Raw genomic sequence first — 137,718 nt, forward strand, 5'->3', positions numbered from 1 at the left:
CAGCCCTGCCTTCATCCCAGGCTCCCTTCATCTTCCCTGTGAGACTCTCTCCCCTATTAAATTTTTGGTTCCACTTTCTGGTTTTGCCTCATTGGCTTCAGAAGCCAGCATGGAATAATGCAGCAAGAGCACAGGATCCAGAACTGGAGGCTGGGTGCAGTGGGTCACTGCTAAAATCCCAGAACTTTGGGAGGCTGAGGCAAGAGCTCCAAAGTTTGAGCTCCGAAGTTCAAGACCAGCCTGGGCAACATACTGAGACCTCGTCTCTACAAAATATTTTTTAACTTTTATTTTAAGTTCTGGGGTACACGTTCAGGATGTGCAGGTTTGTTACATAGGTGAACATGTGCCCTGGGGGTTTGCTGCACAGATCAGACTGTCACCTAGGTATTAACCCCAGCATCCATTAGCTATTCTTCCTGATGCTCTCCCTCCTGCCACTCCCCCTTCTGGCAGACCCCAGTGTGTGTTGTTCCCTGCTATGTGTTCCTGTGTTCTCATCATTCAGCTCCCACTTATAAGTGAGAACATCTGGTATTCTCACATGTGTTTTCATGTGGTGGTGCATACTTATAATCCCAGCTACTCAGGAGGTTAAGGCATGAGAATCGCTTGAACCTGGGAGGCAGAGTTTGCGGTGGCCGAGATCACCCCACTGTACTGTAGCCTGGGCAACAGATTGAACCTTTATCTCAAAATAAAACAAACAAAAATGTCCTTAAGAGTTCCTTTATAACAATAAAAACAGAAAAAAAATAGATAACTTAATCTCCAGAGATCTTCATGATGAACCCCCACCATCAAATCATAGTCCCCCAACTAATCCCACTAAACCCCATCACTTCCCCTAGAGGTTGCTGGGTTCTTCCTGCCTCAGGTGCTCATGCTACACCCAGCACCTATATCCAATCTTCCTGTGAGGTTTTCTATTCCTGTGTTAGTTAGCTGAGGATAACAGCTTCCAGTTCCATCCATGTCCCTGTAAAGGACATGATGTCATTCCCTTTTATATGGCTGCATAGTATTCCATGGTGTATTATGCATACTACATTTTCTTTTCTTTTCTTTCTTTTTTTTTTTTTTTTGAGACAGAGTCTCACTCTGTCACCCAGGTTGGAGTGCAGTGGCACAATCTCAGTTCACTGCAACCTCTGCTTCCCAGGTTCAAGCGATTCTCTTGCCTCAGTCTCCTGAGTAGTAGGGATTACAGGCATGTGCCACCATGCCAAGCTGATTTTTTTGTATTTTTAAGAGAGATAGGGTTTCACCATGTTGGTCAGGCTGGTCTCAAACTCCTGACCTCAAATGATCTGCCCGCCTTTGCCTCCCAAAATGCTGGGATTACAAGCGTGAGCCACCATGCCAGGCCACATACTACATTTTCTTTATCCAGTCTTTCATTGATGGCCATTTGGGTTAACTCCATGTTTTTGCTATTGTGAATAGTGCTGCAAAGAACTACAAAAGATTTAAAAGTTAGCCGGGTGTGGTGGTTTGTGCCTGTAGTCCCACCTACTTGGGAGGCTAATGTGGTAGGATCCCTTGAACCTGGGAGTTGGAGGCTGTAGTGTTCTATGATTGGGGCTCTGAATAGCCACTGCATGGTGAGATTCTATTTCTTTTTTTGATCTTTTTAAATTGAGCTAACTAGGAATAGAAAGTAACTTCCATTCGGGTTAGGTCTTCCTAAGTATAAACAAAAAAAAAAAGCAAGAAAGTCACTTCCAAAGTCAAGACAAGGATACCAGTTATTACTGTTCCTATTCACTTTTCTCCCAAGAAGTCTGAACTGACACAGGAAGAAAAAGGAGAAATAAAGCTATCACTATACATAAACAATTACTATACATGGATTGCTTACTATACAAAGAAAATTCACAAGAATCTACAAACTATTAGAACTAACACCTTCCTTGCTGAGGGCAATGAGAATACATAAACATCAATATCCCTACACTGCAGCAATAAACAAAGGATTTCATTTTAAGAAAATACCACTTGTAATAGTAAAAATCATAAGATACTTAGGAATAACTATAATAGTCTGTGTATGAACTTTATGAAGAAAATGATAAAGTTTTATTAGAGAACATAAAGAAGATATAAAAGAATAGGAAGAGATGCCATGTCCTTTATGAAGAGGGTAGTTTAATATAAAGCTGATAAGTTTTCTCAAATTAAAAATTCAGTACAATTCTAAGCAAAAACCCAACAAGATATTTTATGGAACTTGACAGACTGTTCTTAAAATTCTTCTGGAAGGGGCTGGGCACAGTGGCTCACGTCTGTAATCCCAGCACCTTGGGAGACTGAGGTGGGCAAATCACAGGTTAAGAGTTCGAGAGCAGCCTGGCCAACATGGTGAAACCCCATCTCTACTAAAAATATAAAAATTAGCTGGGTGTAGTGGTGGGTGCCTGTAATCCTAGCTACTCGGGAGGCTGAGACAGGAGAATCACTTGAGCCTGGGAGGCGGAGGTTGCAGTGAGCTGAGATCATGCCACTGCACTCCAGCCCTTGTGACAGAGTAAGACTCCAGCTCAAAAAAAAAAAAAAATTCTATGGAAGAAAAAACAAAACTTGAAGCTGAAGAACGTGAGATCCCGTCCCAAACCATACATCACAAGTTTACTGGTTGAAAACTAGTTTTTGAAACAGTCTAGCCCTGGCACACGCACACATAAATAGACCACAGAACAGAACAAAACTTTTTTGAATCAGACCCTAATAGGGTTTGGATCTGTGTCCCCACCCAAATCTCATGTTGAATTGTAATCCCCATTGCTGGAGGATGAATGGTGATTGGATCGTGGAAGTGCATTTCCCACTGGCTACTGTTCTCATGATAGTAAGTTCTCATGAGACCCGGTTGTTTAAAAGTGCATGGAGGCCAGGTGCAGTGGCTCGCACCTATAACCCTAACACTTTGAGAGGCTGAGACAGGAAGATCACTTGAGCTCAGGAGGTCAAAACCAGCCTGGACAACATGATGAGACCCTATCTCTACAAAAATACAAAAAAATAGCCAGGCATGGTGATGCATGTCTGTGGTCCCAGCTACTGAGGAGGCTGAGATGGGAGCATTGCTTGAGCCCAGGGGCAGAGATTACTGTGAACCAAGATTGTGCCACTGCATCCAGCCTGGGTTACAGAGCAAGACTACGTCTCAAAAAAAAAAAAAAAAAAGTGTGTGGTACCTCTTCCCTCTTCTCTTCCTCCTGCTCCAGCCATGTAAGACATTCCTGCTTTCCTTTCACCTTCTGCCACGATTGTAAGTTTCCTGAGGCCTCCCCAACCATGCTTCCTCTACAGCCTGTGGAATTGTAAGCCAATTAAACTTCTTTATAAATTACTCAGTCTCAGGTATTTCTCTATAGCAGAGCAAGAATGGACTAATACAGACCCTCAAAAATACAAGAATTGGTGTATAATGAAAGTGACATAAATCAGTGGGAAAGTTCAACGGTTTTGAGTTAACTGGCTAGCCAAACGAATACACAGAAAATAGATTCTACTTTATATCCTACCCAAAAGTAAATTTCAGATAGCTAGAATGAAAAGCAAAGCTGAAAACTGCTCAAAGAAAATATAAGATTACATATTGATGATATCAGAGTAGAGAAGGATTTCTTATACAAAATTTTAAAAGTACAAGCAGTTAACAAATGAAGAACACTATATGATTATATCAATACATGGAGGAAAGGCATTTGACAAAATATAACATCCTTTTATGATTCAAATTCTTAGCAAATTAGGCATAGAAGGAATGTATCTCAACACAATGAAGCCCATATATGACAAACCCACAGCTAACAGCATACATAACAGTGAAAAGCTCAAAGCTTTTCCTCTAAGATCAGGAACAAGACAAGGATGACCATTCTTACCATTTCTATTCAATAGTGCTAGAAATTCTAGCCAGAACAGATAGGCAAGAGAAAGAAATGGAAGGCATTCATATTGGAAAGAAGGAAGTTAAACTGTCACTGTTTGCAAACAACATGATCTTATATAGAGAAATCCCTAAAGATACCACCAAAAAAAAAAAAAAACTATTAGAACGAATAAATTGAGTAAAGTTGCAGATACAAAATCAATATTCAAAAGTCAGTAGCATTACTGTACACTAATAAGGCACCAACCAAATAAGAATTCAAGAAAATAATCTCATTTATAATAGCATCCAAAAATATACTTAGGAATAAATTTAATCAAAGAGGTGATAAATCTGTACACTGAAAACTATAAAGCACTGAAGAAAGAAATTAAAGACACAAATAAATGGAAAGATATTCCATGTTAATGGATTGGAAAGATTAATATTGTTAAAACGTTCACACTACCCAAAACTGTAGATTCAATCCACTCCCTATCAAAATTCCAATGACATTTTCACAGAAATAGAAAAAAATCCTAAGATTCACGTGGAACCACAAAAGACAAGGACGGAGTGACCAAAGCAATCTTGAGCAAAAGGAACAAAGCTAGAGGCATCACACTACCTAATCCCAGAAACTGTTAAGAAGCTGTGCTAATCAAAAAAGCATGGTTCTTAGGGGTCCAAAGTGGCTCCAGCCGGAGGTCGTGGCACTTGTGAAGTCGAGGTCATGAGTTCAAGGCTAACCTGAGCAACCATATAAGCTCAAACTGATTGGCAAAAAAAAAAAAAAAAAAGCATGGTTCTGGAACAAAAACAGACATGTAAGATCAGAAGAGACCAGAAATAAATCCACACATTTTATGGCCAACTGATCCTTTACAAATATGCCAAGAACACACAATGGGAAAACGTCACCTCGATAAACAGTCCTGGGAAAACTGCATATCCACATGTAGAAGAATAAAATCAGACTGTATCTCACCTCATATGCAAAAATCAACTCAGGCCGGGCACAGTGGCTCGCATCTGTAATCCCAGCACTTTGGGAGACTGAGGCCAGTGGGTTACTTGAGATCAGGGGTTTGAGACCAGCCGTGTCAACATGGTGACACCTAGTAAAAACACAAAATTTAGCCAGGGGTGGTGGTGCACACCTATAGTCACAACTACTCAGGAGGCTAAGGCAAGAGTATCACTTGAACCTGGGAGGCAGAGGTTGCAGTAAGCTGAGACCATGCCACTGCACTCCAGCCTGAAGGACAGAGAAAGACTGTCTCAAAAGAAAAAAAAAATGCAACTCGAAATGAAGTAAAGACATAAGATCTGAAATTGTGAAACTACTAGAAGAAAATATAGGCCAAAAAAAGGTTGGACATGGTGGCTCAGCCCTGTAATTTAAGCACTTTGGGAGGCTAAGATAGGTGGATCACAAGGTCAAGAGATCAAGACCATCCTGGCCAGCATGGTGGAATCTCATCTCTACTAAAAATACAAAAATTACCTGGGCATGGTGGTGTGTGCCTGTAGTTCCAGCTACTTGGGAGGCTGAGGCAGAATCGCTTGAACCCGGGAGGCGGAGTTGCAGTGAGCCAAGGTTGTGACACTGCACTCCAGCCTGGTGACAGAGCAAGACTCTGTCTGAAAAAAACAAAAAAGGAGGAAATACAGGAAAAAAGCTTCTTGACATTGGTCTGAGCAATGATTTTTGTTGGATAGGACCCTAAAAGCAAAAATAGACAAATGAGATTGCATCAAACTAAAGCTTCTGAACAATCAACAGACAACCTACGGAAAGGGACAAAATATTTGCAAACCATACATCTAGTAAGGGGTGAATATTTTGAATATATAAGATGTAGGAGGGAAACCCCGCAAGTGCCATGGCAAGGGTCTGAAGCCTCAGACTGTTCTCATATAAATATTGATTTAGAAAAGACTCAGAGGCTGGGTGTGGTGGCTCACGCCTGTAATCCAAGCACTTTGGAGGCCAAGGCGGGTGGATCACCTGAGGTCGGGAGTTCAAGACCAGCCTGACCAACATGGTGAAAACCCGTCTTTTAAAAGGAAAAAAAAAAGAAAGAAAAGACTAGGAATGTAGGCACATAGTTATTCTTTTATATAATCATATATATTCTTTTTTTTTTTTTTGAGACGGAGTTTCGCTGTTGTTACCCAGACTGGAGTGCAATGGCACGATCTTGGCTCACCACAACCTCCGCCTTCTGGGTTCAAGCAATTCTCCTGCCTCAGCCTCCTGAGTAGCTGGGATTACAGGCACACACCACCATGTCCAGCTAGTTTTCTGTATTTTTAGAAGAGCCGGGGGTTTCACTATGTTGACCAGGATGGACTCGATCTCTTGACCTCGTGATCCTCGGCCTCCCAAAGTGCTGGGATTACAGGCTTGAGCCACCGCGCCTGGCTTAATTATACTAATGACTATTGGGTTATGAAGCATGGAACTGAGGTGACACTGTGAACAAAGTGATCCTAAGGCAAGATATTCTAAGCCCTCTGTCACACCTGCGTAAGGGCTGCTGGGGGGGCACCTCAGCTGTATGGCAGCACCAGTGCTGTGAAAGCGCCCGCTGTTTAGCCAGCTAGGGAAGGAAATGTCCAAAATGACCAAGACATCTCCTTCCTGGGGGAGTTAGGAGAAAACTCCGCTTCTCCAAGCTCGTGTGGCAAGGCCTGACGGCTGTCAGGAAAACCCGCAGACATTCCGGGGCTTAACTGTCTCTATGTGATGCTGTGCATCAATGGTCATGTTCCGTGTCTACTCTTATGCCCTGCTTTTGCACCTGGTTTCTTTTTTTCTTAAAATATAAGAATTAATAATAGTAACATAATCTTAATGTCCTTGATATTTCTTTCTTTCTTTCTTTCTTTCTTTCTTTTTTTGAGACGGAGTTTTGCTCTTGTTACCCAGGCTGGAGTGCAATGGCGCAATCTCTGCTCACCGCAACCTCTGCCTCCTGGGTTCAGGCAACTCTCCTGCCTCAGCCTCCTGAGTAGCTGGGATTACAGGCACGTGCCACCATGCCCAGCTAGTTTTTTGTATTTTTAGTAGAGACAGGGTTTCACCATGTTGACCAGGATGGTCTCGATCTCTTGACCTCGTGATCCACCCGCCTTGGCCTCCCAAAGTGCTGGGATTACAGGTGTGAGCCACCACACCCAGCCTGTCCTTGATATTTCTGACATATATGGGAGCCTCACCTACTTGAAAGTCTTAGGCCCCCTATCTTGAAGACATATGATTTACCTGACCTTATCACTGACCACCATTACCTCACCTTACCTTCCCTGCCCCCACTTTGTACTCAATAAATGTCAGAGTGTCCAGGCACTCAGGGCCACTGCAGGTCTCCTCACTTTGGTTGGCAGTGGACCCCTGAGCCCAAACTCTCTTCTCTCTATCTCTGCATCTGTGTCTGTTATTTCTACAGTTTCTCATTTCCGTACCAACAGGGAGGGGCTCACAGAACCCTAAAGGACTGGACCCTATATAAGAAACTCAATAGCAAGAGTTGTTGAAAACTAAAAATCTGATTTTTTTTTCTTTAAGATGGGGTCACACTCTGTTGCCCAGGCTGGAGTACAGTGCCGTAGTCATGGCTCACTGCAGACTTCAACTCCCAGGCTCAAGCAATCCTCCCACCTCAGCCTCCCAAGTAGCTGGGACCCCAGGTACATGCCACCATGCCCTGCTAATTTAGAAAAGTTTTTTTGTAAAGACGAGATCTCCTTATATTTCCCGGATTTATCTCAAATTCCTAGGCTCAAGTGATCCTCCTGACTTGGCCTCCGAAAGTGCTGGGATTACAGACATGAGCCACTGCACCCAGCCAAAAATCTGATTTTTAAAATGGGCAAAGGGTCTGAAAAAACATTCCTCAAAAAGAAGACACACAAATGACCAACAGGTATATTTTTTAAAATGCTCAATATTACTAATCATTAGAAATGCAAATTTAAACCACAGTGAGATATCACCTCTTACCTGCTAAGATGGCTCTGGTAAAAAATAAAAATGAAAATAAACCAAGAGATTACAAGTGGTGACGAGGACGTGGAGAAAAAAGGAAACCTCACACACTCTTGGTGGGAATGTGAATTTGTACACCTATTTTGGAAAACAGAATGGAGCTTTCTCAAAAAATTAAAAATGAAACTATCATATGATCCAGTAGTTCCATCATCAGTATGTATCCAAAGAAATGAACTCAGTATGTTGAAGAGATATCTGCATCCCCATATTCACTGCAGCATTATTCACAATAGCCAAGATGGAATCAACCTAAGCATCCATCAATGAATAAATAATGGGAATATGGTACATATACACAATGGAATACTATTCAGTCTTTAAAAAGAAGGAAATCCTGTCATCTGTGACAACATGGATAAACCTAGAGGATATTATGCTAAATGAAATAAACCAGGCACAGAAAGACAAATAACACGATTTCACTTGTTTGTGGAACCTAAAGAGTTCAGCCTGGAACTCAGCCAGGCATGGTGGCACGCCTACAGTCCCAGCTATTTGGGAGGCCGAGGCAGGAGGATCTCCTGAATCCAGGAGTTTGAGGCTTCAGTGAGCTGTGATCACACCACTGCACTCCAACCCAAGCAAAAGGTGAGACCCTGTCTCAAAATAAATAAATAAAATAAAATTCACTGCAGTAGCAGAGAACAGAACGGTGGTTGCACAGTGGCTGGGGGTGTAGGGGGCAGGAATTGGAGAGCCTTAGTCAAAGGATACAAAATTTCAGGTAGGTAGAATAAACTCAGGAGATCTACTGTATAACATGATGACTAGAGTTAATAACAATGCCTTGTATACCTGAAAGTTGCTGGCCAGATGCAGTGGCTCATGTCTGAGATCCCAGCACTTTGTGAGGCTGAGGTGGGTGGATTGCTTGAGAACAGGAGTTGGAGAGCAGCTTCGGCAACTTGGTGAAACCCCATCTCTAAAAAAAATCCAAAAATTAGCTGGGCACCGTGACTCACCTCTGTAATCCCAGCACTTTGGGAGGTCAAGGTGGGCAGATCACGAGGTTAGGAGATTGAGGATCATCCTGGCCAACATGGTGAAACCTCATCTGTACTAAAAACTCCATTTCTACTAAAATACAAAAGATTAGCTGGGCATTGTGGTGCATGCCTGTAGTCCCAGCTACTCAGGAGGCTGAGGTGGAAGAATGGCTTGAACCCAGGAGGCAGAGGTTGCACTGAGCCAAGATCGCACCACTGCACTCCAGTCTGGTGACAGAGCGAGACTCTGTCTCAAAAAAAAAAAAAAAAAAAAGATAGTATGTGAGATAACAGATATGGTAATTACTTTAGCCCTTACACACACACACACGCACACACACACACACATGTTGTTCCACCATAGATACAATTTTTACTTGTTAACTATAAATAAATAGAAGCACAAACAATAAAGGAAAATACTGACACATATGACCACATTAAAACTTTTTTTTTTGAGATGGAGTTTTGCTCTGTTACCCAGGCTGGAGTGCAATGGTGCAATCTTGGCTCACTGCAGCCTCTGCCCCCGCCCTGTTCCAGCGATTATCCTGCTTCAGCCTCCTGGGTAGCTGGGATTACAGGTGCACACCTCCACGCCCAGCCAATTTTTGTACTTTTAGTAGACACAGTGTTTTGCCATGTTGGCCAGGCTGGTCTTGAACTCCTGACCTCAGGTGATCTGCCCACCTCAGCCTCCCAAAGTGCTGGGATTACAGGCATGAGCCACCACACCCAATCCACATTAAAACATTTTTAAGCTTTTATAAGAAATCATGTAAAGTAAAAGACAAGCCACAGACTTGTAAAATATTCACAACCTACATAAACAACAAAGGATTATATCCAGGATTTATAAAGAAATTTCAGATCCATATGAAAAGGACAACACAAGAGAATATGAGCAAAAGCTGTGAATAGGCAAGTCGCAAAAGAGAAACCTAAATGGTCAATAAACATAAGAAAAGATGCTCAATTTAACCAGCAATGTAGAAATGCAAATCACAGCATGAGACACCATTTTACACACACAAAATCACCAGAATTAAAGTTACTCTAACACTGTTGACAAAAATGTGGGACAATAGGAATGCCTATATTTTGTGTTGAAGTGTAAACAGATATAACAAATTTGAAGAGAATTTTGGCACCAGTTAATGCTGAAACTGAATATTCCCTATGACCCAGTACCCTTGCTTCTAGATCTGTTCCTTAGAAAAACGTTTCTACACTTGCACAAAAAAGCAAGGATACAAATGATCTTTGCATTATCAAGTGTCAAGAAAAAGTGGAAATAAGCTAACTGTCATTAAGTAAAGGAATGGATAAATAAAGTGTGGTTTGTTCTTATAATGGGATATAGCTAAATGGATATTTAGCAATGTAATGAGTAAGAAACTTGCAAAAATAGATATTATATGATTTTATTTGTGTGAAGTTTTGTTTTGAGATGGAGTCTCACTCTGTTGCCCAGGCTGAAGTGCAGTGGTGCAATCTTAGCTCACTGCAACCTCTGCCTCCCAGGTTCAAGGGATGATTCTTCTGCCTCAGCCTCCTGAGTAGCTGGGATTATAGGTGCCCACCACCACACCTGGCAAATTTTTGTATTTTTAGCAGAGACAGCGTTTCACAATGTTGGCCAGGCCAGTCTCAAACTCCTGACCTAAGGAGTATCTGCCCACCTCAGTATCCCAAAGTGCTGGGATTACAGTCGTGAGCCACTGCACCTGGCCTTGTGTAAGTTTTAAAATACACAAAGCAGTGGTATGTGTTTAGGAAAGCAAACATATTTGTTAAAAGTACAAAGTATGCCTAGGAATAATTCGCAACAAGTTTAGAATGATAATCACTACAAGGAAGGAGAGAAATGGGATGGGTGTTAGCCGAATTTGTAAATCTTTCCTTTTTTTAAAAAAAAAATTTTTTTTAAAGAAAAAGAGATACAAAGCAGGCTAGACAAAGGTGAGGATTTGCTTTACTGGGTTGCTGTGATCATTAAGTGAGCCAATAAATGGGACAGTGCTAAATGAAAGTTTCTTGCCAATCTCTTTAGAAGGGTACAATGATGGTGGCTGTGTAGGTGTCAATGTGGTTTCCTGGCCTATTCTCTCCTCCGCCGTGCTGAGTCTCAGTCTTCCTACTGGGATGGTATAAATTGATATACATCTTTTTCTCTTTATCTCAATAGGTATCAATAAATTGGTATAAATCTTAACTGCTACGCGCATCGATTTCCTGCCTGCAAAATGTGTGTATTCGAAGTGCGATGTCATAGCATTGCCGTGGGAGTAAGTTGTTTAGAACGCTACCTGGCTTAGAGTAACTGCTCTAGGCTATTGTTTCGTTGTTGTTCGTGCTGTTATAATGGTTGTTGTTAGGTATCACCTTCAACTCTTTTTTAATCTCAACTTCTAAAAATCTGATAAGAACCTCACTTGGCAATGAAAGTGCCCCAAAACTAAGAAGACCCAGACTCTTCCTTCAAGGATCTAGGTCAATTTGCAACTCAAATTCCTGTAAGGGCCAGGCAGGTAATGTGCCAAGTGCCAAGGGAAGGCTGTAACAGGCTGGAGGGTACCCTCCCCTCCTGGAGGGGCAGCAGCTCCTGGTCCAGTGTTGCCACATAGGAATTCAGAGCTGGCATTGCCATGAGAAACTGGAAATCTCAATTTTTCTGTAAAATCTTTTTCCTTTTCTTTTCTTTTTTTTTTTTTGAGGCAAGATCTTACATTGTTACCCAGGCTGGAGTACAGTGCCACGATCCTGGCTTACTGTAGCCTTGACCTCCCGGGTCCAAGCGATCCTCCCATCTCAGCCTCCCAAATAACAGAGACTACAGGTGTGGGCCACCACATCTGGCAAATTCTGTATAATATACATATATACACAAAGACACACACACATACACACACATATGTATATGTATGTATATGTACATATATACGTATGGATTCAAGCATTCTCCTGCTAATTCTTTGTATTTTTAGTAGAGATGGGGTTTCACCATGTTGGCCAAGCTAATCTCAAACTCTTGGCCTCAGGTGATCCACCCATCTTGACCCCCAAATTGCTGGGATTACAGACATGACCCATCGCACCTGGCTAATTTTTATATTTTTGGTAGAAAGATGGCCTCACTATGTTGTCCAGGCTGGTCTCAAACTTCTGAGCTTGAGTGACCCCCCGATATCAGCCTCCCAAAGTGCTGGGATCTCACCCATGAGACATAACACCTGGACAAAATCTAAATTATAATTAATACACATCAATATTTCAAATCAAATATATTTAGATAAAGCTGACTTTTTGCTTTTTTTTTTTTGAAATTCTGCCTGGGCACAGTGACTCACACCTGAAATCCCAGTGCTTGAGGAGGCCAAGGTGGGCGGATCGCTTGAGCCCAGGAGTTTAAGACACACCTGGGCAACATGGTGAAACACCATCTCTACAAAAAATGGAAAACATAGCCAGGCATGGTGGTGCACACCTGTGGCCCCAACTACTCTGGATGCTGAGGTAGAAGGATTGCCTGAGCCTGGGAGGTCGATGCTACAGTGAGCCATGATTTCACCACTGCACTCCAGTCTGGGTGACAGAGTGAGACTGTGTCTCAAAAAAAAAAAAATAGATTTTTATTAATTTTTATCATATATTGCTATGGCATAAATGTTGATGCCCCCCTAAAATGCATAAGTTGAAAACTAATCCCCAATGTGGTGATATTAAGAGATGGGGCCTTTAGGAGGTGATTAGGTCATAAGGGGCCTGTCCTCATGAATGGGATTCATGCCGTTGTAAAAGAGGCCCAGGCCAGGCACAGTGGCTCAGGCCTGTAATACCAGCACTTGGGGAGGCTGAGGCGGGCTGATGATTTGAGGTCAGGAGCTCGAGATCAGCCTGGTCAATATGGAGAAACCCCATCTCTACTAAACACAGAAAAATTAGCTGGGAATGGTGGCAGGCATCTCTAATCCCAGCTATTCAGAAGGCTGAGGCAGAAGAATCACTTGAACCCCAGAGGCTGAGGTTGCAGTGAGCCAAGATTGCACTCCAGTCTGGGTGACAGAGCAAGTCCCTGTCTCAAAAAAAGTAGGCCCAAAGGAACTCATTTGCCCCTTCGACCCATGAAGATGCAATAAGAAGGTGCCATCTGTGAAGCAGTGTCCTCACTGGGCACCAAATCCACTGGCACCTCGATCTTGGATCTTCCAGCCTCCAGAGCTGTAAGCTGCTTTTATTGTTTATAAATTGCTCAGTCTAAGGTGATTCATTATAGCAGCCTGAGTGGACTGAGATAATTTTACAAAAATTAAACTACAGTTGGCGTTTTTTATCAGCAGTTCCACATCGTGGATTCAACCAACCAAAGAATAAAAATATTTTAAAAATATAGATGGCTGGGTATGGTGGCTCACACCTGTAATCTCAGCATTTTGGGAGGCTCAGGCAGGTGGATCACTTGAGGTCAGGAGTTCAAGACCAGCCTGGCCATCTCTAAAAATAATACAAAAATATTTGCCAGGCGTGGTGGTGGGTGCCTGTAATCCCAGCTACTTGGGAGGCTGAGGCAGAAGAATCTCTTGAACCCAGGAGGCAGAGGTTGCAATGAGTTGAAATCATGCCATTGCACTCCAGCCTGGGTGACAGAGCAAGACTCTGTCTTAAAAAAAAAAAAAAAAGGAAAGAAGGAAAGAAAAATACATAATAAAAATTAAAAAAATACAGTGTAACAACTGTTTATATAGCATTTACATTGTGATAAGTACCACAAGTAATTTAGAGATGATTACTGTGGGAGAATGTGCAAATACTCTGCCACTTTATACAAGGGCTTCAGCATCATTGGGGGTTCCGGAATCAACCCCTGGTGAATACTGAGAATGATTGTATTATAATCTCATATTCAATGGCCATCTATTACAATATAAAGAATCAATATCATACTTCACATGAGTTATATCTAGACCTGCATGCATATACATTTTTGTTCAATAGGCTTTTGGAGAACAAGTGGGTTCAGTTACATGAATAAGTTATTTAGTGGTGATTCCTGAGATTTTGTTGCACCCATCACTGGAGCAGTGTACACTGTAAATGTGTAGTTTTTAATTCCTCAGGGCCCCTCCCACCCCACTGCATGCATACAAATTTAACAGTAATAAGAATTGTTTAGTATAGCAACACATTCCTCAGTGATCCTCTGCAACTGTTGTAAATGCAGCACAACATAAGTCGATACCTCTAAAACAAAGAGAAACAAGAAACACAACACTCCGCACTACTGGGAAATGACACTTTATCATGCTATTTGACAGGTAATATTTAACAAGCTGGTTAAACTCTGTTTTCTTCCACCTAAGTGGTTCCACTGCTTAAATTCTCCCTACAATTCAAAGCAGTATGTGCTTCAGAATCCGGCAAGGCACAACTTAAGCCTTTCACAGAATTGGGTTATAGTCATCTTTTGTTCCAAGATACAGGGCAAGAGATTGCAGAAGTCACCGTTCCCCAGGGCTTGAACGGTGTTAATTACAAGAGCAAATGTGTAAGATTTCAGGTTGTCCTGTGCAGTAATGAGAGCAGATCAGTGACAGAGATGCCCAGGTGTCATGTAATAAATGTATGTGATAGGTGAATCCCCCTAAACTATGTGGGCCAGGCAGGGCCCCTGTGGTTCAGATCTGAGGGTGATATTGCTTCTGGGGGAAGATCATGACTTCTGTTTCAAATATGCTAAGTTAGGCCGGGTACAGTGGCTCACACCTGTAATCCCAGCACTTCCGGAGGCCAAAGCAGTTGGATCACCTGAGGTCAGAAGTTTGAGACCAGCCTAGCCAACATGGTGAAACCCCATCTCTACTAAAAATAAAAAAATTTAGCTGGGCGTGGTAGCAGGTGCCTGTAATCCCAGCTACTCTGGAGGCTGAGCCAGGAGAATCTCTTGAACATGGGAGGTGGAGGTTGCAGTGAGCTAAGGTCTTGCCACTGCACTCCAGCCTGGGCAACAAGAGCAAAACTCCACCAAAAAAAAAAAAAAAGAAAGAAAGAAAAAAGAAATATGCTATGCTAAGTTAGTAGTACCTCTGGGACATCCAAGTAGGGATGCCAGGAAGGCAGGCTGTCAAATCTGGAGATTCAAGGCAAGAGATAAATTTGAGAGTAATCAGCTGATAGGAACTGAAGCCATGGGCCAGGGGTGATCCCTTGGAAGGAGAGGGTAGAGTGAGAAGAGGAGGGTTCACGACCGACTGCTCTTGATGAACTCCAGTTTGACCAGGTGATTTGAGTTAAAGGCAGACTGAGCCAGCTGAGGGGTGGAAGAGCAGCCAGGGAAGGAATAGGAGGAAGCCAGAAGAGGCCAAGTCCTGGAGGCCAAAAAAAAGACAGCGTTTCAAGAGAGAACTGGCCGACAATGTCAAATACTAGTGGCAGTTCCAGTAGGAAGAAAATGAAATAATGGATTTAATAACATGAAGTTCATTACAAAAAAATTTGAGTAACATCAAGGTAGAGATAAACACCAGAGTGAAAGAGTCGAGCAGTGAGTGGAAGTGAGGGAATTTTGCCCAGTTTTTATTATGAAAAATTTTAAATATACATAAAATTTGAAAATATAATACAGTATTGTTTGTATGTCCATCATTTTACTTAGATTTAACAATTGTTGTTTATACAGATATGCAAATATTTATATATTATATATACAAATATATATATGGTTCTTTTTTATTTCCAAGACAGGGTCTCGCTTCGTTGCTCAGGCTGGAGTTTAGAAATATATATATTATATACATAAGATTTTAATGTATATATCTGTTTAAAATATATATATATATATATATATATATATATATATATATATATATATGTATTTGTCGGGGGAGATGGAGTTTCACCCATGTCGCCCAGGCTGGAATACAGTCATGTGATCTTGGCTCAGTGCAACCTCTGCCTCCCAGGTTCAAGTGATTCCACTGCCTAAGCCCCCTGAGTAACTGGGATTACAGACATGCATCATCACATCCGGCTAATTTTGTATTTTTAGTAGAGACAGGGATTACAGGCTGGGATTATAGGCGTGAGCCACTGCACCCAGTGTTATTATTATTTTTTAACATAGAAATCATTAAGTGACTAGAGGCTGGGTGCGGTGGCTCAAGCCTGTAATCCCGGCACTTTGAGAGGCCGAGGTGGGTGGATCATGAGGTCAGGAGTTCAAGACCAGCCTGGCCAATATGGGGAAACCCTGTCTCCAATAAAAATACAAAAATTAGCTGGGCGTGGTGGTGCATGCCTATAGTCCCAGTTACTCAGGAGGCTGAGGCAGGAGAATCACTTGAACCCGGGAGCAGAGGTTGCAGTGAGCTGAGATCATGGCACTGTACTCCAGCCTGGGCAACAGACTGAAACTCCATCTAAAAAAAAAAAAGTGACTACTAAGAGATTCTGGGACCATGTGAAAATATAGGAAAGCCTGTGCTTCACACCTACATACCTCAGCATGCATCTCCCAAAAATAAAGAGAGTCTGTAACCACAATACCTAATCACAGTTAATAAAATAACAATCACAGCCAGGTGCGGTGGCTTAAGCCTGTAATCTCAGCACTTTAGGAGGCTGTGGTGGGTGGATGATGAGGTCAAAGGATTGAGACCATCCTGGCCAACGTGGTGAACTCCGTCTCTACTAGAAATACAAAAATTAGCCAGGCGTGGTGGTACATGCCTATAATCCCAGCTACTTGGGAAGCTGAGGCAGGAGAATTGCTTGAGCCCAAGAGGCAGAAGTTGCAGTGAGCCTAGATTATGCCACTGCACTCCAGCCCAATGACAGAGTGAGACTCCTAAAAAAAAAAAAAAAAAAAACTCCTTTACTTCATCTGACAGCAGAATTCCCCAATTAACCTCAAGATGTCTTTTTTATATATCTTTCTTTCTTTCTTTCTCCTTCCTTTCTTTTTTCCTTTTTTGTTTTTTGAGATGAAGTGTCGGTCTGTCACCCAGGCTGGAGTATAGTGGGGTGACCTCAGCTCACTGCAACCTCCGCCTCCTGGGTTCAAGCAATTATCTTACCTCAGCCTCCCAAGTAGCTGGGAGTACAGGCGTGTGTTACCATGCCCAGCTAATTTTTGTACGTTTAGTAGAGACGGGGTTTCACGATATTGGTCAGGGTGTTCTCAAACTCCTGACCTTAGGTGATCCACCCACCTCGGCCTCCCAAAGTGCTGGAATTACAGGTGTGAGCCACTGAACCTGGCTTGCTTGCTTGCTGTCCCTCCCTCCGTCTCTCTCTCTCTCTCTCTCTCTCTCTCTCTCTCTCTCTCTCTCTCTCTCTCTCTCTTTCTTTTTTTTTTTTTTTTTTCAGATGGGGTTTCACCATGTTGGTCAGGCTGGTCTTGAACTCCCGACCTCAGGTGATCCACCCACCCTGGCCTCCAAAGTGCTTGGATTACAGGCATGAGCCACCACACCGGCCCTTCCTTCCTTCCTTCCTTTTTCTTTTTTCTTCCTTTCTTTCTTTCTTTTTCTTTCTTTCCTTCTATCTTACTCTTCTGGTTCTCACTGTCACCCAGGCCAGAGTGCAGCAGTGCAATCACAGCTCACTGCAACCTCTGCTTCCCAGGCTCAAGCGATCCTCCCACCTCAGCCTCCTAAGTAGCTGGAACTACAGGTGTGAGCCACCACACCTGACTACTTTATGTATTATTTTTGTAGAGACAGGGTTTTTCCTTGTTGCCCAGATAGGTCTTAAACTCCCTAGCTTATGCAATCCACCCACCTTGAATTCCTGAGCTCAATCGAAGTGCTAGAATTATAGGTATGAGCCACTGTGCCCAGCCTATACATATGTTTCAAGCCAGGATCAAATCAAGGTACATGCACTGCATGCACTGTGTTCCTCTTGAGTAAGAGAGTGAGTCTGGCAGTGAAGCTATTGAGAGAACTGAGAGACACAGGTAGTAGCAGAGAAGGAATCAAGGTAGAGGAGGGATTTGTTTTTGTTTGAATTTGAGAGGGAGAGGTTGAGGATCCAAGAGGAGTAAAAGAAGTGATGAAGAAAATGAGATACAGAGAGACTGGCCATGGAGAGGACGGTCCCTGCTTTCGTCTGCCCTCACTCCGCTAACAAGACATACTTGAGACTAATTCATACAGGAAAGAGGTTTGATGGACTCCCAGTTCCACCTGGCTAGAGAGGCGTCACATGCTGGAAAGCAAAGGAGAAGCAAAGGCATGTGTTACACAGCAGCAGGCAAGAGAGAGCATGTGCAGGGGAATTCCCCTTTATAAAACCATCAGATCTCAGGAGACTTGTTCACTGTCATGAGAACAGCATGGAAAAGAGTTACCCTCATGATTCAATTACCTCCCATTGGGTCCCTCCCATGACACATGGGACTTATGTGAGCTACCGGTTGAGATTTGGGTGGGGACACTGCCAAACCATATCAGTTCCTCTACTCCAGTGGTGGTCAAAGGAGGGGTCCTCAGACAAGCAGCATCAAGCGTCACCTGGAAACTAGTTGAAAATGAAAACTCTTGCCCCCAACCCTGACCTACTGAATCCAACAGACACTAATGTTGGAGAACCAGGGCTCTCCTCTGACACGAAGGAACACAGAGAGGATGGGCACAAATGCAGGAGGGGTGTGGATCTGGTGACAGATGATTGAGGGAGCTTGCCCCTGATGGCTTCAGTTTTCTTTGTGACCTAAGAGGGAGGTGAGCGTGAGGTGAGAAACAGAAGAGCCTCAGAGGTTCAAGAACCAGGAAGTTTTAACGTAGCCATTGACCAAAGTGATGTGATTGGTCCTCTCACCTCCCAATACTGGGAGCCTCCTTAGAGTTGATGACCAGGAGTGAGGAGTGGGAACCATTTCCCATTTGTGTGATCCCCCCACCACCACCAACAGTTCTTGGCTATCAGAGTAAAATCCTGAAGAAAACAGATCACTGGGCTCATCCAGGGTTGGAGTTTTGCTACATGAGTACAAAGGATGAAAATACAGAGGGGCAGGGGGTCGGTGATATTGTCCAGAGAAGGGTTGAAGGGTGGTGGAGTCGAGCTGGATAGGGAGGGGCTAATAAGCTGGTAGAAGGAAGGCATCATCGATCCTAAGGTCCTAGGAGACTGAAAATTGGTTGCCAGGAGGGCTGACAGACTGATGGACAGAAGGTTAGGAGGTGGGGGCTAAGAGCAGGCTGCTTGACTGATTCTCAAGGAGGGGCTCCTTCAGGTGATAAGGTCCAGGCTGTGACAATGAGAATGTGTGGCTGAGTTGGAGAGAAGGTTCCTGGGGATAAACTGGCCAGGTTGTTGAGAGGCCAGGTGGGGAAGGATCCTCCAGGTGAACGATGAAGTCACCCAGAGGGAGGACTCAATGAGAAGACTTAGACGGTCAGCTGGGACAGCGTTCCCCTGAGTGAGGTGGAGGGGTCTGGCAGAATTAGTGGTAAGGAAGGAAGAAGAAAGATCAGTCTAATTGCTGAGCCTGGAAGGCAGAGGGTTATTTTAAGTGAGAGTTGGGGGCTGGGGGAGGTGTAGTCTGGAGGCAGCAATCTGAAGCCAGGAGAGCACCCTCAGCTGTAAGAAAATCAACAGCTCTCATTTCAGAAGCCTGCCGAGGAGGTAGTGCCCTCAAGGGAGAATTAAATTTCACTCAATGCCAGGAAGTGGAGGGAATGCTCCAAGGAGAAGTTAAGGGTATGAGCCCTGCTGCAGTTGATTAGAGGGCACAGGCAGGTTAGGGAGGGAGCAAGTGGAAGGCTGGGTTGGAGCCAGGAAGTACAGAGTGTCATGGAGACACAGCGCAGTAGAGTAGGTGGGCTGGGGAGTTTATGTTTTCACTATGAAATGATAAAAACCAGGACAGGAGGCAGGCTGGATTTCACCCAGTTAGTTTCTTGGAAGCTGTAAAAAGTGATGTTTAAGAATGTAGACTTGGCCCGGCACAGTGGCTCATGCCTATAATCCCAGCACTTTGGGAGGCTAAGGCGGGCAGATCACTTAAGGTCAGGAGTTCAAGACCAGCCTGGCCAATATGGTGAAATCCCATCTCTACTAAAAATACAAAAATCAGCCAGGCATGGTGGCAGTCACTCCAGAGGCTGAGGCAGGATAATCGCTTGAACCCAGGAGGCAGAGGTTGCAGTAAGCAGAGATCCCACCGCTGCACTACAGCCTGGGGGACAGAGCAAGACTCATTTCATTTAAATAAATAAATAAAAAAGGCTGGGCTCGCTGGCTCACACCTATAATCCCAGCACGTTGGGAGGCTGAGGCAGGTGGATCACCTGAGGTCGGGAGCTCGAGACCAGCCTGACCAACATGGAGAAACCCTGTTTCTAGTGAAAATACAAAATTGGCCAGATGTGGCGGCACATGCTTGTAATCCCAGCTACTCAGGAGGTTGAGGCAGGAGAATCGCTTGAACCTGGGAGGTGAAGGTTGCAGTGAGCCGAGATTGCACCATTGCACTCCAGCCTGGGCAGCAAAAATAAAACTCTGTCTCAAAAAAAAAAAAAAAAAGAATGTAGCCTCCCATGGCGTGCAATAGCTCAAGCGTGTAATCCTAGCACTTTGGGAGGCCAAGGCAGGTGGATCCCTTGTGGCCAGGAGTCAAGACCAGCCTGGCCAACATGGCTAAACTCAATCTCTACCAAAAAAAAATAAAAGTATGGCCAGGCACAGTGGCTCACACCTGTAATCCCAGCACTTTGGGAGGCCAAGGCGGGTGGACCTGAGGTCGGGAGTTGGAGACCAGCCTGACCAACACGGAGAAACCCCGTCTCTACTAAAAAAAAAATACAAAATTAGCTGGGCGTGGTGGTGCATGCCTATAGTCCCAGCTACTCGGGAGGCTTAGGCAGGAGAATCACTTGAACCCGGGAGGCAGAGGTTGCGGTGAGCCCTGGTGGCGCCATTGTACTCCAGCTTGGGCAACAAGAGCAAAACTCACTCTCAAAAAGAAACAAACAAACAAATACAAATATTAGCCAGTTGTGGTGGTGCACACCTGTAATCCCAGCTACTTAGGAAGCTTAGGTGGATACTTGAGCCCAGAAGGTGGAGGTTGCAGTCAGCCAAGATGGTGCCACCGCACTCCAGCCTGAGCAACAGAGCCAGAACTTGTCTCAAAAAAAAAAAAAAGAAAGAAAGAAAAGAGGTAAGGGAGGGAAGGGAGGAAGGGAGGGAGGGAGGAAGGAAGGGAGGGAGGGAGGGAGGGAGGGAGGGAGGAAGGGAGGAAGAGAGGGAGGGAAGGAGGAAGGGAGGGAGGAAGGGAAAAAGGAAGAAAAAGAAAGAAAGAGAGGCAAGAAAGTGGCTTCTTGCTCACAGAACTGCCTGCATTCCAATCCCAGCTTTGTCATGCACTAGCTATCCTGTCTATAACCTTGGCAAGGTCACTGGGCATCAATTTCCTCTTCTGTGAAATAGAGACCACACTAGTACCCACCTCACAGGGTTGCTGTGACAATTTAAAGACGCAGTGTGTTAAATGTTGATATGGTTTGGATCTGTGTCCCCACCAAATCTCATGTTGAATTGTAGTCCCAGTGTTGGAGGTGGGGCCTGGTGAGAGGTGGTTGGATTATGGGAGTGAATTCTCAGGAATGGTTTAGCACCATCCCCCTGGTGCTGTTCTCATGATAGTGAGTTCTGGCGAGCTCTGGTTGTATAAAAGTGTACAGCACCTCCCCCCTCTCTTTCTTGCTCCTGCCATGTGAGAAGCTTCACTCTCCCTTTGCCTTGCACCATAATTGTAAGTTTCTGAGGCCTCCCCGGAAGCCGAGCAGATGCTGGCAACATGCTTCCTATATGGCTCGCAAAGTCATGAGCCAATTAAGCCTCTTTTTTTTTGAGACAGGGTCTTGCTCTGTTACCCAGGCTGGAGTGCAGTGGTGCAATCACAGCTCACTGCAGCCTCCACCTTCTGGTCTGAAGCAATTCTCCCATCTCAGCTTCACAAATAGCTAGAACCACAAGCACATGTCACCATACCCAGCTAAGTTTTGTATTTTTTATAGAGATGGGTTTTTGCCATGTTGCCCAGACTGGTCTCAAGTAATCGATCCTCCTCCTTCAGCCTCCCAACATGCTGCTAGGATCGCAGGCATGAGCCACAGAACCCAGCAAACCTCTTTTCCTTACAAAGTACCCAATCTCAGATATTTCTTTATAGCAGTTAGAGAACAGATTAATGCAAATGTTTACAACAGTGTCTGGGCAGTCACCTCAGACACACTTGGTGGAGCCTTGCAGACCCAGCAGAGTAGCTTCTTTGCTTAGGTGAACCCTGCCCTTGGCTAGGTAGGAAACACGAAGTGAGTGAAAATGATGATTTGATGAGCAGTTGTGAATGCTAAAATTATATGGAGACACCAAGGACAGCAACAGACAAGAAGATCTCAGTGGAATACAGGTTCTTTAGGGCAGCAGCCAACTGAGTCCCACAATGAGTGGGATCTGGACAAGAAGGCTTGGGTTTCCCACGGTCACTGAAAGTTTCATTGCTATATACCCAGCCAAGTGTGGCTTTTCTAAGGGTGAGGCATCTCGCTCTCCTGCAAATGTACAAGATGCCAATGCTAGGAATGCAGAACTTCCACAAAGAAAACCCCCCAAACCCACTAATCCCAAAAAGAGGGGAGATAAAAGAAAAATGGAATCAGGATGATTTCATGTTGAAGAAGGCAGAAATGCAAATGTATACATATCTGGTTTGTCTCCAGGAGAAATCCTCAGAAGACTTTAAGGTCAAGCTTTACAAAGATGATCAATAAATCTTAATGGAGATGGGCTTTGCTGTTATTTGAAGAGGGAATCTGTGGGTCTTCCATTAAACCTTTTGGATGAAAATGAAATTAGAGGCCATAGGCCAGGTGCTGTGGCTTACGCCTGTAATCCCAGAACTTTGGGAGGCCAAGGCGGGTGAATCACTTGAGGTCAGGAGTTCTAGACCAGCCGGGCCAACATGGTGAAACACCATCCCTACTAAAAATACAAAAATTAGCCAGGTGTGGTGGTGCACATCTGTAGTCCCAGCTACTCAGGAGACTGAGGCAGGAGAATCACTTGAACTCAGGAGGCGAAGGCTGCAGTGAGCTAAGATCGTGCCATTGCACTCCAGCCTGGGCAACAAGAGCAAAACTCCGTCTCAAAAAAAAAAAAAAGGTTACAAGAAGAAGCTGTCTCTAACAAAAGCGGTTGGTCTGGGGAAGGGGAGCTGGACCATCAGAAGGTGCCATGAATGAGTTGTGATCATCACGCGTGTGTTTCATCCTATGGATTTTTTTTTTTCTGAGATAAGGTCTCACTATTGTTCAGGCTGGAGTGCAGTAGTGTGATCACAGCTCACTGCAGCCTCAACCTCCTAAGCTCAAGGGATCCTCCCACCTCAGCTTCCCAAGTAGCTGGGATGACAGGTATGCACCACCATGCCTGGCTAATTAAAAAAAAAAATTGTAGAAGTAGTGTCTCACCATGCTGCCCAGGCTGGTCTTGAACTCCGGGGCTCAAGCTATCTGCCCCTTGGCTTCCCAAGGTGTTGAGATTACAGGCATGAGCCACCGTACGTAGCCCATCCTATGGATTTTAAGGATGATGATTTGGTGCTAAATGAACTCAGAGAACTTTGACTGCTCAACACTGGAACCAGTGAGGAAGCTTTTGTATGATAGACTCATGGATGGCATGGACTCTGTGTCCTGGAGGAATGCAGAGGAAACTGATTATTATATTCAAATCCTCCATGGAAAGTGGTTTCTTGGCCCAGACATGGGATAGGATTAGACTATCAGGTTCAGGAGACCTCAGGAAAAAGGAGGAAAATCTGAAAGGATGGGAGGCTTTCCTCAGTGCCTGTGAGGCCAACAGACACTTTTCAATCTCTAATACGTCTGTGCCACAGAAAGAGCAAAGAATTGGCTGCTCTGCCCTTTCACTGTCAACCAACTGAAATGTGGTCTCTTCCCATCACCTGCCATTCTGACCACTCTTCCCAAGCCGCAGACACTTCTCAGATGCCAAACCCAAAAGGCATGGCTGGATTCATTTGCAACAACTCAGGCAATGAATTTGGGAGGAGAGTTCACTTGCAGGAGCGGAGCAATGTCACATTTTGCAGTTGGGAATTTGGAGTCTCAGGACCCTTGGAATCACTTCCCTAGCTGATGGCTAGCATACCCTCTTTCACTCATTCAATCCCACTTTAGCTTAGGTCCTTCTGGGAAGGGACTTTGCAGCTGTAATTAAAGACACAAATTGGTTTATCTTGAGGCAATCCAAAGGGAGACTGTGCAGGGGAGGTCTGACACAATCACATCTAAGGCCTTCAGGGGTGGCTGGCAAGAAGAAAACCCATTTCTGCACTTAGGAACCTCCTTTCTCTCCTCAATTCTAGCCACTCAGATGAGGCATCAGCTCCCTGCAGGCCCTGGATGAGGCCCTGTGGCTACAGAAAAAAGAACTGCAGAAACTCAGGAATAAAAATGGAGACAGTGGGATTTCCAAATAAAATTACTAGAAGTCTTCAGAAAGTAGGCAAGAAAAGGAAACTCGAGGACCAGACAAGCTGCCAGGCCAGTTCATTAAGCCTTTGCATGACCAGGAAATCCAGTATTCTCGAAGGATGGAAAACCTGGAGATAAGAAATGGGAATCATGTAGTGTCAAACCCAATTGTGAAGGGGTTCAAGCCCAGGGGTGTGAAGAGATGAGACCTGCCTGCAGAGGCTAGGTTTGCAGGGATCATCCTGGACTATTAATGAGGCCATCCAGAGGCCAAGGAGCTTACAGGGAGAGGGCTGGACACTCACCTTTGGGAATACTGGCCCAACGGCACTGTAGATCCCACCTTGAGTAGAATGATATGAGAACTGCGCTGGGGAAGTTGAGGAGGAGAAAAGGAAGTCTCAAAGGCTGTGTGTGTGTATATCTGTGTGTGCATGTGTGGTGTGTGGGGGGAGCTGGTGTAAACTGGGAATGGTTAAACAGGCATACCAAGCAGGTGGAGTGGTGGGAGCAGGCTATACTGCAAGTATTTTGTCACTAACACTTTTATAATTGCTGGTGAGGGGTATCAATAAAAAGTTGGCTTTAGGCTGGGCGTGGTGGCTCCCTCCTGTAATCTTAGCACTTTGGGACGCTGAGGTGGGCAGATCACCTGAGGTCAGGAGTTCGAGACCAGCCTGGCCAACATGGTGAAACCCATCTCTACTAAATGCAAAAATTAGCCAGGTGTGGTAGGGCATGCCTGTAATCATAGCTACCTGAAAAGCTGAGGCAGGAGAAACGCTGGAACCCAGGAGACAGAGCTACAGTGAGCAGAGATCACGCCACTGCACTCCAGCCTGGGCGACAGAGGGAGACTCCATCTCAAAAAAAAAAAAGAAGTTGGTTTTAGAATTATTTTTAAATTCTCAACAGACAGTGCACCTTCTTATTGCCTGCACCCGGGACAATCAGCCCCCTTCCCTGCCGTGGCAAGCTGCCGCCTGTGTGGCCTATGTGAGCAAACAGTCCAGCTTCTCTTCCAGATTGTAAATGGGGTTGGGGGGTCGGGGGTGAAGGGCGTGGTGAGTAAGGATTATTTTTCACATACTAGCATAGTTTTATGCAGCATAGTTTTGTACAAGAGAGGTGTTTTCTAAATATTTGGCAAATAAATGAATAATTGAATTTGAAGAATAACAAAGAAAACATGGGGAAGAAATTTTACAAGCAGACATTTAGTTTAAACAAGAAGAAAGCATTCCTAATTACCCTGGTTGTAAAAAATAACGAAACAGGAAATGACACCATCATTAGAGAGCTAAGGTTTCTTAATTTTTTATGTCTATAAAAAATTTCTTAATTTTTTATTTTTTTAAGGCTTATGTCTTCCATCCTAAGCCTTGTCTCAGGGATCTGGGAGTGGCTTTGGAAGTCTGGGGAAGTCTGTGGAGTCTCAGAATAAGCTTCAACTGCATAAAGTAAAATGCATGGGACTACAAAGGAAAACAATCATATTGAAGTACAGTTACCAAAATGAAACAAAATGTGCTAAGAAGATCTAGTGGTAAGTCTAACTACAAAGTAACCATGAGCATAGGTGACATTTTGAAATTTCTGCAACTCCTGGAAGGTGACATAAATAATGTGTAAATTCTATTAACAACAATCACATGTACTACAAATACCTGTGTGAGTTTATTGCCTACATTTATCATTGGAGAAAATGCCAAATTTTAGTTAGAGATTAATGAAAATGAAATGTAATCTACTCCTATCTTTGTTTGCCCTTTAGGATCCTGCATGAAGAACCCTGCATTAGGCTGGACATGGTGGTTCATGTCTGCAATGCCAGCTACCGAGGAGGCTGAGGTGGGAGGATTGCTTGAGCCGGGGAAGTTGAGGCTACAGTGAGCCATGATCGCGCCACTCACTGCACTCCAGCCTGGGCAATAGAGTGAGAACCTGTTTAAAAAATAAAAATAAATTTTAAAAAAAAAAGAGCTCTGCATGAGAGCCAACCATGTCTCAGAGTGGGAAAAAAAGCCAGATCAACATGTCACTCCTGCCCACAAGCCCTTAGGATGGCAGGAGGTGCCTCTCCCAGGTTTACATTCAGAGCCAAACTCCCAGCAGCCTCTTTTCTATCCTAAGCCTTGTGTCAGGGATCTGGGAGTGGAAACTCTCCACATGCCTGCATGCTTCCATCTGAACCACTATTGAAGGCTCTTCCACTATTCAAAGCCACTAAGGATGTAACATTTGGAGAAAAGATGCTAAAAAAGCCTGGTACTCGGTGACGTGTTCTCCAACTGTCTGAATTGGAGCATCAAAATGAGTCCCCAGCCCTGAAGATTGTGTTGGTCTAGGGAGGAAAACTAATTGTCCTTTCAGCTCAGCTATATCATTATTCCCAAGGCAGACGTTTGTTTCAAAGATTCTTTTCTAGCTCATATGGACAATGATACTTTATCCTGTGAGAGCCCCAAAGGCAGAGGACATGGAATATGGTATCAGGAACCTCAAAGATATGCTTTCGCAATGGGGCACACAGCACTTAAGCAATGGACGCCACCAGGAAGTGGTACTGGCCCTGAAATTCCTTCATGTCACACAGGGACAGAGAGGAACTAACATTTTCTGAGGACTTATTCCATGCCTGGGGCTGTAGATTCTGTATCTTATATCTATTACAAACTGTTCCTTCATAAGGTAGGTAATTTGTTTTGCTTTTCTTTTTCTTTTTTTTGAGACAGGGTCTCGCTCTGTCCCCCAGGCTGGAGTCTAGTGGTGCCATCTCGGCTCACTGCAACCTCTGCCTCCCCAAGCAATCCTCCTGGCTCAGCCTCACCAATAGCTGGGATTACTGGCATGCATCACCATACCGAGCTAATTTTTGTATTTTTTGTATAGATGAAGTTTCCCCATGCTGCTCAGGCTAGTCTTAAACTCCTGTGCTCAAGTGATCTGACCACCTCAGCCCCACAAAGTGCTGGGATTACAGGCATGGGCTACTGTGCCCAGCCTGCTATTCATATATATATACATATATATGAAAAATATATGTATATGAAATATATATTTTCATATATATGAAAATATATATATATAATTTTTTTGAGATGTATAATTTTTTCTTTCATTCAAGCTGAAATAGTGAGTTCCTGGCTTACTGCAACCTCTACCTCCTGGGTTCAAGAGATTCTCCTCCTTCAACCTCCCAAGTAGCTGAGATTACAGGTGTCCACCACCAGCTAATTTTTGTATTTTTAGTAGAGACAGGGGTCTTGCCATGTTGGTCAGGCTGGTCTGGAACTCCTGACCTCAGGTGATCCACCTGCCTCAGCCTCCCAAAGTGCTGGGAATACAGGCCACTGTGTCTGGTCTTTTCATATATTTTTAACTAAATTAATAAAACAGGCTGGGGCAGTGGCTCATGCCTGTAATTCCAACACTTTGGGAGGCCAAAGTGGGCAGATCACTTGAGCTCAGGAGTTCAAGACCAGCGTGGGCAACATGGTGAAACTTCGTTTACTAAAAAATACAAAAATTAGCTAGGCATGGTGGCAAATGACTGTTGTCTCAGCCATCCCAGAGGCTGAGGTGGGAGGATTGCTGAAGTCCAGGAGGTCCAGGCTGCAGTAAATAGTGAGCATGCCACTGCATCCCAACCTGGGTGACTAAGCAAGACTCTGTCTCAAAACACTAACAACTAACCGGGTACGGTGGCTCATGCCTGTAATCCCAACATTTTGGGAGGCCTAGGTGGGCAGATCACATGAGGCCAGGAGTTCAAGACCAGCCTGGCCAGCATGACAAAACTTCATCTCTACTAAAAATACAAAAATTAACCAGATGCAGTAGTGTGCCAGTAATCCCAGCTACTCAGGAGGCTGAGGCAGGAGAATCACTTGAACCTGGGTGGCAGAGGTTGCAGTGAGATGGTGCCACTGCACTCCAGCCTGGGCAACAGAGCAAGACCCTGTCTCAAAAACACAAACAAACAAAACCCTAAAAAAAACTAAAGAGTAAATAAATAAATAAAACAAAATGTACAAACAACAGCAAAGGCTAGACCTTGCTCCAAAATCACATTGTTTTTTAAGCTGCATTCTTTTTATTTTTGAGACGGAGTCTTGCTCTGTCGCCAGGATGCAGTGCAGTGGTGAGATCTTGGCTTACTGTAACCTCTGCCTCCCAGGTTCAAGCGATTTTCCTGTCTCAGCCTCCCAAGTAGCTTGAACTACAGGTGTCCGCCACCACGTCTGGCTAATGTTTGTATTTTAGTAGAGATGGGGTTTCACCATGTTGGCCAGGATGGCCTCGATCTCTTGACCTAGTGATCCACCCGCCTCAGCCTCCCAAAGTGCTAGGATTACAGGCGTGAGCCACCACACCCGGCCCTAAGCTGCATTCCTATAAAATTCCAAATGAGATGAAGGGAAACTTCTGCTGAGAGGGGCATGGTCATGACTTATAGTTTGGGTAGGACAAAGGTATTTTCCATCACACACCCACACACACACACTCACCCTCACACACACTGTTATTTCTACTGACTTGTACTTGATTCTTCTCCAGTGGCTCTGTCTTGAGTTTATTTAATGTTACTAGCTGGCCAATGAACAGACTAAGACAATAAAGAATTTTGCTTTTACTTATTTAAAAAAAACTGCTTGATAGTCTTATGAGGAAACAAAGTGAAGAATAAAGGTAAGTACTGCATGTACCACAGTAGTGAGAGGAAAAATTGTCAATTAACTGATATTCAGAGGACTGCATGGCTATTAGTGATTGAGCTGGGATCTGGGCACATGGACATTTGTTGGATTTTGCTGTCTAGCATGTATATCCCATTGGTCTGGCAGCAGGATCCCATTTTGCAGTGGGGCCATTATCCTCCAACATTGAGTAGTCTATTGTATTATTCGTCAAGGGACCCTCCCCTTCCTCAGAGGAGTGTGAGCACCTGACCCACCCTAAGCCTATCAGAGTTCTCTCTCTTTGATCCAAAGCAGAAGCACTGACTATTGGTGTCTGCTGCATGGATGCTGGAACTGTCCTGGCTTCTGTCCTTTCCAAAGACCACCTGTGCAGCTTTTCCTTCATTTCTGTCAGTATACTTTCAATAATTTACTATTACTTATTAATCTGTTGCTTCTCTACAACTGGCTGCCTCCTCAGTGCCCATGACTCCCAACCTGGCATTATGGAACAATAGGTGAATGTGGGCACAGAAGGTTCAGTCACTGAGTGCCTAAATGGTTTTGAACTCATTATTTAAAATTTAAGCTCATTGCCTGAAACAGGAAGAAGACCTCCTCCTAAAGCTGGTATGTGAATTCAATTAGATAAAATACGTGCTCTCTGAGATCAAGGACTTTGATTTATTCTCTGCTGAATCCACAATGACTACCACAGAACACAGAGCAGAGCTTCAAAAAATGTGTTGGTTTAATGACAACTGCATCATAATAACACTTTGTAAACTTCAGTATGTAACATGAACAGCTGTGTCCATTATGCCCAGAATGAAGAGAGCCAATTTCTATTCTCCTCTCCTTAAAGTTTTGTCTTGCTTTCTCTTTCTTTCCTTGAATCTTCACATTAAATCTGACTGCTTTGTTTTTTTATTTTATTTTCTTTTTTCTTTTTATTTATTTTTATTTTTTGAGACGGAGTTTCACTCGTTACCCAGGCTGAAGTGCAATGGTGCGATCTTGGCTCACCGCAACCTCCACCTCCTGGGTTCAGGCAATTCTCCTGCCTCAGCCTCCTGAGTAGCTGGAATTACAGGCGTGTGCCACCATGCCCAGCTAACTTTTTGTATTTTTAGTAGAGACGGGGTTTCACCATGTTGACTAGGATTGTCTTGATCTCTTGACCTCGTGATCCACCCGCCTTGGCCTCCCAAAGTGCTGGGATTACAGGCTTGAGCCACCGCGCCCGGCCTTTATTTTATTTTTTAAAGAGACAGGGTCTGACTCTGTCACCCAGGCTGGAGTGCAGTAGTGTAATCATACCTCACTGTAATTTCTACCTCCTGATCTCAAGTAATCCTCCCACGTCAGCCTCACAAGTAGCTGGGACAACAGGCATGGGCCACCATGGCTGGCATTTTTTTTTTTTTTTTTTTTTTTTAAAGAAATGGGGTCTCCCTGTGTTGCCCAGGCTGGTCTCAAACTCCTGGGCTCAAGATCCTCTGGCCTCTGCCTTACAAAGGGATTACAGGCATGAGCCACCACCCTGGGCCTCTGATTACTTAATTTTAAAACCTAGCCAATTTGCCTACTCCCCATAATGCCTGATATCTTTTTTTTTCCTAAGACAGAGTCTTGCTCTGTCTCCCAGGCTGGCGTGCAGTGGCCATCTCAGCTCATTACAACCTCCGCCTCCCGAGTTCAAGCAATTCTCCTGCCTCAGCCACCTGAGTAGCTGAGATTATAGGCACGAACCACCACACCCAGCTAATTTTTGTATTTTTAGTAGAGAAGGCGTTTCGACATGTTGGTCAGGCTGGTCTCAAACTCCTGGCCTCAAGGGATCTTCCTGCCTCAGCCTCCCAAAGTGCTGGGATCACAAGTGTGAGCCACCTTGCCTGGCTGCCTGATATCTTAAGATCAGAAAAGCCACCCTTCTTAAGTGGAGGGTAGGTCGGTCCATATTTACAGGAATGGAGGAAAGGAGAATGTTTCTTCTCTCATTCGTCCATTCAGTAGCTCTGAAATTAATGCTTAGGTGAGCAAACGCCTGCCCGCCTGCCACCCTCACTTTATGAGACTTTGCTGTTGAACACCAAGTAAACGTTTCCCAGAAAGCCCAGTTAAGAAACAATTCACGGCGAGGTGAGGGCACAAAGGTAGGGAAAGAATTCACTGCGAGGTGAGGGCACAAAGGTAGGGGGAAAGGGGGAAATTATATTTCTTTAAAGGACAGAGATCCCTGAATAACACGGGGAGGGGGCAGTTACAGCCTCAGAGGACATCTCCAAGTCCTTCTAGGGACCCCTGTGCCATATACAAACACTGGTCTCAGAGATTAGCAGGGGGAAGAGGATATTGACACAGTACTGTCCTAGAGAATGATTCCAGATGCTTCTGAGTCTGTGAGGCCCCCTCTGTCCGTCATCAGCAAAACAAGTGAGGGAGAAGTCTGAAGAGTGACGACCCTAGAAGTTATCTGAGTTTAAGACTGGGAATCTTAAGGCACAGAGCAGAGGATCTGGAGGCTGAAAAAGACGCTCTGCAGCTTCAGAGCGAAGAGGGCGGCGGGGGTCGTGGGGTGGGCGTGGAACTTCCCGGCCTTCTGGAGCAGGAGTAAGCCGTTGAGGCTGCGCAGGGGTTTGAGCTGAGCGAAAACAGCTCCTTCCCTTGATCATGCTGCCCTCCGGAGGTCAGTGTAGGTATCGCCGCTCTCTTTCACGTTATTCTGTCTCTTCATCGTCTGTTCTGGATCACCCTGTTCTGGAGACCATTGGGTCAGAGGGTTCCTATGGACCCCAAGGGTGAGCTTAATGTTCCAGATAACTGCGTGCTCCAGGTATCACTTGAATGCCCACCAGGTTCCGGAATCACGAGTCTCCGAAGCTGTCTCTTCGCCCCACGGCTCACATTCCAACACTGTCACCTCAGTGACTTCTGCAACAACACGCTCTTCTCGGTCAACTCTGAGTATTCTGGCTCCGCGACGGACAGGGGAAGGAAAGAAGGAGGGCTGTGAAGAACCGCGGTGCCTGCCTGCACAACCCTCCCCCGCATCGGAGCATTAACTGACTAAAGTCGCCTGTCTCGACAGTCTCCCCTGCGGGGTATCTGGGGACCCTTTCTTTGGGAACCCGCGCTCTTTGTCAGAGGAGCCTATGCCTCTCCTGTTCCAAATCTCATACCCTTGGCCCTTCTCCCGTCCTTGTGCTGAGGCTGGAAGTCAGGTCAAGTGCCAGAACAGCTAGATGCCCCAAGAGTGACACCTGGGAGTGGGTGGGTTAGGACGAGCAGCGGGAAGGGAAGGTGGAGGAGCAGAGGATTCCCGGGGCGGGTATCTGGGGTGAGCTCGCGGCCCCTCAGAGCCTGGCACACAGCCGCCTGGCATCCGGCAGGCGTGAGGGAACGCATTGGACAGCGAGTCGGGAGGGGTAAACCCGGAAGAACGTGGAGGCGGTGAGCTCTGCAGGGGCGAGGTCACTTAAGGACGCGGTTCTGGCCCCGCCCCCAAGGCACTCCGGGCCAATCAGGAATTGCTCATTCCCCAAACCTCTCCCCTTGTACTCGCCTTCCTCTGCATTTCGGTCTCAGGCGTAAACAAGTTCAAAGCCGCAAGGCCAAAGCGCTGAGATACGGTTTCCCAAACCAATCAGGGAGCGGCTCTCGGAAATGGGGCGGAACCTTGAAAGGGCGAGAGCTGGAGAGCCCGCCCCGTTCTGCCCTGCTATACTCCCTCCCGCGTCCGCCAATTGGGAGAGCCCACAGCCGCGCTCTCTCAGCCTCAGGATGCCGCAGCCTCCCGCTCTGTGGTGGGTGTGCTCGGCAGTCACAGACCCACTCAGGACACCTCCCGTTGCCAGTGGGCTAGACGCCCCCCATCCGGAGGGCCTAAGCGGGGAGTAGCATCCGCTTTTTTTTCCACGACTCTCCAGGGAGACTTGGGGACGGAATGTTTAGAGCTTGAGGGTGGAGACAGGAAACATCCCAAATTACCATTTTCCCTTAACCGCGCCTCTCCTCTTATGCTTTAAAGGGGTCATCGTGTCTCTCCAGTCTAGAGCCTAAGTTCAAATGAGGCGTAAGACGAGGGCAGCAGGAAGGCTCCAAGTCAAACAGAAATGTATGAGATGGATAAATTTCGCCTGGTCTATCCCTGCTCCAACGGTGTGGGTGTGGGTTGGGTGGTGCAGCCCTTGAGCAAGGGGCTGTGACAGTCACAATCAGAGGAGCTGCGGGAGCTGCTACGGAGAAAGCGGAGGCAATTCCAGAGTCAGCTTGGGATTGTCCCAGGGGAGTCCTCAGGACAGTGTCTGGGGCTGTAGCCTGGTTCTCAGCCCTTGCAGCATCTGCCATTTTAACCAGGGGTCACCTACTTCCTCTGGCCTGGAAGTAGCTAGAAGTTAAAGGTTACACTCACCAGAAGGGGGTAAGCCCAGGAAGTAGTCAGAAAAGAAAGGTGGCTCTAGAGAAGAGATGGGGCCACCTGAAGGCCTTCAGGAGGACAGAGAAAATAAATGGGAGAAGAGTGTTATGTCATATTAAATATTTATTTTCTGCAGACTGTCTTGGGAGTAATTCTTGAGCCAGGAGGGGAGGGGTTAGTGTTCAAATTGCTGAGACCTTAGGTCAAAAAGCTACAGAAATCACTTTGAATAAAACAATGACTTAGAGGCAGTCACCCCTTGCCAGTAATTCCAAGAGTTGAGGCTTCATGCCTCAGAACACAGTGACAAGAGTTGAGTGAACCAGAGATTGAGGCAGTGGTTTTCACAGGGGAAGAAAGAGCTTGGGTGTATGCGAGCAGGAGGGTGACAGACTGGGGAAATGGTAAAGGCCATTTTGGAAGCCCACAGGGAAGTGGTCTTGGGAAATATGAAGACACTGGGAGATTCAGAAGGCCAAGGGGATCCAGCTTATCCTGTTGAGCAAGGTGCTGGGAGGGAAGGCAGGTAAGCCATGTAAAAGGCCTGGGAGGCAAGGGGAAAACTGGAAGGGGGACCCCAAGTGAAGAAGGATATGGAATGGGGGTGCAGAAGTCCATGGAGATGACTGGCAGATCTCAGGGCGGTTTCAGCACATCAGAAGTTGGGTTTATGTTTCTTGAGCTCCACCATAAGGTGGTGAATGTTGATGAGCTCTGCCCGGGCAGGAAGGGCTCGGAGTTGCGGCTGGGACAGCACCCGGTGGAAGCGATGATAAAGCTGGATCAGCTGGGTCAGTGCTCCCTGGTCAAAGAAAGTCATTGAGGGACCAGATTGTAAAGTGGTGGTGACAGTGATTATTAAGAATCAGTTTAGGCGGCTGGGCACGGTGGCTCACATTTGCAATCTCAGCACTTTGGGGCCGAGGTGGGCAGATCACGAGGTCAGGAGTTTGAGACCAGCCTGGCCAACACAGTGACACCCTGTCTCTACTAAAAATACAAAAATTAGCTGGGCGTGGTGGCAGGTGCCTGTAATCCCAGCTATTCAGGAGGCTGAGGCAGGACAATGGCTTGAACCCAGGAGGTGGAGGCTGCAGTGAGCTGAGACTGTGCCACTGCACACACACAAAAAATCAGGTTAGGGCTCAACCAGAACTTTGGGCACAGCTAGTAGCTGATGGGTCACTTAGATGATGCTAAGCCCAGCAAAAAGATGTAAGAAAACAATAAATAATGGGGGATGTGAGTGGGGGCTGGGACTTGTAGGTCACCTGAATGATACTGGTTCCATTTCTGAAGTTGGTGAAACTCCGCATTACATCCTGACTCAGAGATTCCACCGATGATTTCCAGGAACTACCAAAGCCACGGATCAGCTGAGTTACCCGGGCTGATAGCAGGAGGAAAGGGAATGTCAGAGAGGGATCTGGCTGGCTGATCTTCAACTGCACTACGTTCTCCCCAAGGTACAGCCATCCTTACCATCAAACCCCTCTTTTCTGGATTCTCTCGATCCAGTCTTTCATACTCTGCACCGCCCCCCCCAAGTAATCTGTATCCTTTCCTTTTTCTTTTCCATTTCCCTTATCACTGATCCCACCATTACCACATTTTCCTCATACCTTCTTCCCCTCGAAGTCGCTCAGCCTGTCCACGCTCAATCAAAGCCTCAGCCTCCTTCACAAATGCTACCAGACCCCCAAAAGGGGGAGACAGCAACTCTTCAATGAATTCCTGGAAAGACACAAATACATATACACAGGTGTCCTGGTATCAGCAGCTTTGCTCAATTCGGGCATCAGACTAATGCAGATCCGTGTCAATGGCATCTTTCAGCTGCTGTAAATCCTCTGTGGAGAAAAATATCCTCAATTCTAATTTTGGTCCATACAATTCCCCTGGTTATGATGAAGCAATGAACTTAAAGATCACCAGACACAGAAGAAGGGAAGCTACCTAGACAGTCAGGAGACACAGTAAGCAATAGTTGCTGATCTTAGAACTATCCAATACAGGCAGCAGTTGTATGATCTGTATGCAATGTCTAAAGTTAAGGATAGGCTGGGTGCCGTGGCTCACACCTGTAATCCCAGCACTTTGGGAAGCTGAGGGCAGGCAGATCACCTGAGGTCAGGAGTTCAAGACCAGCCTGGCCAACATGGTGAAACCCCATCTCTACTGAAAAATACAAAAATAAGCCGAGCATGGTAGGGGCCACCTGTAATCCCAGCTACTTGGGAGTCTGTGGCAGGGAGAATTGCTTGAACCTGAAAGGCAGAGGTTGCAGTGAGCCAAGATTTCGCCACTGTGCTCCAGCCTGGGCAGTAGAGCAAGACTCCATCTCAAAAAAAAAAAAAGTTAAGGATGCAGACATAAAACTGACCAATTAATAAGAACTATTAGGAATGAACAGACTTAAAGGAAATTTTTTAGATATGAGAAGCCAGTTTTATAAAGTCAACAGATTAACAAGAAGGATACAATGAACTAGAATTTATAACTGAAGAAAGGACTCAGAATATAGCACAGACAAGAGACAGAAAATTTTGAGATGGTAGGAGATATAGAAATCTAATTAATGGATCTAGGCACTGAAATTGATGGCTACTAACACCACAAAGAGAGCCAAGAAGACATTATGTGCTTCCTAATGGAAATATATACCGCTACCTCTCAAATCTCTCAAATATTCCTGTAAAAAAAAATCTAATTTAAATCTGATCAAGCCTTTCCATCTAATTACACATTTATGAGAAATATACCAGACAGAGGAACAGTTAGGCACACCACAGAATGCAGTCAGCAAAAATCTAAACTGTACATCGTTCTAGATGACAAACGACTCAATAACTCAGTTTCTTCCACAAATAAATTGCAGAGGAGAGGGGGCCAAGATTGAAGGGAAATCTATAGACAAAAAAAGATATTTACACATATATATACACTTTATATGAATCCTTATTTGAACCATAAAAATCATTTATGAAGGCTGAATGCAGTGGCTCATACCTGTAATCCCAGCATTTTGGGAGGCTGAGGTGGGTAGATCACCTGAAGTCAGGAGTTCAAGACCAGCCTGGCCAACATGATGAAACCCTGTCTCTAAAAATACAAAAATTAGCTAGGCATGGTGGCAGGCGCCTATAATCCTAGCTACTCGGGAGACTGAAGCAGGAGAATAGTTTGAACCCAGGAGGTGGAGGTTGCGGTGAGCCGAGATCAGGCCATTGCACTGCAGCCTGGGGGCAACAAGAGTGAAACTCCATCTCAAAAAATAATAATAATTTATGAAATAACTGGGGAAATCCGAATATTAGTTATTTTTAATAAGATAATTTTGTAAGTATGATAATGCATTACAGTTTTTAAAACACATTCTGTTACTAGGTGTGGTGGCACACAACTGTGGTCCCAGCTACTCAGGAGGCTGAGGTGGGAGGATCACTTGAACCCAGGAGTTCAAGGTTGCAGTAAGCTATATCATGCCACTGCACTCTAGCCTGGGCAGCACAAGCAAAATAATGTCAAAAAATAACTTTTTAATAAAAAATAAAAACACATTCTGATACAGATCAAGTGATAATAATGTATAAGATTTAATTCTAAGTAACTGGGAGATACAGAAGGAGGATAAGCAATAGGTGTTGGTATAGATGAAACAAAACTGTCCATGAATTGTTACACATTGAATATCACTGATGGTGCCTGGGGGGGGTTCACTATGCTCTTCTACTAGCATATTGAAATTTCCCATAATAAAAACTTAAAGGGAGATTAAAACAAAAACCCACAAAAACAAAAAACCCAGACAATAAGACCTTGTAAGAAGAAAGTGAAACTATTATTCCATTTAAAAATAAATAAATAATATAAAAATTAGCTGGGTGTGGTGGCAAATGCCTGTAATCCCAGCTATTCAGGAGGCTGATGCACAGGAATTGCCTGAACCCACGAGGCAGAAGTTACAGTGAGCCAAGATCATACCACTGCACTCCAGCCTGGGTGACAGAGCAGCAACTCGTCTTCAAAAAAAAAAAAGAAAACCACACACATATATACAAACACACACGTATACATATATATAAAAGAAAAATAATAATTGTATTTTTGCTATTCTTCCCTCAAAAATCTTCACTTATATCCATTGAGGATGTCAGATAACTAATATGAGACTAGGGAGACATGCTGCAAGGAAGGATCTTTCTATAACCAAGGTATCTTTGTGATGTGATTTTGGACAGAGATAAAATAACCACATTCAGCCTATTATAGTTGCCTAAATGCAGTCTCACACACACATGTACAAACAACAATGTAGCAGTGTGGGACACAGGGAGTGGACTGCCAGAGAAAAGTTGAGCTAACACTGATGACCAATGCTACACAGTAGTCATAAATTACATGTAGCTGATGATCACTTGAAACAGAGCTAGTCTGAACTGAAATGTGTTGTAAGCATGATATATACAGCCGATTCTGAAGACTTTATATTGGAAAAAATTTTAAGTGTATCGTTACTTTTTTTTGGAGACAGGGTCTTGCTCTGTCACCCAGGTTGGAGTACAGTGGTACGATCACAGCTCACTACAGCCTCAACTTTCCTGGCTCTGTGATTATCCCGCCTTAGGCTTCTGAGTAGCTTAGACTAACAGGAATATGCCACCAGACCCCAATTATTATTTATTTTGTAGATATGGGGTTTCACCATGTTGTCCAAGCTGGTCTTGAACTCCTGGGCTTCAGTGATCCTCCCAGCCTTGGCCTGTGCTGGGATTACAGTAATGACCCCCTATGCTGGCGTCATTACAATTTTTTATTGACTACATGTTGAAATAATAATGTTTTAGATGTAGTGGTTTAAAAAATTATTTCATCTGTTTCTCCTTACTTTTTAATGTAGCTTCTAGAAACTTTGAAATTATATAAGTGGCTCACATTTGTGGCATGCATTAGATTCCTATAGAAATACTTGTCTGGACTTAAATGAATTTCAAGCTTTCTATTATGCAAAAGAGAACACCTTGATAGTAGAGGAGTGACCAGAGGGAAACAGTGCACTGGGCTTTAACAATCTTTCCTACATAGTATCAAGCAGCAGCTGGATCAAAAAGGACCAAAAGCATTGATGGCAGCTGGCTCTCTATACCTGGCAAATCCCGTGACAAATCCCACCTGCTCTCAGCAGAGACCACTGGTTAAGTACATCTTCGTGGGTGCCTTGATCTGCTCCAATCATCCTGCCTCCACCTCCTGAGTAGCGACTACAGGTGCATGCCACTACACCTGGCTAATTTTTTTTTTTTAATAAATGGGATCTCACTATGTTGCCCAGGCTGATCTTGAACTCCTGGGCTCAAGAGATTCTCCCATCTCAGCCTCCCAAAGTACTAGGATTACAGGTATGAGCCACTGTGCTGGCAGCCAGCTTTTCAAAATCAGGAATACGAAGAGTTCTCACTATCACCTTTCTATTCAACCTCTAAACATAATCCTGGAAGTGTTGGCCAGTAGGGTAAGAGATCAAAAACATAAGACATTAAAGACAAAAAATTAGGAAAGATTTATTTATTCCTAGTAGGACTAAACATACATACTATACCCACCTAAAAATAAATATGACAAAGACCTACAGTGTCTTTGTGCTGAAAATTTAGAAAAGTTATCAAAAGACATTAAAAAACTATCCTAAAAATTGGAGAGGGAGGCCAGGTGGAGTGGCTTACATCTGTAATCCCAGCATAGTGAGACACTACAAAAAATTCAATTTTTAAATTTTATAGTCTCTACAGAAAATTTTTTTAAAAAGCCAAGTGTGGTGCTGTGTGCCTCTAGTGATAGCTACTCAGGAGGCTGAGACAGGAGGAGCACTTGAGCCCAGGAGTTCAAGGCTGCAGTGAGCTAGGATTGCACCACTGCATTCCAACCTGGGTGACAGAACAAAACCTGTCTCAAAAAAAAAAAAAAGGATAGAATAGTGATTATCAACCGGAAGTTTCAATATCACAAAGTATCCATTCTTCCAAATTAATCTATAGACGATGTAATTCTAATCAAAATCCTTAAAGACTTTTTAAAATGTGAAAACTTTCGGAGACCAGCCTGGCTGACATGGTGAAACCCCATCTCTACCAAAAACACAAAAATTAGCTGGGCATAGTGGTACATGCCTATAATCCTAGCTACTCAGGAGGCTGAGATGGGAGAATCACTTGAACCCGGGAGGCAGAGGTTGCAGTGAGCTGTGATCATGGCCCTGCACTCCAGCCTAGGTGACAGAGCAAGACTCTGTCTCAAAAAAAAAGAAGGGATTTTCTATCAATGGTTCTGGGCCAACTATCCCCATAAAAAAAAGAAATAGATTCCTACCTCACATCATACACAAAAATTAATTCCAAGTAAATTTCAGACTTAAAGGTAACAAAAAAATTATATATATATTTGTTTTTCTTTTTCTTTTTCTTTTTTTTTTTTTTTGAGACAGGGTCTCACTCTGTTGCCCAGGCTGGAGTGCAGTAGCACAAACAGGGCTCACTGCAGCCTCAACCACCCAGGCTCAAGCAGTCATCCCACCTCATCTACCTGAGTAGCAGAGACTACAGGTGTGCACCACTATGCCTGGCTAATTTTTTTTAAATTTTTTGTAGAGACAAGTTCTCACTATATTGCCTAGACTGGTCTTGAACTCCTGGGTTCAAGTAAGCCTCCTGCCTCAGTCTCCCAAAGTGCTAGGATTACAGGTGTGAGCTACCACACCTGGTCAAAATTCTACAATATTAAAAAGAAAATGTAGCATAATATTTTTCTGGCTTTGGAATAATAAGGAAATTCTTAAACAAGACAAAAATAACCAGACGTGGTGGGTCATGCCTGTAGGCCCAGCACTTTGGGAGGCTGATGCGGGACAATGACTTGAGGCTAGGAGTTTGAGACCACCGTGGACAACATAGTGACACTCTGTCTCTGCAAAACAACAATGATAAAAATAAAAATTAGCTGGTAATGTGGCACATTCCTGTAGTCCCAGTTACTTGGGAGGCTGAGGCAGAAGGGTTGCTTGAGCCCAGGAGGTTGAAGCTACAGTGAGCCATGATCACACTACTGCATTCCAGCTTAGGTGACAGAGCAAGACTGTTACTAAAAGCAAACAAACAAAGGCATAAAAATAAAGGACTGATAAATTCAATCATATTAAAATTACAAATTTCTTTCATCAAAAAGCAACATTAAAAAAACTGAAAATGAGGTACTAGGATCTCTTGAGCCCAGGAGTCTAAGACCAGCCTGGGCAACATAGCAAGACCCTTATCTTACCAAAAAAAAGTAGGGCCAGGCGCAGTGGCTCACACCTATAATCCCAGCACTTTGGGAGGCTGAGGCAGGCGGATCACCTGAGGTCAGGATGAGTTCAAGACCAGCCAGACCAATATGGTGAAACCCAGTCTCTCTTAAAAAAAAAGTAAAAAGATACATACTGAAAGATAATCTGTAACCTATATAATCAACAAGGTAAGTATGTAGACAATACAAAGAACTCTTATAAATCAAAAAATACTAGATTTATCTTTTCTTTATTTTTTGAAACAGAGTCATGCTCTGTAACCAAGGCTGGAGTGCAGTGGCACAATCTTGGCTCACTGCAAACTCCGCCTCCCAGGTTCAGCCCCACTGAGGAGCTGGAACTACAGGCATGTGCACCATGCCTGGTTAATTTTTGTACTTCTAGTAGAGACAAGGTTTCACTATGCTGGCCAGGCAAATTCCTGATCCCAAGTGATCTGTCCGCCTCAGCCTCCCAAAGTGTTGGGATTACAGGCATGAGCCACCATGTCCAGCCACAACCCAGTTTTTAAAAGGTCAAATGCTACGACAGACATTTTCAGAAAAAAAAAATTGTATAGTTACTAAACATTTGAAATGATGCTCAATGTCATTACTAATCAGGAAATTACAAATAAAGACCCATTGAAATACAGGTTGAGTATCCCTAATCTAATAATCTGAAATCCAAAATGCTCCAAAATCTGGAATTTTGTGAGTCTCAACATGATGCTCAAAGGTCATGCTCTCTGGAGCATTTCGGATTTCAGATTTTCAGACTACAGGCGCTAACCAGTAAAAATAATGCAAGTAATCCAAAACCTGAAAAAAAATCAAAATCTGAAACCTTTCTGACCCTAAGCATCTTTAGCAGCATCCCTGGTCTCTAAAAAAAAAAAAGAAAGAAAAGAAAAAAAATTGCAAAGGTCTGATAATGCCACATGTTGAGATAACACAATGGCAAAGGTCTGATAATAACCACATGGAGAAAATGCAGCTCAGTAGTAATTCTTACATATTGCTAGTAAGAAGTAACTACTTACGAAAACAATTTAGCATTGTCTCATAAAGACTAACACTGCATATCTTATAAGCAGCTAGACTACTGTGCTAGGTTTATACCCAAAAGAAACTTTTGATTAAGATAATCAATATCTATGTGTGCTAAAAGACATGATTATTCATAAAACAATGCTCACAGAAGCAAGAAACTGGAAAAATCTATTTATAGAATCTGTTTAATCACACAAGTCACATATGGCAATTTAAAAGAATGAGCTATAGCTATATGCAATAACATGACAATATTAGCAAAATTATGCCTGAAAAGAATCCTGTGATTCTGGGGATTTTTGTTTTGCTGTGCTGTTTGAGACAGGTCTTGCTCTGTTGCCTAGGGTGGACTATAACGGCAGTATCATAGCTTGCTGTAACCTCGAACTCCTGGATTTCAAGTGGTCCTCTCGCCTTTGCCTCCCAAATAGCTAGGACTACAAGTGTGCACCACTATGCCTGGCTTTTATTTTTTTTTTTTTGCCTCATCTCATCAGTGTTTATATCATTAAAAAAATAAAACAGCCCAGTGCAGTGGTTTTCTTTTTTTTTGCGAGTCTTACTCTGTTGCCCAGGCTGGAGTGCAATGGCGCAATCTCAGCTCACTGCAACCTCAGCTCACTGCTGCAACCTCCACCTCCTGGGTTCAAGCGATTCTCCTGCCTCGGCCTCCCAAGTGCTGGGATTACAGGTGTCTACCACCATGCCTGGCTAATTTTTTGTATTTTAGTAGAGACGAGGTTTCACCATGTTAGCCAGGATCATCTTGATCTCCTCACCTCAGGTGATCCGCCTGCCTCAGCCTCCCAAAGTGCTGGGATTACAGGCACCAGCTACCGCACCTGGACTGTTTTGTTTTTTAATGATATAAATACCCAGGAACACAACACACAATCCAAGAAGTAGCAAATTGGCAGAAGTTACCATCAAACTATGAAATCCTCCTCAAACCATCCCTGTGCCTCATGCACAGCCACTCGTTGAACAAAATGTCGCGTTTTTTTTGCTCTTGCTTTTTCCCCTTTTTTGTGCATGTTCTTCCTTTTAAAAGTATAGCTATATATATACAGAAACAAAAATTCATTCTGTTTTTCAGTGTCATTAAACACAGAATCTGGGCCCGGCACAGTGGCTCATGCCAAGGTGAGTGGATCACCTAAGGTCAGGAGTTTAAGATCAGCCTGGCCAACATCGTGAAACCCCATAGTGGGTAACCCCCTACATGGGCAACGCGGAAGGAGTGCTGTGCGAACCCCAGGCACAATTAGTACCTGAAGAATACCTTAGTTTATAGTGTTATTACTCAGCTATTTCCTTTATGTAATCCTTCATATATAATCATATATTAGTTTATAGAATTAGTGCCTGAAGTATAACTTACTGCTTACATATTTCTAGCTTATATAATCATACTTAATACTTATATCTAACATACTTAGTTCCATATACTCTTTCTATACTAATCATACAGGTATTGTAGTCAGAGCTGTTCCAACACATTTAGTGCTGTCATTTATATAATCCTTCTATATAACCATATAGTAGTTTGTAGTAGGAGGAATGCCTAGAGCAGTCACAAAGCGGAAGCAGTACATGGGAAAATAACCAGACCAGGACAAGAACCAAAGACCCAGGCGGTGGCGTCCCTGCCTGAAAGGGCATATGCTGTATGCCAGGCTTGGAGCAAGAGCCTCTCTTCCTGAAAAAGGAATTGTAGTACCTTGCATCCAGTTCCTGTGGAAAGTAGGCCTCAGGCCTGAGATCCTGCAAAAAACAGAGGAAGAACCCCACTGGTGTGACCAGTCATGGCGGCTGTAAACCCTGTCAAGTCTTTTCTCGATTCTGTGCCAGCTGAAATCATCCTCCCATAAATATCTTAGAGAAGAGCACAAGTCTGTCAGCTCCCACTGCATTGGCTTACAGTATCTTTCTATTAGAAATCCTTTGAAGTCTCCACCCCCAGGTAAGAAGTGTTGCGCATGACACCTGCTGCACACAGCCTACATCTTTGCTTCGGTGACCTAGTGGGGGTGGACCCCTTTTCTGTACACGACCCTCTACTACTGTACACAGCACGGCCCCCTACTGCGCACAGCCCACCTCTCTGCCCAGGTGACATAATGGGGTGGCCTCCTCACTTGTTACTCACATGATTATGTATGCCCTATCACTAAGCCTATAGATGATGACCTCACTTAGGACCCTTACCCCTGCTTGTATCTAATAAATACAGATGCTTCTGGACGTTCGGGGCCTTGCTTGTCTCCACTCATAGGTGGTGTGGCCCCGCCGAGTCCAGCTGCTTTTCTCCAGTTTTTCAGTGTCCTGTCTCTTTAGTTCTTGGATCTTGCACCTCAGCACAGCATTAGGGACACCCCACGACCCTGTGGGGCTGACAGCCCTACAGGGCATGGTGTCACATGCCTGTAGTCCTGGTTACTCAGGAGGCTGAGGCAAGAGGACCGCTTAATCTGGGAGGCAGAGGTTGCAGTAAGCCAAGATCATGGTCACTGCACTCCAGTGTGGGAGACAGAGTGAGACTCTGTCTCTCTCAAAAAAAAAAGAGTCATAAGATTTTTCACTTGAAGGCTGGAATTCAAGACAGCCTGGGCAACATGGCAAGACACTGTCTCTACAAAATTAAAAAATTAGCCAGCACACACCTAGAGTAAACTCATTTTTGATAAAAGTGCCAATAACATACACTGGGGAAAAGATAGTCTCCTGGGCAGGCATGGTGGCTCACACCTGTAATCCCAACACTTTGGGAGGCCAAGGCAGGAGGATCACTTCAAGTCAGGACTTCAAGAGCACCCTGGCCAACATGGTGAAACCTCATCTCTACTAAATATATAAAACTAGCCGGGCATGGTGGCAAGTACCTGTAATCCCACTATTCAGGAGGCTGAGGCAGGAGAATTGCTTGAACCCAGGAAGTGGAGGTTGCAGTGAGCCAACACCACAGTGCTACACTCCAGCCTGGACGATAGAGCAAGACTCTGTCTCAAAAAAAGAAAGAAAGAAAAGATAGTAGCTTCAATAAATGATGGTGGGAAAACTGGCTATCCATTATGCAGAAAAATGAAACTATACCCCTACTGTACAAAACCAAATCAAAGGATTAAATCTAAGACCTCAAATTATGAAACTACTATAAGAAAACAGTGGGGAAAATCTCCAAGATACTGGTCTGGGCAAAAATTTCTCGAGCACAAGCCTCACAAGCCCAGGCAACAAAGCAAAAATGGCCAAATGGGATCACATGACATTAAAAAGCTTCTGCAGAGCTAAAGAAACTACAAAGTGAAGAGACAACTAATATTTGCAAACTACCCATCTGCCCAGGGATTAATAACCAGAATATATAAGGAGCTCAAACAACTCTACATGACAAAGTCTAATAATCCTATTTAAAAATGGGCAGAAGATTTGAATAGGCATTTCTCAAAAGACCCCGAATGGCAAACAGGCATATATGAAAACGGGCTCACCATCACTATCATCAGAGAAATGCAAATCAAAACTACAATCAGATCTCATCTCACCCCAGTCAGAATGGCTTTTATCCAAAAGACAGGCAATAACAATGCTGGCAAGGATGTGAAGAAAAGGGAACCCTTATACACTGTTGGTGGGAATGTAAATTAGTAAAACACTATGGAGAACAGTTTGGAGGTTGCTCAAAAAACTAAAAGTAGAGCTACCATACCATCCAGCAATCCAACCGCTGGGTATATACCCAAAAGAAAGAAAATCAGTACATTAGGCCGGGCGCGGTGGCTCAAGCCTGTAATCCCAGCACTTTGTGAGGCCGAGGCGGGTGGATCACGAGGTCAAGATATCGAGACCATCCTGGTCAACTTGGTGAAACCCCGTCTCTACTAAAGATACAAAAAATTAGCTGGGCATGGTGGCGTGTGCCTGTAATCCCAGCTACTCAGGAGGGTGAGGCAGGAGAATTGCCTGAACCCAGGAGACGGAGGTTGTGGTGAGCCGAGATCGCACCATCCAGCCTGGGTAACAAGAGCAAAACTCTGTCTCAAAAAAAAAAAAAAAAAAAAAAAAGAAAGAAAATCACTACATTCAAGAGGTATCTGCACTACATGTTTGTTGCAGTACTGTTCACAGTAGCTAAGATTTGAAAGCAACCTAAGTGTCCATCAACAGATGAATGGGTAAAGAAAATGTGGGACATATACACAATGGAGTACTATTTAGCCATAAAAAAGAATGAGACCCAGTCATCTGCAACAACATGAATAGAATTGGAGATTACAGTAAGTGAAATAAGCTAGGCACAGAAAGACAAACATCACCTGTTCTCACTTATTTGTGAGATCTAAAAATCAAATCATTAAACTCACGTACGAAGAGAATAGAAAGATGGCTACCAGAGGCTGGGAAGGTTAGTAGAGGGCTAGGGAGGAGGTGGGGATGGTTAATGGGTACAAACAAAAGTAGAAAGAATGACTGGGCATGGTGACTCATGCCTGCAATCCTAGCACTTTGGGAGGCCGAGGAGAGTGGATCACGAGGTCAGAAGTTCAAGACCAGCCTGGCCAACATGGTGAAACCCCATATCTACTAAAGATACAAAAAATTAGTGGGGCATGGTTGTGCACACCTGTAATCTCAGCTACTCGGGAGGCTGAGGCAGGAGAGTCCCTTGAACCCAGGAGGCAGAGATTGCAGTGAGCCAAGATTGTAGCATTGCACTCCAGCCTGGGCAACAGGGCTAGACTCTGTCTCAAAAAAAAAAAATAAGACCTACTATTTGATAGCACAACAGGGTGATTATAGTCAATTATAACTTAATTGTACATTTTAAAATAATTTAGAGTGTAATTGGATTGTTTATAACACAAAAGATAAATGCTTGAGGGGATGCATAAGAAAAAAATAAAATTCATTCTAAAAATAAAACATTAGCCAGGCATGGTGGCTCATGCCTGTGGTCCCAGCTATCCAGGGGGCTAAGGTAAGAGGATCGCTCAAGCCCAGGCGGTCAAGGCTGCAGTGAGCCATGTTCGTGCCACTGCACTTCAGCCTGGGTGACAGAGCGAGACCCTGCCTCAAAAAAAAAAAAAAAAAATCCAAAGACAAAATAAAATAGACCAATAATGACAGTATGTGGTGAATCATGAGTTACAGTAATTCCATGTACCTGAGTTCCACTATGCCACTCCCTAAACACACACACACACAGCTGAAAACAGCACACAAGGCTGTCCCTTCCCTTTTCCCCACACCCTACCTGTGTCCGAGCATTGAGCAGCTGCTGGAAGCTCTCGACCTCTTTGCTGTCATCTGCGGCCCGCTCCTAAGGGCAGACAAAGGGAACGGTCAAATTTGGAAAAAGCAGTTCTTCCCTTCAGGATGTCCCCTTCATTCTACCCTTACTGTACTACACCAGACACTGTGCCAGACTCCAAGAGTAAAACACTGAACAAGACAGGTATCATCTCTGCCCTCACAGAGCTAACAGAGCAGTGGGAGAAACCAAACTTTCTGGGTAGGAAGACAAGGAAGAGGAGCATGTATTACCATCAGCACACCCAGCATCATGTCATAGTTGTTGATCAGAAACACAAGCTGCTCCTTCCTTGAGGAGAACTCAGCTGCCACTCGGAGGACAAAATTCTCCACCTCCACCTGAAAAAGCAGAGAGGAGAGGAAGAGGTGACACCAGAAAGCAAGGTCTTTCTGGCCCCCATCTTGCCCCTCGTCAGGCTCTACCCACTGACAACAGCCCTGATGCTGGGAAGTCTCTCCGGTCCAACCCTCACCTGTAACTGTCCCAGCAATTGCATGGTCCTTTCATTGGGAATTGTCTGGTTGATGCTGACAAGAGCAGAGGAGAACTCTGCATAGCGGCGCGTGATCTAGAAGAAAGTGGGAAGGAAAATCACACCCACCTCCTGACCCAACCAACACAACCTCCCGACTCCTTTGGCCAGCCCACCTCCATGTGATTTAACTCTGCCTCTAGTCCTTCCTACCCACAGTGCACCACCAACCATGAGTTTTACCACCCTCCCAGCATGCCTACTCATAGCATGCAGTGATTTTGACACAACTGTGACCTTGGCCAACCCACACAATGAAACTTAGAGCCCTGCCTTTCAAGAACCCTTTGTTACCCTTGCCCTCCCTCACATAGTGGGGCCGAGTATCCAACCCTCCAAGGCGCTGAGGGTCAGTGCTTCGGACGCTCTGGACATTCATCTCCAGGATCATCTCAAACCGTGGCCATAGCAAGGCAAGCACCTGTTCCCAGTACCTGTGGACTTAATCAGAATCAGAGGTCAGCTGGCAAAGAATGTGGGAGAGGGATGCAAGGGAGTGGGGCATCATTCAATTCAGTGGTCAACAGTCAGTTGTAGAGGGCGGTGGTTGGAGAAATGTGAGTCAAAAGGCAGCAGTACTGCCTCCAGAGCAAATGAACAGGAATAAAGGTTGATGATACCAAGTCAGTAGGACTCTAAGGTCAGGGCAGAGCCATTGTAAGGCCAAGAGAGTTAATGGCCTGTTGGGCATCAAGGACCAGAATTCAGTGACCTGTCCAGGGCAGGAACATCCCTCTTTGCTGCAATGTTGCGGAACCGGAGAACAATGTGGATACAGAGAAACACAGCAATGGCATCATAGCAGTCAGTGAGATAGGACTCCAGGTGTTTCTGTGATTGGGAATAAGCAGAGGTTTAAAAGAGAATGTTAGTTTGTTGTCCTTAGTGGCTGTGTGAACAAACACATGTGTTTCATTGGGGATGATGCACTGGCGAGAGAGAAGGGAGAGACCTAAAAGGGAAAAATGCCCCCTGCTTTCCTGTCCACTGCCACCCAGGTGGTCCTGCTGCCTTGCCCACCAGAATCTGTTTTTGGCTTTTTTTTTTAGACAGAGTTTTGCTCTTGTCGCCCAAGCTGGAATGCAATGGCACAAACTCAGCTCACTGCAACCTCCACCTGCCTCCCAGGTTCAAGCAATTCTCTGGCCTCAGCCTCCTGAGTAGCTGGAATTATAGGTGCCCACCACCACACCTAATTTTTGTATTTTTAGTAGAGAGGATTTATCCATGTTGGCCAGGCTGGTCTCGAACTCCTGACCTCAAGCAATCTTCCTGCCTTCATCTCCCAAAATGCTGGGATTACAGGCATAAGGCACTGCACCCAGCCCCACCAGGATCTATGATTACAAGTCTATCATAGCAGAGTTCAGGACTGAGATTGGGTCCGGGGCTTGAGCACCAAGATTTAGGGGTCCCTCAATTCTCACTAGGGGTAATCTCAGGGACCCTAAGCTCTGAGGATTTCATGAGGAGTAACATCATAACAAGTCTAAGTAACAAGGCTTAGACCTTTTGTTTTTGTTTTTTTGAGACAGGCCTCACTGTCTCCCAGGCTGGAGGGCAGAGCTTACTGCAGCCTTGACCTCCTGGGGTCAAGCAATCCCTCCACCTCAGCATCTCCAGTAGCTGGGACCAGAGGCACACACCAACACACAGTCAGATAATTTTTTATTTTTTGTAGAGATGAGGTTGTTGCCGAGGCTGGTCTCAAACTCCTGAGTTCAGGCAATCCAACTGCCTCGAACTCCCAAAGTGCCGGGATTTTGGGCATGAGCTACCAGGCCCAGCCAAGGCTTAGACATTTTAGAATGAGGTGATCCTGATTTCAGTTCTACCAGTCATGACCCCACTATGCTGCTGATGAAGACTGGGACAAAGGTATTGAACAGTACCTGAAATAGGAATCTTACCAGGGTCATGCTGAGTGTACGGCCCATGACAGCATGGAACAGGTCGTGTGCAGCCGGGCCAGACACAACAAAAAATTCACAGATGAAAAGATATTCGCGGCAGGAATTGTCTAGGAGGGCATAGTGCTGGCTGCGGAAGAGAGCCTCAAATGGATACTAGGAGAGGAGAAGTAAAGAAAAACAGAAGGGATGGACCCCAACACTGACTTCCCATGGATATGGCTGGAAAATCAGTAAACCTGGGTAATAAGAGCCGAGCAGACCCTTCACATCCATCTAGGTCCGGGCTGTCAGAGTATCCGGAATGGGCACTGAAAAGCTCAGGGAACACAGGGGTAAAAGAAGGGCCTATACCCTCTTGCTGTCGCTACTCCTGCATCCACCTCAACACCTGCCTCTGACCATCATTCCCCTCAGCCAGTCTCCCCCCTCTACATGCCCTTAAGTCAATGGTTCCCAGCTCTTTTCACATTACAGTAGGCTGGAGTGATTGGAGAAGCCCACTCTCAAGTCTAGGGGGATTGAGGCAGGGACTGCAGGTTGGGAAGCTTTGCCCTGAGGGGTGGCCTTTCCTCCCCTCATGCTCAGAGTCTCCTTCATGACTGAAGCTTGTTCCTCCTCATACCCTCTGCTCTCCACGCTGGGCTGTGTGAGGCACCAGAATGGGGGCCTCAAGTTCAGTCGGGGAGATGACAGAGCCACGGGTTCCCAGGGTGAAAATGGTGTTCCTGCTGCGGAGCGATGGCTTTGAGAAGAACCGTAAGATGGGTCAGAGTCAGGGAAAACAATAAGACCATAACTGGGCCCAAAGACTATCTGCAGGGACCCCAGCCAGCCTTCTTTCCCAGTACTGGGGCCCCACTTCACCTGACATCTGTGAATGGGCTTCAGGGGATCTCTCCCTCCTCTGCAATCATATGCAAAACTATGTAACAAAATGATGTGTACATCTTTCTAGGAAAAGAGGCTATAGCTTTCATCACTTTCCAAAAGGTTTCAGTCCCATAGGAAAAGGTAAGGAGCAGTGCCTTGGTGGCTGGAGCCAAAAGTCCTCCCACTCTCAAGGCCTGGCATGAGGGTTCCCCAGTACTAGGATATCTTTCTTTGCCGTATCTTCCACACCCATCAGATCATCTTTCTCAGCAACTTCCTCATACTAAGAAAATAGAAAAGAGAACTGATAACCAACTCTTTCCATAGCACAGTAAAATATTCCTTGCCCAGAGATGTCTCCTCCTCCCAGTCCATGTGCCCAGAAATGCCTCTCCCTCCTGGCCTTACCTGCACCTTCATGAGCCGCCCCAGGTAAGAGCGGTAGTAAGACAGGTAGATCTTGCTCAGCGTCTCCACGTATTCATCCCTGATCTCCTTTGCTGTTGCTCGTTCATTGCCCAGCAGAAACTGATAGAAGAACCTAGAAGCGTCAAGAACATGTCAGTCTACCTATCTGCCCAAGAAACCAGATGCCCACACTAGGCTGCTCAAAAGCTCAAAGGCCATCCATGCACTTCCCCGGGGTGGTGACCTGTACTTCAGCAGGGCTGTCTGGGGGATCTGATAGTTGGTCATTGGTTTCCTGAAGGAATAAATCTTCTGGAGGATAAACTCTCGGATCTTCGCCACTGCCTAGATGTGGGGAACCAAACACAGGGCATGAAGCTGCAACCCTTTTATTGTATGAGAGGAATTGGGGGAAGCAACAAATAGTAAACATAGAGAGAAGGGTGGTGAATACCTCTTTGGTATTTAAGATTTTCAGGGAAACCCAGGGAGGCAAGAATGGGGCTGCCCGGAAAAGGCAGGGTGAAGTTCTTGGAGACAGGCTACAGTGAGCCCTGCCAAGGAGATCCATACTGAAGGTCTTGGGAAGGCTGCTTCTAGTAGCCTCCAGGGTATCCATCCCTACTTCCCACCTTGACCCGGAGCCGATCAAGCACGCCTCTGACATCTGCGCAGGCCGCCGTGCCTCTAGCTTCCTGCTCCCTGACTGCGGCTGCCTTGGCATCCAGCTCCTGTAGCTGTTCCAAGAACCTGGGTTCTGTCACTGGAGCCTCTAGAATTGCCCTGGGGAGCAGGAAGGGGTGGGATGAGTTATAAGGGAGACCCAGACATCCCTAAACCAGACCTAGACCACATTCCTTACATCCAGCCTCTGTCATGCTACCACCCTGCAATGTACTATATATCAGGACACATGTACAAAGTTTTCTATTCCTGGACTTCCCCACTACACACCTGATCCTGCATCATTCTTAATCTTAATCTTTGATGCCTAAAGCATGCCTAAAGAAATGGTTGTTAATCCGGCTACTAATTTCTAAAAATCACTTAACCGGGAGCTAGGAGACCCATGCGGTAAAGAGGGTAGGTCACCCCAGCCCATTCATCTACTATGGACATTATGACCCTTCAAACTGGTAACTCACATGACCAGAGCAGAAGGCACCACCAGACCATCAACAAGTTCCCCAAGTTTCCCTCGAACTGCCTGGCGATTTCGAAGTCGAATATTCATGGCTCCTGACTGTTCCTGCAGTGTCCGAATCTCAGAGCTGATGGAGCTGAGGTCACTCTGAAAAGCTCCCAACATCTGCTCCATTCGCTGTAGGAAGGGTAGAAGATGTTGCTGGAGTGCTCTAGAGCTGGTAGGGGATAAGTGGGCCACCAAGGCCTCTTGGTGAAGTCCTCAGTATTTATCAGTCCATGAGGGTGGCAGATGATAAAACCCATAGACTGCCATGAAATAACATTAAATATCACAGTAATAACAAAAAAGGCTCCTGAGGTCATCTTGAAAATGATCCTAACCTGTCCCATCTTGAGGATGATGACCTAAAAATGGCATGAGAGTCCATGATCTAGTTCAGAGTAGCTATTACAGGTCACAGGTCATAATTACTAACCTCCAGGACAGCATCACAGGCTGTGATCTGGTTGTGCAGAGATGCTATATTCTCACTCTCTTGAATATCTGACCCACAAAAAGTCAAGGGGCCTCATGGTGAAGATGGAAATCCTCAGATTTGTAGAACCTCTCCAATTTCTCTCTGAAGGGACAGAAACCTCAGAGATGTGGACCCCACATACCACAAAATCCCCAGGGTAATAGCACTGCCCCTTCCCTCTGCTGGAGGATACAATCCCGAATGGATTTCTGTTCAATCTGCTGTAGCTCCAGCTCAACTTGCTTTGAATAGTGACGAAGATCTACACCCTGGGAGAACATAAAGATGACAGGTCAGGAGGAAGTCTCAGTAAAGGGACACTGTAACAGAATCAGTGAAGGACTAAAGGGTCAGACACCAGGCTAATATAACAAAAGCAAGAGACTTGTTTTTCCTTTTGGGGAGAGTAGATAGAAGGGCAGATTAGTATAGGGGAAAGCCTCACCGTTTTAAGAGCTTCCTTTACTAACTCATCCTCCAGATTTGCCTGAATGTGAACTGGAAATAGAAGTTTATCATAAGGGTCCAGCTCCACACATTGGAGCTGGACCACAATTCCCTCTCCCCACACTGAGTATCTGCACACCAATCCCTACCTTATTCCTTCTAGCCCACATGCCTCTCAAATTACAGCTACTACACCCACCCATGCCATCACTTACCATCCACTTCATCCAGGATGTACTCATCAGAAGTAATATCCAACTCCCCAAGTTGCAGTGGTTCCTGGAGCCCAGGACCACTGGCCTAGAAAGGGATAGGTTAATGGGAGTAGGGAATGGGGAAAGACAGAAGAAAATATATAATTAAATACCCGAAGTCCTTCAAGTGATATAGAGGTGCTTTTACTGGGAGCACAGGTACTGCTTTGAAAAATTCTAAGTCTCCCACTGTACCCACTCTCCTATTTTGTGCTGTTGGGTAAGGAATATGACAAGGAGTTAGATGATTCAGTAAGATAGTGGAGGTAGCCCAGCATGGTGGTGGGCTCCTTGTAGTCCCAACTACTTAGAAGCTGAGACGCGAAGATTGAGACCAGGAGTTCAAGGTCAACCACCTGGGTAACACAGGGAGTCCCGTCTCAAAAAACAAAACAAAACTAATGACAAGACAGTGGAGATGACTAAATGAGGAAAACTAGAAATTGCAGAGAATAGAGCAGAACTTGCACTTAAATTTAGGACCCTCAGACTCCTGTTATCTCAGACCTCTGGGGAACCCCAGACTTTCTAGAAATGTCAAAACACAGTGTTTACCTGCGTGCCAGGTGCCATCTTACACATACTCATTTATCTGAGTCTAACAATGATGTATAAAATAGGTTCTCTCTTCCTCACCTTATAGGTGTGGGAAATGATGCCACAGAGAAGCCAATTAACTTGCCCAAGGGCACACAGCGTGTTAAGTGGCAGAAATGGAATCAGAACCAAGGCAGTCTGGCTCCAGAGGCCATGTTCTTAACCTTTATACTATATTGTTTCTTGACTCTACCCCAAAATATGGAGAGAAGTTGAAACTGTGCCCCAGGACATGAGTTGCAGCCACTAGGGACCTGCTCAGGGTTGGGTCTGATCAGCGGGAAGGGTAAGAGGAGCCAAACAGGTAACATCACGCGTAGCAGCCAAGTTCCCACCCGTGCCTAAACCCAGCCCAGGCCTTTAGGAGGAGAAACAGCTCCGCGCTCTCACCAGCGGGCCCTCTTCCTCCTCCATATCTGAGGTTCCAGCCCGCAATACCAGTTCCCGGGCGGCAGCAGCCATGGTCGCAGCGGCGGCCATTCCCCGCAGCCTCACTTCCGGCCACTGTCAGTCCCGGCAAGTCCGTTCCCTAGAGTGGAGTTCAAGTCCCAGACAGCCTTCCTCAGAGCGAACTTCCCAGATGTTTGAGTTAAATTGTCTGACTCCAGGGGTTCCTTTTCAGCTCTAATCACTTCACCCAACTGCAAATGGAAACATGGAAGTCTAAAGCACAAACTAGCTCCGGAACCTTCGCTGCTCTCATACCCATGAACTTTGCGAACTGTAAAGAAAGGCTGTACCGGAAGTTATGGTACCTAAGTCATACTCTCCAGAGTCCAGGCAGCTCGCGCTGAAAGTTTCCGGAAGCACGTCTCTTAGATAGCTCCGCCTCTTCCTCCTAAAGCTATATAAGAACATTGCGTCACTTCCGTTTTCTCTTCCACAGGAGGCTTACACGCCGCCGCTTGTTCTGCCGCCATGGTAAGACTGGAAGCTGTGCCGTGATCCAGCGACATCGGAACTCGGGCAAGGGAAGCCGGCTGTCAGGGTTCTAGAAACGCTCTGTCCTGACGGCCTGCAACCTTCTGTATGGAGCCTTGAATCGCGCCCCTGGAAAGGGACACCAAAGATTTCCAATTCCGGGTAGCGGGCCCAAGGAAGGGTCACTGCTTGGGCACACGGAAGCTGCCAAAGGCTTGGGCGTATTATAGGGACTCTGGCTTCTGCCACGCAGAGTGCACTTTTGGAAATGGGCAGGAGTCCTGCCTCCTCTCTCCAGAGGTTTTTTTTCCCCACGCTTGAATGCTTCATGTTCCTACTCTCTGCAGGACTTGAGGAGTTTGCTGTGATGTGAAAACCTAAGGGATGGGGGTCGGGTGTCTTTGACCACTTGTGTGACAGGTTTTTAACTTTTCTTTATAAAGGTCGTTTGCCTTAGCAACCTTACTGTTTGATAGTAGTTTACTGTGTCTGATATCTCCCCATACTTTTTCAATCAGTCTCTAGTGATCCCTGAAAAGTTCCAGCATATTTTGCGAGTACTCAACACCAACATCGATGGGCGGCGGAAAATAGCCTTTGCCATCACTGCCATTAAGGTAAGTGAAGTAGGATAAGGAATAGGGAATGTAAATGAGAATTAGGTTGTAAAGATATAAGCAAAAATAAAGGAACGTTGGGGAAACTTGAGTCTCATCCAGATCACCTGGACTGCCGGATTTAGAAAAGAAAGCCGGGCGCAGTGGCTTACGCCTGTAATCTCAGCACTTTGGGAGGCCGAGGCGGGCGGATCCTAAGGTCAAGAGATGCAGACCATCCTAGCCAACATGGTGAAATCCCGTCTCTACTAAAAATACAAAAAAATTGGCTGGGCGTGGTGGTGCGCGCCTGTAGTCCCAGCTACTCGGGAGGCGGAGGCTGGAGAATCGCTTGACCCTGGGAGGCAGAGATTGCCCTGAGCCGAGATCGTGCTACTGCACTCCAGCTTTGGCGACAGAGAGAGACTACGTCGCAGAAAGAAAAAGAAAATAGTTTAGGGAGAAACTAACCCCTTTAGTCCTTACTACATTTATCACAGAGGTTAGGTAAAGCCAATTGAGTGGTTTAAGATCAAGCCCAATATACTTCACCGGGGGAAGTGGGGCGGGGTATGGTTACCTACCCAAATTCGCTAAGATCCCCCTGAACCGTGAGCTTGTGAGATCCCTGCTAGATTTGTTTCATTACCCAAACCACCATCATAATAGCAACCTTTCCTGTGAAATTTATATGCCCTGGGAACGGGAGGATTATTGGGCTTCTTGAGGGATAAGTAGACATGCCAACAGATAAAGTGTGAAGAAACCTGTAAATGGAGGGTTGAGGAAGTCTGGGCAGGACGTTTACTCAGATGCCAAAATTGACACTCCTTTCCTATCAAAGTGGGAAGGAGTACAGATTTCATTCACTTGTAAGAATCCAAAAGGGAATGCAAAGAACATTGCTTCACTTGCATATTTCTCTCCACAAATGTAAGGAACTCCTTTGTAGATAAATGCTTTTTTTTTTTTTTTTTTTTTTTTTTAATTAATCAGAATGTGTAGTTAGTTGTGGAAATAGCCTACCAGTATGTGTCCATTTCATGGGTACAGGGCTAGGCCTGTCGTACAGTTCTAAGCTTCTGTTGCATGTTAGGGAATGGATAGTAGTAGGGATACTCTTGGCAGGTTTGAGGACTGTAAAGGAAAATTCCTGCCATTTTTGGTGGGGAGACAGTCTTGCTCTTTTGCCCAGGCTGAAGTACAGTAGTGCCATCTTGGCTCACTACAACTTCCACCTCCCGGATTCAAGCAATTCTCCTACCTCAGCCTCCCGAGCAGCTGAGATTTCAGGCACCTGGAATTAACCTAGTTAATTTTGGTATTTTTAGTAGGGATGGGGTTTCACCATGTTAGCCAGGCTGGTCTTGAACTCCTGACCTCAGGTGATCCACCTGCCTTGGCCTCCCAAAGTGCTGGAATTAAAGGCCTGAGCCACCACACCTGGCCTGAAGTAAATCTTTTCATTTCTAAGTTTATGGAATTTGATGGTTGGCTTCTGAAATAGGACATTTAATAAAATTTGAGGCTGGGTGCAGTGGCTCATCCCTGTAATTCCAGCACCTTGGGATACTGAGGTGGGTGGATCCCCTGAGGTCAGGGGTTTGAGACCAGCCTGGCCAACATGGGTGAAACCCTGTCATTTAATAAATAAATTTGAAAGACTACTGTCTTCTGAATCAGCCTGCCAATTTGACCCTTGGTCACATTTATTTTTATTTTTTTCCAAGACAGAGTCTCCGTTGCCCAGGCTGGAGTGCAGTTTTTTTTGTTTGTTTTTTAGAGACAGGATCTCACTGTGTTGCCTAGGCTGGTCTGAAACTCCTGGGCTTAGTGATCATCCAGCCTCAGCCTCCCAAAGTGCTGGAATTAAAGGCGTGAGCCACTGTGAAGTCAACCTTTGATTTCTTTCTTGCAATTTCCTGGGGGCTACTATAACAAGTTCATATAAACTAATCAGAAAATTACTCTTGGCGCTGGGGGCATTTAAGAATCCTACCTTGTCTCTCCCTCTCTTCTGGTGGTTGTCAGGAATTCTTAGTGTTCCCTGGCTTGTAGCTGCATTACTCCAATCTGTTGTCATCTCGTGATCGTCTTTGTGTGTTTATCTTAAAAGATGACTTGTCATTGGATTTAGAGCCCACCCTAATCAAGTGTAACATTTTACCTAATTATTTCCCTAACGACCTCATATCCAAATAGGGCCACATTCTGAGTTTCTAGTTGGACATAAATGAGAGGAGGACCTCACTATTCAGTCCATCTTTCACTATCCAAATCACTTTGGTTCATGAGTTTAGATGGCATGAGTGCTAGTGCTGGCGTTGATATTACGCTACCAAAGTAAGCATTAGTTTGTTTGTTTTTTAAGATGAGTTTTGCTCTTATTGCCCAGGCTTGAGTGCAATGGCTCGGTCTCGTTTCACTGCATCCTCCGCTGCCTGGGCTCAAGTGATTCTCCTGTCTCAGCCTCCCAGTTGGCTGGGATTACAAGCATGTGCCACCACACCTGGCTGATTTTTTGTATTTAGTACAGACAGGGTTTCACCATGTTGGTCAGGCTGGTCTCGAACTCCAGAGTCCTGACCTCGGGTGATCCACCTGCCTCGGCCTCCCAAAGTGCTGGGATTACAGGTGTGCACCATCATGCCTGGCACATTAGTTTCTTTTTAATAACGTGTGCAGTCAGTTCTGGGCACTGATAAAATTAAGTTGGTGATCTTGGGATACTTTGTTGGTAGGGATACAGTGACTTGCCTAAATTGTGACCCTTAAGAGATTCCGAGAAACTGACAGCCCAGTACTTTAATCAAAGCCTGTAACTCATGAGACCCTGGTTGTTTGCTGCATCAGCCCGGGGGGGGGCAGGCTCCTTGTTCTCCAAAATGCAAAAATCAGAAGGCACATAGTGCCAACTACATATGCTGGGCTATGAGAAAAGATACCACCTGCTTTCAAAGGTTGATTGTCTATACTATAAAGTCTGTATTCATAAATCAGATTCAACCCTAATTCCAAAACCTCTGACTTCATTCAGGGTGTGGGCCGAAGATACGCTCATGTGGTGTTGAGGAAAGCAGACATTGACCTCACCAAGAGGGCAGGAGAACTCACTGAGGATGAGGTGAGGATAAGGAAGGGGTTTGGGGGTAGAGTCTGCCTCGGAAAGGAGGCCGTCTACTGACCTTGTCCTGCCTGCCAGGTGGAACGTGTGATCACCATTATGCAGAATCCACGCCAATATAAGATCCCAGACTGGTTCTTGAACAGACAGAAGGATGTAAAGGATGGAAAATATAGCCAGGTGTGTACCATAATGAGGGCAGGATTCGAGGAATGGTGGAGAATCCTAATAGAATTGGGCATAGGAGGTCAGGCGATAAACATCCCTTGCCCCCTCTGAATCCAGGTCCTAGCCAATGGTCTGGACAACAAGCTCCGTGAAGACCTGGAGCGACTGAAGAAGATTCGGGCCCATAGAGGGCTTCGCCACTTCTGGGGGTGAGTGGGGATCTCCCCTCCCTGCCTGCCTCAACTTACAGCATTCCTCCTGCTCACTCTTTCCTTTTCCCAACCTTTTTTGTGCTGTGTATGACCTATGACCTTTCTCTTTTTACCTGCAGCCTTCGTGTCCGAGGCCAGCACACCAAGACCACTGGCCGCCGTGGCCGCACCGTGGGTGTATCCAAGAAGAAATAAGTCTGTAGGCCTTGTCTGTTAATAAATGGTTTATATACCGATGGCTTCCTTCTTTGTGGTTCTGTCCATTCTAATAGGGAATGTTAAGGTGCTGAGTCCTTTAGACATTTCTCCCTTTCCACTTAGAGCTGTCCCGACTCAGTCACCCACACAGTACCATTGGTTTTGGCAGTGGTGATGCTGCAGACCCCCCCAGTCTCCCTACATGTAGCGATGTCCTTACCTGTAAAGAGAAGAGTAAGGGGAAAACAGTTTCCAGCCTTGTTGAGGAGACCGAGATCAGTAGAGACAAATCTGGGGTTGGTGTTGCAGCATGGTTGTGGGATGGGTAGCTGAGGCTAGCCAAAAGGGTCATCAAGTCCTTTGGGCTCTGATCTAAAGCAACAAACGCAAAGATACCGAATTGGTTATGAAAGGCCTGGGCTCCCTGGTAGAGTGCATGGGTGGGTCAGGATGGGGAGCAGCTGGCAGACCGGTCTCGCTCCGTTCGGTGCCACTCCACCTGCCCGGGTTTCCGCGTCTTGCCGCGCTGCTCCGACGCGGCTTCCGGCGGGGATGCGCGCAGCGCGGAAGCTTGCGGCAGGCCTGTCGCCCGGGCGAGGTGGGGGAGGGGCCGTGAGCGCCGCAGTCGGTCAGCGATGGAACGAAGCTTGCTGGCTGCGAGGCCGCAACAAGGTAGCCACCCCCGCAGCATACCTCGACCACGGGCTGCAGCTGCACCGCCTCCCCGCGCCCTCCGGGGTGCGCTGGTTCTGGCCGCGCGCCCCGCCCTCCGCATCCCGGGTGTGGTCGGTTAAGTCCCCGGCCGCGACCCAGCCCCGCTGAGCTAGTCTCCACCCCACAGCCGCCATTCGCTTTTCCGGATCCCTTTAGAGTGCGCCGCACCATGCAGCTCAAGCTCTTCCGGCGCCTGCTCCTCGCAGCTCTGCTGCTGGTGATCGTCTGGACCCTCTTTGGGCCTTCGGGGTTGGGGGAGGAGCTGCTGAGCCTCTCGCTAGCCTCCCTGCTCCCAGCCCCCGCCTCACCGGGGCCGCCCCTGGCTCTGCCCCGCCTCTTGATCCCCAACAGGGAAGCTTGCGGTGGTCCCGGCGCCCCTCCCTTCCTGCTCATTCTAGTGTGCACGGCTCCGGGGAACCTGAACCGGAGAAACGCCATTCGGGCCTCATGGGGCAGGCTGCGTGAGGCTCGAGGGCTCAGGGTACAGACGCTATTCCTACTGGGAGAGCCGAACGCACAGAACCCCATGTGGGGCTCCCATGGGAACGACCTGGCCTCGGAGTCAGCGGCCCAGGGGGACATCTTACAGGCTGCCTTCCAAGACTCCTACCGCAACCTCACACTCAAAACCCTCATTGGGCTGAACTGGGCTGACAAACACTGCCCCATGGCCCGATACGTCCTCAAGACAGACGATGATGTGTATGTCAACGTCCCCGAACTGGTATCAGAGCTGGTCTTGCGAGGGGGCCGTTGGGAGCAATGGGAGACAAGCACGGAATCTGAGAGAGAGGCTGAGGTTGGGAATGAAGAGCGGGAAGGCGGCCAGGCCTTGCACAGCGAGGAGGTGCCTCTTCTGTACCTGGGCCGGGTGCACTGGAGGGTGAACCCCTCTCGGACACCAGGGGGCAGACACCATGTTTCGGAGGAGCAGTGGCCTCACACCTGGGGCCCCTTTCCACCCTATGCCTCAGGCACGGGATACGTGCTGTCAGCGTCTGCTGTGCAGCTCATTCTCAAGGTGGCCAGCCGGGCACCCCCTCTCCCATTAGAGGATGTCTTTGTGGGGGTAAGTGCCCGACGAGGAGGCCTCGCCCCAACACAGTGTGTCAAGCTGGCTGGTGCCACCCACTACCCCCTGGACCGGTGCTGCTATGGGAAATTCCTGCTGACGTCCCACAGGCTGGACCCCTGGAAGATGCAGGAAGCCTGGAAGCTGGTGGGTGGCTCTGATGGAGAAAGGACTGCGCCCTTTTGCTCCTGGTTCCAGGGAGTCCTGGGCATTCTGCGGTGCCGGATAATAGCCTGGCTTCACAGCTGAGAGTGCTTGGGACCACAGGAAAGGCAGGAACAGGACCTTTTCTCTCCCGGGCCCAATGCAGGGACCCTCACTGGCTGCAGCTGATATGTTTCCTCATTCTAGATCCTCAGTCTCTAACTAAAGACAGGGATATGGAAGACACTCAGGGGCCTGGCCTGCCAGCCCCAAAGATGGTCATCAGGAAGAGAAAAAGAAACAAAAAATGCTGCAGTTGTTCTCTCCAGCTAGGGCAGAAGAGGGGTGTTAAGCTCCTCAATAAACTTGTCTCCACTTCTTCGAGTGCAGTGTCATCTTCACCAGAACTCCCAGAACACAAACCTGGAGAGCCCAGAGGCTGCCAGACCCTGCTGCATGGGAAGGACGTCTCCAGGGTCACAGGAAAGAGGACAGCCTCTCTGAGGAGGAAGGCCCCCTAAAAGGCAAAGCTAAGTCCACAGCAGCCACAAGGTATGGGGGGTGGGGGTGGAGGCAGGACACCAACTCCTCTAATCCTAGAATGGCCTCATGCTGGGCAAGGGGGAGGGGAACAGGTCCACAGTATGATCCAGACACATTATCCAAAAAACCACTTTCCTCTTTAATACCAACCCACACCAGGAGCCAGCTGTCCACCCCCAAATTGGGGAAGGGAGCACACTGCCCCCACCTCCTTGTTCCAGGGAATAGTAATTTTCCTACAGGTGATCTTGGGAGAGACTGTCCCCAGGCAACCCTGGAGCCTGGCTCAGCGCACAAATCTGTCCAGGGCAGATGGCCAGGCCCCTGTGGGCTTGGTCTTCGCTTCCTTCTGCTGCTGCAGCTCCTGCTGCTGCTCAAGGCTCTGCCGGACCTTGTCCTGGGGACCAGAGAGAGGGAGGACACAGGGGCAGAGTGAGAAATGGCAGGCTGCCAAGGGCAGAGGCACAAGCAGGAGGGTGTAGCCTGTGGGAGGCCCATCCCATCCCAATGCTCATCTACCCTGTGTTCCTCATCCATGACCTTCCTCTTCCTCTTCACCAGGCTTGCTGTGGAGCTTCGGCCCTTCTGCTTTGGCTTTGGCTGGAATGGAGCCTTAGCCTCTGGGTCATAGCCCTGAAGGAGGGGACAGGAGTGAAATCTGTTACAGCCTCAGAGTTAAGGAACTGGCAGCACCCACATGCTGGCCACACTTCTAGGGACGAGCCATGGTGGGGAGAGGATGTGGGGGTGAGGACGGGTCTGGGCACTCAGGGGTCTGCTCCATACCAGCCTCTCTATCTGCTCCTTCTTCCTCTGCTCCAGAGAGATGACATCCACCTCAGCCAGGGCTCGTGGGTCCAGACAAATAAGCTCTGCGGGTACCTGGGGATGTCACAGAGGGACAGGACTTAGCAAGGAGCCACAGCAGGGCAGCACCAAAGAGAAGCCAGGGAGGCTGCTGAACCCCTCTACCCAAGACCCCCAGCATGAGACCTTTCTCTGCCTTCAGCCCCAAACCACATATACACCTTCTCCAGCAGCAGGGGCCTCACTCTCTCCAGCAGGGGAACCTGACCCTCTCCAGTTGGGGGAGAATCTCACCCTCTCCAGCTCACGCTCTCCAGTAGGGAAGCCTCACCTTCTCCAGCAAGGCCTTCACCTCCCACTCCTGGCGCTGCTTCCGGCTTCTATATGGGTTACTCTCCAGGCCATCGAAGTTGGGCTCAGCAGCCCCTGGAGAGAGGGAGAGAGGAGCATGGAGCCATAAGGAAGGACCTCAGTCCAACAGCTCCAGCCCAACCAAGTCCCCAGCTCCTAGCTGTCTCAGGCCCAAACTTCCACCCAGAGTTCATTCACTCCAAGCCCTGTCCCCTGACCCACTCACCAGGGACCAGCATGCTGGTGATGCCCCCACTGTGCCCCACCCCCAGCACATCTTCAAAGGGGCAGAACTGAAGGCCATGCACAGGGCCTGAGAGCCGGTGGGTGAGGTAGGGCTGCTCAAGGGAGGGTGGGCTGGCCTTGCCCTGCCCTGCCCAGATGTTGACAACGTCACCCATTCCTGCCACCAGCAGTCCCCTCTGGGAGAAGGCCAGGTGCCCTGCTCCGTGGGGCAAGGTCCGAGTGCTCAGAGGCTGGAACGTGCCTCGCAAGTCAAAGACCTTCAGCTGGTGATCTAGGCCAGAGGTGGCCATGTGCCTGGTGAGAGAAGAGAGATCAAATAATCTGTCAGTAAATGGGTTTAACAAGCAAGCTGTGGCCAAGTCCAGGCATCAAGTCTGGCTGGAGAGGAAAAGATTAATAGTAGTGACCACGGCCGTCACCCTGAACACTCCACAGGCATCTTCTCGGTTAAGCTGCACAGTTTTATTTCCCTTTTAGAGGTGAGGAAACTGAAGCTCAGAGAAAGGAAAGCTAGGTCAGTGAATGGTCAGGCCTGTCTTTTTAGCATCTACCTCTGACCTGCACACACCCCTCTCGAGACATAGGAGTCAAAAGGAGCACGCACACGAACAGGCTGTGCTGTACCTACATGTGATATTCCCCTGTACACATATGCAGCACATGGCCCAGCAAAGGGAAGGCATCTGCAATAGTCAGGAGGGGCTTCATGGGAAAGGTAGGATTTGATCCATTTTACGTAATTCTTTAAAAAAGTACAGGAAACATACACAGCAAGTTCAAATGCATTAACACCAGAGCATGGAGACTGAGATGGTGGCAGAGGTTTGTTAGCAGGATTAGTGGGAAACGTGGTCAGGAAAATCAGGAGGGGACAAATTGTGAGGGTTTTTTATTTTTACTTTTTTGAGTCCGGGTTTCACTCTTGTCCAGGCTGGAGTGCAATGGCACGATCTCGGCTCATTGCAACCTCTGCCTCCTGAGTTCAAGTGATTCTCCTGCCTCAGCCTCCCGAGTAGCTGGAACTAGAGGTATGCACCACCACGCCCAGCTAATTTTGTATTTTTAGTAGAGATGGGGTTTCACCATGTTGGTCAGTCTGATCTTGAACTCCTGACCTCAAGTGATCCACCCTCCTTGGCCTCCAAAGTGCTTGGATTACAGGTGTGAGCCACCACATCCGGCCAGAGGTGGGGTTTCTCCATGTTGGTCAAGTTGAACTCCCAACCTTAGGTGATCCACCTGCTTCAGCCTTCAAAATGCTAGGGTTACAGGCTTGAGTCACTGTGCCTGACCTGTGGGGCCTCTTTAAAGCCAGACCGAGGACCCATAGCTCATCATCCCAACATTGCTCTCAGGCAATGACAAATCACAAACTGAATGCTACACAGACTTGAGAAGGCTTACTTAGGAAGCGGTGAAGTAATGCACTGGAGGGCTTGCCCTGCCCCTCTCTTGGCTTTCCTTGGAAGGAGAGAGAGAAGGTTGGTGACTAAATGTTCTCTGGACATTATGATGATTCTCTGGGAATCACTGCATAAGTTGTTTACTTTCAGAGGTTGGAGTTTCTTTTCTTCCTTTTTTTTTTTTTTTGAGACAGGGTCTCACTCTTTCGCCCAAGCTGGAGTGCAGTGGCGTGACCTTGGCTCACTGCAACCTCTGCCTCCCTGGTTCAAGTGATTCTCGTGCTTCACCCTCCCAAGCAGCTGGGATTACAGGCACACACCACCATGGCTAGCTTTTTTATTTCCTGTAGAGCCGGGATTTTGCCATGTTGGCCATGCTGGTCTTGAACTCCTGGCCTCAAGTGACCTGCCCACTTCGGCTTCCAAAAGTGCTGGGATTACAGGTGAGGTTGGAGTTCTATGTTCAAGTTGTTCCTTAGAGAGGGAAGCTGAAGGGGGACCAGCCAGGTAGGGGATGTATGTTTGCCAAGAGGCCAAGGACTCTTTTTTGCCTTGGTTGTGAACCCAGGAGAAGGGAACTAAAGAGTTTTTTCAGATGGAGTCTCACTCTGTCACCCAGGCTGGAGTGCAGTGGTGCAATCTTGGCTCCCTGCAACTCCCACCTCCTAGGTTCAAGCAATTCTGTCTCAGCCTCCCAAGTAGCTAGGATTACAAACGTTTGCCACCATGCCCAGCTAATTTTTTTTTTTTTTGAGACGGAGTTTCGCTCTTGTTACCCAGGCTGGAGTGCAATGGCACAATCTCGGCTCACCACAACCTCCGCCTCCTGGGTTCAGGCAATTCTCCTCCCTCAGCCTCCTGAGTAGCTGGGACTACAGGCACACGCCACCATGTCCAGCTAATTTTTTGTATTTTTAGTAGAGACAGGGTTTCACCATGTTGACCAGGATGGTCTCAATCTCTTGACCTCGTGATCTACCAGCCTCGGCCTCCCAAAGTGCTGGGATTACAGGCATGAGCCACTATTTTTTTATTTTTAGTAGAGATGGGGGTTCACCATATTGGCCAGGCTGGTCTTGATCTGGTGACCTCAGGTGATCTGCACACCTTGGCCTCCCAAAGTCCTGGGATTACAGGCATGAGCCACTGCACCCAACTTGAAGAGTTCTTAAGAGCAGAGACTTGAACAGTGATGGAGCCCAAAAGAGACCCAGCTGGATACTTCTGACAAGATAATCAGGGCCCTGACTTTGCCACAGAGAAAGGCCACCAGTGCAAACCAGGAATTACCAAGTGCTCCTGGTAACAGAGTCACATCCTTTGATGATCTAATAACTCAAGGGTACATGCTGGTTCCTCTCCCCTCCACACACCCATCTGTGGAATCCCCTGGGTAAAGACCAGCCAAATGCCAGATCGGAGTCTGGGCCATGCTATTGTACTAGCAAACTTGCAAACAGCATTTCAGCTTTGAGAAGTCAACCCAATCCAATCCTAATGCAAGCTTCCAGAACACCTCTTAAGAAAGATGGTCAGCTTCATCACTGGAGCCCCCATTGCCTGTCTGACAAGCTCCTGTCAGAGGAAGACCAGAGAAAAGCAAGGATGGGCTGAAGATCAAGGAAAAGAGCTATTCAGCATCAAGGTGCTGATTAAACTTCAGGCCTCAGTAAACTAGTGATTAAGCCCTAAGCACAGGAGTGGCTAACCCAGGTAGCCCACAAAGGGCAAGCTACAGCTTTGGCCCAGTGGCTCAGAGAGGGCAGAAACCTTACAGCAGGCCTCCCCACTCTCCTAGAGCCAGGCTGGTATAGATATGGAGTAAAAAGGGCAAAACTAAATCAGTTGTTCAGAAAGATACAATTATGGAAGGGCAAGGGTGGTGAGTCCCAGCATCCTGGAGACTTTCTTTTTCTTTTCTTTTTTTTTTTTTTAAGACAGGGTTTCACCATGTTGGTCAGGCTGGTCTTGAACTCCCGACCTCAGGTGATCCACCTGCCTTGGCCTCCAAAGTGCTTGGATTAGAGGTGTGAGCCACCATGCCCAGCCAATCCTGGAGACTTTCAGTAAGCTGGTGGCCAAGCTGGACATGGTGGCTCAGGTCTGTAATCCCAGCACTTTGGGAGGCCAAGGTGGGAGGACCACTTGAGCCCAGGAGTTCAAGACTGAGACCAGCCTGGGCTACATGGTGAAACCCCATCTCTACAAAAAATAGAAAAATTATCCGGGTGTGGTATTGTTTGTCTGAGTCAAATTCTGGGTGACAGGAAAATTCTGAGAGAATGAGAGCAGGTCAACAGAAACTTTAGGAGGGGGTGACCTATCCAGGGATGGACACATTGAGTCTGGGATGACAGAGAACAACTGCATAGAAACTGGCATCACCTGGGCTGAGCGTGGTGGCTCAAGCCTGTAATCCTAGCACTTTAAGAGGCAGAAGTGGGTGGATCGCCTGAGGTCAGGAGTTCTAGACCAGCCTGGCCAACATGGCGAAACACTCTCTCTACTAAAAATACAAAAATTAGCTGGGTGCAGTGGCACACATCTGTAGTCCCAGCTACTTGGGAGGATGAGGCAGGAGAATTGCTTGAGCCTGGGAGGTGGAGGTTGCAATGAGCCAAAATTGCACCACTGCATTCCAGCCTGGAGGACAGAGCAAGACTCCCTCTCAAAAAATAAATAAATACAGTTTACTGGCCAATCATTTTAAAAAACCATAGCCATACGTTTTTGTACCTAAAGGGTAACTGGAGCACCACACCAGGGCAGGTTCAACAATTCATCCTTATATCTCCAGAACCTCAGCACAGAGTCCAGCCCACAGCAGGTGCCCAGTGAATACTGGACGATGAAAGGAATCAGAGGAAGATACAAATGAGACAGAACAGCTGTGGAAAAGGTAGACACTCTCTCAGGAACAGCAGAAATCCAAAGCAGATATCATCTCTACCCCTCACATCACCAGCCAGACCTAGAGAGAGGGATCATCTTGAATGACAGTGATGAACACAGCGCTCCCTATTTGCTAGGCACTGTGCCAAACTATATATGCCTTAACTCATCTTAATGTCTACAACAACTTTTACAAGGGCTTTAAACCAGGGCTTGCAAACTATTGCCCATGGGCCAAACCTGGCCCATCATCTAGTTCTGTGTAGCCCACAAGCTAAGAATGGTTTTTACATTTTTAAGTGGTTGAAAAAAATCAAAATATTTTGAGACTGTGAAAACTGTATGAAATTCAAATTCCAATATCCACAAATAAAGTTTTATTGGAACATGGCCACACTCACTATTTATTTACACTGTAACTGCTTTTGCTCTACTACACACAGCCAAGTGGTCATGGCAGAGACTACAGCATCTTGATTTGCACTGCTGCTTTGCACACTACAAGTCACAGTGACACAGTCATAAATGCTTCACAGCATTTTGAGCATCTCACATATCACCTATCATTAGCTATCTGTGTCAAAAGATGTTTTCAAAGATGAAATACATGAAATCTACAGATCAGCATGAACATGAATATCTACAATCAAATTTGACCATTTGGAATGCTAACTTTGTACATCAATTAGGCAAAATGTTATCCTCAAAAAGAGAAATTCAGCCAGGCACGGTGGCTCACGCCTGTAATCCCAGCACTTTGGGAGGTCGAGGCGGGTGGATCATGAGATCAAGAGATCGAGACCATCCTGGTCAACATGGTGAAACCCCGTCTCTACTAAAAAAATACAAAAAATTAGCTGGGCATGGTGGCACGTGCCTGTAATCCCAGCTACTCAGGAGGCTGAGGCAGGAGAATTGCCTGAACCAGGAGGCGGACGTTGTGGTGAGCCGAGATCGCCCCATTGCACTCCAACCTGGGTAACAAGAGCGAAACTCCATCTCAAAAAAAAAAGAGAAATTCAGTTCTTCCCATTAGTAGCTCTGTATTACACAAATATCAAATTTGATTATTTTTATTATTTTGAGACAGGGTCTCTCTGTTGCCCATGCTAGAGTTTTTCCTCACCCCAAAAGTGGAAATATGATTGTCCGTTTCAAAGGTCCACAGACTTTTTCTGTAAAGTGTCAGATAGCAAATATTTTATGCTTTGCTGATAAGAGGTAAACATCAAAGGGTACTGTGTAGGAATTTAAATACCAAGAGAAAACAAATTATCACAATTACTATTTTTTTTGAGACAGACTCTCACTCTGTCGCCCAGGCTGGAGTGCAGTGGCATGATCACAGCTCACTGTAGCCTTAACTTCCTGGGCTCAAGTGATCCTCCCACCTCAGCCTCCTATGAGCTGGGACTACAGGCATGCACCACCACACCTGGCTAATTTTTATATCTTTCATAGAGACAGAGTTTTGCCATGTTGCCCAGACCAGTTTCAAACTTCCAGGCTCAAGCGATCTGCCCACCTCAGCCTCCCAAAGTGTTAAGATTACAAGCATGAGCCACTGTGTCCAGCCTCATGTTATGTTTAATTTTATAACTTAAAAGTCTGTGGGCTGGGCACAGTGGCTCACATCTGTAATCCCAGCACTTTGGGAGGCTGGGGCGGGCAGATCACCTGAGGTCAGGAGTTCAAAACCAGCCTGGCCAACATAGTAAAACCCCATCTCTACACACAAAAAAAAATACAAAAATTAGCCGGGCATGATGGCGAGTGCCTGTAATCCCAGCTACTTGGAAGGCTGAAGCAGGAGAATCCCTTGAACCCGGGAGGCGGAGGTTACAATGAGCTGAGATCGCACCACTGCACTCCAGCCTGGATGATAGAGTGAGACTCTATCTCAAAAAAAAAAAAATTGTGATAATTTGGTTCCTCTTGGTGTTTAAATATCTACACAGTACCCTTTGATTTTACCTCTTATCAGCAAAGCATAAAATATTTACTATCTGACACTTTACAAAAGAAGTTTGTGGACCTTTGAACTGGACACTCATATTTCCACCTTCGGGGTTAGGAAATTGTGGCACACGGGTTATGCAATACGCCCATGCTTACAACGCCCATCAGTAGTAACACTGTGATCTAAACCTGGGCATCCTGGCTATAGAGTCTGTGCTCCTAAAGCACCTGCCTTCCACAAGTTTCTGCCCACCTGTGACTCCCAGTACCTCATCCCACCAGTGACTTACGTGCCTGTAGAATCCACTGCCACAGCCCGGACCCCACCACGATGACAGAGAATCTTTGCCAGTGGCTCCTTCATAGCTGGACTCCATAAAGACACAGTACCTGGAAGGAAATAAGAACCAAAGTTGCTAATACAAACCTCACCCTGAGGTTATTAAATCTGGGAAAGATGGGAACTCAAGACCAAGAAATAATAAAAAAGGGAAATAAAAGGGTAAGTTTAAGGTAACTCATGAAGTACAAATATAAAAAAAAAAGCAAGTCAGGATGGTCAGAGTCAAAACTAAGCCAGGGACTGACCATTGCTGTGTCCAAGATGGATGACGGCATTGTAAGGGTTCTGACTCATGACATCAAGCCGCCCAGCTCGAGCATTCAGAGCTGCCACGATCTTCCCCACTGACACATCCAGATAGGTTAGAAACCCTGTTTCTGACTGAAAGAGAGAGAGAGAGAGAGGGAGAAGGACCCAGTCCTGATTGCCCTCTGTATTCCTTCTCCTGGGGTCCTAAAGGAGAAGTGGTCTTCCCAAGGGCTGCCACCCAGTTCCTGAGCCCCACAGCCACTCACAGCGGTAGCCAGGAGAAAGTGGAAGGGCAGGAACTCAAGCCGTGTTACTCGGTCACAACGGCGGATACAGTGGAGCTCAATGCCCTGATTGTCATAGATGTGGAGCCAGCGGTTCTGAGCAACAGCAAGCAGTGCCTCAGAATGGAGAAATCTGGGGGAGAGAAAGAGTGGTTCCATTGGGAAACGAGGTCACAGGCTATCATTCTATCAGGGATGGACTATCTCACCCCTACTGACTGCTGACAGTGAGGCCACTGACCGGATGTCCCGCACTGCCTCCATGACGTTGATCTCGCACATAAGCTTCTTTGTTACCCAATCAAGGGCAGCCACATGACCCCGACGCCCTCCAAAAGCCAGGTGTCTGTTGGAGGTGAGGGGCAGGCAGGGTGTTAAGGCAGTGGAGCACCAACTGAGACAACTTGAGGGGTCTGCCCCATGCCAGCCCTGCCTCTCCCTCTCCAGGTGGGCAAATAGATGTTGCTGTAGGGGCTCACCCTCACAAGCAAGCAAATCGCAGGACTCTCGCCTCATCAACAACCCAAACATACAGTGGGAATGGCTGAAATGGGCATGGCTGAAGTGGTTAAGGAAACACATTTTAGTTCAGGAGTCACTAGATTCAATGTTACCTCCCAGTCCGAGAGTAGTTTAGTCTGTAGGGTCCAAACTGCCGCAGATTCAAGTCAAAGTGCTGGGAAAGAGTGAAGAAAAAAAAGAAAGAATGAGTTCTCTGCAGTAACGCTTCTTCTAGCCCCCATTCTTCTCTTGTCCTGCACCACCCATCAACCCTTTGGCTCCTTTAACTCCTCGCTCACCTTGGCTGCACTTGCAATGTCCACAGCCTCCACAATGTCAGCCTGGCATATTTTTGCTGTGTCTTCCCCATCCTCCCCTTCCAGAAACCTGAAAGCAAGGGTTAGGATGGCAGTAAAGTTTCCCAATATGAAACAAGTGTACCAACATAAAAACGAGAGAGTCCTATAAAGCAGGGAATGGGGTGGCCCAGATTAGGGCCCACTCACCCAGGTTCCTCAGCAAGCAGCAGCTCAGAACGAGCAGCTTTGATACTTGTTTCCTCTTCCTCAGCTTCCGCCACCTCAAGTCGGCTTCGAGCTTTGGCTTTAGACTGTGGTAGCTTTAACATTGTTGGTAGACAGGAGTGGTAGAAGAACCACAGAGTAAGTGGGGTCACAGGAGGGCTACCTGGCTCAGCCTCCATCCAACTCACTCAGACACTCCCGGCCTCCAACACTTCCCAACTCTCCAGCTGGACCTCACCTTTCGGGATTTGTCAATGCGACAGAACTTCTGGACCACCTCCACAGGGACGGGGGCGGGGCCTGGGAATGGGTCCTGGGCCTAGGGGAAGGAAGGACGCAATTAGCAGGCAGCCTTAAATTGACCCCAACCCCTTCACTCTCGACCTGCCTCGCCACCCATTAGGTCCCACGCTCACCCCGGACAAGCTCCGCTGGGACTCCGAATTCTTCCATTCTCGGGGTTTCTTCTGGACCTGAGGCTTCTTAGAGATCCGAGACTTCTTTAAGATGTGAGTACTTTTTGCTCCCTGGGGACGGAGCTCCCGATTCTTCTTGTTAGGAGGAGGCCCTGGAGAGGCTCCGGCTGCGGTCGGAACAGTCTCTTCCTCCCAGTATCGCCGAGGTTTCTACGGGCAGATCAGTAGCCCTAATAACTCCGCACCTACGCCACGCCCCCCGACTCCGCAACTAAAAACTTATTTTCCCACCCAGAGAGGCCTCTACCTTTTTCTTGGTCTGCAGTTTGTCCTTCTTGGGCGGGACATCCCTGCCCGGCTTGGGGGCCGTCTCCATCTCGCCCACCCGTACGGCGATCCACGTGCAAAACTCCTCTCAGCTGCCCTACAGTCGCCTTGAAAACTTCCGGAAGCCCTCTGTCCGTCATCCAATCAGCAGCGTACCAAATCTGAAGCTCTCTTAACGCCATCTTGAGTGAGGGCACGCTCTCTTTAGAGAGGCGGAACAGCTCTTGGCACCTTATCGCGAGCGACAGCTTATACAAGAGAGACTTTAAAAAAAAAAGGGCAGGTCCAGGACCAGGGACTAAGTAGCGGTGCGATTTCTTTTTCTGGATTAGTTTCCCCGTCTTGCCTAAAAATGTCCGAGTCTAGTCTTTTTAGCAGAACGCCACTCACTAAACATGTCAGAACTACACTTCCCATCAAGGATCAGAAAGAAACTTCCCGACACAGTCTTTTCCCAGCATTCTTTGTTTACTTCCGGGTTTATTACTACTAAAGGGAGAACGTGAGTAGGTTAGGATTTCGGTTGAGGGGTTCGGGGTTTCGCGTTTCGCCCATCATCTCCTGGGAACAGGGTGGAGTCGATATCCGGGACGTGGGGAGTTTGCGGTCCCCCTCAGGGCTGCCTCTTAAGAGTGCCATCATTTCCGCAGGCCAGATCAGAAAGGGGAACTCAGGTACCTTCCAGAGAGTAAGATCCAGCGCCCTTCTCTCGCTCCCCTTAAGCTTTCATCCCCGCCATGGCGGAGCTGATTCAAAAGAAGCTGCAAGGAGAAGTGGAGAAATATCAACAGCTACAGAAGGGTAAGGGAGCAGGGTCAGTGTGGCCTCGCCCGATGCACTCACAACCCAAAACCATACTAGGATAAGGTCTGTTGCCCCATCTGGGCCGTCGCGTGCGGAGACTTTCCCGCGTCAGTACTCGTCCCTATTCACTGACCCGCTGCCCCCATCCTTGTTTACTTCCTCAGATCCATTTCCTCCTGACTAGGATTGTGGGGATTGGTGGCACATTTGATGTTTCTAATCTTGCCTTTCCTCTCATCCCCAGACTTGAGTAAATCCATGTCGGGGAGGCAGAAACTTGAAGCACAACTAACAGAAAATAACATCGTGAAAGAGGTGAGGGACTGGGATTTGTGCGGCGAGGAGGGGCCTGTACTGGCCATGGTTCTGATTACATATGTCCCATCCCTCCATCAGGAACTGGCCCTGTTGGATGGGTCCAACGTGGTCTTTAAACTTCTGGGTCCGGTGCTGGTCAAACAGGAGCTGGGAGAGGCTCGGGCCACAGTGGGGAAGAGGCTGGACTATATCACAGCTGAAATGTGAGTCTAACTGAACCATTGGAGTAGAGGAGTTGAGGAACCATTGCAGAACAGCTCTCCATAGTCGCCCCTAGTCCAGTTCCTCCAGACCCCTTCCAACACCCCTTCTGCACCCTTCCCTAGATCTCAAGAAAGAGAAGTCTCTTTCTTGAGTTTAGCACCCTCCATAGTAAGTCCCACTAATTTCTCCTTTTCTGCTTGTCTTTCCTCAGTAAGCGATACGAATCCCAGCTCCGGGATCTTGAGCGGCAGTCAGAGCAACAGAGAGAGACCCTTGCTCAGCTGCAGCAGGAGTTCCAGCGGGCCCAGGCAGCAAAGGCAGGGGCTCCTGGCAAGGCCTGACCCCATGGTGGGGGAAGGGGAGGGGCGGGAATGAGGCAGCTCTGGGATCTATACTGTAGCTAATAAAATGCAAAAACACCTGCCTCTGTTTCCTGATCAGGCATATCTCCACAGCCCCTTCCACCTTAACACACACCACCTATATTACTCCCTCAGGTCCAAACTCTTGCACTTGAAATCTCTCTGTGGCACAGTGTTTTCTTTCTTGAAAGTGAAATCCCAAATGTCCTCAAACCTTCTTTTAACTCTCCCTCATCTTGGTTGGCATGATTCTTTTAGAAGGGCATTTACATTTGTGAATGTGAGGAATGTCAGTTTAATTGAAGAATACAGTTCTCTAACATGAGGCCCCAAGGTGAAATGTGATTACCCTCCTTGCCAGCAGTCCTGACATCTCTATTAGTACTTTTCAGCCTGTCTTCCTAGAATTTGCTTGAATATAGCTTAAACTGACTTAAAAGCCTAGCATGTAATGCTTTATGGTGTTATAAGTCCTCCTAAGTTTATATGTTGTCCATAAGGTTGTTCAGCCATTTCTTTGTCCAAAAATTGTTTTATACACATTTGCAGCATTGTTTGAGGAAACTGTTCACCAAGTAACTCACTTTTTGCTCCGTTCATGGGGATAGAAAACACTGTGCCCCTTCCTGCTCAATGGCAACTACCTTCAGCCAGTTCCCACCCCACTCATAGCAGCCAGTTCAAACACACTGCAAGTACAGGGGAGTAGAATTCAGGTAGTGTTTTGGTTTATTATCTTAGTGTTGTCACAGTGATAGAAACCCGAGTGGGAAAAGGAACTCCTGCAAGGACCTACTTTTTGCCATCCCCGTCTGCCCTGGGGCTCAGAGCCTTGAGGCCTTTGCTTGGCCCTTCACATGTTAGGATATGGCCAAGAATCAGAAACTGATGCTGTTTTCCAACACTACCTGTGTGCTGCACTGGTGGAAGGTGGGAAGCTATACACAGGTATCCAAGTTGGTTAGATTACCAGTTCCCACAGGGCTGGATTTCGCAGCTGTCTGGTAAACCAGTGGCACTTCACTGCCCCAGGGTGGCTGGCCCCCTTTCTGAATTTCTGTCTCATTGTGAAATAACAGCTACCATTCAGGATGGCTACCCACATCTGGTATGAACACCATGACTTCTGTAAGCCAATGAGGCTTCCTCCTCAGAACAGTGCCCGTGCAATCTTCCTCCCTGTGGCCTTGATCCTGGGAAAGGAGCCCCCTCCTCCCTCACTTGGAGGAGTCCCTGAGGCAGATGGGCCAGTGGCGATGCCAGGTGTAGCAGTAGAGGACCTTCGCCGCTGCCGCAGGAGAAAATCGTGTGAAGCTCCATCCATGGCGTAGAATACGTTAGCCGAGGCTGGGATAGTCAGCTCTGTAGGTTCAGAGGGTAGATATCAAGCACAAACACAGTCGTTCCCCCCCACAGCTGCCCAGATGTGGAAGCAGTCCATTCTCCTGAGGGCCTTTCCCTCATGGCCTCTGACCTCGCTCCCCTGGTAGCAGCTGTACTAGCTCATACTCTGAAGCCACTGCGGAGTCACGATTGTTTTTCTTAAGGACACGACTGACGACACTTGGAGCCTTGTCCTGGCTTGTCACCTGGCAGGACAGGAGACCAAAAGAGCAATCAATCAGCCATGATTTCCCATCCTCTACCCTTAGCCACTGGACCCAACCACAAAAGGTTATTGTGTCCAAGGCTTTAAAATGAACAGGGAAACTCAGTATGGTGGCTTCCTATACCCTATAAGCCAGCCCACATGGTACCCAGTGAAACAGCTGCTTCCCTGTTGGGGAAACTGCTGTTGATTCTGACATCTTAATATGACCACCAAAAGTTTAAGGTGCAGCAACTAATGCAAAATAGCCATCAAAATAAAACAAATTTCAGCTTATATTGAAGACTGGAGTTTAGAAGATAAAAAATATAACTGCCAAAACCAAAGGTCAAAATTAAAACTACATTCAATTCCATTTGGCTGCCCAAAACTCCAACAACGTTTATAGTCCAACAAGACACCATCCTTCCCCCAACTCCATCCCAAGGCTCCCTCACCAAAATGCTCTTATAGACACTGCCATCTTCCCCCAGCTCCATCTGGACTCGGATGATTCGGCAGTCAGAGGCCCCTGGCCCAGATCCCCCTCCCCCATATCCAGTCCCCCCCGAGGCCCCTTCTGCACCCCCACTCAGCGGGGAGCCACAGGAGGCTGAGCGGCGGTGACCTCGAGAAGGCCTAGGGGAGGAAGCTGGTGGGGAGAGGTGGCTGGGGTCAGCCGAACTGTGCAGGGATGGACTGCTTTCCAGGGCAGAGTCTAGTGACGAGACAGATGGCCACTTCATGTGCTAGGAACAAACAACATGAGGGGACTGGCATGAAGGCAGGGAGGTTAAAGAAAAAACATTTACGGAGTGAGGGTCAGCGTCAACGTCATAGGTTGGGAGCAGAGCTCACCTGGGCCAGCCGAGTCAGTAGGGGAGCAGGAGTTGCAGGCACCTCGTCTCCCCCTATACTGTGCCGGTCACAGGACACAAGCGGGGTAGGGACTCCAACAGAGCCCAGAACCCTGCAGTGGCACGAGATTGGGAGGATCAGAAGAAGAGTGGATGTCCCAAGAAACCACCCCCCAGCCAGTGAATCTCTCACTCTGTCCACTGCGAGATGACCAGTGTTGGCCGAAGCACCCGTGGGGCAGGAGGGTCACTGGAACCAGGTGGCTCCACCTCACAGGACACACGATGGCTGGGTTGGGGGGCAACAGGCAGAGCTCAGGACATGATACCAATCCCCCACACATGTCCAGAAACCTGGAGTCCCAACCTCAGCCACCAGTCACCTCTGAGCCTCTGTAAGTGGCCGGAGCCCCTGTAGCCACCGTTGGATATCATGGTCAGGTTGGAGGTTATAGCCACGACATTCATTCTGGAGCCGTCGCAACTCAGAAAGGACTGCAAACTCCTGGGAAGGAGCCCTCAAACTGCAGGAGCCAAAACTCAGGGACCCCTGACTTTTCCGCCCTCCCCTTCTTGGGACAGGGATAAGGAAGTCCAGCATCCAGCCCAGGCACTCCACTCACCTTCCTCCGCTTGTCAAAATTGATGTATCCATTCTGCAAGGAAAATGGGGGTGGGCTGAAATTCTAACCCTACCTTCCAGACCAGAGAGAATATATCCCCTCTCTTAAACACACAGCCACATTCAACTCAACCACTTCCCTCCAGCCTCTCTGACGCTTCCTTCCCTTCCCTTCCCCTCAATCTATCATGCCCTAAGCACTCAATTTGACCCTTTAAATTGAATATCTCAGGTAGACAACAAGTCTGCTTTGCAGATGAGAAGACTGGATAGGATCCCACTGGATAGGATTCCTTATCCAGAGAGGATGAGGAACTTGCTCAAGGTCTCCGTATTTGTTTACTTGACAAACTGTAGCAATAGAGCAGGAGCCTGTCGCAAAACCTAGACGTGCTTACGTTTCAGGCATGTTCTGAGCATCTGACAAATACAAATTCATTTAACCCCCATAATAACAGATTGATGTAGATGCTATTTCTAGTTTCCCATTTACAGATCACTGAGGCAACTTGGCACAGTAACAGATCTGGCTTTGACTCCAGAGTCCCACACTCAGCTATTTATAGTCCCTTGCTGGGGGGGGGGGATCTGTGTGACCCTGCAGCCCACTTATTACATCTTCACAGTGACACACACACACACACACACAGCTGTCTGGTAAACCAATGGCACTTTGCAGTGACACACACACACCACTGACCTCCAGCTCATCCTTGGAGGCTGCATCCAGCATCACAAGGTCCTTCAGGAAGGTGCCAAGGTATGGGACCACACCCTGAGGTAGGAAGTCAGGATCAGACATGCCTGTCATTGATGTGAGGGCCCTCCATCCCTCCGCACTTGCCCTCTCCACTGCCACAGAAAACAGATTTCGTTCTCCTCATCCCTCTGTGTCTCCCTTTCCCATCCTTCAGGCTGCTCCCCCCAAACACACTCTTCACTCCTTCACAATCACCACCCCCAAGCCCACCAGCCCACTAGTCACTCACCCCACCCCGAGAGCCAGACCTCGGGGCCTTCTTGGAGTGTGACTCTAGAGGAGACTGCAGCTTCACCTCCTGGTAGTGACAAAATAAAGAGACATGGGGAGCAGTAAGGAGCAGGGAGAGGTGGGAATGCCAGAAACTAGGCTCTCACCTGCGCGAGCAGCTCCCGGCTTTGGGAATAATTATCCTTCTCAGAGAAAATCTGACAGAGGCTGGAAAAGACTCGGAGGCTGTCCCTGGGGAAGGGAGAAGAATGGCCCTAAGGACAGACCTGGCTCCGTCACCCCCTCTTCCCTGCCCTCTGAGGAACCGCCACCCCAGTCCAGTGCCTTGGTGTCCCCACCTGGTTGCTTCCCCCCAGGCTGCCCGAAGCCTGTGGATGGGGCTGGACTGCAGGGCCGACACCACAGCATATACTGAAGAGAAGTTTCGGAGCAGCCGGCACTCCTGTGGGGGTCAAAGAGGAGAGCTAAGGCTATGGGAGCCCTCTCCATGCCACCTCGGCCAACCATGGGGCAATCCTGTCTCTCACCTCTGCCACACGGATCCACTTCTCCAGGAGCCGGGCTCTCTGTGGGGGACGGAGTGGCCGTATGGTCACCTCCCCAGGACCCTCTCCGGTGGAGGTGGCCCCCAAGACAGAACTAACCACTGCCCCTGCCACCTTGTTGAACTGTGTGATAGTAGCTCGGACAGATGGGCAGAGGTGAGAATGTCCTGGCCGGTCTCTATGACCCCACAGGCCTCCCAGGCACTGAGAGGGGATCAAATTGAGAAACAGCTCCTGCAGGATAGAAGTCAGAGGTTAAAATTCATAGTCAAGTGAGGTCAGCCTTCCAATATCAGGGATCTGAGAATCTCAGGTGGCCAAGGAACTGGAGGGGCATAGGGTTTGAAGGGTAACAACCAAAGGGAAAAGGGAAAAGTCGAAATGGAAGGTGAAAGAGGTTAGGAGCTGGATCAGGAAGGGGTGGAAGCAAGGAAAGGATCTGGAGTCAAGGAGAGGTTAGTAGGGGGTCAGGGGTTACAGGGTTCAGAGGTCAGGGTCTCACCGCATCTAGCAGGGTCAGCTGTTCGGCCAAGTGGTCAGCGAGGAACACCAGGACATCCGTGGGGTCAGCAGGGGGATCGCCGGGGAGGGCCAGGGACTTAGGAAGGTCGGGGGCCTGGGGGTCCACCCGGGACCGGAGGTTGCGGATGAGGTCAGCGCTGCCCCCCCCAACACCCTTCCCTGCTGCATACCCTGTCTGAAGTAAGAAGCTCTCAAGCCGGTCAAGCTGACCCTTGGCCTCAGAGCCAAAATCCTCAGGGTGAGAGGCCAGCCAAGTTGACAATACAGAGATGGCTACCCTGGGAGAAGGGGAATCAGCCAAAGGTGAGAGGTAAAGCTGCAGCCTGGAGAGAGGGGACTGTGAAGTTAAGAAACAGAGGTCACTCACTCTGTTGTCCTCTCTAGTTCATTGGCAGGATGAGATTCAAGGGCTTCCAGCCTGAGGGGGAGAAGAGAATTTATCTGTCTATTTTTCCCAAATCCCCAGTGGCCTTGACTATTTTGGTGGGATGTTGGAGCTTTAGGAAATCCAGACAGACACTCCACGACCCTGGGTCCCTTATGACTCTGACCTGTCAGCCATAAGCCCTAGCAGGGCAGGCGTGGAGGTGAAGGCCCGGTGGGTGGCCAGGAAGGCTGACATGAAGGTCACGTCAGTCCCTGATGTCCGGCTATCCAGTAGGTGTCTGACCAGGGCCTCCAGAGTGCCAGCTCGGAGCCGTCGGGAAGAACGCGGTGGAGGCATAGGGACCTGGAAGACACAGAGAGATGATCACCAACCCTTTCTCCCACTCCCCTAGATTTCTGAGGACAATTCCAGACCTAGAAGATGTTCTAGACTTATTTTGCTGATATTCAGAGAGGGCAAAAATCTTGACCTATGTCACACAGCAGAGTCCAGAACTCCAACCTAGCACTCTGGCCAGAAAGTCAGCCAGAAGAAGGGAAAGTGGGAACGAAGGGTCAGAGATGAGAAGCTAAAGTCATGATCTCACCAAGGGATCAAGAGGCCGATATTGGCGGCTTGTGACGGTAAACACTGCACCATCCTCCTCTTCATCCCAGACTGACACAGGGGCCTGGAGGAGCAAGGAAGGGGAAGTCAGACAGTTCCACACCACCCCCCACTGCCCTCAGCCCTCACCACAGGCCCTGCTCCTCCCTCTGTACCCCTCACCTGTGGTGGCAGGGGATAGTACCAGCGAGTGCGAGGAAGGGTAGGGGGGGCTGGTGACCCCAGGTCTCCCCCACTGGGGCCCAGACAGCCCCACCCCAGCCGCCTCAGGGCTTGGTGGAGTCGAAGGGGCTGCAGTGGAGGGGTGGATGGAGTACAGGAATCCTGATCCTGGAGACCCCCAAAGCCCCTTCCCCCCAGAGCTGAACCCACAAACGACAGAGAAGCAGAGTACAAAGGGCAGGAGAGGGAAGCCAGAGGCAGCGACCTGGAGTAGCTGAAACCTCAGTCCAGGTACTGCCACATGCCCCGCCCCTCCCCACCAAGGACTAGACCAGCCCAGAGAATTAGTCCTTCTCAGGCCCCCTTTCACCCTGGTCCCTCAGGTAGCGCCTCCACTATCTCAGCCCTAAGGGACCCTCGAAGGCAGCAGCTCCAATCCTAGTACAGGAAGGAAAAGGGGAAGTGGAATGATGGGGGGGGGGGTAGACTCAGAGAATCACGTGGCTCCAGCCCCTCCCCCGACCGATCCCGAAAAACCAGCCCTGCCAGTCACCCTGCCCTCACCTAGTATCTGGACTTAGGAGTTTAGGGCCTCGGGGCCCCAAATCCAAATTGTGGCCCCTCCTGAGGCCCTAAATCCTGCTCCTGGCCACCACCATTAATCCCTAATGAAAACAGGTGACCATTCTGTTCTAGAACTGGCGACTTCCCGGCGCGGGAGCGGGGGTGGGGGGGGAGGGGGTAAATGGGGGAGGGAGGGAAGGAGGGGTCATGAAATCTGAGGGTTCCCTCCCCAATCCCAGAGTCAGAGGAGCTTGTTACTGTGGAAACAAACCCCTCCCCGCCAAACAAAAACAAGGAGGGAGACAGGGACCAAGACACAACTGCTCAGAGAGGCAGGCACACTCAGGCAGAGGCAGAAAGGGCCAGAGACCCGAAGGAACAGCCAGCCAGAAGTTTCAGGCAGAAACAGGACAGGTTCCTGAGGGCAGGTCCTGAGTCACACTGACAGAGAACCACAGAGACGCCAGGACTCCCCGCAGCAGGGAAACGGACCGACACCCAGGGAGGCGCGAGAATAACTGAGGCTAGGAGGAGGAGATGTAGGGACCCAGAGACAAGAAAAAGGTGGAGACTTCAGAAATACATACGCCCCCTACCTCCCACCACCTGCGTCTCACCTCTTCTTCTTCTTCCTCCTCCTCTTCCTCCTGCCCCCCGCCCAAGACCCGGCCACCTGGGCCCCCACCCTCTTCGGGGTCCCGGCTTCGGAAGCTGCTCAGTACGACTCCCCCGGGGGGGCTCGTGTCCAAAAGCAGCCGCAGAGGCCGCGGGAGCATGGCCGAGTGAAGGAATCAGCGGGGTCGGGCCATGGGGGCGCCTGGGGAGAGATGGGGTGGGGTGGGGTGGGGTGGAGAGTCAGGCGGGCGCGGGGGAGCCGGGCAGGGAAGGGACGAGGGTGGGTGTCAAGAAGACTGGGAGTTCTGCAGGAAAGCTGGGGGAAGGGGGCAACAATGGGGTGGAATGGGGGTGGCCTTTGGGTGCAGTTGGGAGAGGACGGGGTCACGAGTATGGGGACGCGCAGGGTCACAGGGTGCTCAGGCTCTGACCTGCTCGGGAGGGGTGGGGGCAGCGTGGGTCCTGGGCCGCTGTTGCCGTCGGTCTCCGGACCCGGACCGAGTCCCCTCCCCGGCTTTTCCGTACCCCCTTGAACCCCTCCCGCCGGGCTCCTAGGCCTCCCGCCCTTTCCGCTCCCCCCCGCGTCCGCCCGCTCCGAGAGCAGGAGCCAAAAGGGGAAGGAAGTGAGGACAGGAGCCAGAGCCGCGGACTAGGGGAACGCTGGACGCTCAGGGGCCAGGACCCAGGAGCCCAAGCCCCTAGCTCCACTGTCCTCCGCCTCCGCACTCCGTGATTCTGGAGACCACGTCGCCCCGCACTGAATTGCAATAAAGATTCCTGTCTCCAGCCCTCGGGGGAAGGCAGGAGCAGAATTTGACATTCCCTTCCCCAACAAGAACACGACTAAAACTCCCGCGGGAAGCTTTTCAGGCGGAGAAAGAGCCGGTCACTCCACCCCGCGGGGTTACGCTCCCCACCCAACCCACGAATGTAGCCGACCAAAATCCCGGCCGGGTTTTCCGAAGGGCCCTCGGTTCCCGCCCCCGCTCCAGGGGGCGGGGCAGGAAGCAGCCACTTCCGGTTCCAGATTCTGCGCTCTGGGGCTTCCGGCGCTGGGGCTGGGATCTCGGCTAGCTAGGTGTCGCCTCGCCGGTGGAGTCCCTACTGCTTGCGGACATCTCATGCGCCAGTAGTAGCGCCCGACGCCGAACTGTGTCGACGGGGCGTTCTCTGAGGGATTCAGGATCACTCTGGAAGGGACCAGAGGCGATTGAAAGATTTATTCAGGTTGGAAAGGGGTTGGAATGAGAGACCTGGTTGAAAGCACTGGGACACAATTTTATTCCCACACGATTATACCCGTTACTCCGTCGGTCTGGCCGACCGTCCTGACTCCGAGGTCCCTAAACCGCGCCGTCGTTTCCCTTGTCAACGTCCAGCAGCTATCTGATGAACGTCCTCCAGTGGGCGTTAGCCCCGGCGCGGGGCCTACAGCGGTGGACATATAGGCGGGTCCCTGTCCTCGAGGAGCCCACGGTCCACGAGGAGACAGGCATTTAACGACGACTCACACGATCACTTAAATACAACTGTGGTGAGCCGCACAAGAGAGACGTGCGGCAGTCTGCGGGGAATGATGAGGCTGACCTTCTTTGCGACTCAGGGAGGGCAAGGGTGGATCAGGCAGAGGGAACAGAGGGCTGGGACCTGGAGGTGGGCGGGCGGCGTTTGCTTCATTGGAGGAAAGGAATAATTCTCTGTGTGATGAGCGTCGAGAGGAGGGCTGGGGAGCACCATCTAGGGTTGGAGAATTAGGCAGTGGTGCCAGCGCAGGGGACACGTAAGCCAGGGCAAGAAGAATGGATTTGGCCCTAGAGCACCAGTTCTCCAAGTGTAGCCTGGGCCTTACAGGTCGCTGAGACTATGTCAGGGGGTATGTGAGATAAAGACGTTTTTTGTTTTTTTTTTTAAGATGGGGTTTCACCATGATGGCCAGGCTGGTCTTGAACTCCTGACCTCAGGTGATCCACCCACCTCGACCTCCCAAAGTGCTAGGATTAAAAGCGTGAGCCACGGTGCCCAGCCAAGACTATTTTTATAACAAAAATAAGATGTTATTTGCCTTCATTCTCTAAACGTGTACAGTGGAATTTTTCAGAAGCTACATGATACGTATTGACACCATGGTTCCCACAGTGAATGGAATATGTGCCTGTATATTCTTGTGTTTTAAATTTTTCTCAGTTTTAAGTTTTAGTACCATAAATCTTGATAGTTATAACCCACATACCCAAAAGCTCTTTGGTGTCCTTGATGATTTTTAAGGGGTCCTGAAAGAAAAAAATCTTAAGAACCACTGCCCTAGAGCTCCAAGAAGGTGAATGCCATAAGGTTTGTGTTTTTCAAAAAAGCATTTCTCGGGCCGGGTGCGGTGGCACATGCCTGTAATTCCACCACTTTGGAGGCCCAGAGGGGTAGATCACCTGCGGTCAAGAGTTCAAGACCAGCCTGGCCAACATGGCAAAACCCCATCTCTACTAAAAATCCAAAAATTAGCTGGTGTTGTGGCGCGTGTCTATAATCCCAGCTACTTAGGAGACAGGAGAATCACTTGAACCCAGGAGGTGGAGGTTGCAGTGAGTGGAGATTGCTCCACTGCACTCCAGCCTGGGCAACTCAAGACTCTATCTCAAAAAAAAAAAAAAATTATTTCTCCCTTGTACAGTTAAAAAAAAAAACCATTCTAGTCACTCAGTGGAGGAAGATTGGAGGGAAAAGGAGCAGATGATGGGTATTATTTTGGGGAGCTGCTACAGAAGCTTGGGCCAGAGTTCATGGTGGCTACCACAGGATGGTGGTGAGTGCTTCACTCTGCTTTCTGGAAGAGAAGAAGGTGGTGAGGAATTCAGTATATTAGAAGGCAGTTGAGATGCACATGGTCAGTTCAGAGACTGACAAAGTGTTAGCCTCATCCCATAGACACAGATGATGGGAGAAGAATAGGCTAACATTTTCTGTATTTTCTGCTTTCCAGACACTGTGCTGAGTGCTCTATCTCCTGCATCTAAAGGAGATGCACTGTCTTCTTTAATCCTCCTGACAGTCCTCTCAGGCTCTGCTGTCCAGTATGGCAGCCACTACCCACATTTGGCTATTGAACATTTGTGACTAGTCCAGATTAAGATGTGCTGACTGTTTAAATACCTGCTTTTGAAGACTTAGGATGGAAAAAAGACTGCAATTTCTTTTTATTTTTCTTTTCTTTTCTTTTTTTTTTTTGAGACAGGGTCTCACTGTCAACCAAGCTGGAGTACAGTGGCACAGTCTTGGCTCATTGCAGCCTCGACCTGGATTCGAATGATCCTTCTGCCACAGCTCCCAAAGTAGATGGGACTACAGGTGTGTGCCCCCACGCCCAGCTAATTTGTTTTTTTTGTTGTTGTTTTTTTTTTTTTTGAGATGGAGTCTCGCTCTGTTGCCCAGGCTGGAGTGCAGTGGTGTGATCTCAGCTCACTGCAACCTCCATCTCCCAGGCTTAAGCAATTCTCCTGCCTCAGCCTCCTGAGTAGCTGGGATTACAGGTGAAAACACCATGCCTGGATAATTTTTTTGTATTTTTAGTACAGACGGGATTTCACCGTGTTGGTCAGGCTTGTCTCGAACTCCTGACCTCAAGTGATCCACCGCCTCAGCCTCCTGAAGTGCTGGGATTATAGGCATGAACCAATATGGCTGGCCAAGACTTTTTTTTTTTGGAGACAGAGTTTCACTCTTGTTGCCCAGGCTGGAGTGTGATGCTAAGATCTGGGCTCATCACAACCTATACCTCCCAGGTTCAAGGAATTCTCCTGCCTCAGCCTCTCAAGTAGCTGGGATTATACACATGCAGCACCATGCCCAGCTAATTTTGTATTTTTAGTAGAGATGGGGTTTTTCCATGTTAGGAGTCTTGAACTCCCAACCTCAGGTGATCCTGAGACCTGCCTTGGCCTCCCAAAGTGTTGGGATTACAGGCGTGAGCCACCATGCCTGGCCTGTAATTTCTTATATTGTTTACATGTCAAAAGAATATTTTAGATGTACAGGTTGAGCATCGCCAATCCAAAAATCTAAAATCTGAAATGCTCCAAAACCTGAAATTTTTTTAGTACCAACATGATGCTACAAGTGGAAAATTCCATACCTGCCCTCATGTGATGGATCACATATATTAAAAATATTGCGTTTGTTTACATTGTGTTAAAAAACAAAAAAATATTGTGGCTGGGTGCAGTGGCTCACACCTGTAATCCCAGTACTTTGGAAGGCCTAAGCGGCTGGATCACCTAAGGTCAGGAGTGTGAGACCAGCCTGACCAACATGGCAAAACTCTTTCTCTACTAAAAATACAAAAATTAGCCAGGCGTCTTGGTGGGTGTCCCAACTACTTGGGATGCCAAGGCAGAAAAATTGCTTGAACCTGGGAGGCAGAGGTTGCAGTGAGCCGAGATCACCCATTGCACTCCAGCAGTCTCAAAAAAAAAAAGAAAAATTGTAGGCCAGGCACGGTGGCTCATGCCTGTAATCCCAGCACTTTGGGAGGCTGAGGCAGCCGGATTACGAGGTCAAGAGATCGAGACCATCCTGGCCAATATGGTGAAACCCTGTCTCTACTAAAAAAAATACAAAAATTAGCTGGGCATGGTGGCATGCGCCTGTAGTCCCAGCTACTCAGGAGGATGAGGCAGGAGAATTGTTTGAACCCAAGAGGTGGAAGTTGCAGTGAGCTGAGATCGCGCCACTGCACTCCAGCCTGGTGCCTGGCAACAGAGTAAGACTGTGTCTCAAAAAAAAAATTGTATAAAGATTGGGCACAGTGGCTCAGGCCTATAATCCTAGCACTTTGGAAGGCGGAAGCCAGTGGATCATTTAAGGCCAGGAGTTTGAGACCAGCCTGGCCAACATGGTAAAACCCTGTCCCTACTAAAAATACAAAAATTAGCTAGGTGTGGTGCCACATGACTGTATTCCCAGCTACTGGAGAGGCTGAGGCACAAGAATGACTTGAACCCAGGAGGTGGTGGTTGCAGTGAGCTGAGATTGCACCACTGCGCTCCAGCCTGGCTGACAGAGCAAGACTGTCTCAAAAAAAAAAGTACGAAAACTTCAGGCTATGTGTATAAGGCATATAGGAAACATAAATAAATTGTGTGTTTAGATTTGGGTCTGATCCAGAAGATATCTCATTATATGTATATGCAAATATTCCAAATTCTAAAAAAATCCAACATCCAAAAACACTTCTTTTTCTCAGCATTCCATATAAGGGACCAGAATTATTAGATAAAGTATATTATTAAATTAATTTTAACTGTTTCTGCTTATTTTTTTTAATGTGACTACTAGATTATTTAAATTTACATATGTGGCTTGCATTATCTTTCTAATGGACAGCACTGCCTACATAATTTTTTAAAATCCCTACACCCAAGGAAACAGATATAGATTAAGTAGCATGCTCAAAGAGTCCTACAGTTAGGATATAGTGCCAGGTTTTAACCCAGATCAGTGTGAATTCCAAGCCTGGGTTCTGCCTACCACACCAGCAGCCTCCCTCCATAGGTTTTGAGATAGGATGAGGAGATAAAATGACAAGGGAAAGACACAGAGAGGTGGAACACTGTACCTTCTCCTTTGCATCCTTGCAGGTGGACAGGTAGAGAGCTGTGGGGGAAAATTGAGAAGGGATTGGATGGTAGAGTGGTACAGGGGGAGGGTGGAGGGAGGGGGGTGTCAGGCTCCTTGGAGTAGATGGGGAAAGTTCACCAGCCTCAGGTCATAGTCAAGGTGGGGCTCACACTCACCAGCCCAGCACAGCACCTTGATGAGCCCAAGCAGAAAAAAGGCAGACAGGAAAAGGCCTACGCTGTCCTCAAGGGAGGGCCCTGAGAGACCTGGCAAGCAGAAGGGGAGAGAGTGAGCTCCTGTCTTCCCAGGTGCCGGCTCAGGCTCCCAGAGCTCCCAGCTCTTACCTGCTACCTCCAGGGTGACCTCAGCGCTGCGCCCTGAGGCAGGCAGGCTGGGATGGTGGATTCGACAGGCATAGCGTGCCCCATGCTGCTCAGTGGTGACTGGGGGCGGTTGCAAGTGCCCAGAGAGGCTGACAGAGCCATCAGAATGGTGGCGTAGGCCTGACAGCCACCTCTGCCCCTCAGCCTTCTGAGAGCGGCCCCCTGGGCCACCCCGGAGTTCCCACTCCACCTCCAGGCCCCCAGAAGGGTAGAAGTGGGACACAAGGCAGACCAACTCTGGGGGTGCCTCCCCTGGGGCGGCCCATGCAAGGGGTGCTGGCATCAGGGACACTTTGGGGGGTTCTGAGGAAAGAGAAGGAAATGAGCATGGGGAAATCAGTCCATACTGTCCTCCCTAAAAGACCCTCGGTTTGCCTTTTGGTTTCCTCAGAGCTAAAGAAGGTTGGGTTTCTTCTCCTCCAGTGGGGAACCCACTGTCTCTCTATTGGTGCATCACAGGAATACCCATGCCAAAGCCCCTCAAATTCCCAGGAACCTTCTAGCCTCCCATTACCCCTCTGACTCCCAGGAACCCCTTTGTATCTCTACTCACTCACCCAGGCACCCTCTTCTCTATCATCCCTCCCCCATCACAGTACCCACAATCCAGTGCCCACCCTCTTTACCCCTGAAGACTCCATCCCCCTACTCACTGTACACAGCAAGCTCCAGGGTGACCTGTCCTTGCAGGTATGGCAGGTGTACAGTGGCCAGATAGGTGCCCTCCTGAAAGGGTTGAACTCTAGGCAGCCAGAAGGTTCCATTTCCGGTCCATGGGCCCCATGGCTCATCATCATCCCAAGCAGCAAATGCCACTGCCCCTTCTTGGGTGGCTGGCATCTGCCCATCCAGCCCAGGAGTTGCAGCCAGGAGCAGATGACCCTTACCCAGGTGCTGGCGTCGCCACTCTAGCCCAAAGGGAGGGGGACCCAGAGCCAGAGATGAGGCAGCCTCAGAGGTGGGAGGCATGTAGGCAAAGCTCAAGTCCAGCATAGCATCTTGTCCCAGTCTTACTCGAGGAGCAGGGGTGTGGGTGAGGACAGTCAGTACCACTGAGGAAGACGGGGATGTGGGAGAGAAAGAAAGGGGAAAAAAAAGAGAAATGCACTTATTGGGGAGGACCAAACTGCAGTTTGCCCACCTCTCAGAGGACACCTTTTCTGATACCATCTCCTAGCCCTCCCTGCAAACTCCTTTTGCTCTGGGACTGGGTGGGACCTAGTGTGACTGAGGGTGTGCAGAGATGTCTAGGGGTGGTGAGTATGGGCAATGAGGGGGTATGGCCTTTGAAGCCTGCTCTGAACACATAGCCCACTCACGCTCTGGGGACTGCAGAATCTGAGGGCACTTCTGATAAAACCTGAACCACTCTAGTCTCCAAGCACCAGCCTTGAGGAAGCAGGCCTTTCTTGATTACTGAGGAAGACAGTGATTGAGCCATGACTGTCAGTCTTGTGGTGCTATACAGAATATTTAGACTCTAGAAGGTTCTAGCTCTAGTCTAGACCTGAGCACAGACCTCTATGCTCTACTGAAGCAGTACAGTGCAGTGGCTAAGGGCCTGGAGCCTGGCTGACCTGGTTCAATTCCCCTCTGAAGCTTATTATATGGCCTTGGGCCACTTCATTTTTCCATGGCTCAGCTTCCTAATCCTGCTTTTTTTTGGAGACGAAGTTTCACTCTTGTTGCCCAGGCTGGAGTGCAGTGGCGCGATCTCAGCTCACTGCAACCTCTGCTTCCTGGATTCAAGCGATTCTCCTGCCTCAGCCTCCCAAGTAGCTGGGATTACAGGCATGTGCCACCACACCCAGCTAATTTTTTTGTATTTTTAGTACAGACGGGGTTTCTCCATGTTGGTCAGGCTGTTCTTGAACTCCCGACCTCAGGTGATCTGCCTGTCTCGGCCTCTCAAAGTGCTGAGATTATAGGCGTGAGCCACCACACCTGGTCTAGCTTCCTAATTTCTAAAATTAAAAGATGATGATAATAATAGTACCTACTTCATAAGGTTGTTGTGAAGGTTAAATCATTAATACCTCTTGCTACTCAAATCTATTCAGTTCCCAATTTTAGATAACAGAGACACATACATATGAAGGGCGCTTAGAACACTGGAACACAGTAAGTCTACACATGTGTTTGCTGTAGTTACACCTAACTTAGCATACCCCAAGTCAAGAGCATCTCTGCAACACTCCCCACCCTGCTCCAATGCCCATCTTCCCTTCCTTTGTTGAATAATCACCAAGCCTGCCAGACACTAAAAGCAAACCCTTTAAGTTACTCAGACTCATTTCTTCATTCAGCAGCTATTGAGCACTGAAGATGTTCAAGGTATCCTGGTAGACGACAGAGTAGTGAACAAGACAGGGAGTCCCTGCCCTCAAATTACCTACAGTCCAATGATAGACAAGCAAATTGTCAAAAATAACGTGCTTTGTGCTATCTCCACCAGGACCTAACAGATCTCATATCTGCTTCCAACTCAGGCTCTCATCAACGTACAATTGGACAATTCAACAGCCCTCCTGTCTGGTCTTTCTATTCTCAGTCTCTGTCTCCTTCAGCTCCTTTCACACTGTAGCCAAACAAGGTGACTGCAAGTCTGATCCCATCACTTGCCTGTTCAAAAATCCCAAATACGCAGGAACGGTGGCTCACGCCTGTAATCCCAGCACTGGGAGGCCAAGGCAGGTGGATCACCTGAGGTCAGGAGTTCAAGACCAGCCTGGCCAACATGGCGAAACTTCGTCTCTACTATAAATACAAAAATTAGCCAGGCATGGTGGCGTGCACCTGTAGTCCCAGCTACTTGGGAGGCTGAGGCAGAAGAATCACTTGAACCAGGGAGGTGGAGGTTGCGGTGAGCTGAGATCATGCCATTGCACTCCAGGCTGGGTGAGTGAGACTCTGTCTCAAAAAAATAAAATTAAAGTAAAATCCTAAATGCCTTGGAAATCTGCCAATAAAGGGCATAGGCTGAAGCTACATGGCCTGGGTTCACTTTCTAGCCCTGCTTCTTACACACTGCGTGTCCTTGGGTAAATCATTTAACTGGTTTGTGTCTCATATTTCTTTGTCTACAATATAGGAATAATATTAAAATCTACAGCTTACGGTTGTTGAGAGGAATAAGTCAGATTATGTGTATGAAGTGCCTAGAACAGGGCCTGACATAAAGAAAATGCTCAGTAAATGTTAGCTGCTACTATTTCCATTACCTTCATCATTGTCATGGACTTGCTGGTTAACTTGGGAAAATCAGTCTATATTTTCCTCACTAGTCCAACGATCTGATTCTTGCCTATCTTTAAAAAAAAAAAAAAAGTTAAAATAACAGGCTTTTTCTGGGTGCAGTGGCTCACGCCTGTAGTCCCAGCACTTTGGGAGGCTGAGGTGGGTGGATTACCTGAGGTCAGGAGTTCGAGACCAGCCTGGCCAACATGATGAAACCCCATCTCTACTAAAAATACAAAAAAATATTAGTTGGGGGTGGTGGCGGTGCCTGTAATCCCAACTACTCAGAAGGCTGAGGCAGGAGAACTGCTTGAACCCAGGAGGCGGAGGTTGCAATGAGCCAAGATTGCTCCATTGCATTCTAGTGTAGGCAACAAGAGCGACACTCCATCTCAAAAAATAAATAAATACATACATAGTTTTTTAAAAAAAAAAAAAAAAAAAGGCTTTTTAGGGCCAGGCGCGGTGGCTCATGCCTGTAATCCCAGCACTTTGGGAGGCCAAGGCAGGTGGATCACGAGGTCAAGAGATCGAGACCATCCCGGTCAACATGGTGAAACCCCATCTCTACTAAAAATACAAAAAAAAAAATTAGCTGGGCATGGTGGCGTGCACCTGTAACCCCAGCTACTCAGGAGGCTGAGGCAGGAGAATTGCCTGAACCCAGGAGGCGGAGGTTGCGGCAAGCCAAGATCGCACCATTGCACTCTAGCCTGGGTAAAAAAAAAAGCTAATATTCTAAAAAAAAAAAAAAGGCTTTTTAGAATGACACCCTTCAAAAAAACTTTTGATGGCTCACTCTTACCTAGAGAAAAAAGCCCAGCTTTCAAGGTATTTGCACATTCAGCTCCTAAGCCACCCTTCCAGACTCCTCCTGTACCCTACAAACCAGCCACATAGAACCCCTTTCTTGTGCCTAGTAGAAGTGCTCATCACTGAGCATCTCTTTGCTTTGGTCATGAGGTCCCTTTAGTTTACAGTGTCTTTCCCATTTTCTCCCAAACATCTATCAAGCTTGTTGAACCTCCAGCCCACAGGCCATATGCAACCAAGGATGGCTTTGAATGCAGCCCAACACAAATTCATAATTTTTCTTAAAACATTATATTTTTCTCGATTTTTTTTTTTTGAGATGGGGTCTCACCATGTTGGCCAGGATGGTCTTCATCTCTTGATCTTGTGATCCACCTGCCTCAGCCTCCCAAAGTGCTAGGATTACAGGCATGAGCCACGGCGCCCAGCACTTTGCAATTTTTTTTTTTTTAGCTCATCAGCTATCGTAGTGTTAGTGTATTTTATGTGTGGCTCAAGAAAATTAATCTTCCAGCGTTGCTTTGGGAAGCCAAAAATTGGACACCCCTGATCTAAATGCTCCATGTACTTTAAGGTCACTTTCACCTCTGTTTCTTCCCAGAAATGTCTAGATCCTTCAGGTAGAAGTAATCTTTTTCTTCTTATAATTATCTTTATGTTCTTTTTAATCCTAGCTTCTGAGGCCTATAAGGTGAAACTGTTCTCGGCTTCATGGAACTGTTCAGTGGAGTAAAAAAGGTATGCAACTTCACTTAATTTGTCAGAATCCAGAAACATGCTTTTGAATTGTTAAAAACAAGATCCACAGGCTGGGCTCAGGGGCTCAGGGGCTCAGGCCTATAATCCCAGCACTTTGGGAGGCTGAGGTGAGCGGATCACCTGAGGTTGGGAGCTTGAGACCAGCCTGACCAATATAGAGAAACCCATCTCTACTAAAAATGCAAATTTAGGCTGGGCACGGTGGCTCACACCTGTAATCCCAGCACTTTGTGATGCTGAGGTGGGTGGATCACAAGGTTAAGAGTTACCAGCCTGACCAATATGGTGAAACCCTGTCTCTACTAAAAATATAAAAATTAGCCAGGCTTGGTGGTGGGCACCTGTAATCCCAGCTACTTGAAAGGCTGAGGCAGGAGAATAGTTTGAACCTGGGAGGGGAGACTGAAGTGAGCTGAGATCGCACCACTGCACTCTAGTCTGGGTGACAGAGTGAGACTCCATCTCAAAAAAAAAAAGTAGCCGGGCATGGTGGTGCATGCCTGTAATCCCAGCTACTCGGGAGGCTGAGGCAGGAGAATCACTTGAACCTGGGAGGCGGAGGTTGTGTTGAGCTGCGGTTTCAGTGAGCCGAGATCGCACCATTGTACTCCAGCCTGGGCAACAAGAGTGAAAGTTCGTCTTTAAAAAAAAAAAAAAAAAGATCCACAGGCCGGGCATCACAGGGCTCACCCCTTTAATCCCAGCAGTTTGGAAGGCGAAGGTGGGCTGATCACTTGAGGTCAGGAGTTCAAGACCAGCCTGGCCAACATGGTGAAACCCCATCTCTATTAAAAATACAAAAAATTAAAAAAGAAAAAAAAAAAACAGAAAAATACAAAAATTAGGCCAGGTGCAGTGGCTCATGCCTGTAATCCTAGCACTTTGGGAGTCTGAGGCAGGTGGATCGCCTGAGGTCAGGAGTTTGAGACCAGCCTGGCCAACATAGTGAAACCCCATCTCTATTTAAAAGACAAAAAATTAGCTGGGTGTGGTGGCATGTGCCTGTAATCCCAGCTACTTGGGAGGCTGAGGCAGGAGAATTGCTTGAACCTGGGAGGTGGAGGTTGCACTCCAGCCCAGATGACAAGAGGGAGATGCTGTCTCAAAAATAAATAAATAGGGCCGGGCACAGTGGCTCACGCCTATAATCCCAGCACTTTGGGAGGCCAGGGTGGGTGAATCACAAGGTCAGGAGCTCAAGACCAGCCTGGCCAATATAGTGAAACCTTATTTCTCCCTCTCTCTCTCTTTTTTTTTTTTGAGATGGAGTCTCGCTCTCTTGCCAGGCTGGAATGCAATGGCGCAATCTCGGCTCACTGCAACCTCTACCTCCCGGGTTGTTTTTTTTCTTTTAAGCGATTCTCCTGCCTCAGCCTCCAAGTAGCTGGGACTACAGGCTTGCGCCACCACAACCAGCTAATTTTGTATTTTTAGTAGAGACGGGGTTTCACTATGTTGGCCAGGATGGTCTCAATCTCTTGACCTCATGATCCACCTGCCTCAGCCTCCCAAAGTGCTGGGATTACAGGTGTGAGCCACTGCACCCAGCAGTGAAACCCTGTCTCTACTAAAAATACAAAAATTAGCCAGGCATGGTGGTTAATGCCTGTAATCCCAGCTACTCAGGAGGCTGAGGCAGAAGAATCACTTGAACCCAGAAGGCAGAGGCTGCAGTGAGCCAAGATCGTGCCATGGCACTCCAGCCAGAGTGAGACTCTATTTCCAAAATATAAATAAATGGATGTTACCCTAGTTGTCTATGAGATACAGGCAATCTTACCCACCAGGGCACTTCCAGGGCTCCCTGTCTGCACGTCCTTCACTTTCTACTTAACATTAAGAATATCTTGCCTGGCCCCGTGGCTCAAGCCTGTGATCCCAGCACTTTGGGAGGCCGAGGCAGGTGGTGGATCATGAGACCATCCTGGTCAACATGGTGAAACCCCGTCTCTACTAAAAATACAAAACATTAGCTGGGCATGGTGGCGCGTGCCTGTAATCCCAGCTACTCAGGAGGCTGAGGCAGGAGAATTGCCTGAACCCAGGGGGCGGAGGTTGCGATGAGCCGCAATCATGCCTTTGCACTCCAGCCTGGGTAACAAGAGCGAAACTCCGCCTCAAAAAAAAAAAAAAAAAAAGACTATCTGTGGCAAATCTGCCCTGAACTTCCTGGAGAGCAGAATCTACATCAGATCATCTTTGTGACCCTGAAGAGTACCCAAGGCCATCCCAGAGATTCTGATTTAATCGGTCGAGCCAAACATGGATTGACTCAGGTTTCAGTATATTTTAGAAACTTCCAGCAGGATTTTTCTTTTTTTTTCTTTTTGAAACGGAGTCTCACTCTGTTGCCCAGGATGGAGTGCAGTGGATCTTGGCTCACTGCAACCTCCGCCTCCCAGGTTCAAGTGATTCTCCTGCCTCAGTCTCCCAAGTAGCTGGGACTATATGCACATGCCACTGTGCCTGGCTAATTTTTGTATTTTCAGTAGAAAAACCCATTGGGTTTCACCATGTTGGCCAAGCTGGTCTCAAACTCCCAATCTCAGGTAATCGACCTGCCTCAGCCTCCCAAAGTGCTGGGATTACAGATGTCAACCACCGCACCCAGCCCCAATGTGATTCTTATTTGCAGCCTGCACTGAGAACTACTGAGTCCTAACTCATTCTTGGTGCTAATAAGTATTTATTGAATCAATGAATAAATTAACACAGTGCCTTTTTTTTTTTTTTTTTTTTTTTTTATAGAGATGGGGGTTTCACCATTTTGGCCAGGCTGGTCTTGAACTCCTGACCTTGTGATCCACCCACCTCAGCCTTCCAAAGTGCTGGGATTACAGGCGTGAGCCACCGCGCCCGGCCACAGTGCCTCTCTTGATAGTCACAACAAGAAAGGCAGCTGGGAAATAGTACCTACATTTTACAGTTGGAAAAACAAACTCAGAAAGCAAAGAACATTCTTATCATCACCTCCATGAAGCCGGTAGCCCTAGGAAATATTTCTCCCCCAAGCCCTGACCCCAGAGAGCGCCTGTCTACACAAGAGCGGTGTTCCTCAATTTCTGCCAGGGTTGGGGCTTAAAACTAAGAATGGAGGTATAGGCAAAGGTGAGGGTTTCAGTGTGGGGTTCGAGTCTGTCTCCCTGGTTCTGTGGGTCATTCTCAGAGAGGAGGGTGGAGAGGAGGGAGGGTGCAGGGCTTGGTTGGGGTTTACCTGTCCATCAGGCTGTGTTGCTTACATAAAATCCAGATAGAAAAGTTAAGAACTCTACCTGTATTCTACTCCTGCCTCTGCTGCCAGGAGAGAGAGTTCAGGGACACCGGAGGGAATGTGCAGATAATTCAAGAATGAGGAGGATCTGACCCGGATCCTCCTCATTCTTGAATTATCTGCACACTCCCTCCCGCGACCCAGTCCAGCAAAGCATCCGACCCCTGGGCCTCAAAGTGCAATGCACCCTTTAATGCAATAGGAACCATCTGATCTCCCGCCGCCTCGCTCCGCCCACTCCAGCCCACTTGTTTTCGGACCACAGAGAGGCAGCACATCCCCACAAGCGGCTGTCAGGGAAGGTCCAAGCGCTAGAGTGCAAGAGCCTTTGCTTTGAGGATTGCCGCAGCGCCGGGTGTGGGAGAAGGTGGGGCTACGGTTTTCGAAATGGAGTGAACCTCAAAGCGGAGGGTGCCTAGCAAGATACAGATCTGGGAGGAGCAGAGAAAAAAACGCTCCTGCTTCTGGACTCCTCCCACCTCGCATCACCTGACAAGTCTCTCAAGGTCTGGTGTAGAGAAACCCCACCTTTCCAAAGCCCCGCCCTTCGAAACAAAGTAACCTCCTCCCCTCCCAGTCGCAGTTTTTTGTTGTTGTTGTTGTTGTTGTTTTAACTGAGTGAGGGCTAGAAGGAGCAGTAGAGATTGATTGATTCTAGCCAAGCCATCTCTCTTAACTAAAAAAGGAAACGGAACCCCGATTGGCGAAATGTCTGGCTCAAGTACATAAAACGAGTCCACCGGCTGATCTGGACCCTTAGAATCTACCCATCCTTCTCCACCTCCCCTCCCGTACCTGTTGCCATGGTGATGAGAACAGGCTCCTGCTGAGGCTCTGGTTGTGGTCGCAAAAGGCTGGAGAGGCTGAGGACTGGGCTGGACATGCTGACCATCAGCCAAGCCCCATCCAGGGCCCGCGGGCAGTTCTGTTCCGGGGTCAGGCCGCTGGCCCAGTTCGCAGAGGCAGGGAGAGGGACAAAGCGGCTCATCTCGCAGTGTGGCGCGGGGGCGCCCCGGGGATACCGCCTGAAGGCAGCCTGGAGGGCGCCCGCGGGGTCTGAGTGTAGAGAAGGAAGTTGCAGCTGTAGAGTCAAGGGCGGGAAAGGGGCTGGAAGGACAGGGTTCGCGGAACTTCAAATGTACAGACTACCCCATAGTGAGACTCACTTTATAGAGGGGAAGCTGAGGCCCCGAAGTCACTGCCCGATCTAAAGAGGAGGGGGTTTCTGTGGAGGTGACAGACATAGGGGAGCGGCGAGTCCCTAAAGACTCACCGTGCACATTGAGGTAGAGCTCAGGGTCGAGGTCCGGCCGGGGCGGCGGTCCCCCAGTCCCCTGGCGCAACAGCAGTGCAGCAGGTCTCTTGGCCAGGCCCTTTCCGCTCGCATCCTCCACGAGCCAACACTCGATCGCCGCCGGTCCTGCCGAGACGGCGGTCGCCAGGCCTGGCATATAGGGGCGCAAGTCAGGGGCGGCTTAGATGTCTGGTGACCTGCCCACTCCCACTCTGGCGTCGGCGCCAGTGGGGCCACCTCCCTCCGCTTCCCTCTAGTTCTTGGGCGATGAGTCGCGGGGTTCGCTCACCCAAAGCTATAGCAAGGACCAGAGACAGGGACTTCATGGCGCTGCGATCTCCTCAGCCATGAAGCCTCCTCTTCCTCCTTTCACTTTCACTTTCCTCCAAAGGACGGCAGGAGGGGCGGTGGAAATCCCCGCTCTGGTTAGGTGTGGGTGCCTGGGAGACCGGTATTTCCCTGCTGGCCAGGGAGGGATCCGGGAAGAGCCTCTCCAGTTATCGTCAGGACACCCCAGCCTTGCCCTCCTGGACCACCCAGCAGCCACGAGTTTCAGCCCTCCCCAAACCCAGCACCCCCCACCCACTCCTGTGTGCGCCCTCCAGCATCCACTTTCCCGAGAACCATTACTCCGGGTTTTCTCCACCTGTGCCGCGTCCCCAGCAAACACATGGGTTGTCGGGAAGCCAAGTAAATGACCAATAAATATTTTAATCACTGTTAAAAAAAATAAAAACCTTGTACTCCTACTACTTACTCCCTCCTTGTCTCCACCCACTCCTCTAAGAGAACCGAGTTGGGGATTTCCCCGGGAGGTGGGGTGGGTGGGGAGAGACAGGGTAGAATAAAGAGCGCATCCTTGAGATGGGGTAGGTTTTAGGACAAGGGTGGGGCTCAAAGGCCTGGTCCCAAGACAACACAAACACAGACTTCAGGCACAGACTACAACCACCTGACCCTTGACCCTGTGACTGCAGGATGCACAACACGCCCCCTCTCCCTCCCTCCATGTGCACCCTACTCTGTGGAGCCGGGGCTTCAGTGTACCCATAAGAGGGAAAGGAAGGGCTTAGTTCCAGAAATTCCTTGGGAGGAAGGGGTTGAGGAGTAGAATGGGCGGGCGATGGTGCAACTGCGGTTCCCCTTCCCAGCATATATACAAGTCCATAGAGATAAAGGAAGACAGTAATTGTGGTGGGAGACCCACTGGGGGCCAAACCGCCGTTGGATCGTGCTTATTCCCTCTTCCCCAAAAGCTACCCCCACCCCAGTAGGCTGCCCCTTCAGTTTGCTCCTCCGCCTCCACTGAAGCCCATCTCCACCTTGTGGACGCTGGGTGGGGACCACACTCGTCTGCTGGACGGGGGCGTGGCCGCACTCGCCTCGTCGCCGCTGCCCCCACCTGTTCCGGGGGATTCTCTCTTGGCCGGCAAGGTTGGCCCCGTGGGCGTCCCAGGCCCAGGTCCAGCCCCGCCGCCACCCAGGCGGTGCCGGCGCTCACAGTGTCCTCGGTGGCGCATGAAGCTGTCCCGCCACATGAACTTCTTGGCGCAGACACCGCACTCATAGGGCTTGAGACCTGTGTGCGTCTTCATGTGCTCAGTCAGATGGTGCTTCATCTTGAACTTTTTGTTGCACACGGGGCAGTCAAAGGGCCGCAGATTGAGGTGCATGTTCACGTGCCGGTCCCGCATGCTCTTGTGGGAGAAGGCCTTCCCACAATGGCACAGAAAGATCTTATTCCCATCCCCACTACCAGTCCCTCCAGGAACCCCACCAGCGCTACCAGGGACCCCCAGGCCTCCCACGGACGTGCCCCCCAGGGTCACTGCCCCGTGTTCTACTTGGTTCCCTGGTGGTTGGCCAGGAGCCTGTGAGGAGGATGAAGACGATGGGAAGACCAGGATCTGGTTGCCCTGCATGTCCAAGGGAAGGAGCGGTCGAGGAGCGTGGGAGGGGGCATAGGAAGAGGGAGTTGGCCCCCCTGAGTCATCAAGACCTGCTCCAGGACCCCCACCCTCATAGGGGCCAAAGTCATTGGAGGACTCACAGAAGTTGACCTGCTCCTCCCCCTTGTCTGGGGGCTCACTCAGGGTACGGACATCACTTATGCTGAGGGTAGCCTCAGGCCCTCCCCCAGCTGGAACCCTGGAGCTACCCCCTAGCTCTTCATCTTCATCATCCTCACAGGTCAACACCAGGTCTTCCTCCTCTTCTTCCTCCTCCAGATCTGGGTCTTGGGGAACCAGGGGTGCTGGTGCTGGGCAATTACCACCTCGCTTCACATATACCCAGTGTTTCTGTGGCATGATGCTAGGGGGTGTGTAGGTGGGTCTCCTGAGCCCAGTCCCAGGGACCACTGCCCCCCTTCCATCCCCACCGTCATCGCACAGTTCATCTGCCTCCAGCAGCAGCTTCCCAGAGGTGGCGCCCCCACTGCCAACGACAGGGGCTGGGAATACAGGGCCACCTCCTCGACGCTCCCCACTGCCCACTGCAGAAGCTGCAAATGCCTCTTGGGAGGAAGATGAGAAATCAGTGGACTCCCTGGGGCTGAAGTAGTTGCTGCTGCTGGGAGACTGATTCTCACTGGCTCGGCTGGAGGCATGGGAGCGCACAGAGCCCATGGTAGAAGGGACCACAGTGCCCCCACTCCCGGATGGGACCCCAGCACCAGGGACAGTGACAGAGGTGGCTGCAGCAGTAGTGACGGTGGTGGTAGCTGAAGCCCGGCCTTCTCGGAGTAGTTCAGTGCACTTGTCCACAATGTGCCACATTTGGAGCACAGACCCCACCGTGAGGAAGTTGACAATGTCAGCAGCAGCCATGCTAAGGCGGCCAGTGTAAGCGGAAGCTAGGACAGTCTCGAAGGCGCCTGGGTCCATGACACTGGGCAGCGAGATGGAGGTCATGCCCTTGAGTAGGACCTGATCATGGAAGTAAGGGGAGGAGGCAGCCAGCACAGCCCGATGAGCCCGGAACTCCCGGCCCTGTACTCGGATAGACACATCACAGAGCTGGCCCTGAAGACGCTGCTGATTGAGGGACTCCAGGAGGGCACTGGTCACCTCAGGGAAGGACACATGTACCACTGCAGCTGCTGGCAGGGGTAGTGGGGGTGGAGCCAGCGACAGCGGCAGGGGGAGTGCTGCCCCACTGGGAGACAGAGGAGATGGCTCCATGTTGTGGAGGGAGGGGATACCCCCCCAGCCACAGGTACAAAGGAAGGAGGAGGGCGGCCGGGGGGGTCTCTGGGAAGAAAGAGAGAAAATAATAATGATAAATCTCATAATGACACAGCCAGTTTACACTCATTATCTGCGTAATTCCCCACAACCGTGTGGTATTACTCTCAACCCCATTTAACAGAGGAGGAAACTAAGGCTCAGAAAGATTAAGAGATTATTCAAGGTCACACAGTCAGTAAGTGGCGGCGCTAGCAAACACAAGTATCTGACAAATCCTGAGCCCTTTCCTTGGAGATTATAGAGAAAGAAGGCGCTCTTAGGGGCTGGTGTGCCTTCTTCGGAATTATACCCTATTTCCCATTTACCTGAGCGCCTGACATTCCAAAATCTACCTTTTTGGCGTTTGTACCCATTTTTTGGGAGGGGGCAGGGCAGCTCCTCTACTGAAAACCAACCCTCTGTTCAATCTCCCCCTCAGGCTATGCCCCCCAGCTCTCTCGCCGACCACGCCCCCTTTCGCCCCAGCTCCTACCTAGCCCCGCCCCTTTCCAGGCTCGCCCCGTGCCCCGCCCACTTTCGGGCCTTTCGACCCCGCCCCTTGTCTAACCTCCGCCCACACCGGACCCCGCCCCCCCCCCCCGCTCCGCCCCAGGCGCTACCTCGGCCTCTTCTCCCACCCGGAAGGCGCCCCCCAACCTCGCGCGTCCCCGCTTACCGGGCCGCGCGCCCCCGGGCCCCCCCCGCCCCTCACTCGGCGGCCAGAGCTGCAGCCTGAGCCCCTCCCGCCGCCATCTTGCGCCGACTCCCTCCGCCCTCCGCCTCCGCTCCGCCTCCCGCCCCTCCGACTTTAAAGGCACAGCCGGGCACCCCGCCCGCGCCGCTGGGCAATACTCGGCCGACTCGGCCACTTTGCCTTTAAAGAACCGTCGCCTCATTCCACCTTAAAGGATCAGGTCCCCTCCTCCGCTGGGAACTCAGGACTTGGTTCGGCCGAAGCATTTATTCCCCTTTAAAGCTACAAGCCTGCCTTTTCCCATTGGCGACGGGTCCAGGCACCGTTCCCCAGGCTCCGCCTCTGAGCTGTGACCATTAGCTGGTTGGTGAGATCTAATCGCCTCCTTCCTAGCTCCTGACATTTCCCCTGAAGCCCCGCCCCCCGTCTCCGGGCCTGGATTGGCCGAATAACCTTGAGTCGGTCTCTCATTGGCTTTTTCACTCCAACTGCAAGAACTGAAAAAGTAAAGTGCGTTAAGGCGGCTGAAGCACTTTAAAAAAAAAAAGTACAGCCTGAAAAACATGGCGAAACCCCGTATCTACAAAAACTACAAACGACAAAAATTAGCAAAGTGTGGTGGCGCGTGCCTGTAGTCCCAGCTACTGGGGAGGCTGAGGCATTATCACTTGAGACCGGGAAGTCCAGGCTGCAGTGAGCTGTGATCACACCACTGCACTCTGGCCTGGGTGATAAGATGAGACACAAAAAAAGAAAGAAAAAAAAAGACCAGGTTAGAAAGGACAGATCAGGACTACCCCGGGAACATCGGGCAAACCATGAGCAAGGAAAGGGACAGCTAATGCCAATCCATGACCACAGAAGGAAAAGACAGTGATACAATAAGAAAAGAAGTTTATTGTTTATTAATGTTTCTGTGTAAAACTTAAGTTTTTTTTTTTTAAAAGAAACACCAACAGGGGATTAGCTCAGTCCATCCTTTGCTCAGTCATCTGCTTCCCACCATCCTCCAAATGCTATCCCAAAACATTTTGGAGGCAGGGAGAAGGGGAGGCAGCTAATCAGAGTCTGAAAGCACGATGATCTCCTCTGGATCACACTGTGTGGCCACACTCGTCTGCAGGGAAGTGAGAGACAGAGTCAGAGAGATATGGAGTACAGGGGAAAAGAAACAGACAGGAGGATTTAGAGGATAAAACGTAGGTGGGAAAAAGCGAGACAGAGAATGTGGAGGGTGAAATATTCAGACAGAGCAGCTGAAACAGACAATGAAAGAGAACAAATTATCAGAGGAAACCCAGCCTCCCCTTCTTACCTTGTAAGTACCAGGCTGGGGAGGTTGTGACTGGGGGGTTTGGGACAGCCGGGCTGGAGAAGGGACGCAGAGGGAGCTGGTCACAAGGCCATGGCTGGGAGAGTCTACCCTTGTGGAGGAATCAGCAACCGGGGCCAAGGAAGCCAAGGGGGAAGGTGGGCTGGGCAGGGTACATATCTTTTTCCCATTCTTCTCATGCACTGACCTTCGCCTTTCCACATAGCTAGGAACAGAAACATAAATATGTGGAGGGGTACAGGAAGACTGAGGCTGGAGGGAAACAGTCCAGTCTCTCCCAACAGACTCAGTTCCCCCATATTCCTCTCCGAAAGTCCCCTGCAATCCCTCCTTTCAGGGAACTCTTCCTCCTCCTTCCCTCTTCCTCCTCCTGTTGTTATTACCTGTTTCCTAATGGCCCTGATCCTGTTTGCTTCTTCTCCTTCCGAGATTTTTTGCAGGGGGGGCCAGAATCTCCCCAGTTGTGAGGAGAGACGCCTCCATTGAAGGAAGTAGAAGAGACCATGCCTGCCCCATTCTCTAAAACAGTGGTGAGGGAGTCCTCTGACTGCTTCCTGGAAGAGGAAATGTCCGTCTCCACAGAGGAAGGGGTGGTATCCAGGGGCAAAGCTTCAATCTCTAGCTCAAAGAGCTGAGATATAGGGCTTTCTTCCTCCAGGGTCAACTCCTCAGGCCGTTCTCCATTGCTTTCAGCATCTATGCTGGAGGGGGCCAGGGGTTCTTCTGACAGTAATGATGGTGACACTGTGAGTCCTTCATTTTGCTGCTCCCCTGAAGACCTGCTGATCTCTTTGCCAGGTTCCAGGTTCTTTTCAGTAGAGATCTGTGGTGAAGACACAGGGCTCCTGTCTCCACCTTTATCTGGAAAAGAAGAAAAGGAGAGGGGGTAGCTTGAGAATGAGGGGAAAAAATACTGCTGAGAGGACACTAGGAGGAGGAAGGAAAAGGTCTCAAACAGGTGGCTTATGCCTAAGAAAACAGAAATGACAGGTGTGGATAATGTTTCCTTGACTTACCTGCTTCTTCCTCTTCCTCTTCTTCCTCCTCTTCATCGTCCTCCTGACCATCCTGCATCTGTTCCAGATCCTCCTCCTCTTCAGAATCTGTGGCCTCCTCCTCTTCCTCCTCCTCCTCCTCCTCCTCCTCCTCTTCCTCATCACTTTCCTCATCTTCATCATCTGTCTCAGCTCTGGAGGTGGAAGGGCACCCCTGGGATGCCATTCCACTAGGGCCCTGGGGACAAAGAAGTTTCTCTAAGGAATCCCTTGCCCCAGAGGGTTTGATTCTTGCATTCCTTTTCATACTCCCCCATCAGTCAACCTGGACTCCCTGGTGGCCAGTGCAGGGGAAGGAGAAAGTCTCTCTGAAGGCTGTACCCCATCCACACCTCACCAGAATCCAAGGAGGCATTGGGGATGTCTGCAGAGGAGGAACAGGTGCCTTGGAGCCGAGCTCTTCTCTTTTTCCTCTCGCCCTCCTCACTTTTGTCTTGCAACATTGCATATTTGGAGATGACCTCATCCAACCGACTCATGGCCAAACTCCGGTTTTCCCGAAGGCGCCGGGCCAACACAGGATCTGACAGCGCAGGGTCAATGCCTACATGGGAAGACATAAAGTCAGAGCACTCAGCCCTTGAAGGGCCTAGAAGAGTACAAACCCTAGAAAGGACTAGAGAGATGCCCCATCCGCCTCATACCTGACAATATAAAGGTCACTGACAGGTATCCCACTAACCCCCTACCTGGCCTATAGTCATCTGTGAGGTGGCAGCCAAAGTTGTAGATGAGATCGAGGTGCCGTCGTTCCTGTAACCTGATGCCCACATCTCGGAAGGCATCCTGAGCCATGAGCTGGAGTTGCTGTCGGGGGAGGCCAAGGCTGTGGCGAGCAGCTGCCTTCTCCACTGCCCGAAGCACATCTCCATAGTCAGGGAAGGTATCAGGCCCTGGCTTGTTGATGAGCCGCTCAATGCGCCTGTTAACCTCTGGGTAGCGGGTACCACGGTAGGGGATGCGCTGCTCTATGACACGGCCCGTCAGTGAAGAGCAGTCTTTCAGCTCACATAGTCGCCCAAAGAGGCGGATCAGCTTACGCTTCAAGCGTGCCTCCTGCAGGTATGTGGAGTCTGGGTCGTCCAATTCCGAGAGATCTAACTCCTTTTCCTGCAGCCGCCGGATCTCTGCCACATAGAGTGCCAGCAGCTGCTCCAAGCGCTGGATCTGCCGCCGGGAACCACGGGTCCTTGGGGCCTCAGAGGCAGTGTTTTCAGCATTTGTGGGGTCCAAGGAGAGGTGTGTGGGAGAGTTATTCCCAGACGGCTCATTGGAGGTGGTGAGAGCAGGGGCCAAGTTCAGCTTCTTTTTGGCTGAGTGGGCCTTGAGAACAGTGCAGAGCTCATTAATGTAGACATAGAGCTTAGCTGGCCGGCTCTGGGCCCGAGATAGGACCCGAGAGAGGATGTTGCAGAACTCCGCCGAGGCCAAAAACAGAGAGTGGGCACGTTGCTGCCGGCTATAGAGGAATGGGACCACCTCAGGGTGGTCTGCTGTCTGCATCTTACAAAGTTCAAGGAACTGGAAGGTTCAGGGGAAGAAGGGAAGGGAAGAGAGACAAGGGAAGGGTTGAGAGAAAGGGGTGGTGGGGTTAGTGGGGAAGAAAGGACAGGAGAGCCAGTCAGCCATCCCCCTCCCTGGGGTACAAAAATCTTCCCACTAAAGCTCACCTCTTTGAACAGCTTCTCATTCTCCAACTTGTAGCATTTCTTGCCTCCCGAACTACTGCGTCCTCTGGCCCCATGAGGCTCAGAGGAGCTAGGGGCTTCTGCCTCAGGCGAGGCCGAACTGGGGAGTGGGTGGGAGGGCCCTGGCTGAGCAGCTGCTTCATCTTCGTCATCATCATCCAGCACAATGATGCTGTTAGCGGTGGCCATGGGGGATCAAATCCCCCAGACGGAGGAAGTGGTGGGGATTTCAGAATTCCTGCTGGAAGGGGATGGGGCCTCAGAATGATCCCCTCCAGCATTGCCCCATCCCTTCACCTCACACATTTTCCTAACTCCTTGGGTTTCAGTAACATCCATCCCTGACCAAAACTATCTTCACCACCTGATTTCAATAACCATTAGTTCTATATGCTTTTCGGGCTCTTCAAGTGGTGTGGGGAGGGCAAACCACCCCCACACCATAAGTTGCCACCTTCTGCTCCACCCCTCACGTCGATTTCCGGTCTTTCAGTTTCGTCTCTCCACTATTTCTCAGAGTTGGCAAGTTGAGTCTTCCTCCCACACTGCACCCCAAATCGTCCTGACACCCCCTTGTACAGATAACACACTCTTATGGGCGCCACCTTATGTATTTGCCACGTCTGTCCTCAAACATGTCAACCCCACACCCACCCCATCCTGAATGATCACCCCAACTTCTAGACTCTCTGAGGCAAAAGAGGTTCCCTCCCAACAGTCCGTTCTCTTTTCCCCTCCTTGAACTGGCTCCATATTTCACCCTCTGATGAGTCTCCTCAAACTGGGGCTTCAGGTTGAAGATATTTTACTCCAAGTCCCCTCCCTCTCACCCCACCCTAATTTTCCCCATTCTCTCTGTGACCTGATCAAAAGTACCCCCCAGCCTCCGCGCTGCGTTCTCCCGATTCCTCTTAGATCCCAACCCTGGGTCGAGCAGGTCCAGTAGACGCGCTTCCCGCCAAATCCCCCTCCCCCAGTTCAACCCCCGGCCGCCCCACTCCCTTTCAGGGATAGGAAGGTATCACAGCTTTCACCTCAGACCCAATGCCTGGCTCTCCCCCATACCCCTCCCCCGATATCCCCGCCCCTGCCTCTGGTCCCCGCACCGGCCGGCCCCCACCTCAGAAACGGTCTCTCGAGGCGACCCTCGCGGCTGATCTCAGAACCTCGCATGGTTCCCTCCGCCTTCCTTCCCCCTCCCACCGCAGGCCCCACTACGGACCGGAAGTCACAGAGTTTCCGCCTACAGGCAACTAAGCGCCGCCATATTGTCGTACGGAACCCAGTCTTTCTGTGGACGGAAGTGGCCGTAGGCCCGCCCCGTGAACACTTTCAGTGCCGCCCACATAGCGCTCTCTTTCAGATCGGAGTTTGTCTCCCCCAACCCAAGCTTCCCAAAGCAGCTGGGGGCCGCCATTTTGCCGTACGGCGCTGGCTAAACCCGGACTCCGGTGCGCAGCCAGTGGAGCTCTTTTCACCCGGTGCTTCTACGACTCTGCCAATCAGAAACTTCCTGCTTGGGGCCTAATCGCTGGCGAGTAGCATGTAGGGAGGACCGAGCCTCCTTTTCGAGCAGGGGCAGGGGAACCGTACAGGGTGGATAAGGAATTGGGCTTTCCAAAGCTGCGCAGGATTTCATGGAAGGGCAGAAGTCTCTTAAAAGGGAAGTAAAACCTTTTTATTTCAGCTGGGCTGTTGGCAAGCCTTCTGGCCCTGCTTTCCTGTCCCCCAGATTCCCAGATTCCCATTTCCAAGGCTTATTCGGCTGCTCCTTCCCCTTTCCCCGCTAGGCGGCGCGCTCCTTGCCGCTGTCCAGCAGTTGCTTCCACTGCCAGGGTCTGCGTCTCCCGATTGTTATAACACATGCATACAAATGAGCACAACGCGCCATGCAAAAGTGTTGTTATTATTATTATTGCTACTGTTGTTGATTTGCTTTTCAAGCTTCACCACAGAACTAATGGCCAACCAAACTGGTGGGACTCGAATGGTTCTGCTTCTCCGGAGGGGGTCCTCGAGGGGCCGTTTGTGCTGACCAGGAGGCCGTGCTTTGTCGTGGAGGCCCCCCCGCAGGGTCTGTGGATAGGCAATGATGGGGTGGGACTTGGAGGAGAGTCTGTGAGACGAAAATACCTTGGGTCTCCGCCTCCTCTTCTGGGAGAGCTGAAAAAAGAATAAAGGATGAAGAAACAAACTGATACTCACCTCGTTGAGTTTAGGGAGACTGTAGGGTGTCGTGGAGGCAAGGCTGTTTCCAGAGGTGAGCTTATGAGGAAACCAGAAATGTTAACAGGGTCCCAATCGTTGAGATTCCCACTTTCACAACATCTTGCCACTTAACTGGGGCCACAGAGGTCCTTAGATCCCTAACGCTGAGTCCCGGAATGGCAAACACCGTTCATTAAACAATCCCACATCACTTCTCTCCCGTTGTCAAAGTCTACAGCTTTCAAAATGGGAACATAAAACTCTCGGAGGGGACTGGGACTTGGGACATGTAAGGGATTTAATTTCCAGAACCTCAACTTTCCCAAAATTGGTCTTCGTAAGGAAACACCTGCGGTACAGCTTCTCATTCTTCACTTCTCCTTTTACAATACAGTCACCCTCTTAAGAGAAAAGGAAAACAAGTATAGTTCCTCCCCCCTCAAAACTATAGTTCTCAACCATGAAATCTCTGGGGTAATCTTACCTGTTTAAAATAAAGGGACATGTACCCTGTTTCTTTCACCAAGTCACCATGAACACCTATCTTTTTCCTTTCTTTTTCTTTTCTTTTCTTTTTTTTTTTTAAGACAGGATCAGCCGGGCGCTGTGGTTCATGCCTATAATCCTGGCACTTTGGGAGGCCTAGGCGGGTGGATCACGAGGTCAGGAGTTCAAGACCAGCCTGGCCAACATGGTGAAACTAAAAATACAAAAATTAGCTGGGCGTGGTGGTATGCCCCTGTAGTCCCAGCTACTTGGGAGGCTGAGGCAGGAGAATCGCTTGAATCTGGGAGCTGAAAGTTGCAGTGTGCCGAGATCACACCACTGCACTCCAGCCTGGCAACAGAGCAAGACTCCGTCCCAAAAAAAAAAAAAAAAGTTTTTTTTGTAGCAACAGGGTCTCACTATATTGCCCACACAGGTCTTGAGTTCCTGGCCTCAAGCAGTCCTCCCGCCTGAGTCTCTCAAAGTGCTGGGATTATGGGCATGAATGGCCACTCCCAGACTGCTATCTTATTAAAGAGTTCTTTTTTTTTTTTTTTTTTTTTTTTTTGAGACAGAGTTTCACTCTTGTTACCCAGGTTGGAGTGCAATGGCGCAATCTTGGGCTCACCGCAACCTCTGCCTCCTGGGTTCAGGCAATTCTCCTGCCTCAGCCTCCTGAGTAGCTGGGATTACAGGCACGTAAAGATTTCTTTTTAATGGTCATAAAAACGTGTATGATAGGCCGGGCGCGGTGGCTCACGCCTGTAATCCCAGCATTTTGGGAGGCTGAGGTGGGTGGATCACTTGAGGTCAGGAGTTGGAGACCAACCTGGCCAACATGGTGAAACCTCGTCTTAAAAAAAAAAAGTGTACGATCTTTATACTGTTTGAACATTCTGTTCCCATAATAATTGTAGCAGTAGCTCCTCCCAGAAGACTTTTAACAACTAGAGTCTTACAATCACAAGAAAGATATTTTTCATCTCCATTAACATATATGTATAGGCAGGAAGATATAAAAGATTGGTCAATAAAGGACTTTCAAGTATAAAAGCATAAAGTTTGGCTGGGCGTGGTGGCTCACGCCTGTAATCCCAGCTACTTGGGAGGTTGAGGAGGGTGGTTTACTTGAGGTCAGGAGTTCAAAACCAGCCTGGCCAACATGGTGAAACCCCGTATCTACTAACAATACAAAAAAATTAGCAGGACGTGGTGGTGAATGTCTGTAATCCTAGCTACTTGGGAGGCTGAGGCAGGAGAATTGCTTGAACCCAGGAGGCAGAGGTTGCAGTGAGCCAACATCATGCCACTGCATTCCAGCCTGGGTGACAAATCAAGACTTCATCTCAAAAATAAATAAATAAATAAAATAGAATAAAAGCATAAAGTTTGTGGGGAAGTGGAATGGTAGCAGGAGTTCAAAGAGAAAAGAAATGATAAAAGAAGAAAAGGAATGATTCCCAACTGGTAAGAACTTATTTATACTTTTTTTTTTTTGAGACAGGGTCTTGCTGTTGCCCAGGCTGGAGTGCAGTAGCACAATCTCAGCTCACTGCAACCTCCCCCTCCCAGGTTTAAGTGATTCTTCTGCCTCAACCTCCTGAGCAGCTGGGATTATAGATGCATACCACCATGCCTAGCCAATTTTTTGGTATTTTTTACTTTTTTCTTTTTTTTTTAGTAGAGATGGGATTTTGCCATGTTGGCCAGGCTGGTCTCAAACTCCTGACCTCAAGTGATCCACCCACCTTGGCCTCCCAAAGTGCTGGGATTATAGGCCTGAGCCACCGAGCCAGGCCTTATTTACACTTTTTTTTTTTTTTTTTTTTTTTAGATGGAGTCTCCCACTGTCACCCAGGCTGCAGTGCAGTGGCACAATCTTGGCTCACTGCAGTCTCCTAAGATAAAGCAATTCTCCTGCCTCAGCCTCCCAAGTAGCTGGGACTACAGGCATGTGCCGCCATGCCCAGCTAATTTTTTTGTATTTTTAGTAGAGACGGTGTTTCACCACTGTTGGCCTGGATAGTCTTGATCTCCTGACCTTATGATCCGCCCACCTTGGCTTCCCAAAGTGCTGGGATTACAGGCATGAGCCACCCCGCCTGGCCTATTTATACATTTTTTAATGGGTAGTAGTGGGTAACAAGTTACTATGGTTTTTTTTTTTTGAGACGGAGTAGCCCTCTGTCACCCATGCTGGAGTGCAGTAGCATGATCTTGGCTCACTGCAACCTCCACCTCCCAGATTCAAGCAATTCTCCTGCCTTAGCCTCCTGAGTAGCTGGGATTATAGGTGCTCACCACCACACCCAGCTAATTTTTGTATTTTTAGTAGAAACGGGTTTTTACCATGTTGATCAGGCTGGTCTAGAACTCTTGACCTCATGATCAGCCCGCCTTGGCCTCCCAAAGTGCTCGGATTACAGGCATGAGCCACCGATACTTCAATTGCCCTGGACAATAAATTGTTTTATTTTATTTTATTTATTTTTTGAGATGGAGTCTCGCTCTGTTGCCCAGGCTGGAGTGCAGTGGCATGATCTCAGCTCACTGCAACCTCCACTTCCCAGGTTCAAGAAATTCTCCTGCCTCAGCCTTCCTGAGTAGCTGGGATTACAGGCACACCTGGCTAATTTTTTTATTTTTAGTAGAGACGGGGTTTCACCATGTTGGTCAGGCTGGTCTCGAACTTCTGACCTCATGATCTGCCCACCTCATTCTCCCAAAGTTCTGGGATTACAGGCCTGAGCCTGCTCCCAGCTAATTGTTTTATTTTAAAATGTGGGGCCAGGCATGGTGACTCAAACCTGTAATCCTAGCACTTTGGGAGGCCGAAGCAGGAAGATCACTTGAGGTCAGGAGTTTGAGACCAGCCTGATCAACAGGATAAAAGCTTGCCTCTACTACAAATACAAAAATTAGCCGGGCATGGTGGTGGGCACCTGTAATCCCAGCTACTTGGGAGCTGAGGCAGGAGAATCCCTTGAACCTGGGAGGCGAAGGTTGCAGTGAGCCACGATTGTGCCATTGCACTCTAGCCTGGGCAACTAAGCAAGACTCCATCTCAAAAAATAAAAAAATCGGCCAGGCTTGGTGGCTCACGCCTGTAATCCCAGCACTTTGGCAGGCTGAGGCGGGTGGATTACCCGAGGTCAGGAGTTCAAGACCAGCCTAGCCAACATAGTGAAATCCCCATCTCTACTAAAAAATACAAAAATTAGCCAGGCATCGTGGCACGCACCTGTAGTCCCAGCTCTTTTGGAGCCTGAGGCAGGAGAATTGCCTGAACCTGGGAGTTGGAGGTTTCAGTTAGCCAAGATTGCACCACTGCACTCCAGCCTGGGCAACATAGTGATACTCTGTCTCAAAAATTAAAACACACACACACACACACACGCACAAAATAAAATGTGGCCAGATGCTATGGCTCACTGCCTATAATCCTAGCACTTTGGGAGGCTGAGGTAGGTGGATTGCTTCATCTCAAAAGTACAGACCAGCCTGGACAACATAGTAAGACCTCATCTTAATAAATAAATAAATAGGCTGGGCACAGTGGCCCACGCCTGTAATCCCAGCATTTTGGGAGGACAAGGTGAGTGGATCACTTGAGGTCAGGAGTTCCAGACCAGTCTGGCCAACATGATGAAACCCCCTCTCTACTAATAATAAAAAAATAGCTAGGCATGGTGGTGCACACCAGTAGTCCCAGCTATTTGGGGGCCTGAGGCAGGAGAATCACCTGAACGTGGGAGGCAGAGGCTGCAGTGAGCTGAGATTGCTGCATGCACTCCAGGCTGGGCGACAGAGAAAGACTCTGTCTCAAAGAAAAAAATAAAAAGGATTTCAAGACCAGCCTAGCCAACATGGTAAAACCCGTCTCTACTAAAAACACAAAAATTAGTCAGGCATGCTGGTGCGCACCTGTGGTCCCAGCTACTTGGGAGGCTGAAGCAGGAGAATTGCTTGAACTTGGGAGGCAGAGGTTGAAGTAAGCCAAGATTGTGCCACTGTACTGCAGCCTGGGTGACAGAGCAAGACTCCGTCTCAGTCAATCAAGCAAGCAAATGAATATTCTCAGTGTGCCGGAAGTGCATCCTTGAGACAATTTTTATTTATTTTTATTTTTATTTGCTTATTTATTTTGAGATGGAGTCTCACTCTGTCGCCCAGGCCAGAGTGCAGTGGCAGCGATCTTGGCTCACTGCAACCACCTCTCAAGTTCAAGCAATTCTCCTGCCTTGGCCTCCTAAGTAGCTGAGGCAGGAGAATCAGGCGCCCACCAACTAGTCTGGCTAATTTTTGTATTTTTAGTACAGACTGGGTTTCACCATGTTTGCCAGACTGGTCTTGAACTCCTGACCTCAGGTGATCCACCTACCTCGGCCTCCCAAAGTGCTGGGATTACAGGTATGAGCCACCGTGCCCAGCCACAATTTTAATTTATGATAAAAATTTTTAGATACGTACTTAAAGATATGTGAAGGAGTATATACTTTTTCAAAATTATTCCTGAGTATAGGTGCAGAATTTAAGACTGCTGCTGCCCTAAGCTATCCAAGCATCTCCTCCACAGCCCCCAACACTCCCATTGCTCTCCTGTCTCCCTTCTCACCTCCTTGGCGAGGAAAGAGGATGTTTATAGGAAAGGTGGTCACAATTCCAGTTCCTCCTCCTTCTGAGGTGTCCCCAGGAGCCAGTCCCCTAACTTTGCCCATGGTAGTGGCCACAGCAGCATGTAAGCAGCCTCCAGCATCAACAGTGTCAGGAAGAGGACCAGGAAGATAAAAAAAGCCTTGTCCAAGGCACGTCGCACAGGACCCCTGGGAGGAGAGGGACCCTGGGCAAATGCCAGGAACACATCCCCCTCATCCACATCACCTTCCTCTGCCATACCAACTCACAATCAGACAGCTGGCTGGATCACGGGGCAGGGAGGAAGGCCTCGCTCAGCACTGCAGGGATTAAGGGGTGTGGCTGTAGCAAGTCCTGCACCTGCCAGTCCTGACCCTAATTCCCACACCTAAGAGCAAAGAGAGAGGGTCCTCTGAGCCTTCAGAACAATTATTTAAACATCCAGTGTGCTGTGAAAGGTCTGGACTAAGTGATCCATAAACTCCATTCAGCTTTTTCTTAGTATGATTCTGTGATTTGGAAACTGAAGGCCCAACATGGAGGCATAAGCTAGAACTGCCGTCACTCTGGGACCCTAGGCTCAAGGCTCAAAGTCTTGAGCCCCAGTTGATAGTGAGGAAATGGACCTACCATGCATCTATGAGCCATTGTCAGTCAAGGATCTAAAGCCCCTTCTGGCTGGATGGTAGGGGGTGAGATGGTCTCTCCTAACCAAGGTGGATGGGAACAAGCAGAGGGGACTTGAATTCTCACAGGAGTAGTTCTCCCCACTGGGTCTGCAGGCAGCTAAGTTTGAGATGGTATAACCCAGAGCACTCTCTTCCCCACTTCTGTTCTCTGCAGTTTCAAGAGAGGGTTATCATTGACTACATGAGCCCAAGGGGAGGTTTATAAAAAGACAAAGACCATGATGGATCAACAGGGCAAGGGTATATGATTGGGACTTGGTTGTTGGGGTAATTTTATTTTTATTTTTATTTTATTTGTTTTTTTGAGATGGAATCTCACTGTGTCTCCCAGGCTGGAAGGCAGTGGTGCAATCTCAGCTCACTGCAACCTCTGTCTCCTGGGTTCAAGCAATTCTCCTGCCTCAGCCTCCTGAGTAGCTGAGACAGCAGGCATGTGCCACCACACCCTGCTAATTTTTTTTTGTTTTTTTATAAAGACAGGGTTTCACCATGTTGGTCAGTCTGGTCTCAAACTCCTGACCTCAAATGATGCACTTGCCTTGGCCTCCCAGAGTGCTGGGATTACAGGCATGAGCCACCGAGCCCGGCCATGGTAATTTTAAAGAAGAGTGAAGTTTTGCCATTGATGGTCTGGGTCTGAGAGGCTGCTGGTGGAGGATGTGGTTGAGGAGGCTGTAGGGGCAAGGATTAAAAATCTTTTTTTAGGCCGGGCGCAGTGGCTCACACCGGTAATCCCAGCACTTTGCGAGGCTTAGGCAGGCGGATCACCTTAGACCAGGAGTTCAAGACCAGCCTGGCCAATGTGGTAAGACCTCTTCTCTACTAAAAATATAAAAATTAGCTGGGTGTGGTGATGCACACCTATAATCCCAGCTACTCAGGAGACCGAGGCAGTAGAATTGCTGGAACCTGGGAGGCGGAGGCTGCAGTGAGCCGTGATCATGCCACTGCACTCCAAACTGGGCAACAGAGCAAGACTCTGTCTCCAAAAGAAAAAAAAGAAAAGACTGGGCATGGTGGCTTACATCTGTAATCCCAGCACTTGGGGAGGCCGAGGCAGGCAGATCACCGGAGGTTGGAAGTTCGAGACCAGCCTGATCAACATAGAGAAACCCAGTCTCTACTAAAAATACAAAATTAGCTAGGTGTGGTGGCACATGCCTGTAATACCAGCTACTTGGGAGGCTGAGGCAAGAGAGTTGCTTGGACCCAGGAGGCAGAGGTTTTGGTGAGTGCCATTGCACTCCAGCCTGGGCAACAAGAGCAAAACTCTGTCTCAAAAAAAAAAGAAAGAAAGATAATAAACATAAATAAATAAAAATAATAATAATGTGTGTCCTTCTCAGTGCACCGTATTAGGGGCCCCAGGACGTAAACCCATCTCTCCCCTAGTACTGCCAACTTAGTCTGGCAGGTTTTTCCACCATAAAGTTACCAGTTGTTCCTGTGTAAGTCCTAATTGTCAGGTATATCATTAAAACTCTGGCCATCTGGTTTAGTATCCAGAGATAATGACTCCTGTTAGAATAACTACTATGAAAATACTTGCTCAATGGTAAGTTTATATTTATATAATGTCTTCTTCTTTTGAGACTCAGGCTCTGTTACTCAGGCTGGAGAGGTGCAGTGGCATAATCTTGGTTCAATGACATCGCACACGGCTAATTTTTGTAAATTTTCGGTAGAGATGTGGTTTCACCATGATGTGCAGGCTGATTTCGAACTTTTGGGCTCAAGTGATCTGCCTGCCTCAGCCTCCCAAAGTTCTGGGATTACAGGTATGAGCCACCGCACCTGGCTTCATTTCTTCTTGTTAAATGCAATCTACTATAAGAGAAAATTTATCTTCTTCTTCATTTACTCATTTGTTTATATTAAATGGATTTATGGATTCATATTTTACTCAGTGAATTATAATTCATTACTTTTATATTTATTCATATTGTCTGTACCTGTAGTTTTCTGTTTTACTTAAGGAATAGTAATCAGTTTCTATCATTATTATTATTACTATTTTGAGGTGGAGTCTTACTCCATCATTCAGGTTAGAGTGTAGTGGTGAGATCTCAGCTCATGGCAGCCTCCACCTCCCAGGTTCAAGCCATTCTTCTGCCTCAGCCTCCTGAGTAGCTGGGATTACAGGCACGTACCACCACACCCGGCTAATTTTTGTATTTTTAGTAGAGACGAAGTTTTGCCATGTTAGCCAGGCTGGTCTTGAACTCCTGACCTCAGGTGATTCACCTTCCTTGGCCTCCCAAATTGTTGGGATTACAGGCGTGAGCCACTGCACCTGGCCTCATTATTTATTTTGATGCTCAAATTATCCCAAAATAGGCAAATGGGGAAGCCCTTCAGGTTGGCCCTGGCATCCTTTTGAAATGTCCCCAGTGTTATTTGAGCACTTTCTACTTCCTGACAATAATAATATACACTCAATTTGTACTTTTTATGTCTCAATCCAGGAATCAAATATTGATTTGAAGACAGAAGAGGTGTAGGCATTTACAGAGGCCCAGGGCAAGAGTAAATATGGAGGCTTATGTATCATAGGTGTAAATTCAAGTTAAAAATCAAGGCCAGGTGCAGTGGCGGGCACTTATAATCCCAGCTACTCAGAAGACTGAGTCAATAGAATTGCTTGAATCCAGGAGGTGGAGGTTGCAGTGAGCCGAGATTGCACCATTGCATTCCAGGCTAGGCAATAAGAGTGAAACTCCATCTTAAAAAAAAAAAAGAGAGCCTGGGCGCAGTGGCTCAAGCCTGTAATCCAGCACTTTGGGAGGCCGAGGCGGGTGGATCACGAGGTCAAGAGATCAAGACCATCCTGGTCAACATGGTGAAACCCCATCTCTACTAAAAAAATACAAAAAATTAGCTGGGCATGGTGGCGTGTGCCTGTAATCCCAGCTACTCGGGAGGCTGAGGCAGGAGAATTGCCTGAACCCAGGAGGCGGAGGTTGCGGTGAGCCGAGATCATGCCATTGCACTCCAGCCTGGGTAACAAGAGTGAAACTGTCTCAAAAAAAAAAAAGAAAGCCAGAGGTGCAACAGGAAGATGGATTCAAAGATTCTGAAGGAGCTAAGATACCTGCAGAGCTAGTCCCCATCCCCCACACCGGTAACCCCCACCATCCCAGCCCCACCCATCACAGCTTCTGGCCCAGGACAGCAAGCCCAACTGAGAGCAGGGACGAGGGTTCATAATGAAATCAAGGGTCTTTAGTGAAGGTTTCTATGCGGAGCAATGAAGTCTCCAGCCAGCCCCCTTCCCCCAGCTGGTCCCAGAAGGCTGGCAACTACTTTTACCCCCTAGGATCTGTTTGTTTGTTTTTACGACAGTGTTGTATCGCCCAGGCTGGAGTGCAAGGGCACCATCTCGGCTCATTGCAACCTCTGCCTCCCAGGTTCAAGCAATTCTCCTGCCTCAGTCTCCTGAGTAGCTGGGAATACAAGTGCCTGCCACCACACCTGGCTAATTTTTTGTATTTTTAGTAGAGGCAGGGTTTCACCATGTTGGTCAGGCTGGTCTCGAACTCTTAACCTGAGGTGATCTGCCTGCCTCGGCCTCCCAAAGTGCTGGGATTACAGATGTGAGCCACTGCACCCAGCCTAATTTTTTATTTTTAGTAGAGATGCAGTTTCACCATGTTGCCCAGGCTGGTCTTGAACTCCTGACCTCAAGTGATCCACCCGCCTCGGCCTCCCAGAGTGCTGGGATTACAGATGTGAGCCACTGTGCCCAGCTGACTCTCTCTTAAATATGAGTGCTGAGTTAAGGAACACCAGATATTTGAGGAAGACTTCAGACACGAGCAAAACTCCAAAACTAAAAGTAAAAGTGGACCAGACGTGGTGGCTCACTCTACTGAAAATACAAAAATTAGCCAGGCAAGGTTGTAGGTGCCTGTAATCCCAGCTACACAGGAGGATGAGGCAGGAGAATTGCTTCAGCTCTGGGAGGCAGAGGTTGCAGTGTGCTGAGATAGCACCACTGCACTCTAGCCTGGGTGACAGAGTGAAACTCTGTCTCAAAAAAAAAAAGAAAAGAAGGCCGGGCGCGGTGGCTCACGCCTATAATCCCAGCACTTTGGGAGGCTGAGGCAGGTGGATCATGAGGTCAAGAGATTGAGACCATCCTGGTCAACAAGGTGAAATCCCGTCTCTACTAAAAATACAAAAAAAAAAAATTAGCTGGGCATGGTGGTGCACGCCTGTAGTCCCAGCTACTTGGGAGGCTGAGGCAGGAGAATTGCTTGAACCCAGGAGGCAGAGGTTGTGGTGAGCCAAGATCGTGCCATTGCACTCCAGTCTGGGTAACAACAGCGAAACTCTGTCTCAAAAAAAAAGAAAAGAAAAGAAAACTTGAACCCAATAATAAGATCTAGATTTTGGCCAGGTGCCTGTAATCCCAACACTTCAGAGGCCGAGGTAGGATTGCTTGAGCCCCACAGTGGCTCCCGCCTGTAATCTCAGCACTTTGGGAGGCTAAGGTGGGTGGATCAATAGTGGTTAGGAGTTTGAGACCAACCTGGCCAAAATGGTGAAACCCAGTCTCTACTAAAAATACAAAAAAAAAAAAATTAGCCAGGCATGGTGGTGCACGCCTGTTATCCCAGCTACTTGGGAGGCTGAGACAGGAGAAACACTTGAACCCAGCAGGTGAAGGTTGCAGTGAGCCGAGAGCTCACCATTGCACTCCAGCCTGGGCAACAAAGTGAGACTCAGCCTCAAAAAAAAAAAAAAAATTAGCTAGGGCTGGTTGTGGTGGCTCATACCTGTAATCCCAGCACTTTGGGAGTCCAAGGAGGGCAATCCCTTGTGGTCAGGAATTCAAGACCAGCCTGGCCAACATGGTGAAATTGTCTCTACTAAAAATACAAAAAAAAAAAAGCTGGATGTGGTGGTGCATGCCTGTATTCCCAGCTACTGGGAAGGCTGAGGCAGGAAAATTGCTTGAACCTGGGAGACAGAGGTGGCAGTGATCCAGGATTGGGCCACTGCACTCCAGCCTGGGTGACAAAGACTCCCTCTCAAAAAAAAAAAAAGAAAGAAAAATTAGCTAGGTGTGGTGGCACACACCTGTGTTTCCAGCTACTTAGGAGGCTGAGTCAGGAGGATCACCTGACCTGGAGGTCAAGGTTGCAGTGGACTGTGATCACACCACTGCACTCTAGCCTGGGCAACACCAGCCTTGGCGACATAGTGAGACTGTTGCCCAGGCTGGAGTGCAGTGATGAGATCTTGGCTCACTGCAACCTCTGCCTCCCAGGGTCCAGTGATTCGCTGCCTCAGCCTCCCAAGTAGCTGGGATTACAGGCATGCACCACCATGCCTGGCTAGTTTTCGTATTTTTTTTTTTAGTAGAGATGTTGTTTTGCCATGTTGGCCAGGCTGGTCTTTACCTAATTTTGCATTTATACTTTTGGTATTCTTTCTCCTAAAACAGACCAACAAAATTGTGCAAGTTTCAGCCACCCACCAACCTACATCTGCCACACTTGCAGAGATAGTGTCTATATATGCAATCATGTGTTAACATATATCAGTATATATGTATAAACATGTACATACATATAAATACATGATCACTATTCTTTGCCTTGCTTTTCCTCACTTAATATCTTTTTTTTTTTTTTGAGATAGAGTTTCCAGCTTGTTACCCAGGCTGGAGTGCAATGGCGCCATCTCAGCTCACCGCAACCTCCGCCACCTGGGTTCAGGCAATTCTTCTACCTCAGCATCCTGAGTAGCTGGGATTACAGGCATGCGCCACCATGCCCAGATAATTTTTTTTTTTTTTTTCGTAGAGACGGGGTTTCACCATGTTGACCAGGATAGTCTCGATCTCTTGACCTTGTGATCCACCCACCTCGGCCTCCCAAAGTGCTGGGATTACAGGCATGAGCCACTGCGCCCGGCCTTCACTTAATATCTTGAAGTCAAACAGAGAGGTGCTTCCTTCTTTTTTTTTAAATTTAATTTAATGGAGATGTCTCTCAATATGTTGGCCAGGCTGGTTTCAAACTCCTGGGCTCAAGAGATTCACCTACCTTGGCCTCCCAAAGGCTGGGATTATAGGCATGAGCCGCCGCACAGGCCCCTTGTTTGTTATAAGTGCTCACTCAACTCTCAGAAATGTCCAGTGTAGTCCGGGCATGGTGGCTCACACATATAATCCCAGCACTTTGGGAGGCCATGGCAGGTGGATCACTTGATGTCAGGAGTTTAAGACTTGCTGGACTAACATGGTGAAATCCCATCTCTACTAAAAATACAAAAATTAGATGGGAGTGGTGGTGCATCCCTGTAATGCCAGCTACTCGGGAGGTTGAGGCAGGAGGACCACTTGAACCCGGAAAGCGGAGGTTGTAGTGAGCTGAGATTGTGCCACTGCACTCCAGCCTGGGCAACAGAGCAAGACACCGTCTCAAAAAAAATAAAAAACTGTCCAGTGTAAATGTATGTTATTTGAAGCAGAATTGCTAGGTCAAAGAATATATAAATACTTGATTTGGGTAGATAATTTTAAATTGCTTCCTGTAGAGGCTGCACCAGTGTACCTTCCTTCCTATCAGCAATATGTGACAGTATCACTTTCCTTTCCTCCTCCCTGTCAGCTGAGTGTGTTATCAAACTTTTTTTTTTTTGAGACAGAGTCTCACTTCGTCACTCAGGCTGGAGTGCAGTGGCATGATCTCGGCTCACTGCAACCTCCACTTCCTGGGTTCAAGCTATTTTCATGCCTCAGCCATCAGAGTAGCTGTGATTACAGGTGCATGCCACTACCAGCTAATTTCTATATTTTTTAGTAGAGACAGGGTTTCACTATTTTTTGTTTGTTTGTTTTGAGACAGGATCTTGCTCTGTTGCCCAGGCTAGAGTGCAGTAGCATGAACATGAATGGCTCACTCCAGCCTCAACCTCCCAGGCTCAACTGATTCTTCTGCCTCAGCCTCCCAAGTAGCTGGGATTCCAGGTGGGAGCCATCATGCCCTACCTTTTGGTGAGAGTGGCTAGCCACCAAGGCACACTGTAAAGGCCTTGGATAACAGGAAGTGGTAGAGAACTGCAGCCAATCTAATGCCTAGACAAATTCAAGGTGGGACCTATCAGGTACTATGCTTATTACTTGAGGGATTAAATTATCTGTACACCAAAGCCCCATGACACACAATTTACCTATATAACAAACCTATACATGTACCGCTGAACCTAAAGGTTAAAAAATAATTCAAAGTTTAGGCTACAGAGTATAAGTGAGAGACATTTAGCTATTGGGAGTTTATAAAAGACCCACAAACATCGCACAACAGCAAAAGTCAATTTGAACGTCTGCCACAGCCAGAGGAAACCAAAACCACTTCCAGTGTGTGCCTGTCAGGTAAAGTATTTTGTCCCTGTCACCTCCTCTGCTTCCGACTGTGAGGGGAAGGGCAGAGAGTCAGACACAGGAAGGCACAAAAGAAATGCTTGAGGCCAGGTGCAGTGGCTCTTGCCTGTAATCCCAACACTTTGGGAGGCCGAGGCAGGTGGATCACCTGAGGTCTGGAGTTCAAGTCCAGCCTGGCCAACATGGTAAAATCCTGTCTCTACTAAAAATACAAAAATTAGCCGGGCATGGTGGTGGGCACCTGTAATCCCAGCTACTCGGGAAGCTGAGGCAGGAGAAATGCTTGAACCCAGGAGGTGGAAGTTGCAGAGAGCCAAGATGGTGCCACTGCACTCCAGCCTGGGCGACAAGAGGGAAACTTCATCTCAAAAAAAAAAAAGAGAGAGAGAGAGAAATGCTTGAGTAAGCCAGCCACTCCGCAGCTTCCTATGTCAAGCCACTCAGGTGGAGCCAATTCAAAATGATGATTGGAGGATTTTTTTTGTTCCAGGGATTGAGCAGATATGCTCTGTGGCCTACCTGAGTTATCTTTCAGGGGCAGTGGGTGAATTAGACACAGGACAAATTTAAAGGGGTAAGGACATTGTGCTCAATGACTGCGCCTGTGAATAGTCCTGGCATTCCAGCCTGGGTAACACTGAGGGACCCCATCTCTAAAAATAGGGAGGTGGGACTGGAGAAAGCAGCTATCTGATACAACTTACAGGTCCACAGTTTCAGTGTACTGCCACAGAATCAAAATCATGACAGATTGGAGCAAGTGACAGGAAGGAAATAGTGTGACAGGGAGATAGAGATGGAGAGTGGGGAGAGATTTAGTTACTTGACAGAGTGGCCTGAAAAGAGCTCCCCACCGAGGCAACCTGAAGCAGGAGAATGCTCCAGCACTTTGGGCAGAGGGAGCAGCTGGTCCGAAAGTCCTGAGGTGAGAAAGACCTCAGCATATTCTTGGAAAATGGCTTTCTTTCTTCTTTTTTTAAAACCACAATTCATGGGGTAAAATAATACTTTTTTTTTTTTTTTTTTTAATGGAGTTTTTGCTCTTGTTGCCCAGGCTGGAGTGCAATGGCACGATCTCAGCTCACTGCAACCTACGCCTCCGGGTTTGAGCTAGTCTTCTGCTTCAGCCTCTGGAGTAGCTGGGGGGCATGTGCCACCATACCCAGCGAATTTTTGTATTATTAGTAGATATGGGGTTTCTCTATGTCAGTCAGGCTGGTCTTGAACTCCTGGATTTCAAGTGATCCACCTGCCTTGGCCTCCCAAAGCCTTGGGATTACAGGTGTGAGCCATCTCGCCTGGCCTGTTGTTTTTTTAAGACAGAATTTCACTCTCTCACCCAGGTTGGAGTACAGTGGCACGATCTTGGCTCGCTGCAACCTCTGCCTCTTGGGTTCAAGGGATTCTCTTGCCTCAGCCTCCGGAGCAGCTGGGAGCACAAGCACACACCACCATACCCAGCTAATTTTGTGTTTTAGTAGAGATGGAGTTTCACCATGTTGGCCAAGCTGATCTTGAACTCCTGACCTCAGGTGATCCTCCCACCTCAACCTCCCAAAGTGCTGGGATTATAGGCCTGAGCCACCATGCCCGGCCTGCTGTGTGTATTTTGAAGTTTTGTTCCATGCATGAACATGTAGGACCCTCATGTCTTCTTTATGAATTGCCTCTTTTATCATTATGTCCCTCCTTATCTCTGGTGTTACTTCTTACTGTGAAATGTCATTTGTTTGGTATTAATAATAGCCCCTGTGCTTTCATTTGATTGGTGTTAATTAGCATATGTCCCACAGAAATATGTGTATAATATCTTCCACAAACATTTCCTAAAATGTCCATAGCAGCATCACCCGCAGTAACTCCAGACTGGAAACTCCCGAAATGTTATCAACAATAGATGAGGTAAACTGTGGCGTAGCCTCACAATGGGATACTAAGGAAATGAGAATGGATGAACTACAACTGCACACAACAACGGGGATAAACCTCGCTGATATCACACTGCATTAGAGAAGCCAGACAAAACGAGGACAAACTGTGTGATTCCATTTATATAAAACAAAAAAGCCAACATTCATCTATGACGTTAGAGTCCAGAAGGAATTACCATGTGGGTAAAGAGGTGGGGCCTCCGGTAAGGTAATATTCTGTAATATTATGTTTCTTCATCCATGTGGTAGTTACAAGGCTGTTTACTTTGTGAAAAGAATCAAGTTGTATACTTTTTTTCATGTTTCAATTATTATTATTTTTTGTAGAGACGGGGTCTAACTATGTTGCACAGGCTGGTCTTGAAGTCCTGGACCCAAGTCATTTTCCCACCTCATTTTCCCAAAGTGTTAGGATTACAAATGTGAGCCACTGTAAAAATACAAACATTAGCCAGGCGTGGTGGTGTGTTCCTGTAGTCCTAGCTACTTGGGAGGCTGAGGCAGGAGAACTGTTTGAACCCGGGAAGTAGAGGTTACAGTGAGCCCAGATCAAGCCACTGCACTCCTGCCTGGGAGAGAGACGGCATCTCAAATAAATCAATGAATAGGCTGGGCATGGTGGTTCATGCCTGTAATCCCAGCGCTTTGGGAGGCTGAGGCAGGAGGATCACCTGAGGTTGGTAGTTTGAGACACATTTCTACTAAAAATACAAAAATTAGCTAGGTGTGGTGGTGTGCGCCTGTAATCCCAGCTACTCAGGAGACTGAGACAGGAGAACCTATGAGGCAGAGGTTGCAGTGAGCTGAGATGCTGCCACTTCACTCCCGGCTGGGCAACAGAGCAAGAGTCCATCTCAAAAAAATCCATAAAAATAACAATTTCAATACAGCCGTATAGAGTCCAGCCCTACAGGGTTCTGTGAGCCACTCATGCAGAGATGAGAAATTGTAGAAATAAAAGGCACAAGACGTGGAGATCAAGACAAGAGAGTCTGGGCCCAGTGAGTCCACTGCCACCGAATCTCGGAGACCAGCCGTGGCCCTGAATGCCTGGATGTTCTCACTTTTATTGAGTTGCAAATCTGGGGGCAGGGTAGGGAGGGCATGGCCTTGGTGGTCGGAGACTGGGGGCAGGGTAGATAGGGTGTGGCAGTGATGGGATCAAGTACATCACGTGTCACTCAAGTAGGGGCTCAGGAATTTCTGGCACCCTAAGTGAGGTAAGGAGCATAATGCATCAGCACTTTTTCCATACTTAACAAGAAACAACTAAAACATTAAGATTTACATTACTATTACTGATTATCTTTTCTGAGGCAAAAGGAACCAGGTGCAGAGGTAGAACATGAGAGTAGACATGGAGCGTGACCACTGGAGCACAGCATCACATAGAGACAGTTAAGCCCCCGATGTCTGTGGTCCTCCCTGACAGCCGTCAGGCCTTACCACAAGAGCTTGGAGAAGTGGACTTTTCTCCAAACTTCCCCAGGAAGGAGATGCCTCAGCCATTTTGGACGTCTCCTTCCCTGGCTGGCTAAACAGCAGGCACTTCCACAGTGCTGGTGCTGCGGCACAGCCGAGGTGCCCTCCAGCAAGCCTTTATGCGGATGTGACAGAGGACTTAAAGCATCTTGCCTTAGTGTCATTCATTTCACAATGTCAGATCACCTATGAATAACTAATAACTACTAGGGTTATATTTCTAGTTACTTTCTTCTTCATTATTTATATGGAAATAGGCTGAGGCCTTTTGCTCCTGCCTTGGCGCTTGTGGGATCTTCCCACCACACAGCTGATTTTGGTTAGATGGTATTCACTGTTTACCTATTACGACCACGCAAACATTGCTCACTGCAAAACTTCCCATCTTCCCTTGAATTAAGAATTGCCGTCCTGACATAGTGGTTCAGGCCTGTAATCCCAGCACTTTGGGAGGCTGAGGCGGGCGGATCACCAGAGGTCAGGAGTTCAAGAACAGCCTGACCAACATGGTGAAACCCTGTCTCTAACAACAACAAAAAATTTTTTTAAATTGCCTTTTTGTTATTGTTTCTATGTTCTGATCATTAGTTCACCCTCCAAACATCCCCCAGATAACTGCCCCAAAACTGTGTTTCTTAAAGCAGCAACCATTGTATTGGTTCATACAATGCAGTGGATCAGCAATTACAGCAGGGAATGACCTGGAGGAAAATATGCTGGCTCCTTCAATGTGCTGGGTCCTATCTCTCTAGAAATGTGTCCATCAGTTCTGGGAAATTTTCTTAAATTATTTCTTTGATGTTTTCCTTCCAACTGCTTTCTTTATTCTCTCTTTCTCCAACTCCCCAGATTAGATACTGGACCTCTTGGAATGATTCCTATTTTTATTTATTTATTTATTTATTTTGAGACAGTCTTGCTCTGTCACCCAGGCTGGAGTGCAGTGGTGTGATCTCAGCTCACTGCAACCTCTGCCTCCCAGGTTCAAGCGATTCTCCTTCCTCAGCCTCCCTAATAAGCTGGGATCACAGGTGCCTACCATCATGACTGGCTAGTTTTTGTGTTTTTGTTTTTGTTTCTTTTGAGACAAGAGTCTCACTCTTTGATTAGGCTGAAGTACAGTGGTGTGATCTTGGCTCACCGCAACCTCTACCTCCTGGGTTCAAGCAGTTCTCCTGCCTCAACCTCCCAAGTAGCTGGGACTACAGGCGTGTGCACCATGCCCAGCTAATTTTTGTATTTTTAGTTGATAAGGGGTTTCAACATGTTGGCCAGGCTGATCTCAAACTCCTGATCTCAGGTGATTTGCCCGCCTCTGCCCTGAAAAGTGTAATTTTTGTAGAGACAGGGTTTCACCAAGTTGGCCAGGCTGGTCTTGAATTCCTGACCTCAGGTTATCTGCCCACCTGGGGTGTGAGCCACTGCGTACAGCCCCTAATTTTTAAATTCTGCTTTTTTCTCATTTTTCATCTCTTTCTTTTCACTCTACTTTCTGGGAGATTTCACCAACTTCATCTTCCAACTTTTCTGGGCTATTTTTCATTTTTGCTACCATATTTTTATTTCTCTTTTCTGTGTGTGTGTGTGTGTGTGTGTGTGTGTGTGTGTGTGTGTGTGTGTGTTTGAGACAGAGTCTTGCTTTGTTGCCCAGGCTAGAGTTTGGTGGTGAGATCTTGGCTTACTGCAACCACCACCTCCTGGGTTCAAGGAATTCTAATGCCTCAGCTTCCCGAGTAGCTGGGATTACAGATGCATGCCACCACGCCTGGCTAATTTTTGTATTTTTAGTAAAGATGATGTTTCACCATGTGGTGTCGAACTTCTGACCTTGCAATCTGCCTGCCTTGGCCTCCCAAAGTGCTGGAATTACAGGCACAAGCCACCATGCCCAGTGCATGTATTCTAGTTATCAAGAGCTCTGTTTTGTCTCTAGATTTTTTATAGTATTTTTTTCTGAGTTCATGGATGTAATTTCCCTTCTTAACTCTCTTAAAGATATAGATAATAGATTATTTTGGTAAGTTTTCTTCCTTGTGTTTAGTCTCTATTTCCTCCAAGTTTTTCTTTTATTTTTGTTTTGCTTGATCTCTGTATTTCAAGTTAGAGGTCTTTCTTTCATTTCTGGTAATCTTCCTCTGCTTATATTTAAGAACTAGGTACTAAAAAGCTGATGAGCAGGGCCAGGCATGATGGCTCAAGCCTGTAATCCCAGCACTTTGGAAGGCCAAGGTGGGTGGACCACTTGAGGTCAAGAGTTTGCAACCAGCCTGGCTAACACGGTGAAACCCCGTTACTACTAAAAATACAAAAATTAGCCGGGTGTGGGGCAGACACCTGTAATCTCAGCTACTCTGGAGGCTGAGACAGGAGAATCGCTTGAACTCGGAAGGCAGAGGTTGCAGTGAGCTGAGATTGCGCCACTGCACTCCAGCCTGGCTGACAGAGCAAGACTCTGTCTCAAAAAAGTATATAAATAAATACAATTAAAATTAAGTAAAGTAAAATAGAAACCTGATGAGAAGCTTTGTTCACCTTGCATGGGACCTGGTGACTTTAATGTGATTTTCTTAGCTTGGGTTTCTCCCCCTAGACGTGGATTTGAGTGGAGTGCTCAGTGGAAACACAGATGGGGAGTAGGGATGTGAGACAGGGAAGCCAAGGCAGCCATGATGCTAACTGTGACTGGGAGTGACTAGGCTTAAGCCTGCAGAGAACCTTTGGGAAGAATGTAAAACATACACCTCAGAGTTATTGTATGCAAGAGCAAGGGAACTGGGGTAGTTATACATCAAATCCTGATAGTCATTGGTTGAGAGCTGCTCCTGCGGGTGTTAATTCCCTACTACTTCTACCGGCCTTGTTCCTGGGTAGAGTAACCTTTCCTGGCTGTGAAGAGAGACTTCAAGCAAACAGCCACAGACACTGGCAGAAGTCAGCAGAAGTACATTAAAGTGGGACTGCCAGGGAGGATGGATGGGCCAGTGATGCGCGTTACAGTGACCTAGCTGGTCTGTTACTTGGGAATTCCCATCAGTATTTTTAGGTCTTTTTTTCTTTCTCGTCCCGGTCAAGTGTCCTGGACAATCTCTTGTCTGGAGGGTTTCTGTCTGGATGAGGCCCAGACATGTGACCTGGTTGAGTAGTTCCAGCCATCCCCTAGCCATATGAACTTTCCAAGCTGAGGCTCTAGGCAGTGAGTGAAGAAGCTGTCTTGTCCTTTCATCCCCAGCAGACATCACATGGATCAGAGCCAAGCTGCGCCCTTGTGGAATTCCTGACCCTGCATTGTGACAAACATACAATGATTGCTGTTTTAAGAAACAGTTCTGGGGCAGTTTATTACACAGCAATAGAGCACCCAAGTAAACCAGAAAAGAAACTTTGGGTTACTGATGTTTGAGAGATTTCCTCTACGCATCAGGAAGACCTGGCAACATTTAGACTTGAACAGAGAGGGTATCTAAAAGTATATGTTGGTTTGGAAGAAAATATGCATTTTAGAATTTAAAAAAAACGCCAGGCACGGTGGCTCACACCTGTTATCCCAGCACTTTGGGAGGCTGAGGTGGACGGATCATGAGGTCGGGAAATCGAAACCATTCTGGCTAACATGGTGAAAACCAGTCTCTAAAAAAAACCAAAAATCTTTAGAAAGTATTACTTTTAGACTTTTTTTCTTTACCCATAGTTCCATTCCTTATTTTATTTTTTATTTTTTTGAGACAGACTCTCACTATGTGGGCCAGGCTGGAGTGCAGTGGCATGATCTCGGCTCACTGCAATCTCTGCCTCCCAGGTTCAAGCAATTCTTCTGCCTCAACCTCCTGAGTAGCTGGGATTACAGGCATCCACCACCAAAGTCAGCTGATTTTTGTATTTTTAGTACAGATGGGGTTTCACCATGTTGGCCAAGCTGGTTGGAACTCTTGACCTCAGGTGATCCACCTGCCTCAGCCTCCCAAAGTGTTGGGATTACAGGTGTGAGCCATGGTGCCCGGACCATAGTTCTGCTCTTTAAAAGCCCAAGTTTATATATTTACTTATTTCTTATAAATCATAAACCATGATGCTGTAAAAGCCCAAATTTAAAGACAAGAGTGGAAATGATCTCAGTACTTCCAGATCAGGTGGTATTTTTATCCATCTCAGGGGCTCAAGCAATCTGCCCACCTCAGCTTCCCAAAGTGTGCTTATGTCTTTAATGAAGACACACTTACACATAGACATATAGCTATGTGTAATCTATAACTAAGGTCTGAGTCCTGAAGACCTTCTTCTGGAGCCTCAGTGAATTTACTTACTCTAAATGGGTCCAGGTGCTGGGTGATTACCCGTATCTTTTTTTTTTTTTTTAATTGAGATGGAGTCTTACTCTGTCTCCCAGGCTGGAGTGCAGTGGTGCGATCTCAGCTCACTGCAACCTCCACCCGCTAGATTCAAGCGATTCTCCTGCCTCAGCCTCTCAAGTAGTTGGGATTACAGGTGCATGCCACCATGCCCAGCTAATGATTACCCTTATCTTGTCTCCTGTTAAATCATGGAGGTTGAGGAGTTCCTCAATAAAGTTGTTTGTGGAGGCCTGGGGAGTTTCTTCAGACCCCCAATAAAACTTGTTTAATCCTAAATGGGTCCTGTTAAGAATTCCTTCATTATTTTGTCACGCTTTAAGGCCCAGGAAAGGCCTAGGCAAAACTCTTCATGGGCTTTCGTTACATCCCAGCCTTTGTAGAAGGGCACTGGCTTTCAGTGTTTAACTTAACCACTCAGTCAGTACTGAAACAGTTGTTAGTGAGACCTGGCCTGCCACACCACCATGCCTGGCTGATTTTTTTTTTTGAGGCGGAGTCTCGCTGTTGTTACCCAGACTGGAGTGTAATGGCATGATCTCGGCTCACTGCAACCTCCGCCTCCTGGGTTCAAGCAATTCTCCTGCCTCAGCCTCCCGAGTAGCTGGGACTACAGGCACGCACCACCATGCCCAGCTAATTTTTGTATTTTTAGTAGAGACAGGGTTTGGTAGAGACCAAGGATGGTCTCGATCTCTTGACCTCGTGATCCACCTGCCTCGGCCTCCCAAAGTGCTGGGATTATAGGTGTGAGCCACCGCGCCTGGCGGCCTGGCTGATTTTTGTATTGGTAGTAGAGACAGGGTTTCACCATGTTGGCCAGGCTGGTCTCAAACTCCTGGCCTCAAGTGATCCACCTGCCTTGGCCTCCCAATGTGCTGGGATTATACGAGTGAGGCACTGCACCTGGCCATATTCTTGTTTTAAAAGTAGGGTCCGAACTCAGTGGCTCACATCTGTAATCTCAGCACTTTGGGAGGCCAAGGCAGGAGAACTGCTTGAGTCCAGGAGTTGAAGACCAGCTTAAGCAACACAGCTAATCCCCGTATCTAAAAAAAAAAAAAAAAAGTTAGCTGGGAGTGGTGCCATGCACCTGTAGTCCGAGCTACTCTAGAGGTCAAGATGGGACCCCAGGGAAGTTGAGGCGGTGAGTCAAGATCATGCCACTGCACTCCAGCCTGGGCAAGACAGGAAGACCCTGCCTCAAAAAATAAAAAATAAAGGCCAGGCAGGGTGGCTAACACCTGTAATCCTAGCACTTTGGGAGGCCGAGGCAGGCGAATCATGAGATTAGGAGCTCGACACCATCCTAGTCAACATGGTGAAACTCAGTCTCTACTAAAAATACAAAACCAAAAATTAGATGGGTGTGGTGGCGCATGCCTATAGTCCCAGCTATTTGGGAGGCTGAGGCATGAGAATCGCTTGAACCCGGGAGGTGGAGGTTGCAGTGAGCCGAGATGGTGACACTGCACTCCAGCCTGGGAGACAGAGCGAGAATCCATCTCAAATAAAGAAAGAAATAATAAAAATAAAATAAAATAAACCCCTGCAAGGAAGAAAGCACTTGTTTTTATATATTTATTTTTTTCTTTTTAACAGCTCAGTGGAGAAAGTACTCGTCTTTATAGAGTCCTCTCCGTGTAGTGCTAGCACAATCTCTCAAGAGGCAGCCCAATGTAGAGAAATGACAGTGAGGTTAGCAGTCCCAAGGAGCAGGGTTTGAATCCCGGCCCTTTCATGTTTTACCTATCGGGCTTTGGGGAAGTTATTCTGCCTCTTTCAGACTATGTGCCCTGTCTCATCATTAAAAAATGAGAATGAGGCCAAGTGCAGTGGCTCATGCCTGTAATTTCAACACTTGGGGAAGCAGTGGCAAGAGAACTGCTTGAGACCAAGAGTTCGAGACTAGCCTGGGCAACATAATGAGATTCAATCTCTACAAAAATATTTTGAAAATTAGTTGGGTGTGGTGGCACATGCCTGCGGTCCCAGCTACTCAGGAGGCTGAGGTGGGAGGATCACTTGAGCCCAGGAGTTCAAGGCTGCAGCGATTGTTCCATTGAACTCTAGCCTGGGTGATGAAGTGAGGCCCTGTCTCAAAAAAAAAAAAAAAAGTGAAAATTATAATACCTACTATGAAGGAGTGCTTTCAGAAGAAATGAGGCGCTGAGCTCGGTGGCTCATGCCTGTAATCCAGCGTTTTGGAAGGCCAAGGCCAGCAGATCACCTGAGGTCAGGAGTTTGAGACTAGCCTGACCAACATGGAGAAACCCCGTCTGTACTAAAAATACACAAATTAGCCAGGTACGTTGGTGCATCCCTGTAACCCGGGAGGCTCTGGGTTCAAGCTGTTCTCCTGCCTCAGCCTCCCGAGTAGCTGGGATTACAGGGATGCACCAATGTGCCTGGCTAACTTTAGAGGTTGCAGGCAGTGAGCCGAGATCGCATCATTGCACTCAAGCTAAGCAACAAGAGCGAAACTCCATCTCAAAAAAAAGAAAGAAAGAAATGAGGTAATGTACACAAAGTACATCACATATTGCTTAGCATATGGCTAAGCTTTGTTTTCCTGCATTAGAAGTTTATTGTAGTCAAAAAAAAGACAAAAAAAAAAAAAAGAACAAGAAAAAAAACAAAAAAATACAAAAAAGAAAAAAAAAGAAGTTTATTGTAGTCAACATGATGGTTTCAAGAAGTCAAAGGAGGAGCCAGGGCACCAGACGGCTCAGCAGTTGGTCACCAAATGCCTCTCTTCCCTGCCTTTTGCCACTGACTTAGATCTGGGAGAGGTAAGGTTTTAAAAAATATCAACCTATTATCTTATATTTTTGGTAATCCCTGTAACCTGCTTCCCTATCTCCATTAAAAAAACCAAGGGTTCTGGTGGCAGACACCTGTAATCCCAGCTACTTGGGAGGCTGAGGCAGGAGAATCGCTTGAATCCAAGAGACAGAGACTGCAGTGAGCCAAGGCTGTACCACTGCACTCCATCCTGAGCGACAGAGTGAGACTCGGCTCAACCAAACAAACAAAACATCCTAGGGTTCTGCCTTTATTACCTAAAGAAAGGAATGCCAGCATAATACCAATTATAAATGGGTCAAACTTTGACTTTGGAGTTTCAAAGATTCATGGAGCTAAAAAAAAAAAAAAAAAAAAAAAAAAAAAAAAAAAATGGGCCAGGCACAGTGGCTCATGCCTGTAATCCCATCACTTTGGGAGGCTGAGATGGGTGGATCACTTGAGGTCAGGAGTTCAAGACCAGCCTGGCCAACATGGTGAAACCTCATCTCTACTAAAAATACAAAAATTTCCCTGCATATCTCAGTTTAAAAAAAAAATACAAAAATTAGCTGAGTGTGGTGACACGTGCCTAGAATCCCAGCTACTTGGAGGCTGAGGCATGAGAATCCCTTGAGCCTGGGAGGCAGAGGCTGTAGTGAGCTGAGATCATACCATTGCACTCCAGGCTGGGCAACAGAGCAAGACTCTGTCTCAAAAAAAACAAAGGAGAGTTCCTTCTCTCAGCATTCTCATCAATACATGCATGCACACACACTCTTCGTGCAGCCATGAATACTCACGTGTGCATGCACAAGGGGACTAGATAAAGATGCTCCAGACTTTGCAGTAGAGAAGTCAGGTGGGAGCAGAGAGCTAGAATGGATAATATAAGATGAAACTGTTTTTTTTCTTTCTTTCTTTCTTTTTTCCCCACCTGCAACTGCCTTGATCGAGTTATAAGAAGAAACTATTAATGTGTTTTTTCCTTTTATCCTCTTGTCTTTTGCCTTCAGCAAGAAAATGACCTCTTCCTTATCTGCTTGTGAGGAGATTAAGATTGTTTCAGAAGAAATACAAAGCGAAGGAAATGCTAATATGCATCTATTGAAATTCAAAATAGGATTCTGCAGCAAAACAATGGACTTGAAAGCTGGACTGTGAGAAAGAAATAATTTCCTGTTCATTTAGCTCTCATGTAACATAATCAAGAGCCAGATCGCGAATCAAGTTTCTACCAAAGGAGGAGGTAATTTAATCTCTCATCTTTTATTTCCTATCAGTCCATCATGAGGATAATGGCTCCTACCTCAATGGATTGTTTCCAAAGGGAATCCTTGTCTTTTGAAGTGGCAACTATAGCCAGGAAGCCAAAGATAGGATATGAAAGAGGACATACATGGGGCCAACAAACATATGAAAAAATGCTCATCATCACTGGTCATTAGAGAAATGCAAATCAAAACCATATGAGATATCATCTCAAGCCAGTTAGAATGGCAATCATCAAAAAATCTGGAGAAAACAGATGCTGGAGAGGATGTGGAAAAATAGGAACACCTTTACACTGCTGGTGGGAGTGTAAATTAGTTCAACCATTGTGGAAGACAGTGTGGCAATTCCTCAAGGCCTCAGAAATAGAAACTCCATTTGACCCAGGAATCCCATTACTGGGTATATATCCAAAGGATTATAAATCATTCTACTATAAGGACACATGCACACGAATGTTCATTGCAGCACTGTTTACAATAGCAAAGGCCTGGAACCAACCAGATGCCCATCAATGATAGACTGGACAAAGAAAATGTGGTACATATACACCATGGAATACTACGCAGCCATAAAAAACAATGAGTTCATTTCCTTTGTAGGGACTTAGATGAATCTGGAAACCATCATTCTCAGCAAACTGACCCAAGAACAGAAAGCCAAGCACCATATATTCTCACTCATAGGTGGGTGTTGAACAACGAGAACACATGGACTCAGGGAGAGGAGCATCACACACAGCGGACAGTGGCGGGGGGTAGGGGAGAGAAAACGGGGGGTTATGATAAAATATATTTTTTGCTAAGAAAAAATATGAGACAACAGGGGGTGGGGAGACATAACAGGGAGAAATGCCAGATATAGTATGCACCTAAAGTAAAATAAATAAATTTTAAAAAAATAATAAAAAATAAATAAAAGAATAAGGCCGGGCACAGTGACTCATGCCTGTAATTCCAGCACTTTGGGAGGCCAAGGTGGGTGTGTCACTTGAGGTCAGGAGTTCAAGACCAGCTTGGGCAACATGATGAAAACCCGTCTCTACTAAAAATTCAAAGATTAGCTGGACATGGTGGTGTGTGCCTGTAATCTCAGCTACTTGGGAGGGCTGAGACAGAAGAATTGCTTGAACCCAGGAGGCAGAAGTTGCAGTGGGCCAAGACTGCACTATCGCACTCCAGCCTGGGTGACAGAGCAAGGCTCCATCTCAAATAAACAAATAAATAAATAAATGGAAAAGAATAAAAGAGAAGCCTACCACGTCTCATCTTGGGATTGAACAAGAGGAAGGCAGGGAGGTGAGAGTCAGTTGAGAATCAAGGAGATGACTTGGAATTGGAGGAATGGCTTCAGAAACATCCAGAAAATAGAAGAGATCATTGAAGCTGCTACAAAATTTTGCCCAGTATAGATAAGTGGGCAAATCAGGGTGCACTGGCAGGGAGACAGGGTCTGTTTTGGGTTACCAGTCCTTTCCCAGTGATGGGTATTGAGTTGAGAGCCATGGGCCTGCCATGGGGCACGGGGCAGGAAGAGGGTGACCTGGCAGCAGAGGTATATAGTTTGCATAACTTGGTTAGGAGCAGAATGGGAGACATGGTGGAGATTCAGAGGGCCCACTGGGCTACCAAGAGCCGCAGGGAGGTTGAGTCAGCCAGGAAGCACCAGTGAGGTCAGATCCAGCCAAGAGATCCATGAGAAACTCTAAATGTTGACTTTAGCCAAAGGCCTGAAGGATGAATGTGACCAAGTACATACTGACCCATAAACCGGAGGAGCTGAAGGACACACTGAGAACCTGAGGATCCTAGCTCTCCTCCTATACCTGTCCCAGGAGATTGCTTAAGCCACTTCCATTTATTTTCATGCTCATGAGTTTGCAAGTTGTCTGTGGTTTGTCTAATCCGGGCTGGGCTTGACAGGGCTTGGTAAGGCTCCTTCAGTTTTGGTCCAGTGTCTATTCTGGACCACAGCAGTGAATATCTGGAATTTGCTTTTCTCTCGTCAAAACACCGGGGTGCAAGAGGCCAAACCAAACTACGAAAGCACATTTAAGCCAGGAGTAGTGGCTCACACCTGTAATCCCAGCACTTTGGGAGGCTGAGGCGGGTGGATCTCCTGAGGTTGGGAGTTCGAGACCAGTCTGACCAACATGGAGAAACCCATCTCTACTAAATATGCAAAATTAACTGGGCATGGTGGTACATGCCTGTAGTCCCAGCTACTCAGGAGGTTTAGGTAGGAGAATCACTTGAGCCCAAGAGGCGGAGGTTGCAGTGAGCCGAGATCGTGCCATTGTACTCCAGCCAGGGCAACAACAGCAAAACTCTGTCTTAAAAAAAAAAAAAAAAAAGGCACATTTAAAGCATCTGATTGCATCATGTCCTCTGACATTCTGTTGACACTAGCAAGTCACACAACAAAGGGTATGGATGTAGACTTAAATAATAAGGAGGAAACAAAGAATTGGAAATAACAGTCCAAACCACCACAGGGCCCTGCCCGCCCCAATAAGTAATATCCCCTGCTTGAATAGGGAAATCCAAGAGCAGATGATGTTTCCATGCACCAAGAGTATCAGTGGAGTCTCACAGCACACCAAGGATGATGGAGCAGGATGAAGAGACCCTGGATCCTAGAAGATACAGTTAAGGGGCTTTGCTGGCTGCTGACCTCCAGGCATTTTTGTCATATGAAACAAATAAATGTCTTTATTAGCTGACATTATTAGCTGAGTTTTCTGTTGCTTCCATCTGGTTGCATCCTAATTGTTGCAGGACTCTTTTTTTTTGAGAAGGAGTTTCACTCTTGTCGCCCAGCCTGGAGTGCAATAGCGCGTTCTTGGCTCACTGCAACCTCTGCCTCCTGGGTTCAAGCTATTCTCCTGCCTCAGCCTCTTGAGGAGCTGGGACTATAGGCATGTGCCACTACGCCAGGCAAATTTTGTGTTTTTAGTAGAGATGGGGTTCACCATGTTGGCCAGGCTAGTCTCAAACTCCTGGACTCAGGTGATCTGCCCACTTCAGCATCCCAAAGTGCTGGGATTACAGGCTTGAGCCACTGTGCCTGGCCTTGTTGCAGGGCTTTTATTAACCCAATTCTTCCATGAGACTCAGAGATGGAAGGGATGGAAAAGCTGGAAGTTGGGTTTTTTGTTCTGTTGAGTTTTTTTTCGGGCAGCCCCCTGAACCAAAATAGTTTTAGAGAGACTCCCTGGAGGTTGTGTTTGAACTCAGATTTTGTCTTCAGAGCACATGCTTTTACCCACCATGGTGTTCTGCCTTCCAAGCTTGTGTGAGGCTGAAGTCTCTTATGTACTTGTAGTTTATTCAAAGAATAATGTGGTAAAATGCCTTCATAGTGAAAAAGTGAAGGGACTGTGCATGGCAGTAAAAAAGTGCCGGTGTGACCTTGGTCTGGCTGGTAGCTGGTCAACTCAGGGAAGAGTCAGCTCCCAGAGGCCCCTACTCAATTGTAAGGCTTGTCTTGGGATTGCCCCAGCTTTACCCAGAGAGGGATGCTGTAGTGATGGTGACCCCACCCAATAATGTAGTCAAACCTGCATGCTTACTTAAGTACCTCCTCCACTACCCTATTCTCCTTTGAGACACTCAGAAGGAAATTTAGCAAATGGCTGGCCTAAGCCGTCAGCTTTCAGATCTACCCTATTGATTAAGATTTCTGGATCCCATGGAAATATTTTTCTAAGTTAATACCAGGGAAAGACCCAACCGTGGTCTCCCACCCAGGAGGTGCTGGTCTATTTGCCAGAATATTCAGGATTATTGACATTCAAGAGAACTGACTGACACTAACCACAGTCACACAAGACTGACAGGTAAGCTAAAATACCTGGGACATTGGTTGTTCCAGGGAGTAGTGAATTCTTATGCCTCTGCCTAAGGCACTTCCTAGTACTGAGGTGCAGACGCAGACTAAACAAGACGATTACCCAACATGAGCCAGAGGGGTCAGGACCTGGTGAGGCAAGTTTCTCCAGGGCCCTGCAGAAGCCCCAGAAGCCACTGCGCTATCTGTGCCTTAGGTAGATTTGGGAATTTTGAAAGCGTAATTTAGGCTGGGCGCTCTAGCTCACGCCTGTAATCCCAGAACTTTGGCAGGTCAAGGTGGTGGATCACAAAGTCAGGAGACGAAGACCAGCCTGGCCAAAATTGTGAAACCTTGTCTCTACTAAAAATACAAAATTTAGCCGGACCTGGTGGCTTGCACCTGTATGTAGTGCCAGCTACTCGGGAAGCTGAGGCAGGAGAATTGCTTGAACTTGGGAGGCGGAGGTTGCAGTGAGCCGGGATGGTGCCACTGTACTCCAGCCCGGGCAATGAGAGACTCCATCTCAAAAAGAAAAGAAAAGAAAGTATAAGTTAATTTATTAGACACGGACACGGATACAATTTGGTCATGCAGTGTAAAAGAAAAAATAAAAAGAAAGAGAAGCGGCGCAGTGGCTCATGCCTGGGTCCCAGCACTTCCGGAGGCTGAGGAGGGTGGATCACCTGAGGTCAGGAGTTCTAGACCAGCCCGGCCAACATGGTGAAACCCCTCTCTACTAAAAATACAAAAATTAGCCAGGTGTGGAATCCCAGCTACTTGGGAGGCTGAGGCAGGAGGTTGAAGTGATCCCAGATCGTGCCATTCCAGCCTGGGCAACAGGGTGGGATTCCATCTCAAAAGAAAGAAGAGAAGAAAAGGCAGGCAAGCAGGAAGGAAGGAAGGAAGGAAGGAAGGAAGGAAGGAAGGAAGGAAGGAAGGAAGGAAGGGAGGAAGGAAAGAAGAGAAGGAAGAAACAAGGAAGGAAGGAAAAGGGAGAAAGGGAGGGAAAGAAAGAAAGGAAGAAAAGAGAGAAAGAGCGCGAAAGAGAGGGAGGGAGGGAGGGAAAGAAAGGAAGGAAGGAAAGGAAGGAAGGGAGGAAGGAAAAGGGAGAGAGGGAGGGAAAGAAAGAAAGGAAGAAAAGAAAGAGAAAGAGAGAGAAAGAGGGAGGGAGGGAGGGAGGGAAAAGAAAAGAAGGAAAGAAAAAGAAAGAAAGAAAGGAAGGAAAGAAGGAAGAAACAAGGAAGGAAGGAAGGAAAAAGGGAGGGAGGGAAAGAAAGAAAGGAAGAAAAGAAAGAGAAAGAGAGGGAGGGAGGGAAAAGAAAAGAAAGAAAGAGAGAAAGAAGAAAGAAAGAAGAAAGAAAGAAAGAAGAAAGAAAGAAAGAAAGAACGAAAGAAAGAAAGAAAGAAAGAGAGAAGAAAGAAAGAAAGAAATCTAATCCTGCCCAAGCCCCTCTCTCTGTGAGGGGAGCCAATTTCCAGAAATCTGTGCTGTCTTCCTTATTACCCTGTATGGCTGCTGACTCCCAGGTGGTATGATGACCATCCCAGAGTCTCCAAGTGCCCAGGGCCACCTCTGCTGCACCTGCCAGAACTCCCAGGCCTCACTGACCTCCTGTAATAATGCTGGTGCTGACAGCTCTGTCTCTTTACGAGAGGCTCCTGCACAGAGGGACCAGGACTGTACTGACACCTTCTTGCCTAGGGCTCTGCTTCCACAGCTGGGCTGCAGCCCTTCTTTCTTCCTGTCTTCTCCTTTGTTCTGAAGTGGGAGGCCTTCCCAGGGAATTTGCCCAAATCCAGGGATAACTTGACTTATGTCCCATTTTGAGGATGTTTCTTTCATTCTGTCAGTCAACCAGTATTTATTGTTGGCCAATTTTGTGACATCAATGTGCTAAGCCCTGGGGCAGTAGTGAGCAAAAGTTAGGTCCCTGTCCATGTAGCTTAGGGTTCAGCTGAGAATACCAACATTTAATGAGACATCACAATATGGAACAAGGACATCTCATCTAGTGGGAGAGACAGCAAAGCCCTTTCTTCTTCTTCTTCTTCTTCTTCTTTTTTTGAGACAGAGTTTTGCTCTTGTTGCCCAAGCTGGAGTGCAATGGCACGATCTTGGCTCACTGCAACCTCTGCCTCCCGAGTAGCTAGGATTATAGGCAAGTGCCACCACACTCAGCAATTTTTTTTTTTTTTCTTTAGTTTTAGTAGAAACAGTGTTTCACCATGTTAGCCAGGCTGGTCTTAAACTCCTGACC

General features: G+C 47.8%; 10 protein-coding genes and 1 long non-coding RNA gene across 25 annotated transcripts; 4 read left to right on the plus strand and 7 right to left on the minus strand.

Moving 5' to 3' along the window:
• Positions 1–33,636: 33,636 nt before the first annotated feature.
• VPS52 (VPS52 subunit of GARP complex) lies at positions 33,637–54,623 on the minus strand. Of its 8 annotated transcripts, none has more exons than XR_013534031.1 (21): positions 54,291–54,623; positions 53,265–53,349; positions 53,048–53,100; positions 52,796–52,871; positions 52,561–52,628; positions 52,084–52,259; positions 51,571–51,721; positions 51,183–51,283; positions 50,939–51,071; positions 50,756–50,813; positions 50,283–50,416; positions 49,658–49,813; positions 48,460–48,578; positions 48,058–48,181; positions 47,688–47,783; positions 47,446–47,553; positions 47,156–47,221; positions 36,541–36,633; positions 35,154–35,265; positions 34,803–34,921; positions 33,637–34,333 (listed from the first exon to the last, which is right to left on the minus strand). XR_013534031.1 is itself a non-coding variant. In XM_008994235.5 (20 exons), the coding sequence occupies exons 1-20, from the start codon at positions 54,378–54,380 to the stop codon at positions 34,187–34,189; spliced, it is 2,172 nt and encodes a 723-aa protein (XP_008992483.1). In that variant the 5' UTR covers positions 54,381–54,623; the 3' UTR covers positions 33,637–34,186. The 8 variants fall into 8 exon arrangements, 6 of the variants coding, with proteins under 6 accessions (XP_008992483.1, XP_078225006.1, XP_054109841.2 ...); XR_013534030.1 differs by lacking the exon at positions 36,541–36,633 and adding an exon at positions 44,784–44,900; XM_008994235.5 differs by lacking the exon at positions 36,541–36,633.
• A 151-nt stretch (positions 54,624–54,774) lies between these two features.
• Positions 54,775–59,157, plus strand: RPS18 (ribosomal protein S18). The gene is made up of 6 exons (XM_002746395.5): positions 54,775–54,821; positions 55,340–55,438; positions 58,455–58,541; positions 58,620–58,721; positions 58,827–58,918; positions 59,041–59,157. The coding sequence occupies exons 1-6, from the start codon at positions 54,819–54,821 to the stop codon at positions 59,114–59,116; spliced, it is 459 nt and encodes a 152-aa protein (XP_002746441.1). The 5' UTR covers positions 54,775–54,818; the 3' UTR covers positions 59,117–59,157.
• A 557-nt stretch (positions 59,158–59,714) lies between these two features.
• On the plus strand, positions 59,715–67,682 carry B3GALT4 (beta-1,3-galactosyltransferase 4). The gene is made up of 2 exons (XM_017971017.4): positions 59,715–61,601; positions 67,197–67,682. Exon 1 carries the CDS (start codon positions 60,003–60,005, stop codon positions 61,152–61,154), a length of 1,152 nt encoding a protein of 383 aa, XP_017826506.1. The 5' UTR covers positions 59,715–60,002; the 3' UTR covers positions 61,155–61,601; positions 67,197–67,682.
• Positions 61,711–72,004, minus strand: WDR46 (WD repeat domain 46). Its single transcript, XM_002746431.6, has 15 exons — positions 71,875–72,004; positions 71,568–71,777; positions 71,390–71,470; positions 71,134–71,246; positions 70,927–71,014; positions 70,741–70,802; positions 70,368–70,472; positions 70,109–70,259; positions 69,839–69,974; positions 69,541–69,640; positions 62,977–63,290; positions 62,731–62,825; positions 62,379–62,474; positions 62,112–62,225; positions 61,711–61,989 (listed from the first exon to the last, which is right to left on the minus strand). Exons 1-15 carry the CDS (start codon positions 71,941–71,943, stop codon positions 61,879–61,881), a joined length of 1,845 nt encoding a protein of 614 aa, XP_002746477.1. The 5' UTR covers positions 71,944–72,004; the 3' UTR covers positions 61,711–61,878.
• Positions 72,005–72,360: 356 nt separating this feature from the next.
• On the plus strand, positions 72,361–73,644 carry PFDN6 (prefoldin subunit 6). Of its 2 annotated transcripts, none has more exons than XM_035297684.3 (5): positions 72,361–72,396; positions 72,545–72,695; positions 72,943–73,013; positions 73,095–73,219; positions 73,432–73,644. In XM_035297684.3, exons 2-5 carry the CDS (start codon positions 72,632–72,634, stop codon positions 73,559–73,561), a joined length of 390 nt encoding a protein of 129 aa, XP_035153575.1. In that variant the 5' UTR covers positions 72,361–72,396; positions 72,545–72,631; the 3' UTR covers positions 73,562–73,644. The 2 variants fall into 2 exon arrangements, with proteins under 2 accessions (XP_035153575.1, XP_035153574.1); XM_035297683.3 differs by having other exon boundaries at positions 72,373–72,404.
• Positions 73,645–74,288: 644 nt separating this feature from the next.
• On the minus strand, positions 74,289–81,584 carry RGL2 (ral guanine nucleotide dissociation stimulator like 2). Of its 4 annotated transcripts, none has more exons than XM_008994242.4 (18): positions 81,474–81,584; positions 81,045–81,244; positions 79,682–79,765; positions 79,259–79,437; positions 79,075–79,125; positions 78,688–78,985; positions 78,168–78,419; positions 77,979–78,082; positions 77,787–77,871; positions 77,639–77,707; positions 77,350–77,424; positions 76,651–76,683; positions 76,411–76,532; positions 76,221–76,316; positions 76,029–76,140; positions 75,629–75,919; positions 75,057–75,171; positions 74,289–74,944 (listed from the first exon to the last, which is right to left on the minus strand). In XM_008994242.4, the coding sequence occupies exons 2-18, from the start codon at positions 81,201–81,203 to the stop codon at positions 74,733–74,735; spliced, it is 2,337 nt and encodes a 778-aa protein (XP_008992490.2). In that variant the 5' UTR covers positions 81,204–81,244; positions 81,474–81,584; the 3' UTR covers positions 74,289–74,732. The 4 variants fall into 4 exon arrangements, with proteins under 4 accessions (XP_008992490.2, XP_078225004.1, XP_002746476.3 ...); XM_078368878.1 differs by having other exon boundaries at positions 79,864–81,244; XM_002746430.6 differs by lacking the exon at positions 81,045–81,244.
• A 512-nt stretch (positions 81,585–82,096) lies between these two features.
• LOC118153114 (uncharacterized) lies at positions 82,097–97,155 on the plus strand. The gene is made up of 3 exons (XR_004742368.3): positions 82,097–82,269; positions 91,757–91,820; positions 95,315–97,155. It is a non-coding gene; the product is annotated as an uncharacterized LOC118153114 (long non-coding RNA).
• TAPBP (TAP binding protein) lies at positions 82,300–96,770 on the minus strand. Of its 2 annotated transcripts, XM_035297641.3 has the most exons (8): positions 96,696–96,770; positions 96,386–96,556; positions 95,908–96,168; positions 87,686–88,084; positions 86,994–87,335; positions 86,826–86,915; positions 86,648–86,685; positions 82,300–83,860 (listed from the first exon to the last, which is right to left on the minus strand). In XM_035297641.3, exons 1-8 carry the CDS (start codon positions 96,730–96,732, stop codon positions 83,849–83,851), a joined length of 1,350 nt encoding a protein of 449 aa, XP_035153532.2. In that variant the 5' UTR covers positions 96,733–96,770; the 3' UTR covers positions 82,300–83,848. The 2 variants fall into 2 exon arrangements, with proteins under 2 accessions (XP_035153532.2, XP_035153531.2); XM_035297640.3 differs by lacking the exon at positions 82,300–83,860 and having other exon boundaries at positions 85,794–86,685.
• On the minus strand, positions 97,098–100,737 carry ZBTB22 (zinc finger and BTB domain containing 22). Of its 2 annotated transcripts, none has more exons than XM_054253867.2 (2): positions 100,535–100,737; positions 97,098–99,657 (listed from the first exon to the last, which is right to left on the minus strand). In XM_054253867.2, exon 2 carries the CDS (start codon positions 99,586–99,588, stop codon positions 97,690–97,692), a length of 1,899 nt encoding a protein of 632 aa, XP_054109842.1. In that variant the 5' UTR covers positions 99,589–99,657; positions 100,535–100,737; the 3' UTR covers positions 97,098–97,689. The 2 variants fall into 2 exon arrangements, with proteins under 2 accessions (XP_054109842.1, XP_002746443.1); XM_002746397.5 differs by lacking the exon at positions 100,535–100,737 and adding an exon at positions 100,310–100,404.
• A 467-nt stretch (positions 100,738–101,204) lies between these two features.
• DAXX (death domain associated protein) lies at positions 101,205–105,616 on the minus strand. 2 transcript variants are annotated; one of them, XM_035297626.2, is made up of 8 exons: positions 105,524–105,616; positions 104,386–104,641; positions 103,405–104,236; positions 103,048–103,259; positions 102,677–102,893; positions 102,044–102,521; positions 101,643–101,865; positions 101,205–101,444 (listed from the first exon to the last, which is right to left on the minus strand). In XM_035297626.2, the coding sequence occupies exons 2-8, from the start codon at positions 104,590–104,592 to the stop codon at positions 101,385–101,387; spliced, it is 2,229 nt and encodes a 742-aa protein (XP_035153517.1). In that variant the 5' UTR covers positions 104,593–104,641; positions 105,524–105,616; the 3' UTR covers positions 101,205–101,384. The 2 variants fall into 2 exon arrangements, with proteins under 2 accessions (XP_035153517.1, XP_035153516.1); XM_035297625.2 differs by having other exon boundaries at positions 104,386–104,644.
• An 841-nt stretch (positions 105,617–106,457) lies between these two features.
• Positions 106,458–112,007, minus strand: SMIM40 (small integral membrane protein 40). The gene is made up of 2 exons (XM_035297689.3): positions 111,713–112,007; positions 106,458–106,566 (listed from the first exon to the last, which is right to left on the minus strand). Exon 1 carries the CDS (start codon positions 111,989–111,991, stop codon positions 111,752–111,754), a length of 240 nt encoding a protein of 79 aa, XP_035153580.1. The 5' UTR covers positions 111,992–112,007; the 3' UTR covers positions 106,458–106,566; positions 111,713–111,751.
• Positions 112,008–137,718: the final 25,711 nt, after the last annotated feature.

This window comes from Callithrix jacchus, chromosome 4 (genome assembly GCF_049354715.1).
Source record: "Callithrix jacchus isolate 240 chromosome 4, calJac240_pri, whole genome shotgun sequence".
In the NCBI taxonomy this organism is placed as follows: Eukaryota; Metazoa; Chordata; class Mammalia; order Primates; family Cebidae; genus Callithrix; species Callithrix jacchus.

Bases quoted from the DNA above. Each gene is read 5' to 3' on its own strand.
- VPS52 (XM_008994235.5), bottom strand. From the start codon at position 54,380: ATGGCCGCCGCTGCGACCATGGCTGCTGCCGCCCGGGAACTGGTATTG. The intron at 50,814-50,938 runs GTAAGGCCAGGA...CTATTTTCTTAG, and splicing joins GGCGGCTCATGAAGGTGCAG to TATGAGGAAGTTGCTGAGAA. The intron at 48,182-48,459 runs GTCACTGAATTC...TTAAGTCCACAG, and splicing joins GATGTTCCTGCCCTGGACAG to GTACTGGGAACAGGTGCTTG.
- RPS18 (XM_002746395.5), top strand. The intron at 55,439-58,454 runs GTAAGTGAAGTA...GACTTCATTCAG, and splicing joins TTGCCATCACTGCCATTAAG to GGTGTGGGCCGAAGATACGC. The intron at 58,919-59,040 runs GTGAGTGGGGAT...TTTTACCTGCAG, and splicing joins GGGCTTCGCCACTTCTGGGG to CCTTCGTGTCCGAGGCCAGC.
- B3GALT4 (XM_017971017.4), top strand. From the start codon at position 60,003: ATGCAGCTCAAGCTCTTCCGGCGCCTGCTCCTCGCAGCTCTGCTGCTG.
- WDR46 (XM_002746431.6), bottom strand. From the start codon at position 71,943: ATGGAGACGGCCCCCAAGCCGGGCAGGGATGTCCCGCCCAAGAAGGAC. The intron at 71,778-71,874 runs GTAGAGGCCTCT...ATCTGCCCGTAG, and splicing joins AACTGCAGACCAAGAAAAAG to AAACCTCGGCGATACTGGGA. The intron at 63,291-69,540 runs GTAAGTCACTGG...TTCTCTCACCAG, and splicing joins GCAGTGGATTCTACAGGCAC to GCACATGGCCACCTCTGGCC.
- PFDN6 (XM_035297684.3), top strand. From the start codon at position 72,632: ATGGCGGAGCTGATTCAAAAGAAGCTGCAAGGAGAAGTGGAGAAATAT. The intron at 73,014-73,094 runs GTGAGGGACTGG...TCCCTCCATCAG, and splicing joins AAAATAACATCGTGAAAGAG to GAACTGGCCCTGTTGGATGG. The intron at 73,220-73,431 runs GTGAGTCTAACT...GTCTTTCCTCAG, and splicing joins GACTATATCACAGCTGAAAT to TAAGCGATACGAATCCCAGC.
- RGL2 (XM_008994242.4), bottom strand. From the start codon at position 81,203: ATGCTCCCGCGGCCTCTGCGGCTGCTTTTGGACACGAGCCCCCCCGGG. The intron at 79,126-79,258 runs GTCAGAGTCATA...TCTCCCCCTCAG, and splicing joins CTAGGGCTTATGGCTGACAG to GCTGGAAGCCCTTGAATCTC. The intron at 76,533-76,650 runs GTGAGTGGAGTG...GCTCCTTCCCAG, and splicing joins ATTTTGACAAGCGGAGGAAG to GAGTTTGCAGTCCTTTCTGA.
- TAPBP (XM_035297640.3), bottom strand. From the start codon at position 96,732: ATGAAGTCCCTGTCTCTGGTCCTTGCTATAGCTTTGG. The intron at 96,557-96,695 runs GTGAGCGAACCC...CCTATATGCCAG, and splicing joins GGTCCTTGCTATAGCTTTGG to GCCTGGCGACCGCCGTCTCG. The intron at 96,169-96,385 runs GTGAGTCTTTAG...CTCTACACTCAG, and splicing joins GCTCTACCTCAATGTGCACG to ACCCCGCGGGCGCCCTCCAG.
- ZBTB22 (XM_054253867.2), bottom strand. From the start codon at position 99,588: ATGGAGCCATCTCCTCTGTCTCCCAGTGGGGCAGCACTCCCCCTGCCG.
- DAXX (XM_035297626.2), bottom strand. From the start codon at position 104,592: ATGGCCACCGCTAACAGCATCATTGTGCTGGATGATGATGACGAAGAT. The intron at 104,237-104,385 runs GTGAGCTTTAGT...TGAACCTTCCAG, and splicing joins ATGAGAAGCTGTTCAAAGAG to TTCCTTGAACTTTGTAAGAT. The intron at 101,866-102,043 runs GTAATAACAACA...TTCTGTTCCTAG, and splicing joins TCAGGGCCATTAGGAAACAG to CTATGTGGAAAGGCGAAGGT.
- SMIM40 (XM_035297689.3), bottom strand. From the start codon at position 111,991: ATGGCAGAGGAAGGTGATGTGGATGAGGGGGATGTGTTCCTGGCATTT.